The sequence below is a fragment of the Lutjanus erythropterus genome, chromosome 17, assembly GCF_056507025.1.
Source record: "Lutjanus erythropterus isolate fLutEry1 chromosome 17, fLutEry1.hap2, whole genome shotgun sequence".
Taxonomy (NCBI): domain Eukaryota; kingdom Metazoa; phylum Chordata; class Actinopteri; order Lutjaniformes; family Lutjanidae; genus Lutjanus; species Lutjanus erythropterus.
The window spans coordinates 6,710,922-6,855,100 of NC_139333.1; the positions used below are offsets into that span (position 1 = coordinate 6,710,922).

Below are 144,179 nucleotides of genomic sequence, written 5' to 3' on the forward strand. Positions count from 1 at the left end.
TAACCTAATTAAGCAGTCATTTATTCCTGGTATTATTCAAGTTCTATTTTTGGCAATCAGAGACTCAGTTGCGGTACGGCATCTATTTCATATGAACAGGTTAACATACATAGGACCTATATGGAGTATGGGCAAGAACCAGGTGATTCCGTGCTTATGAGGGGAACCAAAATGATCGTGTGGGTGGTATACAGGACTAACTGTGAATGGTACAGTTATCCACTGTCCAAGCATGCATGGGTGGAGCTGCAAAAGGGATATTAGACAGGCGAGACACTGACTCCTGTGTCCCAGAAGAAATCACACACAGAAACTCTCTGGTAGAAGCTTGGAAATCAACCTTTATTGATAATGTAAAAAAAAAAAAAATGTCACATCAACCAACAAGAGAAAATCATATACGTCTTTCATATTTGCTTCAGTACTACTGCTGCAAAAAAAAAAAAAAACACAGATTAACATAATGTATCTCATCTCGATCAGGAATGACCACTGCAGGAGTTCCCTCTCAAACACTGATCCTGTCTCAATGCCGCATTTATTCTGGAATCATTTCCTGGGTGTTACAGAGGTCGACCGGATTAGCACATTGCACAGAACAAAACCTCTTAAGTCTGTCAGACAATAATTCTTTGAAACCTTAGAAGTTTAGCAATCCTGTGCAGTAATAAGTGACCATATCTGTATATTCTGATCAGAGCACAGATAAAATGAGGAAATGCACAGTTGAGTTCAAAGTGATATACTTTTTCTTTCTATCCAAGCTTTTAAATCAAATGTGTGATGATGTGTATGCAATACATAGATGGTGTTACTGGCAAATCTCTACTTTGGTGATGAGATGAGTTAAAGGAGGACGTCAAACCAAGATGCAGTTTGATGGTTAAGCAAATTACAATGAAATACAATATAATTGTGTTGCTGGGATTGGAAATCTGTGAACACTTGACTTTTGTGAGGAAGAATCGAAGTGGTCTCACCTTAAAGGTATACTATGCAGGATCCTGCAAAGAAAAACAATATATAGACTTATATATAGGCCTAAACATGATCCCCCTAAGGCCTTTATTATAGTCCCCTAAAGAACACGTACATGGACAACTTCACAGACACCTATCAGTTGTGTTTACACCACTTTCTAGTCTATACTAGACTGCGAGGTCATAAGAAATGGACGGGTACGCGGGCACAGAGCCTATGCATACACACAAAATTTCCATTACACCGACCCCAACAGACTATTGCGCACTTGCGGACATGGAAAGCATAACACCAGCTGAAACCATCCCTTCTGACCCACCAGAAGTGTGTGAAGACCCTGTTATCTGACGCTTTCTTTCATATTTTCTCATATTTTGTTGTAACCTGGACATTTCTGGACTTCAGCCTGTTCGGCAGTGGTGTGAAGCCCCCAGCCAATAACAGCGGTTTTGAGGTTTGGACTCAGCCGACGGTCACATCTGTGCCTCTTTCCTCTGCTCTCTGTGTGTGAGAGCTAAAGAAAGAGATATACACATATACACACACACACAGGCAGAGTAGACTGAGGATCTCTTAACCTGCATTCATACAAAGTCAGGCATCATAGTGTTGGCAGGTTCATGCTGGAGAATGTAACTTTTGTGAAACAATCAGGAAATAACGTCTTATTTCTCTGATTTACTGCTTTGTTCTCGCTGACGGGGCTCCCCCACTTCATTCGCTCTCCATGACTCTTGCTGAGAAGGGGCTTCGATTGTTGCGTCTATAAATAATCCTGCATATTCTACCTTTAAAGGTAACACTGCTTAACAAACGGATATATTGCCTCATTTTAAAAAGAACTGCATGATGACACAAGATCATCACCAGCCTCTTCTCTACGTCATGTGCAGAACATGAGGGCGGCGCTGTTCTTCCTGCAAATAGAGCCATGGAAATGTCAGAAGTTGGCTGAAATGTCTGAAAATAATACTCATGATCAGTAATGTCAAAAAAAATTAAAATAAATGCAAATATAGCAAAATTGGAGTGGGTTAGTGTCATCGTTTTTGATCAGAAGCTGTATGGGTTATGGGAAATGCAGTCAAATGTCTGTTTGTTTAAACTTGTTTATGATTGTTATACCAATGCATTACAATTAATATGATGATTGTGACATGTAGCACCTTGCCATTGAAATTTGTTCAGATTTAAAAAAAAAAAGACATTTTCAGTGAAGTAAAACATTCATATTGGACACAGCGTATGTACCTTTGTTTAAGGTCAGCTTTAAGGCACTGAGATTATGAATGCATGTAGTAACACAACGGTACATGACATAACTGAACGACGTACATCAAAATGAAAGTATAAAAAAATCAAACGAGAAGAAAATTCCAGATATAAAAGGAATACCAGCATTTTTCAACCCCTTTTCTACACCCTCATGTTAAAATCCCATAGTTCTGTTCAGTTTTTTGGGGGGGATCTTCTCCCCAGTTTAGTATGCTAATGTACTCGTTACTATCGGTGCCTTTTTACCTGCTAGCAGGGAGCTATGAAAGGTATAATTCACACAATTTTTAAAAACTTTTTTAAAAAATAAAAACCCAGCGTAAAATGCAGCTGGATCAGTTTCAGCTTCAAATGTTTTTCAGTGTGGCTGAGGGGTTGAAAAATGCTGTTAAGCCTCATATGACTTTTAACTGACTAACGGTTGTGTTTCTAAATTCTGCGCACAGTGTCCGTCTTGGTGGTTGGACACCTTGTCGATATTCAAGTACTCTCCTCTATTTCTCTCGGGGAGTAAAATAAATTAGATGCTCTTTGAACTGCCCTGCAGTTGCAATGTGACAGGTGATGATAAAACTGAAGACATAAAACACACATATTGGTATCAAAGTACAGTATCAGGATTGTGTATAAAAAAAATGTGAGGAGAGACGTTAAAGAGATAGTTCAGATTTTTTGAAGTGGGGCTACATGAGGTACTATAATAAGTGTCTTACCTACAGTAGATGGTAATTGGCAGATTCTTAGTTTGGAGAAGCAGCAGTAGTACAGGTGTAGGAAGCTAAACGATGTACTGTTGTGGACAGGGTCATCAGCAAAATGTATTTTAGCCACCTTAAAAAAGGCTAACCACAGATCGAGGCAGCAGTACGCAAACAACCCCTGTGTTCTGCAAGGTGAAATGACTGTTTCTGTCAATGGATTCTGGTTGCTTTGGAAAGAGTGATGTTTAGCTCATATAACACCACTTCTCTGTCAGAAAAAGCTCTCTGATGGCGAGATGAAGTGGTGAAAATACTCTAATTATAGCGTAGACTTCAACTGATATTGACTTTTCTTTTAGGTGGCTAAAATACATTTTGCTGCTCACCCTGTCTGTAGCAGTACATTGCTTAGCTTACTACATTGATACTCCTGTTGCCTCCTCAAACTGGGGGTGTGCCAAGCATCATCTGCTGTAGGTAAGTACCTCATATGACCCCACTTCATAAAATCCAAGCTATCCTTTTAACCTGATTTCTGGTAGCTCAATTTCATACGTTTCGATGTCCAAATGCTAACAAATACAAAAATGTACTGTAGTTGCCCAACAGTCTATGTGCGCAGATACCAAAAAAGAAAACCCGAAACAAAAAAATATATATCGCTGTATTCTAAATTCAACTACATGAAAAGGTGGTTAAGGATAAAATCCAAAGCCTCAAAGATATCGACCAACATAACATTCAAAAACGCATCTCGAACACATATTGTAAAAACATACCTTCCACATAACATCTGTACACTTCCCTGTCGCTGAATGGTACAAAAACTGGACCACAAATCATGTCCTGATTGAAGATAATTTCTGTGGACTGCAATTTGTTGGGTTAGCATGTTGTTCGATTAAAGAAACATCACAAAAATCCCTTTGGCACTGAGAGCAAGTAAGAGTAAGTCCAAAATTGATCATTTTAGCAAATCAGATGTTTATCTTAGTTACTCAAAACCATTAACAACATGACCAATTGAAATCGCTTTGAAATCTAATTCCCATAACCTCTGATTCACCATGACAGCAATGGAAAAATAAACCAATCCATCCTGCTCAAAGTTTAAACTCAGATTTCCATGTACAACCTACTTTTCACCTTAACTCTTGACAACAATGGCCTAACTCAGTAGTTGATAAAGGCAACAAAGAAATTTCATCCATTGCAGTATTCTTCTGTGGACTTGCTGTCCCTACATGCTTTGCTGTCCAGCAACAATCCTCCCTGATCTCACAAACGCCAACACTAAGTAAAATATTTCCCCGAATCACCCCAGTCACCCTCAGTATGGGACCGAATGTCAAGTCAAACTGCTCGTCAGCAATCATTTTCTTACTCATACTCTGTCGAAATGACCTTTTCTAATTTTAGGGGGTCCACTCTTCATTTTCACTCAGTAAATTTTCAGTTTTCATAACAAATTTCTCTGATATTCCTACATTTTCCCTCCAGAATTGATCATGCAACGTGGTAGCAGGTTTGAAATGACTCCAACTTGACTTGACACTCTTTCCCGTACAAGAAGTGGAGCACAGGATGACTGGGATTCAAAATACTGCTGATCTTTGGCTTATAGCAGGAGTATCTTTGGCAGCGAGGACCACAAAGAACTGGTCAACAGAGCGGTAAGTCTGTGATATCAAAGCGGGTGCGTTGGGGGTATGGGGCGGGATTGGTTTGTCTGTGTGATTCAGGGTCGAAGGCTGGGCGGGGGACGCGATGGTGGTGGACAGGGAAGCCCCGGTGGTGTGCGGGCCGGCGGCGGCCCCGGGGGAACCTGGCCTGACGGGGGTGATCTAGCGGGAGGGCTGCTGTGGGTGGGAGATGAGGGCGGGCTGCGGGTCACGGGGCGGTAGTCCGGTGGCGGGGGCGAGGGTGTGTGGATCGGGGTGCGAGGCTGGGCCTTGGCTGCAGCAGCTGACTCCTCTTTCACTCTTGTGAAGTTGATGCATCGACCCTGAAGGGAAGGAAAGAGACGTGAAAGATTAAAAGAAGTTGGAGTTCAAATCCACAATTGATTTTGCTTTCAGTGGTGATAGTCTGGTGGCAGCCTGGGAACCAGACAAATCTGCTGAGCTGATCTACCCTGGCAGATACGTCTGGCCCCACTTCCACTCCAACAGAATTCCACCAGCCTTGAATCTGCTTGTGCCAATTCCAACTGCTTATTTAGTGTGGGGAAGATTCTGTACAATGATTGATAGAAGTGCGTTACCAGTCCAGATTTGTAAAACGATTCGATTGCTGGTCTATCCTATTGTGTTTACTCAGCAGTGTCCATCAACCATAACAACTCAGACTAATGAAGCTCAGATCAAACTGTCGATCAAAATGTTGATCAAATATGGATCAAGACTCTGTTACTATATGGACTATTTCTCTACGAAAATTTGTGTCGCGTTTAGCAGTAATACTGAAGCACATCTGGACTAAGAGGGCAGCAACACTGTGTGACTGTGTGTGTGTCTGTGTGTTTGTGTGTACGGCCAGCTGGTGTTCCAGATTACACTTAAATCCCTGCTTTGACGCCCCCACTCCGAGTGATCCAGGTTAGTCCAATGTTCTGTCCCGAGAACTGTAACTCGCTTACCAAAGTTCAATCATACTCATGAAGAGACCATATGGAGACAAAAAAGACAGGCAGGGATTGGGGTTAAAGGCTGGAGCAGGTATTTGTGTGTATGTGTGTTAAAGGTTGAAAAGTTTTAACAGTGTGAGGCTGACTTATCAGACTGTAAAACAAATGAATTTGTTCAGGCAGAAATCACATTTCACGCCTGAGCATCTCGTTAAATATTACACTAACCACGGCCTTCACCCAAGTTCACACAGGTTGCTGTCACCATAGTAACTTGACCCGCTCCATAGTTGCATGCGGTTGGCAGCCGAAATGGAGTGAAGTAATGTTAATCTGCTAATAACGAGTATCAGTGATTGGAGCCACAGGACCCGAGGTTTTACAGAGTGGAAAAAGAGGGAATGCAGATTGAAGCTGTGTGGAATGAGAACAGCTCATTCAATCTTAAAACCTTACGCACAAAGCGTACTTGTGTTTTTTCATGTTTTTAAAAAGCTTTGCTGAAATACTTATGAAGAAAAGGCATCAAATAAACCGAGCAAAGACCACTTTACAAAGGAGACATGGCCTTATTTTGGACCTATACCGGGGTTCGACATTAACCATGACCCTATGGCCCATGGCCACAAATAAATTACTTGGTGGCCCCCAGTGTCCACCGGATTATATTGCTTTACTGCTATACACTATACGCTATACATCCCGATTCTTTTACGCCTTTAGTTCAACATTATATAAAAACAGCAAACAGAACTTGTCAAGTTAAGTCAATTCAAAAAATTTTGTTAATGCAGAACCAAATTATAATAGTTTGTAATGTCATAAGAGTTCCCATCAAGAGTAAGCACTTTGGTGACAGTGGTGAGGAAAAACTTAACAGCCATCTGCCACAAACAGTTGTCGCTGGCAACCTACCAACGTGTTGGTGCTACTGACTTATGGGTTTATTAACCATATACTTACATCTACAAAAGGGCAAAATATGACCAGCTACCTTGTCACGAACAAAGGTTGTCAAATTTTTTTTGTTGATGTTGTCGTAAAGAAATAGAAGCTGGGTTAAATGAAACTGGTAACTAGCTAACCAGCACAGGAATTATTGGGAGACGGGATAGGGACTAATCAGCATCAGTTTCTGGCTTCATGTCACTTCAATTGAAAATGACTTGTAGCCTGATGCTTTGTCGCCGGTAGTCTGAACATACCTCAAGTCTACTCGAAAATCAACGCTATCTTTAAAGACAAAACAGAAACATAAAAAGCGGATTATGAAAAAACGAAACAGCCAGGAACATTTAGGAAGGAGTAAATGGAAACAGCAGTTTTAGAGGCTGGAATATGACACAGGACACCCAGGACTCAATGCATGTAATTTGTGCAGTCAGCTTCCTCAACTAGCCGAGACGGCTAGCTTGGTTTTGATTGGAAAAAAATGCCTTCACGAAACACCATGTCACAATTCATGGGAAAAGTGTCACGGAAGGCTGCGTTAAGTTAAATAAAATAGCCTTTTCTGTATCGTTTCTGAAAAATTGTACTTTGGCCATCAAATTTAGGGGCTTGGTGGCCCATGGGGCTGGTGCTTAAAAATGTTAATGTTTATATACTGTTGATATATGGTAGTGTAACATTCTGACAGATATGGCACTACAGAATCAAATTAAAGTCAGTGACAGATTTCAGATATTTAGAGAGAGAAAACAATACCAGAGAGATGAAAGATGAATAAAACAAACCTCCAATATCCCACTCTAAACTTTTGCTCTTTACTCCAGCCGCCACTATTGTCCTCTTCCATTTAGAATCACATGAAGATGTTTCTCTACATCTACCGCAGACTCCTCTCTGACACATACATACAGTCACATAGAGGCCACATTTGGCATAAAACTAGGACACATTCCATTCATCCCGGCTGGTAAATTAGCTGCAGTGAGAAAAAAAAAAAACAAGACGTTGAATAAACAGAGCAGAAAAAAAAGACAGGAATCTAGCAGCGACCACCAGTTTCTGGTTTGTCACCACTTATCCAGTCTGGCATTCCTAGACACCGATAAAAAAGCCTGAATGAGGATCACAAATTCACAAAAAGGCTTTCTTGCCTCACAGAGAGAGAGAGATGATTTGAAACTGCTTCCATGCTATACTAGCTAAGCTATGCTGCACTTTGTCTCAATTCCAAACAGGATTTATTGAGAAAAAAATTAGAAGTGGTAAAGTATTGCTCTTTTTTAGTTCCTAGAGATTATAAAGTCTGTAATAATAAATGCTCATGAGAACTTACATAAAAGGGTAATAATGTGAATATATAAGAAGCTCAGCTGGAAATAGCTGCATGTTACAGTTTGGTAATTCTCATTCTTATTACACTGTGAGGTAAGTGAACAGCAACAACTTTTGAATTAAAAAAAGCTTAAAGTGACAGAGAAAGAACCTACAACTGCTGTTAAATTTGTTATTTTTTCAGTAAAATGCGTTTTTTTTTTTTTTTTGGCCTTCAGTTAACAATAACAACAATATAATAGGCTTATTCACTTTCTTAAGAAAAAGTTGTATTATAAAATTCATAAAGTTTAAAAGGTTGTCAGACCAGATGTCAATTAAACATCTGGTTTCCTCCTGTCCTCCTGTGCTCCTGCAGCTCATTTTATTTTGGTGCTGTTTCTTTTTCCCCCTTCCTCCAGTTCTGATGATATCCTGCCATAATTTCCTGTGACTGGTCCGAAAAATCTGAACCATCCTAAAAATTTGCCCACTAGAAACAAACCAAACCATGGTTTAGTTTGATTCAGAACGAGACCACCTCTTTTCTTAAGGCCAAAGTCCGGCTGTTTATGGTTCGGGTCGTGGTGCAAGGGAGGTTTCGCACCTGTGACTTTGGTCCGAATCAAACTGAAAAGTCCGAAAGTCTGGACCAAATAAAGTGGGTGTGGAAACCCCCTTGGAGTCACGAGGCTTGCTGTGTCCTTGTTTCCACTCTTCGTGCTTAGCTAAGCTAACTGCGATTTCAGATTATGTACACATTATGAATGGCTGTGAGTGGGTACAGATAGTACATATACTGTATATCTTATGTAATGTAAGTGCTGTCACTTGTAAGCTTTAATTCTGTGAATGAAAAGAAAACTAAAGGATATAATAATAGTACAAATATATCTACTTGTTCTCAACACGGTCACAGCCATTGCTCATTTACAACGTAACGTTAAAGCGTACAGAGGGGCATCGATCTACGCATCGAACTCAGTGAGGAAGCTAATAAGAAAAGTATAAGGTGCCTGTGTGTGGAGGCCTCACTGCAGATTTCAGATCAGTCTGATACTGAGAGCATGTTTCTCTTTTAGCCCAGCTTGGCTTCATGTACATGGTTCTGTTAGCGCCCAGCTGCGCTATGAATCTATGAACATTTTCCTGGATTAAAGAAAGCCACACTTGCTCGTTCTTTCTCGCTGACCTCCTCCACTGTCTACAGTCTTACCAAGGTCATAAAATTGTCTAGGCTTGGCCAGATGTGTGTGTGTGTGTGTGTGTGTGTGTGTGCGTGTGTGTGTGTGTGTGTGTGTGTGTGTGTGTGTGTGAGACATGGTCGGTCAGTTGGTGGAGACAGCCCTGGCAGTCGTCTGTCTTACTGTAGGTATTACCTCATGTCCCTTTAGCCAGCTAACTGCTTCCCTGGAGAGGGTTGTGTTTATGTGAATGAGAATGAGAGCGTGTGTGTGTGCGTGCGTGTGTGTGCGCACTGTACACTCTGACGTCAGTGTAATGGATGTGGTTTGGTGACACACACTCTCATAATGGCTCCTGTCTCGAATGTAGATAACTTCATCCTCGGGAGTTTATCTGTGGTCTATCAACTGCAGAATTATGTGGTTATATACAGTACACACACACACACACACACACACACACACACACACACACACACACACACACACACACACACACACACACCACACACACACACACACAGAAGCATAAGCATAATGCATGAACAAACAAACACACACACATGCACTCCACATCGTACAGAGCTTATGCTATGCAAAAATGCAGAGGGGTTAGTGGGTTCATTGACTGGAGAAAGGAAAAGTGTGTATCTGTGTGTGTGTGTGTGTATGTGTGTGTGTGTGTGTGTGTAGTCAGCACAGTATACGAACACTACAGGAGAGACGATTAGGAATCACTGGGGCGAATCTCAGAGATTTATCGTAATGAAATAACATAAAGTAGTTTGAGTGCAGGGTAGATGCACTTTCACAGTAAGAGCTCAGTGTGCGCTTACTAAAACAGACACAGAGGCTCATGATCCTGGGGAGGATGGAGAGGACATGTCGACCCCCGACAAATAATTTCAACATACATTTTGTATTCATATCTGCCACACCTTGTACTGTTTTCTGCTGAATGCTTTTGCACACTGTTTGCACTATTTTACTACTAGTATTTACTTGTATTTTATTGTATTTCCATATTTTATATTGCTAATTTTTGTACTTTTATATTTCAGATTTTTGTACTGGCACTTTAATTGCTACAATTTGTAATTGTATGTTGTTGTATGCTTACTTTTGTACTTTCTGCAACACCTATCACTAGTATCTTTCATTCCTTTCTACTTATTCTTTGTAAATACATGTGAATTCAAGCACTATTTGAGGATGATGCAACTGCAATTACGCTGTGCCTGCACAACGATAAACTTCTTTAATCTTGAATCTTTCCTGCTAAGTGGTATGAATCACACACATCATTTTCTCACTTTACTCTGGTGAAAACAAGCGCTGTAGTGCCGGGCCAGTCATTATGTCCAGTGTTCTTTTATGGCAAACACTTCATCAGAGGTTAGTTAATGGTGTTCCTGAGTAAATGCTGATTGTGCCTGTAAATTGAAGTGAATCAGAAAAGAATTATAGTGATGGTGAAACTAAAGTTTTTACTGTGAAAAAATATGGCCCTACCATAAAACACCTGCTATTATAATGGAGTTTGGTTTAACAGTCTGCACCATTGAAACACAGGAGCAGAGGGTATTTTAATGTGAATAATTCATGTAAATTAAGCCTTGTAAGCAGCATAAAATAAAGTAGGAAGTGGGGATAAAACTGATCTGTTTTCGACTTCTCTCGGCTCAACTTCAACCAAAACAGAGACACTGGCCCTGTTTCCCATCCTCCCCCCCCGGCTCCGAGCAGATAAGTCAAGGGCTAACTTTCAACACTGCTCCCCCCTAAACTGTAAGGAGATCTGACCCCTTGCATGATGACTACACCCTTGCAGGACTGTAGCCAGGCTGGTCTCAAGGGTGACATTTGGCTGTTGCTGTGGCAATCAGCCCTGCGATGAAAAACGCACCACGGCAACAGAATGACCGATCAAGAATCCAGACTGGGCTCAGCCAACTTGGCCTCATGCAAAGAATGAGTGTTCCCGTTTATCTGAAAGTCTGCCAGCTTTGCAGAGTCAGACTTTGCACTGTTATGAGTGGAAGCAGCTTTTCAGGTAGCACTTAAAGTCAGGAGAGAGGTGGCCCGTGCTTGTTTCCACCCTTTTCTCTTTGAAATAAAGCATTAAACTACCTGGAAATGAGCCGGCCCGCTGGCCAGGGAGATATTTCTGCCGCTTCGTTACAAACCGCAAATGACTTGAGGAGGCGACATCATTCGAGTGGAAAGAGAGACACGATTTCTTCTAGAAAATAAGCATTGCGTCATGCAGAGCTTACGTATGCAAACCATGGCTAAAAGCTTCTTTGGTTAAGGGAGATTTGTTGAAATAAATCAAATCCAGGATCATTTTTATCTGACTGCCAGTTTGCTTTGGTGAAGATGTAATCGGAAGCTAATGGTGACTCTCATTTGTCTCAGGAAAAGCTAAAAGCAAAAATCCTGTCTCTCTACCTGTTTGTGGTGCCAAGAAAACACTCTTGAATGTGGAATTCCCGTAAAGTAAAAGATCACTGGAAATTTTCTGCTAATAGGGCATGATTTTAACTGGCTCTTGGGACGGGGCCTGATCAGCAGGAGAGTCGGCTGTGGAGGGGAGGAAGAATAGTAAAGAAGAGGAAACAACGGATAATAAAAGAAAAGGTGGAGAAAGGATTGGGGGAGGGCAGGAAAAAATTAAAAAAGGAGAAAGTGAAGATGATCATAAGAAAGGTGATGGCCAAGATTAAAGGCATACTATGCAGGATTTATCCCCCAAAATTCCACTAAATCATCTAGTTACATTGGCATCTCTTGTCTCTCTGCTCTGCTCTCTGTCTGTGAGAGCTGCAGAGAGAGATAAACACACACACAAACGGTTCTAAATGTAATTAAGGTTTCACTTTGCTAGGTGTGATATATTCTTTAAATTAGTTCATCACTGGCACGGGTCACCATGGTAACACATATCCGACTGGCACAGACTCTCAGGAAATGATGTGATACGCACTGAGCAGTGTGTCTGAAAAAATTACATTAAGTTTACTCACACAGAAGTGTGTTGGGTATGTAGTGCATAGTGTATGATTGCAGATGCAGTGCCTGTCTCTCTCCAACATTGAATGGTGCGTGTACAAACAATCCTGCATATTCTACATTTTGAAGTATTATTTAATCATATTTTTACAGATTAAGAGTGGGAGTGAGGATCCCGTACAACAGTCCTATGAGCTAAATGCTAAAGTCAGCATGCTAACATGCTTACAATGACAATACTAACATGCTAGTTAGTTTGCAACATTTGATAATTAATAAGGGTAGAAGAGTAGTATTGTGTATTGTGATTCTTTTTTTATGGTTCCTGAATCAAATTTCTACATTCCTGAATTGTGATTTTATATGTATAAATAACTAGTGCTTAGTCCATTAGCTCGATGCTAACACATGATACAAATTACCATAAATGCGCTATGATAATTAGCATAAGTTACTCTGCTCTCCACTCTGAAGAGCTGCAACATCCTCAAAGGGTCAACACTCAAAATTCTCAGTTCTTAAATTGTAATAAATCGTAAAATACTGGAGAATTGCAGTACATATTGAATGGGATCCCACGTACTGTGATAGTATTGAATCTGTATCATCCCAGCCCTACTAACTGACACTAAACACACCACTAATGTGTCTAAAAACAAGCAGCCATGGAGTTTATATTCCTCATTTTTTATGTTCCACTGAATTACAAAGTGCCTGCTGAGGTCAGTGAAGTTGGAAATGATAAAGAATCACCAGAACACATTTAAACATTAAAACTGACTTTGCTGAATGTGTCAGAGGGATTTACAACATCCCCGGAGAGCTTTGTGGACTGAGTGAACTCCCTTCCTCTCTCCACATTCAAACAAAACTCTTATCTGTGCTTTTTGATACAAAGGCTCCGGGCATTAAAACTAAACCATGTGGCTGATCTGTGAAGACGAGAGAATTTTTACCAGCTTACATGCACGCGAGCGCATCAGAAAAAATCCACTCCTATGGAGCTACAAGGATGTGTCCGAGTGTGAGCTGCGGTTCTGCTTTCTATCCGTTTTATGGCGTCTAATGTGAAGCAGGTGTGAGAATGAGGCTGGCTCAACGTGATGGAGATGAGCCAACGGAGGTGTTAGCCAGTGCTGGAACACCAGGACTGAATGAGACGGAGAGACAGATGGAAGAAGGGAGGACGGGATGAGTAATGGGTGTACAGATGACTGAAGCATTTTCAGGCTCTGGACACACTGAGAAGACTTTTAAAACCGAGCCAGTTGGAACATTTAGGTTTCTCAGACTTTTTGTCCTTCTGAGATAAATATTCGCACCCAAGGATGGATTATCACACACTGGAATATATATCTGAAAATACTCTGCAAATATCTGATTCATCATAAATGACACAACCATTAAAAGTTGAAGCTCCAAAGAGAAGTTTATGCTTTTAATCTGCATCATGTTAAGTGCTAAGTGTCAGCTTCTTCCTTTTCAGTTTCTCGTAGCCTGCTATGCTACAGATATGCTAGGTGTTAGGCTCGCTATGTTGAAAAGAAAACCAAATTTTGAGGTGGCTGAAGTATGTTGCTGGGGGACCTGTAAAAGCAACATATGCAATCACATCTTAATGTAGCTAACGTTAGCAAAACACTGGCTAACTAGCTAACTAATCTACATAAATTTGTTTGTTAGCTAGTTAGTGACTAGCTGTTACTGGAGCACAAAAAGGGGCGGGACTTGGGAACGGTCAATTGTCAACTGGCATCACAAAAGACATGATGTCATTTCAAATCGTCAATCAGTTTTGTTTTGAATATAAAACTTGGTGAAATGATTTCAATACGTGTATCAGTACTTTTTGAACGTTTCAGCGCACATTTGATGACACCAAGATAATACTGATAACTGTGATCATTTTAGTCACTATAATCGCGATATGAAATATTCATACCGTTTAATTTCTGGTGGGGTTATAGCTTTCATAAACAAAACAATTGAGCATCTCCCAGGACGACTCCCAGCTTTTTGTTTAATAGCGTGCTAAGCCACCGAGTGCATATTTAAGAACTTGAAACAATAAAAAAAAATCAGCCAGAGATGGAGTTTCCAATTCATGGAGCTAATGTTAGCTTAATAAATAAGGTAGCTAGAGCTGATTATATCTGTCAGCAACAGTTGTCACTTCAGCCAGCAAAATCACTGCTCACTGGGTAGAAATAATAAGTCTGCTTTGGTCTGCCTCATTATTTCAAAAGTATTAAAGATTCTGAGAGGTAAATCTGCTGCCATTATTATTGTACTTTCCAGGAACTAACATTTATGGGCTAAAGAAGAAAACAAGCTACTTTTAAATTACCCAATGAACTCAACAAAATCTCAGAAAGAAGAGGCATATAAAAAGGATATTGGAAAAACAGATGTATGAGGATGGAAATGGAGGAGAAAGAAAGAAGAGGGTAATAGAGCTGTGGGTCACCACAGGTATAAAACACTCCAGGAGGGAGGAACTGAGGGAAGTGAATGAAAGTGGGTGTGGGTAAAAGCATCTGATGAAATGAAATATGTCCATGGTGCACCGCTGAGGTACTCACATGATCCCCGGGCTGGGGTCTCATCAGGGAGACCTGGTCGTACCCGCGGCGAAACAGAGCCCAGATAGCGTCCAGTTTACCCTGAGCAGAACAGAGCAGATGGAGACGGACGTTCAACAGCTGGCCACATCTGGACACCACAGTGCAATCCTCAATAAAACCCCATACAATACTGATTCTACTGTATCAGCAAACATTTGGTCTGTGGTCCTTCAAAGCCGAGAGTCTGCAGGTTTTAATCCCAAACAAACACCACGGCAGCTGATTCCACTGATTGGTTCCTTCCTCTCTGGTTGAAGCCGTGCTGATTAGTCACTTGGTCATATTTTGGTTCGTGTCTGATTAAGTGGACACACGTGAGCTTTAATTACCCATGAATCCATTTCTCTGCTGCCACAAATAAAGCATTAAAAAGTGTTTCCCTTCACAAATACAGTCCAATGATTCAGCAGCAGATTACCTCTAATACACAGGAAATAAATGATGATCCCAGTAACGCCTATAGTAATCCTGGGTTCATGCATTTCAATGAAACCTTTATGAAAAAAAAATATACTGAAACTCATTTAATAAAGTCTAAGTCCAAATCTGGTCTTTAATATATTAAATGGACAGTTTGGATTATTTGAAGTGGGGGTATATGAAGTGCTTATCCATAAAATTAGGGTTGCAAATCGTAAGTACATTAATAATCAATTAATTGAATAAACACAAAGATTTTGCTTATACCAAACAATATCAAATGTGTGCTTCCCCCCAAAGCTTTATTTCTGTATATTCTCTGATAACATTACATAGCCTATGAAATATATAAAGATGTCAAGGTTTACATATTAAAAACATGTACATGAATATTGGGTAACATGTGGCGCATACTCCTAAAATTAATCTCTATTATATTTCAGATCTTTATTTGATAGTAGATCGATCAAATCTTACTTGACCAACCAAATTCTTAATATACAATATCATTCCTACCTATAAGAGAGGTGTACCAGCATGGGAGCGGAGTAATGAACTACTGTGGACAGCAAAAAATACAACATATTTCAGTGTGTTAAAAAAAAGGCCCTCATTTTACCTTGGAGTTGCTGGTCTACCGCGACCTTGATCTGTTAGCTCCTTGCTGTTATTGTGTAACTCTGATTCTTTAAAGGCACTGTTACTATCCACCGAAATCACACAACAACACAAACAAACTAAGAGACAGAGGCACAGGTAGACCAGCAACTTCTGTATTCTGTGACCAAAAATGACATATTTTGCAAAAGAAGTCTGGTCGCTTTGGAGAGAAAGCCATATTTGGCTTATATAACGGCAGTTTCCTGTTGGAAAAGGCTCTCTGACACCAAGGCAAAGCGGTGGAAAACATTCTAAATTTGCAGATATTGATTTTCTTTTAAGGTGGACCTTTTTTAGGTGGCTAAAATACATTTGGTTGCTGACCCTCTCCACAGCAGTACATTGTTTAGCTTCTGGTGCTTCTGCTGCTTCTCCAAACTGGGGGCTTGTTGACCGCCATCTACTGTAGATAATACAGCAACTATGGATAAGTAACTCATAAAACCCCACTTCAAATAATTCAAACTGCCCCTTTAAAGTACAAGATGCTGCTGTGATGATGCATGTGATTGGTCCAAAAAAAGTTTGGACTCCTGAGCCTCAATGGCAGGTACTTGAGAGGAAGGAAGTCAATATCTTAAACTAACCACGACTAAATTAAATTATCCTCAGATGTAGAACTGCAAAGGGACCCAACACACAGTGTATTCACCTTTTCCCTACACCGACTGTGATGTATGAACAGTATAAAGTTCAACTATGAATCAGTGCAGTGCTGTTTGTAGACCTGTGTCACATTCAAAACATTTAGAGTTGTAAGGTAGTCTGCAGATAACAGTAAGTGCTGTTACTGTATGAAAGGCCAGTGTTTCTACACAGAGCTGTATTGTAGTGTGTGTCTAAAGCACAAGCAGCACTGACGCCAGGTCTAATAATGTCTCTCTGTCTGGAGCATATGTTATATTACTTTGGCTATGTGTGCACATTGATAGTTGTGGAGTTCTGTGCTTATGCAACTAATTATAGATAAATATGTCCAGGACGGGCTTTATTCCTCCCTGCTGTCTTGTGAAAACTTTGCAACTCCACTCGTGGTGCTTTTCATGTTTTAACCTCAGCTGAAGGAGCTCGGGCTCCTCTGTGGCTTGAGAAAAATTCTGCCACCCTCAGTTATTTGAAACTCACTGGGCAGGAGCTCAAAAACGCACAGCGGTCAGTCTGTAAACAAGGCAGATTTTTGAGTTCCTGAAAAGCTGAGATTTTGTTTCAGGACAGCAGGGATGCACTGATGCCTTCTTCATTAATAAGTCAGTTGAATGACAACATTTTAGTGCCCCATTGTCTGCTGGTCCAGAGGGAGACTGAGTGTGTGTTTACCCGGATGGGCGAGTACCACTTCCGGTTCTGAGGCTCCTTCTTGTTGTGAGCTTTCTTAGGTTTGGGCTCGAAGGGCTCGTACTCCTGCTCCGGCATTTTCACCACAGCGTTCTTCGGTTTCTCCAGCTTAGCACCCTCCTCGGTCGAGCCCTTACCTCCCCAGCGTACCTACACACAGCACACAACACATGAAAACACAACATAATGGAAGAAGAGAATGTAGTCTAAAGTGATCTGATTTCTGGTGGTGTGTTTTCATCATCTTGTCACCTCCATCCTCTTGATCCCTCCGATTCCTCTTCCTCCATAATATGAAGCATCCACAGTGGGCCACTTCTTCTTAGGCAGGCCGTCTTCGTCATCTGACTCCTAAAACACACATAATTACACAAAAAATAACTTTTCCCTGTCTTATATACTTTCTCACACACAGATTCAGAGGGTGTGATCCTGAACAGGTTACTTTAAAACAGTGGTTCTCAGGCTAGGGGTCGGGCCCCAAAAGGGTTCACAAGATAATTTCTGGAGGTCACCACTTGGTCATGGAGAATAAACTAAACTAAACTACACACACACAAAAAAAAAACTCCTTTTCATTTTGGTGCTTTTGTGCTTAGATACTGCACTTAGATATATTGTGTGCTGGGCTTGGACCTATAAAAGTGATGTATATATAGTCACATCTTAAGTTAGCTGGGCTAGCTAACCATTGATGTAGATTTAGTGGCTCGTTCGCATGTGCATCATGAGCGTTTTGTGTATCCTGTGTCCGTCTGGAGCATTGGTTGTGAACTTCCTCAGAAATAACATGCATGCATTAACATGTGTTTAAAAAGCAAGAATATCTCTGACCTAAAAAAACAGGAAAAGAAAAAGTTGACTGACGGGGATCAAACTTGCCCAACTGTTATTGGAGCACAGAGGAAAAAGGGGCGGGACTCATATCGATCAACTGCACAACATTTTTATTCTATTTATTGAGATTAGGGTGAATATACTAGAAGTATCAGACACACATTCTCCTTCAGACTTGGTGGGTAAATGTGTGTGTGTGTGTGTTTGCATGTTTTGACTCACAGGCTCAGGGGGAGGTGGAGGAGGTGGTTCTTTGATCACCTGTGGAAGAATAAAGAGATGTTTCAGCTTTTCTCAAACATTAATCACATCAACGCTTTGTGTGTGTGTTTTTTTTGTAAGGGCTGCTAAAGTGCTTACAGGCCCTGTGGAGTTTAGACAAACCCCTCTGAAGCGCTGGATAATTGTAATTTAAGTGTTGCTTTTTAAAATGGCCCACTTCCTGAATGTAGTGTTAAGTTTCTTACCACAGTGCAGCAGAGAGGCCAGAACCACCACATGAAGAGCAGGGCCAGCAGGAGGAACAACACCAGCAGGGTGATCAGGAGAATGGTGCCATCGAACTGGAGGACACACACACACACACACACACACACACACACACTTGTACATCACTATGACACACACAGTACTACTGAACCAAACTACCAATGTACCTAGCCGGACAAAGAGTTAAAGGGATATTTTGAAGTGGGGTTGTATGAGGTACTTATTGATAGTCGGTGTATTAGATGTACCAGCATGGAAGCTAAGTAATGTACTGCTGTGGACAGGGTCAGCATCAAAAGGTATTTTAGCCACTTAAAATAGGTCCCATCTAAAAATATATCAATATCAGTGTGAACGTATGCTATATTTAGACAGTTTTCACTGCTTTACTTTGCCGTCAGGTGACCTTTTCTGATGGGGAACCACTATTACATAAGCCAAATGCTAATCACTCCAAACCAACCAGACTCCATAGGCAAAAACAGTCATTTTACCTTGCACAACAAAAGAGTTGCTGGTCTACTGCTGTCTCCACTGGTTGGTTTATTATTTGTTATTGTGTCACTTTGGTGTTTTAAAAGGATAGTATGGATTCACCAAAGTCACACAATAACACAACCAGACTAACAGATCGAGGCAGCAGTAAACCAGTAGCTCACGTTTTACGCAAGGTGAAAATACTGATTTTGCCTATGGAGTTTGGTTGATTTGAGGAGAGCGATATTTGGCTTATATAACTGTGTTTTTCAATGAGAGGAGACGCATGATGACACAGTAAAGCAATGAATATATTCTAAATATAGTGTGCATTTAAACTGATATTGATATGTTTTAGATGGATCTTTTTTTAAGCAGGTAAAATACATTTTGTTGCAGACTCTGCCCAAAACAGCTCCACACTTAGCTTCTGTGCTGTTTCTACTGACTGGTATCTACTGTAGGTAATACACTGACAATGATAAGTAAACCTATATACTGTCCCTTTAAACTTCAGATTCAACTCACAAAAGTAGTGGAAGTAACAGAAGTAGTAGTGACAATCAAAAGAGTAGCAGTAAAGTTAAGAAAAAGAAAATGTTGTACATCAGTAATAACAGTATTAGGGAAAGCAGAAACTAATCATACTTGATATATTTTTAGGGAAGCTAAGGGAAGCCTTCCTGTTTTCCTTCTTTGTCAGTTCTGTCACTGTAAATACTCATGTTTTTGTTTTTCTGATGACAGTGGTTGGTGTAAGTCCTGTGATCCCTGAATGAATCCATCAGTTACTTTGCTCGCTTTAAGCCAGGCAGGCGTCCATGAGCCAAACATGGTTCCCATTACAGACCGCAGATGAGGATCACATGTGGTTAGACTTTCCCCTATCTATCTTGCGGCAAAGACATGGGGGATTTATCTGAACTCAGCAGTGGGGTCCGTCGTCGACAGCGAATGACTGTTTCTCAGAAATGTCCCAATCAGCATAGTTTTTAATATAACTTTCAACAGCCGACACGCAGAATTTGTGAAGTAATGGTGTAGCAAACAATGGCAAAAATCTCAACTGTGACCACATCTGCGTTTTGTCCCTCCCGCACATACAATGTGTGTGTTTTGCTGTGCTATATGTGCATATTTTGTGGACTAACTACAAAGGCTAAAACAGCTAGAAGTGGCACTTAGGGAGGATTAGGGGAGGGGGACGTAGGGATTTGCTTTCATTCTTGATTTATCCATAGACTTTAGCGTGCCTGTTGTTTATTGCAGCAGGCCTACCCTTTTCAAGTTAGCAACTTGTCGTGTCTCTTTAAGCCTGGTGTGACTTTAGCCTATATGGTTTAGTTTAGTGGCGAGAAGCAGCTAATTGCAATGGTATGTCCAATTGAGCTCCATATATTATGAACCACAACACAGTTGTTTGGATTCACAGCATTTTCATGGATATGATCTCACATGGACTGAGGGGAGAACAGCTTCAAAGAACACACTCCTTTTTGGCTGGGTGGGAATCCGCTGTGGCTCCGCTCCATATGTTCCAACATACGTCTTTTATTTTGTGAAATTGCTTTAAATTGTCTTAAATTGCATCTTGTTTAATTTTGGTTTTGAGGGAATGAAGCTCCACCCTGACACGTCCCACTGACACAGTCATATATGTTCACATACCTAGGAGCTACAACACTGTAAAAACAAAGTTGACACAATGCAAAATTTCAAGGCGACTTATTTCAATACGTTTGAGCCCAACTCCAAGTCTTAAATGAGCAATATGTAGCAATTTTGCATGCAAAAATTAGTACTGCAGTCCAAATAGCGAGTTGGAGCCATAGACTATATATTAAATAGGTTGAAATCCTACTTAATATGTGATCTATGGTTGAAGCAAATTGTTTCCCTTGCCCCCTCCTCTCCAGACTTGGGGAAGCCCTGCAGCTTGCAGGAACACTGCAGGAACGCAGGACGTGCACATTATTGTTAACTGATAATAATAAGCAATGAGTCCTTCACTGTAAGTTGATCAGCTGATTATAAATGTCAATTGTCTGTCAGTGTAAAGCTCAGCATGTCATCCTGTAAACAAAAGCCCACTGCTCCATAAATACACACTCTTTTTTAATTTAGGAGGTAACCTGCCAAACTCCATTAACATATTTCTCAATTTAACCGCTATAAACATCTACTTCTTCTAAAAGATTATTAATGACTTCTTAGGACTCATAAACAGACACTTACTCATTTGGCAAACATTCTGTCATGGTTTGGGATTCTTGTTGGTTGTTTCCTGTTTTATTTTGATAGTTTCTGTTCCTCCCTCATGTGTTTTGGTTTTACTTCCTGTCTTTGTCTGTGTTCCCTCCCTTTGTGATCACTGATTATTTTCACCTGTCTGATTGCCCTCACCTGTGTCTTGTTTTCTTCCCCTTCCTAGTGTATTTAATCCTGTGTCTTGTCCTCTTTTGTTTGTCGGTTCATTGTCACTCCCTCTCGCCTCGTCTCTGTGCTTGTTGGTTTCCTAGTGTTCTCCTGTATGTGGATTTTTGGTTGCTCTCCTGTTTGTGGCTTTTTGGTTTTTTCCCTGCCTGGATTTTTGACCCTCACCTGCTGGATTTTTCTAAGCCTTTTGTTCTTTTGTTGTTAATTAAATATCCGTTCGAACTGCTCCTCTGTGTGGTCTGCATTTGGGTCCTCCACCTTGTTTAAATCCTAACACATTCGGCATTAATTTGGACTCTAATTAATGTGAGACAGGCAAACAAAAACTGAATTTTCCTTTAATTTATGAAAAAGTTTCACCAACTAATGTTTTCTTCTTGAACTTGAATCCAAGTTTTTGACTCCCCCCAAAATCTGTACTTTAAAAATTGATGAGTAAACTTGTTGAAGTGAATAATGGTTAATAATTTAATATTTTCAAATGTAACCATTTATTTTTCAAGTACCCAAATAACGATAAATCAGGTTGACAGCTCACTCTGAAGAATTTTTGACGTTTGAAGTGAAAGCAGCTGCCTTGAAAATATGAGCTCTTTAATACTTTTTTTTATTACAGCAAAGAGCATCCAAGTATCGACATCCAGCAGCTCCAACTGAGGGGAAAATACAGTAACAGGATGCTTCTTTTTCACATTCACAACCAAAATGTTGAGCCTGAACCCACAGCCTCACGGTCATGAACCTGCTTCTCTAACCTTTTGTCTCCTGCCACCCTGGGGGGTTCAGAAGGTCTTTTTTTGGGTGGATCGCTACTACAAACCCCTGTGGTTTGGCTCTCTTTGGTTCCCCAAAAAAGGGGAAAATAACAAAATTGAAGAAGGGAAGATGAAAGAGATTAAGAGGGTGAGGAAACTCACTGCAGAGAACAAAACAACAGACTTCTAGGAAAAGAGATGAGATTGGAGAGGAAGAAAGAGGAGTGGAAACCACATGCAATACAAGAAGACCTGGAAAAACTCTTTTACTATGTTGCAAAACATATCAAATCTTGAGAGAACATCTATAATTTAATTTTTAAAGTTACTACAAGGAATTTTTAACTGGTTATGAAACAGTCTTAATTTGATACTGATGCTTCGATATGACTCACATAAGAAAACAAGACCATCCGTGAGAAGATCGACTAGTTCTATAAAGTATTTTTTTTATGTCTGCCACTGTGTTGGATGCTCTGTGAAATCAGATGAAATGAGCCTGTGTTTGCATTTTCCCTGGCTAACACAATATAAAAGTTCTTTGTTGTAACTATATGTATATGAAATGTATTTGTTTCAGTATGAAAGTGCAAAACAGCAAGACTCAGATTTGATGCATCTAATATTAAGTTTTCCACCACCTACTTAACAAACTAACAAAAATGCTTAAGGGCTTTTAATTTGAAATGGATACAAGATGGACAATCAGGTGCAAAGAGGCTCCTTTATTTATTTATGTTTTTTTACTGTTTTCACTGAATGATTGCTTGCATTACTTCACTTTAATGCAACTCCAAAAGGACCTGTAGAGAAAAACATCTTTCACCTGTTTTAGCCATATATTTTTGAGAATATTTGTAAAATTACAAGAGTTTTGATTAATACTTATTATGATTCTACTGAACCACACATTGAATTATACATATTCTGCAGCGCTACTGCAGGCTGAATGCATGAACTGGGGACAAAAACCTGCCACTTACACACTCCGTGGTGGTGATGTGGACGTTGCTGCTGATGAAGGACAGGCCGTCGTTCATGCTCACTTGTAGATAAATCACCCTGAAACAAAACAACACACACAAGAAAACGAGTAAGTTCTGTCTCTTCATGCTGGGATGTAACATTACGCTCCACGACAAGCATGTTTGGAGCAGTTTATTTAGTCTGAAGCATTTCCTCCTGAAGCTCAGTATGTTTGACCAGAATGATGTCATTTGAACTTGGGTTCACACCAAATAACGTCACCGAACTGCCTGCTGGTTTGTTAGAAGTGAGAATGTATGAACCAACAGGAAACAACCACAAAACACACGGGATCATGAGCTGAAGGAGAGCAAGAACAAAGTGTCGTCTAGACTGACGCTCACGTTACAGAAGCTGGAAGCAGACGTCTCTGCAGCTGCCAAAATCTCTAACCTGGCAGGAGGACATGCAACCAAAACTGTAGCCAGTAAATGAGCTACTTGGTGAGTCGATTGACTCTTGTTTACGAGCCCTGTTTCGCTTGTAATTGAGCCGTTCGAACCCAAATGAACCAAATACAAAAGTTTTCCACTGTGGTTAAAAAAACAACAAGCTGTAGGTGTGACTGTGTGAGCCAAGGAGCCGCAGAGCAGCAGGCAAGGACGCCAAGGTGGGATAGATGAAATGAAGAAAATGGAAATGGAAAAAAAGACAAAATATAACCTGCTAGATGAGATTTTGTTTTTATGGTTCTGGGCAAGTTGTGTGTTTTTCCAAGACATGACACCAGACTAATTGCACTCTGAGGAATGAGAACAATCTCTTTAAATACCATCAATGATGTCTACTCACAGCTGCTAAATAATTTCCTTTATAGAGTGTAAAATGCAGCAAAGTAAAACTTTTAGGTTGAGTTGCACCAACAAGGATTACTTTTTAACCCTGATTAAATTGTGGTTTAACTTTAAATTGTGTTGCAACAGACTTTTAAACCAGCTTTAAATTAGGAAATATTAAATTTAAAGCGGAATTTAGACCTAAATTTAGTTTTTCCTCTAAATCTAGATTAAATTTGATTCTGTTGCACCAACACTTGAACTCCAATTTAAACAGCGATCCAGTATGTAAACTTACCCTAAAAGAAGTTTAACATTTAAAATAGTTACTTTTCTGAATGGACTAAGTACAATAATTATGTGCGAACTAGCTAACTAGGCTAACCGACCTTTTCACTAGCTAGCAAACAATGCAACATTTTATTAACTTTTTAGCTAGCTAGGAAACAATGTAATTTTTTTCTATTCTAGCAAGCTAGCAAACAACATAACTTATTTCATTTTTAGCTAGCTTGCAAACAATGTACCTTTAAATTTTTTTTAGCTATCTAGAAAACAATTCAACATTTTTTGAAGGAATACAGAATAACCAAAGTTTTTTCTGCCTCTAATACTTACTTTGTCCCAACAGTGCTTGAAGTTAGTTTTAATTTATTTTATTTTTTACATAAGCTCCATATTTAATTTCAGTTTAAATCAATAAACTTATTGTTACTAAACAGTGATTCATTTTTATTTGTTACGCATCTTAAACCTAGTTTCACTAAGGTCTGATTAGACAAATCTTAGATTAAATTAATCTTTGTTGGTGCAAAACAATCACAAATTCTTTGTGAAAACATGTTTTTGCTCATCCTCCTCATCTGTGTCAAAACTGCTCTGAAGATCTCCAACCCTCCTAAGATTTTTGGAACTGCCAGAGTCTTTCTTGATGGTCTGAATCCCTTCCTCCTCCAAGTTGGGAAAAACAATTCTGAGAATCTCATGTGACCTCCATTGGAGCCTGTTCTCGTTCAGATCTTCAAAACATGTGGATGAAAGGCATTTTAAACAACCCCCCCCCTCCTCTTCCCCCAGTTCTTCTTCAGTAGAGGGCCAGGTGGATATGAATGAGGTCTGGCAGATGAAAAGCAGGCTATTTGACCGATAAACCTGTCTTCTCTGACTAAGAGAGCTGTCTGTCTGTCTGGTTTGGAGAAAAAGGGAGGGTGGAGGGAGAGAGGAACTGGTTCAGTGGGTGAAGTTCATGATCAACAGCATACGCAGCTTTCTGAGAACAAACAGCTGGAAACTCAGGAATTGAAACTTCAAAACAGACTGAAGAAGGAGCAGTTTGTGTTCATGTTTTTGTTGGGTAACAACATGAAAAACATCCCTCGGATGTAAGTTAAAACTTATGTGCTAGGATTAGGCAACTACGAACACAGTTTGATAGAAAAGGCTTGAAGAAAACAGCAATGTAGGAAAGCATTTCATGACTAATTTAGGTTCTTTAATACACTGTAAGAAAGCTGAGAAAACTTCTAATTTCAAGGCACCTGCCTTCACTTCATTTTTGAATTTTTAATCCAACTCAAAAACAATAAAGTTTTGAAATAAACTTATCAAAGTTGTGCCGACCTATAATCTTTTGTTAAGATTATAGATATTATTACTTTTCTTTCTTATATAAACTTGAATCTTTGAGTTTAAAAAAAACCCAAACATTTGTTTTTCATAAATTGTTCACTGTGAGCTGTAATTTGTCATTTTTTGGGTGCTTGCAATTGAAAATATTACTTTATTAATATTATTCACTTTCACTTCAATGAATCTGCTCAACAATTTTTTAAATACGATTTTTGGGGGGTTTCTAAAACTCAACTCAAGCAAACAATAGTTTAAGTTTTCTCAATCCAGAAATGCGTTTAGACCTCCTTTTTTTTTTTTTAGCAAATGTTACTCAAACAGGAGTAAATATAGCATTTGTTGGGAACTATTTTATTAAAAAAGATTACATTCTCTAAGTGAGTTTCTATGGCAGGTGACAGCGGGACTGACTCAAACTTGTTTCTTTCCAACAGTGGATGATATGACAGTGAGCTATATCAAACTGTCTACACAGGCAATAAGAGTTTGGGTAAAATGCTGCACCTGACATTCTCACTTTTTAACCCAGCTGTCCAATCACAGTGGATGAGGGCTGGAACAAATACCACAGACTGTACTCTGATCATACAGTAGTCCCTGAACTGGACTCCATCCAACCTCAGCTCTTGAACCAAACCTCATGAACCTACATGCTTCTTTCAACCAGAGGAAGGACCAGAAGAAACGAGTCTACCTTGTGCCAAACTTTAGTGGACAAGTCTCTTATGGGATCAATTTATTGTTGGCTTTGATGATAAATCTGTATTATTAACATTAACATCTTGCCAACCTTATAATTTAATCTTTTCCTGGACAGTTCTGTCAGAAGAAAGCCAGGAATCGTGACAGCTGACAGAAACACATGGGGCTTTAGCCATGCCGAGCTGCACCGGGAGCAGAGGAAAAGGTGTTTTTTAAAAAGAATTTATAGGGGTGTGTTTATTCGCCATTTTACAGTCACTTGACGTGAGCTAAGCCTCTTGTGGGGCAGGTATTTCTGATATAATGGAGATGCAAATGTGCCAAATCAAATCGAGTCAAGCCAAGGCAGCACATGTGTATGGAAAAGGAATAATACTCATCTGTGGCCTGTTTATTCTATAGGACATCTGAAAAATATGATGCTGAAAAACTGCTACGAAGTAAAACAAACACACTGCTGACTTCAGCGCTCACAGAACTCAGGATTCCCTGGAAACTTAAATTTTCAACTGAAACACTTTTATTGAAGATTAAAGGTAAAGAAAGGGCAGAGACAGAGGGATGCTAAGAAGGAGCCAGAGAAAACTGACCAGCGTGAATTTGAGGATGTGGAGGAACCAGTGGGGAGGAAGTGTTGGTTGTGGAGCACCATGTCTGACAGCTGTTAAGCGAGGAATAAACCAGACAGGGCAGGCAGTCACACACACACACACACACACACACACACACACACACACACACACTAGACAGACTCATCTGCCAAACATTAGGTAGCATGGGTCACCTTTTATTCTTCATTTGTATAACTGGTCAAACATAGACAACATGATGTCAAGTCCAGATAGGCAGAGAGACCAATTTCTATACCTGAACTATCAGAAAATAGACCAGAATGCAATGCAGCAATGATAAAGGCTGGGTTTTGAGTGGAGTCGCCACAAAAGTGTCAAATCTGGTACCAAGTAAATGAACTTCCATGATATGAACACCAATACGAGCAGTCTGGGTATTAATGGAGCAGTTTAAACAGTCTCTCTGAAGGTTTTTCCACTCTGCATACAAACACATGACCACACACTTGAAAGACGAGGCTAGCTGCTAAACGGCTTTGATCAGCTGAAACCGGACAGGGAGGCTGTTGAAAGAAAGTGTAAGACTGACAGGGTTTGAAAGAGGAAGACAAATAAAAGACAGATACAGACGGGCAGACAGAAGGGGTGTGAGGTGGGGGGCTGGAAAACGACCAGCGAGGCAAAGCTTTTGGTGAAAAGAGCCACCGTGGCACCGAAAGTGAAGGCAGAGGTGGAGGGGAAAGGGGAGAGGGGGAGAGGAGGAGGAGATAAGTGAGGGGACTGGAGAGTTGGGACGTTAAGCGTTGCGGGTGGATGGGATGGAAAGTTTAAAGGCTAGAGTAGAAAAAATATACAAATGTAGAACGAACTGGCTGAATGGGAAGTTTAAAGGCACATGAAGCACCCTCACTTTTACGACCCTTCTCCAAGGTATCGAATAAAGCTTCAGAGCTCGAGTCATCAGTCCAGGTTGTTTAAATCTTTCCCCACTGCAGTTAAAATCAAATTCTTTCTCTTTCAACAACACTGCCAATGAAAATATTGCCTGTAAACAGGATTCATGACTCAAAGTTCAATATTCACTCTCCTATTTGCTCGGTTTTGGTCTCCACAAGGGAAACACGACTTGTTATCTGCTCACCAGCTAGTTGCTAACTGTGTTTACCTTTGGTGTTGGGCAGGTAGCACACAGTGTGTTATTAGAGCTTTATTGTGAGCAGTGAGGCTAAATTAAAACAGTGCAAGTTTTGGGTTGTACAGAAATTTAGCTGAAAAATGCTAATATTCTTTGGAACTTTTACGACCCTTCTGCTAAGGTATCGATTAAAGTTTCAGAGCTCGAGTCATCTGTCCAGGTCGTTTAAATCTTTCCCCACTGCATTTAAAATTAAAACCTCTCTCTTTCCACACCACTGCCAGTGCAAATATTGACTGGAAATTGGATTTATAACTTCTATGGGAGAATAAAAGGAAGGAATTTCTATCATAATTACAGAAGTATGCTATCACCAACACAAATACCCTTCCTGGACAAGAAAATGTGCAAAGAAATAAAGTCTAATATAAGCTGACAGGCCTCCTCCTCCCCTCTTTGACTGTTCTTGCTCTTTAAAGTCTTTAACCACCGTCCACTGACCCCTCCTCCTCTGTGGCCTGCTGTACTTTTCTTCCCATAAAGACTTAGGTTAGAGAGGTTTGTGGATTGTTGACGTTGGACCACGGCTGGGCTCTAAAAAGACGCTACAGCCAGCTGATACAGAGCGACTCTGGCCGCGGACGGGGTTGGTCACACCAGAAAACTGTGTGACTGTCGTGTGGTGAATGTTTGAGTAAAATGACCTCAGTTGTCTTAGTTTTTTCACATCCCGCTGCCTCCTTGTTTTCCCTCAGAAACCCAGAGAACACTGAAGAGATTGAAATACGCTGTATTTTTAAGTGTATGTCAGTAGACCCGATTCTCAACTGACAAATATAATCCAATGTCATTTAATCCAGAATAAATGACACTGATGTGAGCAGTGAGACTTTACCAAAACAGTAAAACTAAAACAATAAGCTGAAAGAAGCTAAAATGGGCCATAGAGGTGAAGGACACTGCAGAGCTGTGGGTCTCTGTGGGTTTGTCACTACAAGTGTCCCCTTTAACATTAAACAGTTATTTGATCCACTCTTAATTTAAACATTTTGATTAATGCAGCTTTAAAGAAAATGCTGCTGAGCTGCTGGTCCACATTTACTCCACTGCTCTGAAACAAAGGAGTCAGTGAAAGAAAACAAAACAAAACATCAGCTCGCATTTTTGTCATCAAACTTCAAAACCAATGATTAAGCAAGACATGCGATGAGTCACTTTAGATTTGTAAGCTTCTAGTTTTGACTTACTAGTGTCTATGTGACTCAAAAACCAACTGCCTGCAGTTGTTTTCACTGCTCTGTTCTAATCCAGGACAGAAGCAGGACAAATGCATGAAGGGTTTACCACTGCGTGTACTGGCACGGCTCCAGAGACCCTTATATTTTGCTAAGCTGCGCTGGGATCTAGAAAAGAGGAATGCGGCCATGGATAGGGATCATAAAAAGAAGCTAATGTATGGCAGGCTTCTTATGGTCTGTGCCCATAATCACGTGCATGCATACATGTGTTTGAGGCAAAGAACGTGATCTCAGGTGCACATGGATGCCATTTAGTGTGAAATATACAGTTAAGTGCTTCCCCTTGAGATTTTAAGTCGCACAGTTGTAAAAAAAAAAGAAAAAAAAGAAAAAAAAAAGAGGCACTTACTTCCCAACTTCATCGAGGACAGGAGCCGGACACAGCAAGAAGGTGTTTTCTACTCCGGCCGGCTTTTCATCTAAGAGGAAAAAAAACATTTTGATAAATGTACATTCCTCCAAAGTAGACTCCTCAGTCTGAGCTTTCCAAAGGAGGTACGTGGGCCTAGACAAGAGCTGACAAAAAACCTTGTTACAGACAGGATGGGTTTACACCAAGAAACACAGAAACACGCAAAATGTAGGTATACTTACTGACTGTAACTGTATCATTGATTTTGAAGCTGCACAGCACCTGGTCGATGTTTCTGGCATGGAGAAAACCATTTCCTCTCACCACCACTTGGAAGGACTCTGGTTACATGACACACAGTTTTACATTTTAGACTCTTTGCCAAGAAAAATGACATTTTATACTATATGGACAGTATGGTGCATTAGTATTTAAACTCTGAAAGGCTTCCTCTCCATTAACTCAGTTTATTTCTCCATGTGAGATCAATGACAGAACTGTGCCAATATATCTGTAAATATGGGCCTTAAAGGGACACCTCTGATTATTTTAAGTGGGGTTGTTTGAGGTACTTATCCGTAGTCAGTGTACCACCTACAGTGGATGGTGGTCGGCATAACTCCAGTTTGGAGAAGCAGCAGGAGTACTGGTGTAGGAAGCTAAGCAATGTTCTGCCATGGACAGAGTCAGCAGGAAAATATATTTTATCAGTTTAAGTGTACACCATATTTAGAATATTTCCATCACCTTAGCTTGTTGTCAGACACCCTTTTCTTAAGAGAAACCACCGTTACATGAGCCGAATATCACTCTCTCCAAAGCAACCAAAGTCCTATGGCAAAAACAATGTTTTTATCTTACTGCCTTGATCGGTTAGTTAGTTTGTGTTACTGTGTGACTTCGGTGAATCTGAACAAACCATTTCAAACAGCAAAGTCACACTATGAGACAAACAAACTAACTGATCGAGGCAGTGGTAGACCAACAATGTCTGTGCTCTGCAAAATTACTGGTTTTGCAAAATGAGTCTGGTCGGTTTGGAGAGTTAATTAATGGTGGTTTCCCATCAGAAAAAGGCTGCCTGACAGCAAGCTGATGTGGTGAAAATAAATATAGAGTACACTTAAACTGATTCAGATTTTTTTAGGTGGCTTAAACAACTATCCTTCTAAATCTAAGAGTTGTAGTGTGGTTCATGTGAAAAAAAGGCTAAAATGCACAAAATTTGATTCATTTAATATCTTGTTATATGTTTGCTTACTCTAATTATGTATGAATGTATACAGAATGCAGTATATGGTTATCTATGTATATACTTGTATGTATGAGCATATATTTTTCTTTGCCCATTTTTCTAATTTAGTACTCTTTGTCATCTGTTATATGAATGCATATAAGATACTTTATAATACACAAAACAGAGACAACTCAAAAGTTCAAGGTGACTTACTTCAATAGAGTTTTGAACCCAACCTAAACCCCTGAGTTTTACCAACTTATAATGTTTTGTTGAGATAATGTTCTTTTCCTTTTTAGATAAACTTTGAGTTTTAGAAACCCCAAAAATGTATATCATAAATTGCTGAGCAAACACATTAAAGTGGAAGCGAATAATGGTTAATGATTTAATATTTTCAAGTACAATCCTTTAATTTTCAAGTGCCCAAGTAATGACAAACCAGGTTCACAGCTCACTGTGAACTATTTTGGAAATGCAACTTTTTGGGGGGTTTCTAAAACACAAAGATTCAAGCTTATCTGAAGAAGAAAAGTAAATTACCTCAAAAAAACATTATAGGTCGACAAAACTTTGTTTAGCTTATTTAAAACCTTAAGAGTTTGAGTTTGATTGAAAATTGAAAAATCTTATGAAGGCAGCTGCCTTGAAATTTTGAGTTTTCTCAATTATTTCTTGCAGTGCATAATTCACAAAAAGAGACATGAAAAGGGAAAAAGAGAGACACATTAGTTTTGGCTTTAATCTCTGACATTGTCAGATGGACCAGGCAAACTATCTAGTCATGCAACTTGCATTTATGAGCCAAAATTTGCTTGTAATGGGGCGGAAGGAATCTGAGTAAACAAAATACAAAATTGCAGAAAAATCACCCCACAAATGTGTCGGCATTTGACTGACTTATAATTATTGGACATTAACCTAAATAGTTGGAATGTTGCCTTTAATGGAAGCGATCTTATTATGACGAGAGTGAGCCTGCAGGACTGAAGTGAACTGCACACCAGCATTCACTTTCAAGTGAAATAGTTTTCCTCTTGAAGGGTGACACTAATTCACTGCTTAATAATAAAAGACAAAAGCAGATGTGAGAAGCAGTAAAAGTTCCTCTGCTTCTGCCAAAAGAGTTTAATCAACCCCTGCTTTTATCTGTTCATTTGTGCCTTTTAATGTCTATTTAATGTTGTTTTAACTGTCATAATCTTTCTCTTGGCAGGACTCTAAAGGATGTTGTCTACTTTGCTGCAGCCAATCTCACCACTGCAGCTCTCTCACGGTCAGTCCCTTTTAACGAGACCCTATAATATTATCCCCACTGCAATGTCCTGTCCCAGTAGATTTCCTGTCAGATGCTCATATATGGTCATTTTTCAGGCTGGGAATGTCGTTACTGAGGTGAGAGAAGGGGGGACGGGGCACCCAGTAATGCAATTAACACAGCTGAAGAAATGATGGGAGGCTGACATCAGCGTGGATGACTCAGGAGAGGGTGCATGAGTGTATGTGTTTCAGTTCCCCACCTCCTGCACACACGCTGGAGGGCTCAGCTGCCAAAATCTCAATGCAGGATTTCTTGATGATCTGGAGGGGAAACAAAGAGAACAAAGACGACAGCAATTATTTTCTTGAACACTTACGCTGCCCTTATCCTGCCCTGTTCATATAAAATATCGGAGCCGAGAGCTCAATAAAAAAAATACTCTAGGGCTCTTAAGTCATTTCCTTAATCATACTGTATCACTGTGTCTCTCACTTTTGAAAATTTTCCACTTCCTTAATGCTTATTTGGAACAATTTGGTCACATCTTCATCAGAACTGCATGTCAAATGTCTTTGAAAACCCCCTCCCCCGGTATGTTTTCAGCATCATTGGTTTTAACTTCCTGAAAATGACAATCTGACATTCATACTAACTTCACAAGGTCATTAGACAGGGGTGTGGTCCTTCGAACTTCTCTGTAAAGTTATTTTTCATATGCACAACCAAGTCCTAACTGCCTGAAAATGTGCAGGGTTATTCACATATTTGGGTGATTACCGCATCTCCCATCTCTCTGTGATGGTCGGCTTCTAGCTACAAACACTTACAAACACACCAGTGCGGTCAGACAACAGCTCAGCAGCTGTAACCAGGTACGGCAGACCTGTCAAGCCTTGTTTTTCCAAGCCCCGCTGTAGTAAAAATGATACTACAATGTACTTAAATAAAGTGTTTAGAGGGTGGGCTCTTATTTTAGCCTTTTCAAAACCAAAAACACAAGGTCGCCAAAGTTATCTGAGTCATCCAGTGCACAAGCTAAAAGCTCTTTGTCTTTTTATGTTGAAGGGATAGTTCACCCAAAAATGAAAATTCAGTCATTGTCTATTCACCTTCATGCTGATTGAAGGTCAGGTTTAAACAACAGAAAAAAGATTGAAACTAAAACTGTGACAGTGGGCTACAAATCTGTTTTACTTTGTAAAAACCTATGTAGTGAGTGGATTTAGAGGCTGAAGAGGAACAAGGCTGGGAGTAAGCTCTTCAATACACTCCTATTATAGCAGATGGAGTGAGTTTTCTGTGCATTCATACTTTTGAGTGTTTTCTAAAGTCAGTTCTGACACCCATGGGAGTAATAAAAGGTAGTTGTACTAATACAGGACAGATACAAAATAAATACATGGATGTGGGTGTTTGCATGGGCTCCTTGTGAGCCTCAGCAACAGGAATGCTTCCGTGAGTGGAGAAGAGTTTATTTACCGAATCAATGACTCCCCGGAGGGCGTGGAAGCCGCCCAGCACAGGAAACACGTGCTCGATGGTGTCCGCAATGGTGGCCAGCTATAAGGACAGAGGTGGAGACAGAGGTGTGGATGGAGGTAAAGACTTAAAGATAAAGCTTGATTTGAAGGGGTGTGCATAAGACTGTTATGACACTGCCATAAACATGACATGATTCCTGTTTCCAATGATACTAATTATTACACCTGACATCTGAACATAAAGGAGCCTTTACGAATGTTTATGCCCGTTGTCATTACGTGGCATTTGGTAAATTATGTCATCTTAAATGCAAAGTTGACATTATTTGAGATGTCTTTGTTATGGCAACTTGACATTAATTAAGCCAGTAATGTTTTTGTTATGAGAACATGACATTAACCAAGAAAGCATAACCTGTAAAAGTCTTTGTGGCCTTAACTTGTATCATTAGTAACACCTGTTTTTACTCTCATATTTCAGATTAATATGGCTGTTGAGAAAAAGGTCTTATTAACAAAACGTTTAAAAAACAATTTACTGAATAAGTACGTTGTGACAAATTGAACTACTAGATTTTTAGTGTTTTCTGGTAACTGTGGTTAGGGAGACTGTGAGTGGCTGTTACTTGATATTTTATAAAGTGTCCAAATTGGCCTCAAGTGTGCTGTTGTGATGAATTTCAGACATTGTAGACAGGTAGATCTGTACAACGAGAGTCTGAACTCCATGAAAAACTGCATGCACACACTGTAAAACCAGGGAATCCCCTCCACAGTAATAATCGCACATTATCCACAATCAGGTAATGGGTCCATTTACAATCAATCAAATGGAGCTTGAACTAAACTGGAGGGAGACCATGCCCGGTTACTGAAGGTCGACCAAAGTCTCAAATATCTTTCACGTAAATACAGGAACCCGAATCACCCTCCTCCTCATCATGTTGAAGCTAATTGTTGAGTATTATTTAGACATTATTCCAGTTGGCATCTGCAGCGGCCAAAGGGGCAGCTTAAAAATCACTTGGATTAGTTTTCAGGAAATTTTAAATTATGGGTTAGCCAAATTGCGCAGGGGCCACTGAATACACACCACGCAACATGGAGGTAACAGCATTTCCACAACTCTGGATTCCTGAGCACATGTGGTATAGAGTACATGCATGGTAAACTGTAATCGGCCTGTAGTTTTAAAAGTGAGGTTTTATTTCAAAGCAGATGTATAGCGTGTATGGAATATAGGTGTTAACCTGCCAAACACAGCATGCATTTACTGCGCTGGCGTGGCTGTTACCTGTGTCTCATTGAAGTCTTTAACACCAACACAGTACACAATAGCTCCAAGAGACCTGGCTCTCTCTGCCTGTTGAAAGACAGAGGGAAAACATCTATTACTTCCAGAAAACTGGCACTCAAGCAATGAGAGTATTTCTGCTTCTGTTACTGAAGTTGCAGCCGTTTAGGAAATCAGGCCTCAGTGTGAAGTTGCTACCTCTTGCTGCGCAGTGATGAGCTGGTGTTCCTGCAGCTCTCCATCTGTCAGTGCAATAATCACACTGGCCGTGCCTGGAAGAAACATACAGGCGTGCTATAACCTCAGCACAATTCATGCCTCAGCCTGAAGTAGGTTTTCATATGAATGGCTTTTCTGATGCTTACCAAAGTTCTCCTGGTGTATCTGCTCGTTTGCCTTCAAATGAGAGGACATTTTCATGGTCAGATTGTTGGGAAATACCAAACATTTAACATCTAAGCCCATAGTTCAATGAACTTTTGCCATACCTCTACTGCATGGTACGACTTGACTTGCGTGGAGCCCTTATTTTTTGGTTTTCCATTGGTAAAAGTTGGGAATAATACCTGATAGTTTTTGTGGTATCACCTTGGCTGAGGTTCTAAGTGAGCTGAGCCAAATGTTTTCACCACAGACATCCTGCACACCGACTGCAAATTGCAACCACTATTTTTTATTTCACTGTACCCAGGTTTTTTAAAAAATGGCAGCCTGAAAGTGCAGATGTTCCTCTGTTTGCTTGCAGATGGAAAGCATCTCAAAAGAAAAGGTTTTCCGTTGGTGTTCTTTTCTTTGCGTTGTGTTTCCACCCAAAGTACCTCTAACTTTAAGTCCCAGGAATTACTTTTCAAGGAGCAAACATCAGCCTATTGTTGTTTGGGTTTCCACCACAATCTAAATGCCTGTGAAGGTACGTTTTTTCTGCTAACATATGAAAAACGCAACTATACAACATCAAGACTTAGACTTGACCCGTCGAACACTTTCTTCTGCAACTTCATGTTAGTGTGTCAAAGCACAGTGAACAAACACAAACAGGTTTGCAGCTGCAGATTTTTAAAAATGGTGGCTGAAATAAAATGCTACAAGTGCCTGACCAATCAGAAATGTTCCTGTATTTTTAGAAAGTGCAACCCATAGAGCAGGGACTTTTCTGCATGGTAAAATAATGTCCAAGAAACTTAAATTTGTCACTTTGTGGAAATATGAGTTCCTCTAAAGGTTCCTAGTTACTGGGGAAAATCCTTGTGGTGGCGTAAGAATCCCCCTGCATTGAGTGGCTACCAGCTGCAGTAGAAAACGAAATCAAGAAAAGTACCTGGTACCGAAAGTGCATTGAAAACACAGCAAATAACATTAAAATGCATCACAGCAAAGAATTACCCTCTGTAATCCAAGGTGCATGAATGTGTCTCCACCAGGAATCTCTCTTTTCAGAGCGTTCAGCCCCTTTCTGATGTCCACTCTGCAGAGAAGACAGATAGCTGAGCTGGTTTGGATGAGGATACATTTAAAATGCAGTGTTGTCCTATGCAATGTCTGTGTTTTGTCCCTCTTCTCTTCACAATGAGCAGTCTGGTCTCTGTCATTACCAAACGTGTGGACTATTACACCTCAATCCTCTTCACCTGATTCCGTTCATTTCATTCACTGGAGCACTAATGCAAACTGGAAGCATCTCTTTTGGAAATGGAACCTCAGTTTACGCAATAGTGGTTAATAGTGGGTTTCCCAAAGTGGGTCACACCAAATAACACTTGAGTTTTAGGCAACAACAAGCGAGCATCTGCTTTCACTCTGCTGCTATAGTTTGAGTTTACTTTACGACTGATTGCTCTTGTGTAAGAGCTTTCCGTGCTGGAATAACATTTATTTATAACACAAATTCAGCTTCAGTTAGTCATTTGCACCTAATTAATTACATTAAGCAAAAGAGCTGTGACTTAGTTTACCTGTTTTCCGTCAGTTTCATGATGGTGGATGCTCTGGAGGAGAATGTTATGAAGGACATCCTCAGCATGGGGCTGGAACAGAAACAAAAATCCATCATCAGCCCACATTATGGGCCAGATTTTGGCTGAGGAGTGTGCAGCACTAAAACTCCCACAGATTAAACCTACTACAAGGAGTATTTAACTGGTTATTACCGATGCCTTTATGTGATCTACATGATCGGCTATGTCTATATGGCTGCTCTTAATGGCTGCTGATGAATCATCAGTGATGAAACGTGCCAAAGACTAATGGTAACTGCCACAGACCTAATTCAACAGAATTTGACCGCTGTTTGGTGATTTCCAATCTTGCACAACATACAAGTGATAAAAATATTTCCTCACCATCTGCGATTAATCAGAAACCTTGTGTTACACTAATAATACAACATATTGTTTCCCTCGGAACCATAAATAACTGGCAGTAACCCACGATAAGCTTTACTTTAATGCCAGAAAATGGACAAAAAAAGTCTTGAGCATCTTATTGTGGACAAACTACTACACTTCCTTTGAGGTCACTCCAGCAGGCTGTGTGTGAGTTGCTTCTTGAATGCACTGAGGCACCAAGTGACAACATGCATGGGTTTGAATCCTCTGTGCGTGACAGTGACTTCAGTGTTGACACGAAAACTACGTCACCGAATCCTCAGATGTGGACAAGTTTGTTACTTTTGTTTGCTTGTGACAAATTATATTTAGAAAGGAATTACATGCATGTAAACAAACACGCAGATATCTGAAGTGAGCAGTGTGTTGTGTTGTTTTGCGAGAGAAAGTAAGTTCATGCAGATTTGCACCGTTTAAAATTTTCTTGTGTTTGTTTGAAACAGAAACTTTGAGGAGGGTCGGTCCTTTGCTATGGTTGAACCGCAAAGCTCCAGGTGTTGTTGTGGCCTTCGAGCTGTATGTACAAAACAAAACCACCCACGAGCTGAAGGCCATTTGTTGAAATGTCACATTTTACGCTGCATTCTTACAGCTCTAGAAACAACACAAACACTTCAGTTAGTTACAGAATAATCCAGGATAACACTAAGTGACTGTGATGACTAAAACTGATCATGCACACATTTACACATATGATTTTTTAAATATGATATTGAGTGTTTAGCCCATTAGTCAAATCTATTCTTAGAATCCATAAGGTGTGTATTGTTTTGTTTGGCCACTTACAGGACAGAGTAGCACAGGTGCAAACTTGCAGATGTTTCATTAAAACATGCACAGTTTGATACTGGATGTCACTGCAGCAGAAGACATGTAATCTTAACAGCAAAGTTACCCTCCCTATGTCCCACCCCTTCTGGAGCCTCGGTCAGCTTTCTTCTTCCATGTTTCCTACAGTATTAGCTTCATCTGTGTTGAAAAGGAGACCGAATTTTGAAGTTGGTTAAAAGATTTTGCTGATTAAATAGCTATTAAAAGTAGCCGATGTTAATAGCTATTTAATCTGCATCAATCGTTAGCTGGCTAGTTAGCTGTTGTTTTGCTCTGTGTCAAAATGCTAGCTAACTTGGTAGCTAAACTATGGAATTCATTAGTTAGCTAGTTACCTAATGTTAACAAACTCGCTACCTAGTAGGCTATTCTACATCAATTGCTGCGTAGTTAGCTAGTGTTTTGCTCTGTATGAAAATGGTAGCTAATTAGTTAGCTAAACTACAGCATTCATTAGCTAGCTAATTATCTTGTGTTGGCAAAAAATTGTTAACTCACTTTTACAGGTCCCTCAGGACATCAAAATCAAAATTTGGTTTCTTTTTCATAGACAAGCTTGGTATATCTAAGTAGGCAATAGGAAACGGTAAAGGAGAAATTTGACGGGTATCGTTGGTCAATTGTTATTGGAACACAGAAAAAAAGGGGCGGGGCTTAGGAGGAGTCAGTTATACATTATACTCTAGTACTTGACAATTTTAAACTTTATTGAAAAGGATACAAAACAATATTGTTTTTCAACCCAGATATTTTTAAAATGATCTCAATTGAGCTTTTCATCGTTCAAGTCTGTCTAAAATTTCAGATCTTAGTAATATTTGGGTAAAAAGATCTGAGTGAGACACTTAGACACTGCAGTATTGGGGTTTTATGTCAGCCTTGTCCATTGAAAGCATCCATCACTCCTTGCACTCTTCTTATTCTAAAGATGCAATAAAACCCATGCTGCTCATAGAGACCCTCCAGTCTGTAGTCACTGCTGGTAACCCAGACATCAGCTCAGCGACTGCAGAGACAGAGTGAAACATCAGCCTGGATGCTGAGTGTCTTAACATATGGCCAGTTGTAGCTGTAGGGACAGATTTTATTTTACTTCACCAGGGGGTGACTCCTGTGTAAAGTGTGTGTTTCTCTTTAGTGATCTAAATCTCGGGGCTCCAGGAAGTTGAAGACAGAGGCAACAAGGCTGTTTAGAGACAGTCTGGCTGTGGAACCTTTCAACTGTTACAGCATCATTTCTCACCAATTTTGATGGGTTCGTTATATTGATGAAGTGTCTCTTACCTTTTGAATTTCTCAGCTAAATTTTCCACAAAGTAGTAGATTTCCTCCCAGTGATTCTTCACACTGCCAGACCTAAGACAAGGAAAAAGGGAAAACCGCTCAAACAAACAGCAATTATGTCTATGACATTCATTTTGAGTCATGTACAACATGAATGCAAAAACATCAACTGAAAAGTTGTCTTCAAAGTACACAATCATAAAAACAGGAGGAAACAAACCGTCCTCATGTATAGAATGAGTCCCATGATTGCTGGTTACTGGCATACAGCAGTTGTAAAATATAATTTCTCTATACATCTGTAAGTTTCAAATGATACGTTCAGAAAGAACAAAATACCAGGTTTAAGCTATCTGTCAGGCACACAGTAACCTCCATATGGTGGAGCAGTCAAACAAGAAAAATACAGCTTTGTTCGCCAAGAACAACAGGGGGTAAAATCGTTAGCTCCACAACATGAAGAACACGCTGTATGTATCCCAGAGAAAACACAACCGCTTGGCTTGTTACTGTGACTTCACTATGTCAGAATTATTTATAACAAAAGGTATTGTGTTTTTATTTATTTTAAAGAAAAATATTGCTTTTATTCATAGATGCCACCAATTGCTAGCTAGCAATAGAGAAATAGCTGGTACACCCTCTGTCTGATACTGAACCTTTGAGGGAAGGACATTAAACTGAAATTTCATCTAAGAAAAAAGACCATCCTGTTTATGTATCACAAATACAACCAAGGGAATTACAGAAATCGACTAGAAAAATCCACGGTGTGAATGTTCAGTGTTGAAATTGCATTGCTGGGTTTAACAGATGAATATGAATAATGTATGACAGATGTGGAACATTCTAAGGTTTCTTGAAAAGCTGATGCTGAACTGAATTGCTGCCTTTGATTTGTATGGAGAAGCAGCTGAAGGAACTATGACAAGTTAGAAAAGTGTGTAAGTAATTGGTATGAATGGGATTTATTTGGTAACCATTTATATTTACTGTTATTAATATATCAGACATATAATTTAGGGAATAACTTAAATCAACTAGAGAAGGTAATCTGTAGTGTGCATGTTGGATGGTGAAAAGGCGACACTAAACTGCATTGCTGGCTTTAACAGTTGAATAATACTAATAATGTATGAAAGATATTGAACGTTTTAAGGTTTGTTGAAAAGATGATGCTTAACTTAATTGCTACCTTTAATTTGTATGAAGAAGCAGCTGAAAGAATATGAAGAGTTGGAACAGTGTGAAGGGGTCTAATTAAAATGAATGGGATTTATTTAATAACCATTTATATTTACTGTTATTTATTTATCAGAAATACCATTGAGGGAATGACTTAAATCAACTAGAAAAGGTAATTTATGAAGAAAATTCTATGTGCATGCTGGATGTTGAAATGGCAGCACTACACTGCATTGAATAATATTGATAATGCATGAAAGCTATCAAAAATGTTAATATTTGTTGAAAAGGTGATGCTAAACTGAACTGATGAAGTTAATCTGGACGGAGAAGCAGCAGAAGTAACTATGAAGAGTTGAAAAAGTGTGAAAGGGTCTAATTAGTATGAAATGGATTTATTTAATGACATTTATATTCACTGGTATTTATTTAGCAGAAATACCACAAAGAGAATAACTTAAATCAATTAGCGTGCACGACACATCAGGGAGCAGTAAGTGTGCTGTTGAGATAAAAGAGACTGGTAGTGTGGGTCTGGTGTGTAATTTAGCGCCCTCCTGTATCCTGAACGAGCCCCCGAAGGCTGAGGAAATAGGTCCTGGTCTCCCCAGGGGAACATCCATAAAACTGGACTATTATTAAAAAAAAAAACTCCCCGTGGAGCTACCTTAATTTCCTCTGGGCATACTTTGTGTGTGAGTGTGTGTCTGCGTGTATTTGTGGCAGTTTTATTAAGTGCGTGCATTGAGGCAGAGGGCTTCCGGCATGATGTGACCAGTCAGCAGGTCATCCATTAGCTAACGATTGAGCCAGAGAGATGACACATGGGAAATGAGCTAATTGACTGTGGTAAAACTGGAGGACTATTTAGAGGATGAAGCTTACTTAGAATAAAGAGCGAGGCTGTCTGGATGTTATTCTAGGTGCTGACTAACTGATGTAACGGCATTAGACACAGTGGAACTGGCCAGCACTGATGTGTTGGTGTTTCTCTGTAGGGGACAAGAGATCAACACACTGTAAAAAAAAAATAAACTGTTTGTTTTAACAAAAAGTGTCTGTGCTGCCTTAAAACTTAAGTTGACTGAATCTGACAAGTTGATGTAATTTTGTAATGACTCAAAACAAATAAATAAACTCATTTTTGTCAAATGAACTTGATGATAAAAAACACTTGCGGGAAGCTTAAGATGTTAAGTTGAACTAACAACTCTTCAGTCACACTGACAAACATTTATAATGTTTAATGTTTACTATAATTTCTTAACTTTGAACTAACTAATTCAATGCCAACCTTCATAATGGTTTGCAGTGTTTTCATCATATAGGTTTTCTTCAAATTATAAAAAAGAAGGGTCTCAGGAGGGTTTTAACTCTCACCAATGCAAACTGGGAAGTCTGCTATTACGGCAATCATGTTCTGGAGAGTTCTGAAAATGAATAAAAATTTTAAGTTTAACTAACCTGACTATATAAACCTTGTATGGTTAAGTTAATTAGAAATGATAAGTTGATTCCACTAAATTCCTGGATGATTTTTTTTTTTACAGTGCATCATTTTAGCCACATGGATTTGCTGTTTCCATTTACACTCAGTCAACTGATTTACTTTTATAAAATCCAAACATATTTTTGGTCCATACCTTTATTGTTGATGGCTTTAATGAGTGTCATTAAGCAGTAAATAATTTAAAAGTTACCATTTCATTCAGGGGTTCATTTCATGTTGCAGGAGGCAAAAATATTCAACAATAGGTCTCCAAACCATCAGTTTGAATCTGTGTGTATGGGAGTTAATGGGAACCAGACTAAACACTGATTCTGTTATCCTAGTTTACCTTTCAGTTGTATTGGTCTCCAGCTCACTCAGAAATCTGTTTGAGAATCATGTCTAGACATAATAAACAGAACGAACTGTTTCTTGCTTATGGGCTTAGTATGCTTTGGTAGGAAAACATGAAGAAAGCAGGAAAACATTTGTTCTGTAAATTAGATTACTAAGAATGTTTATTTTCTGTGCAATGTATTTTGATTATTTGGATATTTGAAGATACAGGAACCATCAGAGTCCTGGGAGCCTCTTTGAGAAAACAACACCAGCTACACATGGCCAGAACTTGAAATGGAAATGAATTGTGACTAATGTTATTTGCCTGCAATTGAGTATCTCTGAGGTTATACCCTATGGTGTTTTTGTGTTATTGCTTGGCAGCGGAGGGGTAATTTTTTTTAACCAGGCTGGGGGGTAGACACAGCCAAGGAAGACCAGGGACTTTCCCATCATGCCTCAGTCATTTAAGCCTCTCTATCCTGCCAAATGGGACTCTCAGTGCTCTGTTTGGTGGACTGGACAATGTAAATAGAATACTATGAGGTTGTACTCTTCTAATCCCCAATATTCCACTTTAAAGAGCCAACAAGAAAGCTTTTATACTGTCAATCAGCAATTACTTTTGCAGATGCTGAACTTTGTTGGCCTTTAAAACTCTGTAGCTTGTGACGGCATAGATTTTTTTCTGATCGGGGTAGAAAAGCAATGTATTCCAGTGGGGTTATGGTTACTACAACTGCCCGCATAATTACGTTTTATTAGACTTTACTGAAGGATACTGTCATAAATGTAGCATAGCACTAACACATTAACCAATAGAAAGCTGAAGTCACTCCCCTTCCCTTGGACCACCATGGGACCTCACACATATGTCTGTCAATTTAAAAAATAATTTCACAAGACAAGAAAGTCTCAGTTTGTTGTAAAACTGCTTAAGTATCAGACTGTAAAGATAAATAATTAGAAAGACTACACACCCAGAAGTCGCATAAGTGACGTAATGACTTTCTCCCTCCAAAAGCCAAAGTTAGCCACCAAAGCTAGCCACGGTGCGTTTTTGTATAGGGATGTATTCACACAACATCACCAGGTATTACTCATTCTTTCTCTTCACAGGACCAGGAGTCGCTGGATAAAACACGTCAGGTAAAGAACGTTACAGGGGGCAGCTGCTGTCGCTACAGCGAAATTGGTGTTGGTGTATTTTGTGTGAGATGAGAGATGTAGTTCATTGAGTGGTTTCACAAAAAACTCAATTATGACAAACTGAGGCTTTCTTGACTTGTAAAATTATGGTTTCAATCGACAAATATCATATGTGTACTTCATAGCAAAGTTTAAACAGAAACAAAAAATGATTTGTCTCTCACCATACACTACTGTTCACATATTTCCCAAAGTTAGGTTCCATGGGGCACACTGGAAGGGGTGTGAATTTGTCTCTCTACAGGCTTAGCACCAAATGTGTGCGCTGCATGCAAGCAATGTAGAGCGAGCAGACGGTACTGCTCATAGCAGAGCAGGAACTTTGACTTAGCAGTAAGTTGTCAGTCTGGCAGTAAATGTACAGTACAGGTTACAGTGTGTCAGTTACTAAATGCAGCAGCTTCTCATGACCAAGAAAAGTCTTGCTGTTTCCCAACTGCTGGAAAAGTGAAAGGGGTCAGCCCTAAAGTAATCTGAGTGGCAAAGGCTGATGTTAAGCTAATGCTAATGCTAGCATTGTACAATTACAACGTTGCCTCTGGTGTGATTGTTGAACGTCATCTGTGATTATTTATCCACTTTTTCTTGTTGAAAACAGTTGTCATTATTCTTAGCATGTTGTTAGCTGTCCACTGGCAATCCCATGATGCCTTGTGTTGATTCTGTTGATCAATCAGAAGCTATGTTCTTGACTTTAGGGTGTTGCTCTGATCTCAAACCCATTGTTCAATGGACAACATGAGACTGTACCTACAAAATAAAGTCGGCAGTGATGACTGTATGAGCTCAACCCTGCGGTAGACATCACATGACCATGGTATTGTGGCATTGCGGTTATTGTGACAGCCATGTCTGCAGCTAGGAGTGTTTCAATGGGAAATCAGCCTCAGCAACAGTAGCCGTCATAGCTGAAATGGGGGCCAGCTAACACTCAAATTTCATCGACTTTAAATCCAAAGAAAGCAAACAGATTGACTGGTCAGAAGAAGGCGAGCTGCTGAAAAGTAAAGCACACAAAAGACAATGAGTCAACCATTGCACCTCTGCCAAAGCTAAAGGTTACAAGCTTTGAGTTCCCTTTGGCCACCCATGCTGATAATATCGAGACCATGACTCCAAATGCAACAAAAGCATTCACAATAACAGACATGTTGTCAAAGTTTCTATGTTTTTGCTTGTCTAGTCAGGGAAGATACAAATGCTGGTCAACTAAACATCAAACCTAAGCATTCTCTCAGCGTTTCTGTTATTCTGATGACATGACTCGTCCCCCCACATCAAGGCTTTACATTCTTGTGAAGCTGACTGAGCAGAGAAAGAGGACAAGACCTTACAAGCTAAACAAAACCCTCCCAAAATATAAGAACCCTGAGGTGGAGGAGGAGAGATGTTTGGCTTGGATGTTCAACAAAATGTGCAGCGCAAACAGAAATAGTTGCACACACAAATGCACACATGGACGGCCTCTGACCTGAGGGACTGGCAGCAGCCAGTTTCTTTTATAAATTGTTCCATTACAGCAACGGAGGAGGGGGAAAAAAAGAGTCTGGTGAGACTTTCCTGCAGCTAATAGTCATGTCAGGGTGTGGGGGATCATTTTTGAGTATTTATTTAACATCAGGGTGAATCTGAGGACTCCCACCTTTGGTTTTTAACTGCTTATCTTCATTTCAGAGTCACAATAGTTCTTGTTTGCCTTGGAACGGTTTTATTGTCTGAGGTGGCTGCAGTCGTGGGACTGAGGCCTAGCTTGCAGTTTCACTCACCTGTCTAAACAGCGTTGGGAAAGGAAGTGGGCCATTTCATTCTATGATTCTTGATGAAACCATTTTTTGTGGTGCCCCCCCCCCCCCTCAATCCCTTGATCTAATTTTAATGGTCTGAGTTGAGCTCTAAAGTTCAGCGGTTTGGGGTTTGGACTGAGAAAATAAAGGATTTGAGAGGTGAGGGATGTTACAATTTGCCGACAAAGTGATCAGGCCCAACAGCAGCTTGAAGTTATGTCATAGCAAATCGTCAAAGACCGGCAACAGTGTTTTCTTGACTGAACAGATTCTCTGAGCAAGCTGGAGAGCATGTGTCTGGCTGTGCGCCATCTGAGGCCTGAGAGAAAAAGAAACAAAAGAAAAGGAAGGAAAGAGCAAGAGAAAAGATGAGGAGCCTTATCTGTGAGATTACAGTAAATTCAGCTGACTAAGGATGAAATAATGTGAAAAATCTGTTGGCTCCATCGCAAAACTTGGCTGGCAGGGGAAACATGCAGATGATTTGATGATTCCTTCGACTCTAAGCCAAATGCTTCTGCCAACACAGCTGGAACACGTCAAACCAGCCTGAAGCACCTACACCGACAGACAACCAAAGCAAGCAGAAAACAATAGATTCAATCACACATCTGACGTCACTTACTTTTATAGGAACCATTGATCAGTCTTACTGCTTATGCTCCAGGGATGTACGTTGGCTAATTTTCAGCTGTTTGTCTAATTTTGAATGCATTTTATTTTGAATTCATTAGCCATCAATAACAGCACTATAAGCCATTTAAAACCAGGCAGACAAAAACATAAACACACGTAAGCAAAGGGTTAACTAGCTTAATTAAGACTAGCTCAAAAACAAACTGAATGTTGGACCATAGGCAAGAGACAAGATTTTGGTATCAGAAGTGTTCTGGTTTCCATTTGTCTAATTTGTTGACCTATCAAGTTTGAGCTAGCTTTGGTTGAGTGCAGGTAAACAGTCCATGTGAAGAGCAAAAGAAGCGGAACGTCTTGGCTGAAATGTGACGGAAACCGTCGGCTATTGTCTGATGACAACTGTAAATGACGATTGGAAGAGGAGGTCTTGGGCCTCAGATATCTTATGTATTATCTGGATATCTGCTGACTACACTGGAAAGCCGACAAAGCATTGGCTGTTTCCCCCAGAGGCTGAATCATTGTCAGACAATAGCTGGTGGCTGATGAATTATATATATATTTTTTTTGGGCACAGTGTGAGCTGCCTGTCAAATGCTGCCGGCAAAAAGGGTAATGAATCAGAATGTGTTTTAACAACCAGCAGGAGACTGAACATTTAGTTGATTTATTTCACTATTGTTATTTAGCAGACAAGTAAATAACTTAAAACTTCACAGAAACACTTGTGGACTTATTAGCACGATATGTTCGTACAAATAAAGTTGCTAAATGACAAACTCAGTCCTCAACTGCTTAACATCTCCTGTCCCCACGTCAACCCGCTGGGTCTTTATCTGGTCGCAGCTACTGTAACGTTAAATCCTCTCAAGTCAAACCAGCCTCCACTGACCTCAGAGGCTGTATCCCATCGGACTGCTAACTGAGCTAATTTGCTAATAGCAGCTATTGTACAGTTACCAGCAGTGCGTTATAAAAATAGTCTGGGTTGCAACAATCCCCCAGGTATAACCGCAAGGTGCAGCTCCTGCATGTTTGAGGTGTTTTTTTTTCTGATTAACAAATAAATTAAAATGTGGTCAACTAAGGCACCAACTACGGGAAGTATTGACTTTCCATGATTTGCACAAAAGGTGGACTGGCTTTGTTTGTGTTTATGCAGTGTCCCCGGGTTCATTTTGAATGTGCCGACAGCCAATGGGGAACCTCCATCGCTCGACTGGCCAATGGTGTTGCTTCATCCATCACTCAGTCAGCCACAGACATTCTCGTTTATAGTTCAAGCCTGCTGCTTTGCTGCAGTCCAGCCAAAAACTAAGAAAAGAACAACTGTAGAGGGCAGGAGCAGAAAGCCAGCTAATTAAAGCAGGCAGTTACTACATCACACTGTATAATGTGGTGTTAAGAGTTTTGCACAGGGATCTGACCAACACGGATAAATTAGGAAAATGACACCGAAGCATGCAGCATAATGGCAGCTAAATTTTAAGCAGTAAAAAGTAAATAATACCAAAATATCATTCCCTACTTGAGATGATAATACCTCCTCTTATCATTGATCTGTTTCATCTGTCCTCAACATTACCCTCAAGGGTATATCTGAACTCTTTAGGTGTGATATTGCTCACTTAATTTCAGTTCCATCCAAGCAACACCAGCCAGTTGCTCAAATAAGCAATGACAAAGATGATTCTAAAGTAAACTCAGGTTATATTCACCTCTAAATCTAGTTGTCCTAAATTATACATGGTTGGTATGTGTAATTTCCTCTGCTTTACTTCAACACATCTAACATTCAGGGCAGTGATCTACTGTTTCCAAATAGATGTGGGCACAAAAGGAGGTAATATGCATCATTACTATTCAGCGATGCTGAACAGACCGTGTCAGGAGGAGACAGGAATTTGCTAGATGTCCCCCAAGAGTCCAAGAAGACCTGAAGAATAAAAACATCTTCAATCATTTTTAATAATGTCTTTTTCTGCTGGCTGGGTGAGATTTCAATGGCTGGATCTGCAGAAAATGACTCAGGTGGTGTATGTGAATGTGTGTGTTGAGGAGAGCATGAAGTTCAGTTGGAGGAGGGGTTAGACAGGCAGACGAAAACACAGAAAAACAGCGAGACAGAGCTAGAAGAAACAGAGATGTAATGGAAACACGTACAGCAATGAAGCAGAACAGTCTTTGAAGGACCATAACTCTGTTTTTGGTCTTTACAAGCACAATAATGTGCACTTTATATTTACACTGACGATATTAAAACACAGGCTGGGACCAATGACTGCCTGCAGTGGTAGAAAATACACTTCCATATTTCCAAAACATAGCAGCAAAGTTAGAATTTTGCTAACCCTTCTGCTATGTTTTGTTAGCTGTGATATGAACAAGTGATTTTCAATAAATGAGCTTAAACATGCAAACCCACTGGTATGACCCTTTAAACAACAACACACTTAGCATCTGCACTTTGTTAAAAGAGATTATGAAAACAAAATCTGACACTTTAAAGTTGCTTTAGTTAATAGTTCTATATTAAAAATGAGTCAGACTATGCGTAACATGAAATATGTTGTTCATAGTGACAGATAATTAAAACCCAACTCTAAAGCTCGCCTCAGCTCCAGGAGGTGTTCAAGGTTCATTGTTCTGGTTTTACAGGCCACAGCTTTAATGTTTAGTTGCTTATCATTGTACACAGAAGCAGGTAGCTCGTTTCAGGAAAAAAAAAAAAGCTTGAAAAAACAAAACAAAACAAAGTTGGTGTAAAGCTAAACAGAGCCAAACAGGAAATAGAACATTGAGCTTGCATGCTGGTTGGCTGGGTGGAACGACAGCTCATATCAATACAAGAAAAATTTACAAATTAATACTGCTTTAAGGTACCTTCAAAGGAGAAAACAGCAGAGGAGGGGCCAAGTCAGAAGTTGAGCCAGACCAACATGTATTATCAGCCTGAAAGTGGCCTTTCACATCTATACTGGTTTATTTTGGCATAGGTCCATAAATTTTGTAGCATCTGTGTGTATTTGATCCTTTGCCCTCAAGTCCTGGGTCAGGTCCCAAGATAAGACAGACAAGTCCTGAGTCATGTCACTAGTCTAAACTTTGAGTTTCGAGTCATAATGTGCTCTTCACCAAATGTAATACAATTTTAACAACAGAGGCTAAACTTACTGTTCATTGCGTAATTTGAAATGTCAAACAGAATTGGAAGTTGTTGCGTCTCCGTCTGTATTTATTTACATGCATACTGTAGTTCATTTTTTGTTGACCACTGAATAGTTTTTGGAGGAGAATTAAATTGTCTTTGGTATCATTTTCCAACTGGCACTCAATAACATAATGTTATTTCTTCGTGGGTTTCTCCTGCAACTTAATTGGATACTGCTCAAACAAAGTGGATCTGTGGAATTAACTGAAGTGATGTCATGAGTGTTGAAGTCTGAGTTACTGAGTAACTGAAACATGAAATTTGTGTCCGACTCAAGTCCAAGTCCTGTGACTTAAATCCACACCTCTAGAAAACAGTGCATGTTACAAAAAATTGTCTGTGCTAAGGGCCCTCAAGCGGCCATTTTGAATTTCCGGGAACTGTCGACTGTGCCTGCAATCCTGTAACTTTAGCAAAGGAAGAACAGAGGAACAGCTGAAACTGGTTTCATATTGATCTTTCTTTAATTTCTCTACGAAGTCCACTCTCAACTACCCAGCAAGCACTTCTCTCCCAGATGACGGCATGTGGGAAAAAGCTCCATCGGTCTGAGGGCTTAGCGGCTCTGGGCTTCGTTCTCACGGTTCAAAGTGTCGAAGAAGGAAAAAAGAAAAATCCCAATTCCACTAAAGAGGCTGTCTGCAATTCCAGCTGGGCCTACCCACACCACCCCAGCCTGCAGCCAATGGTGGTGCTCCAATTTAACTGACTGGGCACAAGGATTTGTTTGTTTAAAACCACTAACCTACTTTTACAGCCATTGCAGAAGTCAAAGTCTTTACAGCGTGATTGCTGAGCTAATGCTGCACATCTAGTCCAAAACCGGGAGGAATTGTTTGGAAAAAAACTATCTAGTGGAGAGGCATTTGAGATGTGCAACAAATGATACTGATTTTTCATTATCTAACCACAGAAAATATACTTTGCAATGTGTTTTTTTTTTTACTGAAAACTGAGCCAGAATCATGAATCAAATGTATTTCCAGGAGGTTTAGAGTTCATCTAAACCTCTATTTATCCTCTTTAAAACCTGTCTTGTTTTTGTCCCTGAGGGCCTTAAGACAGCATGATATCATTTAACAAGACATTTCTTCCTGCTGAAAACACCAGAGCAACATGCTGCAAAAAAAAGGCTAAATGACAAAACACAGAGCGACTGTCATTCCACAGCTAGAACGTATTCCACAGCGAGACATCATCGAAAATATTTATGGACTGCAGCTGCACTTCGTTTTTTCCGCTGACTTGCCAGGATTCGAGCGGCATGACCCAACGCCCAACCAGCCGGTGTGCCAACTGGTGACTGCATCAACAACAACAACAACATTTTGCAGCCATGATTAGTGTTGTCAAATTATAAAGACACAACAAAAATGAAAGATTTGCTTGGAGAAAGATTATCTTTAATAGCAGCACTTAAAGGGACAGTTCACCCTGAAATCTTTCACCTGGCCTGTAGTGCTATTTATCCATCTGTACCAGTTTGGTGTGAGTTGCAGAGCTTTGGAGATTGTAGAGATGTCTGGCTTCTCTCCAGGGTAATGTGACTAAATGGCTTGTGGTGCTTGAAGCAAAAAGCAGTGTCTCTTTCCAAAAATCATGACCTGGTTACTGAAGATAATCCACAGACCTTGTTGTAATCAGTTCCATGTCGGAACTATTTTCTTTTCCACTAGTAGTTCCTTCAATATCTCCACAAGCTGTGCAACTCTCACCAAAACAATGAAGAAAAATAAATAGCACTACAGGCCAAGGGAGATGTATGTATTTATGATTTTGGAGTGAACTTCCTTTAAGTGTTGCAAGAGCAGTTGATCTCTGCATCTTAAAACAATGATACTGCTGCCAGACTGAAAAAGGTAATGCGAGTCTGGTGGAAACAAGAGAGATGGAAAGAACTTGTGGAAAATGGCAGAGGACACTGACACAAAGGGAGTCAGGGGAAGACAGCATCTCAGGCTCAGTGTGTCTCTTTGCATGCTTTCACCTTCCTTGGTTTTATTCATAAATTCAACACTGCTAACAACAGCGTGGAGGTATCTTGTGCAAGAATATCTTGTATAAGTTGAGCTCAGTCATCATAAACAAGCTGGTTAAATGCAGTCTTCATCAGGAGGTAAACACTGGCATGTAGCCTATAGGTGAATTCCTCTATGAACACACCCAAAACCATTCCTCTGGCTCTGTGTTCCACATAAAACAGCAAGCTGCATCCTGCCCACTCTGAATCAGCAAATATACATCTTGGTATGTACATACACAGCAGTATGGGGCGTAAAGGTATACACCAAATCATCACTGGGAGTGTTTTGAGGCTTATGCTGTCATTATTTGACAGCTAAACTGACCAACAAGCAAATCTCCTTAAAACTTACATCCCCAAAAGCATGAATTAGCCAGGTGTCTTGTTCTAGGTGGGAAACTAGCCACTGGCTGTTAGACTTTGGTTGTATCTACACTTTTAGCCAAGCTAACTATGTGGTTCAAGGGATTGCAAAGCTGATTTCTTGGTCAGTCAACTGATTGGTTGGTCCACAACTCTGCCAAATATTCATAATTTACAGAGGATGAATCCTTGTAAACCCCTTTTAGTTTGGTAAATATCATGTTGTTTTTTGTGGAGCTTATGTGGAGGCAAAACAATTCCCTAAACACGTTAGCTAACAGTACTGTAGCTCATAGGTTTTGTAATGGCTGAAGAAATTAAGAGGTCTTTTGTATGGCCACAGGACTATGAGTGTTACTTGAAAATGTTCACATTGACTTAGTGGGTACAAAACTTTTTCTGACATGTCCCACTTTCCGAAGTCTTAAAAAGTTAGCCGAGAGTGGATCAGAGAAGAAGCGACATTCAGCAGTTGCGAGCAAACTGCAAACTGTGGCCACAAGGTGGTGCTGAATGACCTGCGCAATCCAATGCCTCTGCTCATGGGGTGAAGAGTCACAGATGATAGCAAATTACCAATGCTAATGTTAGCAGCCATGGCAACAAAGGAGCAAGTGGACTTTTGAGCTGAAATAATGAGTGAATTAGCCAAAGCTGGATATATTTTAAAAACAACTTTCTTGGAGAGGAGGATGGATTATATGCATCACCGCGAGGTACAAGGGAGAAGGCTGCTAAAGTTACATTAAATAAGACACAAAATTTGTTTTGACAACTTATAAATGAACGTTAATGTGTTTATAACAATCAGCTGTGAAGTCAGTGCCCATCAGGTTTGTCGGCTGGGTCAGATTTGACATTTGTTGGTTCTACATGGTTCCAGATCCCAGCTTTGAAATAATAGACAGGTCTGGTTTGGGTTTGAGTCTGACATTTCTTGGTTCTGCATGGGTCTGGGGTCCCTGCTTTCAAATAATAGGTCTGGTTTGCTTCCAGGTTGCACATTTCTAGGTCTTTTTGGGTTTGGACATGAGTTTTTGGCCCTGTGGAGACCTCTACATTAGCATTGTCAGCTGTGAGAATGTTAGCATGCTGCAGTTAGCCTTTATCCCAAAGCACCACTGTGTCTATGTACAGCCTCAAAGAGCCACCAGCGTGACTGTAGACTCTTAGTCTAATTTCCATGTAACTTAATTCACATTACAGTAGTGGAGAAATCAGTTAACTGCTGTTGCATGTCTGAGAAGCATACCATAAACCACAGCTCAGGGATATGATGTGATGTCACATCGTTAACTCCGGGTGTGGCTACGACCCATATTTTCCTGCATTTTATTTAATCAGAACATCATTTCTCATCTTTTATTTGCCAGGGATTTGGAATTGTTCATGTTTTTTCTAACAACAGATCTTTCATTTGGATACCATTGGTTTTATATATTGTGTCAAGTTGCATGTTTTTGCTCCTACCTGACCACCATATGTGTTAGCAGTCTCCCATTTACTCCAGCATCTGTATCCTATTATTTATTGGTGCATGCGTATTAAAGTCACAGTTTCACACCAGTGTGCTGCCGAGACTTGAAGGGAGAACCGACTTCTACATTTCTTGTTTCTGGTTGCAGCCTTTCAGTCCTGTCCCTGGTTGTTGTGCTGCTGCCCCTCACTCCTTTGGGTATTGTAACAACCATACTTTCCTTTATGATATCATATAGTCTGTAGTTCTGCAGGGCAGTTAAGGATAGTGTGTCTCGCTACAGCCCAAATTTTCCAAACCCAGTCCCAGCTGTCCCACATTCAAACTGGCAATCATACAGTCATTAGCTACCTTCTCTGCCCTTCAGACTGCAGCCGTCCATATGCCTCAGAGAGCACTGTCCTACAAGTTCGAGCCATGACGTGACATCATGTCCAATAAATGCCTTTGGAGTCGACTTTATGGGCCAACGCAGCAGTTATCTTTCCTCATTACTCTTCAGCTCTCTTCTACACCTACATCACAGTGCCCAAAGTGTGTTTCTCATTCTTAATAAACAGACCCATCCTAATCGTGTCATCATAACCATGTGTCCGTGCATTTTCTTTCCAGCTAAACACTGCCAGCCCTGTCTGCAGACACGGTGCTGGCCTTCGCCAATTCTGCAAAGCCCCAGACATTGTTCAGCAAAGATGTTTTTGCACATTCAGTACCAATGTTTTCAACCATGCCATCACCAAAATGTATACTGGTTTGATGGAAATGTTGTCTTCTGATTTTCAATACACCTGGCTAGCACCATGTTGTACAACTGCAGATATTCAAACACCAGAATAATCAACTTCTCCATGATTGCTTCTTTCTGGCTGTGTGATGCTTACTATTGCAACAACGATGCCCCTCCCCTCTACTTGATCGGCCAAAGCCAAGCAATTACCACAAGAAGTTCAGCACGGTAAACTCTGAACGGCAGAGCAAAATCTGTGCATATTCATTTAAGCCGTAAATTCTTCTCACCTCCATGATTGAAAGTGCTTCCCTTTTGATGCCTTCCTCCTATCAAAATAACTGGAGGTGGTGAGTTACCACACAGCGGTGTGAAAAGGCCTTTAATTAGCAAAAGTTAGCATTTAGCTCAAAGCACCTCTGTACCTAAACGCAGCCTCACAGATTAGCCAGTGTGTTCATTTTTACCACATGATCAACATGCAGCTGGTTAAGATGGCTTTGCTTTTAACCTTGCCATATAACTGTCACACTAATGCCCGCATGGGTACTAAATGTTGGTAACAGATTTAATTTGTAAGCTGCAGAATCATCCAGTATGATTTAATTCCTGGGCTGACACTATAGCTGCTATTGCTGATGAAAACAGTTTCATCCAGAGAGTAGTAGCTAATAAGTGGCATCCTCTGTGGCCACGATATAAACACCCTCAGCCTTGTTTTTCCCTCTGTTCAACTACGGTGCTCATTCTGGTCTGGTGTGCTGCTCACAGTAAATTAACATCCTGCCCGTCCCATTTTATGCAACTTAAAAGACTAATCAAACATGTCTGAAGCTTGGCTCCTAGACAGTAGGCAATCTGAGGGAATATAAGGAGGTATGCCATCCCCCTTGTTAACATTTTCTAACAATCGCCAACATATATTGGGGTTACTAATAAAGAAAGTATCCACTTTGAATTTTAGTGAAATAAATGTCAACATGATGGCATCAGCATCAAACTCTTGCTTGTTTATTTGCCAAACATAAATCCTACTCATTCAACTTAGTTTCATATATATATTTTTGGACCCAGTTTGGGGCCAAGAGCCACTGCCCACCCCACAGGGCAGAGGGGTTGTTTAGTTTAAATATGTCAGTCTAGTCTGCCTGACTCATTGATCCTTCATCTGACTGAGGTTTGTGCAAGTGAGAATCTGTGGCCCCGACCATGGCTCTGAAATATTATTAGCCATAACCCTAACTTTTTCTCCTTCTCCTCCTGTCTTTCTGATAGTTTCCTCGTAGATCTATAATACTGGCTGTACTATAAAGCTAAAAGCATAACCAAGAGAGTGGTTAATGAGTCATTTCTCTGGTTACAAGTGAATGGAACAAATTGGGTACATCCCTCTTTTAAAAATGAACAAACTGGCTATTGGCCTGAAGTCACTTTGTTCAAAATCTTATAAAAGTTAGGCAACAAAATCTTGCTGTATTTGCTTTAATAGATTGTTGTGCACCCTTTGGTGATGTACAAAAGGTTAAGGAGAACAGAAGCAGCAGGTTTATGGCTGGGTGGTTCCAACAACACAACCATGCAGTTGGAATCTAGGTTACCAATGATTCAAACTCTCCAAACATCCTTGCAGCAGCTGTTTGTGTCTTACATTGAAGGAAGCATTTCAGTCCCCTGTATCCTCTGCTGTTCTACATACTGAAACCTCTTCTCACATTCACATACTTTACGCCTTCCATATGGATCAGCCGGGGCAGAGAGTTCAGACCGTGTCTCATAAAACCCACTCAGGCCTGAGGGATGGGGTTGAGTGGCGGCTGAGACAGGTCACTAATGAGCTTCCTCTTGTTTGAAGTCAACAACCAACATCTATTATGTTAGTCACCCCCAGAGTGGGCACCGAAGCACGCAGACGAACTAACAATAGAATCTGACGTCGGAAAAAATAAAGAAGCCGTTTCTTTATTTGCAGCATGTGTCAGTGTTTACCGCACAGGGCAAGCCAACTGCAGCCCTCCACATCTGGGGAGCAGTCACATGCTTTCTGTCCACTTAACCTCGGAAATCGATTGCCAGAAAAACTGTCAAAGGTGCTGTGAAGTTCAGCGCATACAGCAAAGCACTTACACTGTCACCAGGCACTGATTTCCAACTGGGGCCGTCAGCGTGAATACGAGAGGTTATAAAGTCACTTCTCTCCCTCTTGCAACCTCATACATGAAACCCAAAAGACAGGCCTTTAAAGGTGCTGCGTGCAACATCTTGCTCTCCAAATTAAGACCACATTTTCCATAAATGTTGCTGCTTCCTGTCCTTTCTTGTTTCCCCTCCCCATTCCTGGCGTTATTCCATCAAAGCAAGATGAAGGATAAGAGCTGAAACAGCAAAATGCTTTAAAGGCAGGGTAGGTAATCTCAAGAAACCAGCCAGGTAGAACAGTGAGGCTGCAATAAAGCCCTGGTGGCTTACAATGATGATAGCTTGTGTGACTACAGTGATGACTAGAACAATGAGGTCTTAAAATTCAACAAGCAGCACTTTTAATCTGTGAGTTTTAGTGGGTAATGAGTGACAAAATGGCACAGAGGAGGATAAAGCTGCAAATTATCATTTTCATTATCATTTAGTCAATAAAATGTAAAAAAAAAAAAAAAAAAAAGGTTTCAAGACACCGTCAACTTGCATATTTAGTCCAACAAACCGTCCAAAAGTCAATAGTGGCAAAGAACAGCAGCAAATACTTAAACTTAAGAGGCTGGAACCACAAGGTTTGGCTTGAAAATTTACTAAAACAATCAATCCATTATCAGATATATTATCAATAACTGATTATTTGACTAATCCTTGCACTTCCATCCTACAATTCATTAACTGTGTCAGAAAACAAAAGTTACTGCCCTTAAAATTGGCACCACTTTATAATAAACATACCCTCATAAATGTTATATGTTAATAATTAGGATGTACACTTCATAAACCATTAATAAACAATTATAGCCTATATATAATATAATATATGTAACAAAGTTACAACACCGATTCCATGCATCAATGTGGGCTCACTATTTGGTGAGAACCAGTTACTGCATGCAATAAATCAATCTTATTAATATTTATAACTGACATAACAGAGCCTTATTATGAAGTGGGAAATACAGGACCATTTATAAGTGACTCCTGTCATATAAAAATCTGTGATAATAATGAGGAAGGCTGCTAATATGATGCTGTAAAGGTCAAAACAAACAATACTGCCAAATCCTTAGTGAATGATTCTGATAATCTGATGTTTATTTGATGTCAAATTAAACGTTTTGACTATTAAGATATGCTGATGGTGGTTAAATTCTAGTAATGTGAGAAACAGACCTATCTAATGAAGCTGACAGGTATAAGGCTGCTGAAAGTAAGCTAGGTAAGCAATGAGACGTGAGGCAACAACAGTGCAGATAAATGTGAGCTCACTATTTAGCAAGCAACAGGCCACTATTGCCCTTTTTATCTAATGTGTTGTAACATCTTATTAATGATTATTAAGTGCTTACAACCTAATTAATAATGTTATTAGCAACCACTTATAAATCATGTATAAAGGTTGTTTTAAATTGTAGGCCTCTGCATGAACCTTACAGTAAAGGCACTAAGAGAGAAGCAGGCAGTCTGGAAGTTTCTCCTGACATTTTATTTTCTCCCCAGCTGAAGTCCAGCGCTAAGATGTCACACAACCACAACATTTTTCCTATGTGGGTGTACAGAGAGTGGAAATGAAAGAGTGAACGGTGAGCAGTCACTGAGTTAAGAGCAAAAAAAAAAAAAAGTCCCTTTGGGAAGAAAAGCCCAGCCTCTTTTGCCTTGCAGTTTTATGGTTTTTTGTCTTTTTCTTTTACAGGCGAATGACAAAATGATGTGGAGAGAGAAGCAGGGGATATGGCAGAGCGAGGTGCAGATTTTGGGGGGATGGAAGAGGAAACGTGTATTTGTTCCCCCAGTGAAAGAAACATTAAAGTAGCTGAAGACTTTTATTTTGAAAAATCTCTTACCTGAGAGTCGAGTTGCGATGATTAACTGATTACTAATTGATTTTAAGTCAATCGTCAACTATTTTGATAACTGAATAATCTGTTTGAGCCATTTTTAAAGGAAAAAAGTCTCTGATTTCAGCTTTTTAAATGTGAATATTTTCGGGTTTCTTTACTCCTTTCCAACAGTAAACTGAATATGTGGAGCACATGGATGTACGTCCACATGTTTGGACCTATTTTTCAACTGACAAGATTGTGACAGGATTAACTGATCAATTAATCAAGAAAATAATTGCTTGCTGCATTATATTCCATTGGTTTTGAATTACGGATGTTAATGATTTATCATTATTTAATTAGGTAAAAATTAGTTTTGTCTGGCAGAGTCAATTGTTGTTCAAGGTAACTTGAACTTCAACTTAAAATGAGACAAAGGAAGAAAAAAAGGCAAAAAAAATGAGAAAAATGTGCATTTGGTTATTAATGATTAACCAATTGTTGGGGCTTTCAACTATCAGTTAAGGACAGTGCACAAAATTTGCAGTCCTACTTTAAACTGTCAGCTGGCACCTGAATTTTGTGATTTCTTTTACATAAAGAAAGACACTACCACTGTAAACTGATACAGAAGGCTCAAAATGGTGCATTCAAAGAGCACCAGAGCGCAGGAACTGCAGAGTTTGACCCAAAATTTTCCCCCATGCTGAAACTTAATTTACGCCCTTGAGAGATATCATTCTTGTGTAGCATCCAATTCATCACCCCTCTTTTCGCTTATTCAGCAAACTGTACGACTGCATGCCTACTCAGCCTCCTTTCCAACGTCATCGCGCACGCACGCGCACGAGCACGGACAGACGCAGCGATGCAATAAACCAACCAAAAGTCCATTGACTTAACTTATTTCCTACTTTTTTCAAGTCAGAAGCTCAAAGTTTAATATAATTTCCTTAATGTTGAAAATAAACTGCCATTTTGTCCCCAGCGTGACACAGAAAGTCCCTTCAAAGTAGGTTAATACTAAAAGTAAATGTAGATGTTATGTTATTTTTTTTGTATTTTTCTAGCTACTTTCACAGCTGCAATTACTGCCTATTTCTATTATGTCTGTATGAATAGAAAGCAGTTATAAGCTGTTAAAACTTACTTATCGAGCACAAAATACAGGTCAAAAGCGCCCTGACAGGAGCTCTCCTCCTCCTCCTCCTCCTCATTCTGCTGCTCCGGCTCGGCTCTTGCGGATGGAGAAGACAGCAAAAATAATCCGAATAAAACCAGAACAAGGCGCATGTTCAACAAAAATCTCGCCATAGTTTCTCCTCGGGGAAAAAAAAAAGTTAATTCCTTTATGAATAAAAATAAAAAAAATAAGCCACAGTGCTTTAGTGTCTTCTTACATCCCAGGAAGTCAGAGTTATGAGGCAGAGATGCAACAAAGACAAAAGAAAGGATGCAGGCGATGCTTCCACGTCTCTGTTATTTAGAGCTCAGTTTACACTCGTGACCACCCGCATCCCGGTCAAAAAGCCAGCCGGAGAGATGCTTTCTCTCAGAGGGATTCACTCGAAAATAAAAAACTTCGGATATTTCGGAATCCTCATGAAGTTTGCAAGGAAAAAAAAAGTTTTGAAAACAAGCTTTGCAGAAACAAATCCAAACCCGAGTCAGAGGGGAGAAAATGAATAGTATGATGGAGGATGGAGTGGGTGGTTCGTTAAAAAAAAATGGATAAAAGTTTCCTGTCAAAGTGTCAAAGTTAAGGTCTGAAAAAGCCAAATGAAGCTGGGTAATGCAGAGCAGCGTTGGCGCTGGAGGAACTGGGAGCCCGTGGGGGACAGACTTGGCTGAAATGGACCAGGTTTCATATTTCAAACTGAGGAGGAGAGAGAAAGAGGGAAAATGGGTCAAGATGCACTTTTGCGCCTCCCTCACGTGGCAGACTGGCGCATTTTGCGGGGAATCGGCGCAGGGCAGGAAGGGATGATAACTAGGATGAGGTATATGAAGTGTCACTGTCATGTCTGTGTGACCAACTCAAACTAATGTGATCATCCATGTAAATCTCAGCATTTTGTCCTCATTAATCAGTACAAGTTTGTTTGCTTTCTCTGTGCTGCTGCTGCCAGTTAATTACAGCAGCAGGGGCCATGAACAGCAACATCCCCTGTAATTACACCATCATAAACCAGAGGCTGTAATGAGAGTGTGGCAAATATATGCTGAATGGCATATTTACAGGGTACAGCAAACACATCATCAAACATATGGAGGTGATACACAAATAATGGCGTGAAGCTGGAAGGATGGAGGTAGACTGGATTACAAAAATAATTTTTAGATGTGAAGCTTATCTCCAAAGAAACAATCTGGCTACCTTAATAGTAATCTGATTACTTTGTTTTGGCTGGTCAAAGAAATCAACATAATTCGCGGAAGGGAGAGGACGGAATCAAATATACAGAAACACAGTGACTCATACTGTAGCTTTAGTTTTTCTTTCAACCGACCCCTCCTCTGTCCCTCCCCTTTTTGCTCTGTGCTCCAGTCCAGCTCAGTGGTGAGGTTGCAAAAGTAAAAATCCCCTTTATATTCTGAATAAATGGTTGAGATTATTAGTCATAGTTTTGCAACACTCCAAGGTAGACTCACCACAAGATATAAGGTTGTGAAACAATACTAATAACATACTAATAATGTTGTTATGCTGCTGTGAATACAGTTTATATGCACACATAACACAACTTACAACATATTACAACACTATTATTATTATTATTATTACTTTCAAGAGGAAGCAGTATTATATACAATGGTTTATGGGATGAGTAGCTCCTTCACTCTTAAAATAATTATGTAGCCTACACAGTGATAGCCATTTCTTAAATTTACACATAGTAATTTTTACAGTTAGTGGCGGGGTCTGCCATTCCCGCTCAGGATTCTCATTGCCTTTTCATACAAGAATGGTTCACAGAAAATTATGCATGTAATCCAGCATTACTGTTTCTAATTTTATATTATTCATAACAGCCTTGTTGTACTGTTCACTTACCTATATCAGAACTGAATAAAGTTTCTGCCTGTGCAAACCAGGCGTTTTCAACTGACAAACCTTCAAATTAAAAGCATTCAACTGGCAAAACACTGGGCGACTTTTATTATGAAGCAGTCACAGAAAATGTATTTGTCAGGTTAGTGCTGTATGTGATCATTGTTAAAAATACATCTACAAAACAAGGCCTGGTTAATAATAGATTATGTCTAAATTAGCAAATTTCCCAGCATACATTGTGTGACAGTAAAGACATTACTCAGACAAACTATGATGAAAGTTATATTGAGTTTGGTCCCCATCCCCCAAAGTCACAACAAAGGGAACAACTGAAGCTTAAGTTCCTCGTATGAAATGAAGAAGTAACATATGTCACTGATATAATGTAAAAGTCAATCAAATTTGTCTGTAATATTCGGGGTGACTGAAGAGCTGTAGGGTCAATGACATATCTAAATTCAGGCAATTTAAAATGTTAAGGCAGTCTAGACACTAACTTTTAAAATGAAAACTAATAGTTTCTTTTTTACAGTGTACAAAGTGTTAGTGAGCAGCAATTATACTTTTCAGAATAAAAGTTGACTGCATTATTTAAATTTATCAAAAAACAGTAACAACAAAAATGCTAGTTCCTTAGCTATGTTCCCAGAGCCACTCTTCTCCTGGGAAATATTTATATAATTGAACTTTAATCTGCTGTCTTGTCACTCCTACACAAACCAGGCAGGGGCACACATTCCTAAAAAGAAGCAGCCTGACTTCTTCACACGATTAATCCCTTTGCAGAGCTTCAGACTCCCACACACATACACTGCACCCCTTAACCCTTTGGCCCCCGTTTAAAATCTCAACACATGTTGATGTGTGCAGACTTTTCCCCACCTAACTGATCCCTCCTGATCCCCGTGGTTTACAAATGAAAGTCCAACTCCCCAGAGCTCGACTCCCATGTCCCACATTCATGAATATCCTGTGGGACAACTTGCTGTACAACACACTTGTAAACACTCAGGTCCATTGTAGACTATTAAATAAGCTCATAAATAACACATAAATAAATAACAATAATACACTGTAAAAATATAAACTTTGTTTTATCTGAAAAAAGTAAGTGTCTTCCTTAAGATTTCAAATTGATTGAATTTGAGACTTTTTTAGTTTGAGTGGAGTTCATTTTATAATGATTCAGAAAAAATAAGCTTTTATAGACAAATAAACTCAAGTTGTACTTGAAAAAACCCGTCCAATAAGCTTAAGATATTAAGTTGAAACAACAATGAGTCAGTTCAGTCACAGTGATGAACATTAGAAACAATTTGATTTTCTTTTTTAATTTCTCAGTTTGACAGGTCACTTCTTCAGCAGCTGCTTCTGTTGGAACTACTTTGTTTCAGCTTCAGGACAGACAACATGACTTGGACATGACTGAGTCTTTTAATGCTCTGGCCCCATTGGCTGTCCTTCGATAAACCAACAAAGTCCTATGACATAACTTTTAATAACTTAAATTTTAGCTCATTAAGATTTACATGTGTTCTACGTATGCTATATTTTCATCTTAGCTTCATGAGGTAGAGGGTCCAGTTCTCTTCAGAGATTATTTTCATTTGGGCTTCAGGCCAGGGAATCTTATCCACTTAACTATCTTGGTGAATGCTCTAAATTGCACAACAGAAAAAACAAAAACAAAAACAAAAACAAAGTTTTTTCACATTAAAAGTATCCAGCAGCCAAATATCTCTGTGCACAATTAAGGTCAAGTTTATTACCAGTAATTATACAAAATGGGAAGCTTCAGTCATTTGTTATGTAACTTTAATTTTTTTTTTGATTAGATGAGTTAGACTAGGACATGGGCAAAAAGTTTCTTTATGAAACTGAGAAAGTTACCCACTCACACTAGAAACTTATCTTGTGACAAGAAACTTATCTATTGCGTGTGGTAAAGTTTCTCGTGAGCATGAGTTTTATTTAGTTGAGTGTAGTTTATTCAACAAAGGATCAAATACAGCAATAAAAAACTTGTACCAGCATGTGTGACATCGTCAAGGACAACACAATAAAGTGTAAGACTTATTTCCATCATCGTCCCTGATGACAGGAAATGCTGAAACAGCTGAAACAGAAAGATTTTTTTTTTTTTGCCAATGTCCCACTGTGGGCTCTGTAGTCAAAGAATGTGTTTTTGTAGCATACTAGGAATACTAGACTAGAATAGTAATATCTTAATTCTGTAAGACACATTGATATCAAAGTCTGGTTTTATTTTGCATCAATGCACAACAATAAAATGTCTTCTTAAATATGTTTCTGTTTAGTTGATTGTCCTTTATTGTATACTTACCAAGGCCACATGGGTAACATGTGATCAAAATTATTCCAAGACTGATTTTTGTTCTGATTCACGTGGTGCCATACCAGACCACTGAAACCACCAAAACTGTCACTGATCAAAGACCAACATGTCCTTGACATAACTGCCCTTAATTGCCACAGTGTAATCTTCGCAATTGCACTGTCACTGACAAAACACAGGGTTTGAAAAGTTGCATGACAGCCCAACAGCAGAAGACTGTTCTTTTTCTTGTGGCACAGTTCAGTCTTGATAAAATCCTCTGTTGCTTGTCTGCTTGTCTAGACTTTGTCTATTGTGGCACAGAAAGTCTTATATTTATTGCATTGTTTGTGAACTATTCAGTATTAAAGTTCTTTCTGTCCCGCTGTTGTAACTGAGAGTTATCTGTTATAACAAACTCTATTTTAAATTTAAAAAGCAACTGTCTGTGCTTCACTGTAGAACAGATGCAAGATAACATCATGAAAGGATTTTTGCAAGGTAGGAGTGACTTTGCCTCTTCATCTGTTGATGCAAAACACGACCAACACACACTTTTGTTTTATATTTCAGTTGTCTTGTTTATTTTGTCTCACCACTGATATTGATACAATCCATGTAGGTCCACATGGCATTTTGGACATACAGTATCTCTGATATGCAATGAGGACATCGTGTCATGGTTTTCGGCATGAATCAGCAAGTGAATTACTTCACAGAGGTTGCAATTCCAAAATTCAAAGATAATACATGAATAGCAAACTTAGTTTAAAAGCATTTTTATTTCCTCTCTTTTGCATTTTGACTTTTCAAATATTAAATTTTTTAAAGTTGTTCTGATGAAGTTTTGACAACTGATCTTTGACACAGAGTTATACATGCTGGCTTCTCAGCGCCATTCATTCTCAAAATCTTCAGCAGCCAGAGTTGCATTCAACAGGAAAAAAGCTAGAAGTAAATCCTACTGCTGAAACCTTGTTCTGCATTACAGTCAGGCTAAAAAGGCTTAGGTTTTGAAGTGATGAATAACAGATTACACTTTGTACTGAACCTACATTCTTCACATCTTAACGAAGTGTAGAGTCTAAATCTTGAAACCATTTGGCTGCCAAAGCAAAAGTGTTAAACCTCCCCTGGCCTTTTTTCAGGACACAATTTACTTCTGGCCTGCAAAGTGCTTGTTTAAGATGCCCTTAGCGGTCTCGAGGGCGGCCTCAGCTGCGACGGGTATGTGAGGTGCGATGCCAGCTCCTTCCCAGGCTGGCCCGGCGGATGTGTCGGAGTGGACGGTGGGGATGCTGAGGAAGATGTCGGTCTCGCCAACGTGGAAAGTCTTGGGTGGGTGGGAGGCCCCGGCGGTGGTCGCTCCCACGATCATGGCGCGGCCGAGCTTCTTCATGATGTAGACGAACTCCTCTGCAGCACTGGCAGTTGCTCCGCTGGTCAGGATGATCAGGCTTTTCTTGGAGCCGTACCTTGTGCCTGAAGAGGAGGATAAGATGGAGGCCAAACAAGGTTCAAAATGTGACGTAGATGAGGTACAGAAGTCATGGTACAACGCCAAATTGAAGGAAGGAGGTGGCAAGTATGGATGACTTTGATTAGGGAAGTGTTCCCTTCCCTTCAAAAGCAAGTAGAAAACAGATTAGCCTCTTGCCTTTAATAGTAGCTTGGTCCACCAGAATGACCCATCACTTATTTATACATGAATGAGGGATTACATCCAGACAGCTTAAAAACTCATTAAACCAATCGGGCAGACCATCTTAAAAAGCATGGAGGCTTCTAGCGTATTCGTGTATTCTTGAACTTGCATGTGATTGATTTTTGGGCATTTGGGGGCAGCAGAAACATTGTAAACACTGATCACCATTTGAGATGATATACCAAACTGGTTCGCAAACTGTCCAATTTTACACAGTGCAACGTTAGCCTTGTGGCACAGCACTCTGCTTTTGGTACCCACCACCTCCTGAGGGAACTATCTGTCTCTTTAGCTGCTAAATTCTCGACTATGTTCACCAGCTAGCAGGAATCTACGGAACTATACACAAAGACTACAATAAAATGTAATTCTTTAAAATTACCAGTGAGTTCGGGCAGGGTGTGGAGCTCTGTGGTGGTGCCAGAAGTTCTGTCGTACAGCTTGTCCAGCACGATCTGCTTGTCGGCATCAAAGAAGTAAGAGCAGAAGCCTGAGATGGCTGTTGTTGGGCCACCAATGTTGTTCCTGCAAAAATAGTTAAAGAACAATCATAAAAAGGCTCAGTTCATTGACTTGAATGATCTTTTGTGAACGTTTCACTTATACAGGTATTGTGGTAAAGGTATTATCTTTTCTTGGCTGGGGTGCGGTAAGAAGTTATGTTCAAATGAGTTTATTGAGAAACTGGCAAAATGATTCTGATCATGTTTTTCCTCCTAGATTTGGTTAATTCTCTAGATCTGTTGGTGGTCCATATTTTAAAATGATGACTCCTTGAAAAAAGCTCTGTAGTAGTGTACCATATTTTTGTGAACTAAGTCCTTCAGACACAGATGGATGAGCTTTGGCAGCTTTATCACATCATTTGTTTTCCTAAATGGAGTAAATGCATTTTGAATAGAGGCTTTGACTTGCTCTGTGTGCAGGAATACCTACCTGAGGTCAATAATCAAGGCATCAGTGTTGACAACTTTGTTCCAGACATGCTCAACAATAATTTGGGCGATGGCCTTGACCTCCTCAAAGTCTCCGAACATGTCAAAACGCAGGTAACCGATGTTGTTCTCAAATACGTCAGTGTGGAAGGAAACTTTGATCAGCTCAATGTACATCTCTGGAGAATAATCCTGTAGGAGGAGATCATGCAACAACTCAGTATTTGTAATATAATTCAATTTAATTCATTCCCAAACATGACAGAAGAGAAAGAGAGAAAGAGAAACATCCTTTTAACAGGCAGAAATTTTAACCAGAACCAGGCTCATGGGTGTGCGGCCATCCGCTGCGACTGGTTGGGTTATGTACAGTATAAGCATGGCCAATATGTCTCACTGCAGTAATAAGACAGTATTTTTTTCAGCAAGTTGTCCCACAGCCTATGAATTTTCCATACGAAGAACATTTCAATTGTTGCATATCATAAATGTCTCTAAGTCTGTGATATTGATATCATGTCCTCCATAAACTAAACATTTTTATCTACTGTAAATCCTGTTAACTTCATTTTACAAACATAAAAATGACAGTCAAATTGTTTATTTCCTCCACATAATCACACCAGAGCATTTTGAGCTCTGTATGTGAAAATCTCCTATTTCTTATAGAAACTTTTGATTTTATGTAAATGGGTCTCACCATGGGTGGCAGGGCTGGGGTGTTGCTGGTAGTCTTCAGGCACTTGTCCCCAGACAGGGTCTTCAGGTCAGCAGACAGCTTCGCCTCCAGACTCTGCTTTGAGACAACTGTGTTGTACTCGCCCTTTGCCAGGAGTCCTTTCAACTTTTCTGCAACATCAGCCCCAATAGCTTCGAAGGCGTAGTTGTCAGCAATCAGGGTTGCGGATCCCTCAATGATGCTTGGAACTTGGGCACGGAGGTTGACGATCTTGATGGCAGTAGCGAGGGCGTCTTCGGCATTGACCTCCACATCAGGGGTTACACCTGTAACCTCCCAGGTGGAGCCGGTGATGGGGTTGACAGACTTTGCAGTTGGCACAGTTACATAGAAATCAGTGTCGCCAACTTTGATTTTATCGAGCTTCACAGATCCCCCAGCGGTCTTCTCGCCCACAATGGTGGCCCTCTTCAGGTTCTGGAGACAGTAGGCAACATCCTCGGCAATGCCCTTGGTGTTTTTGCTGGTGAGGATCACGAGGGGTTTGGTAACGCCATATCTCTCCCCAAGCAGTGCAGACATAGAAAACAGCTTAGTGGTGGTGTTTGAGGGACGATCATACACGCTGTCAATGTGAATCTGAGGCTCGGCTTCAGTGAAGTAAGACACAATGTAGGGGATGCCTGAGATGTCCCCACTGCCAGTGTAGCGCAAGTCAAAAATCAGAGCCGATGTTGGCAGGATTTTATTCCAGACCAGATCTAGGAGCAAAGGGCCAACCTTTTCAGCAACCTCCTCCCCAAGAATGTGATCAATCCTCAGGTAGCCAATGTTGCCTTCCAAGATGTCGAGCTTTATTGAGGTCTGGAGGACGGCAACAAGCTGCTCAGGAGGCAGTGGAGGCATCTTCGGGGGAACCACAGGGACGTAGTTTGGCTCAAAGGAGACCATCAAGCGTGGGTCACTGATTGTGGTCTGGACTCCAGAACTGAGGACGCTGGCCAAGGATTCACCGTCTGGGATGTTGAGAACCTCTGTGTTGCTGCTGGCTGCTTCAATCGCCTCCTTCATCCCCACTAGCTTCTCTGGGGAGCAGTAATTGTCCATGACAATTTTTGCCATATCTACAATGAGGCTAGGAGGAAAAGAGGCATGGAGAACATTTCCCAAAACTAGCAGAGATGCCACCATGAAGAGAGCCTTCGCCATTTTTGTCGGTTTACTCGAACAAAAAGTGAGTAGATGGGAAGTGGAGGTTGTTCAGCCGAACCTCCTTCTCCGAAGAGGTTCTTTGTCAAATGGCACTGTTTTGGCTGCAAGGTTTCTGTTAACACACACATAAGAGGATTTGCCCCACAATAAACCTCTAATCGTATTATCCTGAGTACTTCTGTAAGGCAATAACAACCTAGCCAAGTAGGTATAGTAACAAGGGGGTGTTGCCAAGGATGGTAGTCTTAAATTTACACAAGGTACCTATTTAAAGCTACCTGTGTCAAATAAGATAAGTCTTGTAACTAGCCAATATCTAAAAAGGGATTCAGGGTGATGAAAATACACACCCTGCTAGGACAAGTCACTGTTCACTTATTAAGGCCTTTGGTGTCAGTATTCACAAGCATGAGACATAGATGTGTGGCTTTTGTGTTGTATTTTAAGATGAAAACACAAGAAAATGTTGAAAACTGATTGAAAACTGATTATCATATAATCCAAAACAAAAGTTAAAGCTAATTTGTGGCCTACTCATTAATTTCTTCATGGTCAAAGTGGAATGTGCCTGTTCATGTCTGGAAAATCAATCAACAATAATTCAGAACCACAAACAACTTTAATGTTTCATAAATAGTGCACATTTAATGACAGTTGCTCGGTTGGTGATGATTCTCTGTTTGTTTCTAAGGTGGTGTTGAGGTTTGTTTGGTACTTGCTCCATCTGCTGGTAGGTTTAAGGAATTGAAAAGCTGAAACATCATTACATCATACTAAGAAACACAGTGCAAAGAAGATAAGCAAGAAAGAATTTTTTGCAAAGAATTACAAATAAGCTTACATTATGAAAGTCATCAACATTTAGGGGTTACAGAATATTTAACCAATACTGTAATACGTGGCATTTAAAATGCAATCAAAGGAAATTACAGATTATATTAAAAGAGAAGAAAAAAAAGGCAGCTTTACATGAAAATATGCAGTTGGGGTGTGGTGGAGTTGTACAATGAAAATTACTTCAAGAAACAAATATTTTTGGCAAATTATAATCAGTCAGAAGTTGTTTCATTTGCAATAACTACTCTCTGTTCATAATGAAATGATGTCAACGGGTTATTAGACATCACATCCTCTTTACTGTTTTTAATGCCAGAGTACATAAGTAGATTTGAGGTTTGAGCCTATCCACAGCTAATAAATTCCCTTTTATAATGAGATATACACTGAATCCATACTCATTCAGTACAAATCTCTCTAGACGAAGGCATCAGCTAAATACCTTAAACATAAAAGTAAATCTCGTAGAGGAGACAGCTTGCTGGTCTGGGAGTCTGGGAGATCATATAAATGACAAATACAGATTGTGGACCACCAGCGTTTCGTATTAAAACTATTGTAAAAATTTTATATGGATAATTTTCTTCCAGCACTGTATTCTTGTGAAAAAGCCCCTGAAACCATATGGTAACCAAAACCAGAAAAAATAAATTCTTTCACTGATGACATGGACTACAAGGCTACACAAGCCACACATAAAAACTGGACTCTGATATTGAAGTGGTGATTAAGCACAAGACATATTAACATATATTTTTCAAAGGAAATGAGTATACAACACGAGGAACTATTTTCTCTGCTCTCTCTTCGACAGCCTTGCTGCTATGATTCTCTGTGCTACAGGAAGAGCGTCACTGGCCTGAGCAATAACATGAGGTTCAACCCCTGAAACGCTCCACACTTTCCCAGTGATGGCACTCAACACAACCTGGTTAGGAATGGAAGCGTACAGGACACTGTCTCTGATCTGATAGGTTCCACTTGATAGAGACCCTCCAATTGTTGGTTCCCCAACGATCGTGGCCCGATTCAAGTCCTTCATGGTGCGGGTGAAAACCTCTGCTGCCGACCCTGTCATATGACTTGTGAGAATGTAGACGTCTTTGGAGGACCCATACCTTTGACCCATGACTTGAGGCAATGTCATGACCTCTGTCATAGTGGTTGTGGTGCGGTCGAAGACAGTGTAAAGATGCCGCAAAGGCTCAGCATCAAAGAAATAGGTGCACAAGAGGGGAATCGCTGTTGAATATCCACCGGTGTTATACCTCATGTCAATTATGAGGGCATCTGTGTTTACTATCTTGCTCCACACTAATTTTATCAGCTGAGGTCCTGTGGCCTTTACCACCTCTACATCTGCCATCATGTCAAACCTTAGATAACCAACATTTCCTGGCAGAAGCTCAATTTTAAACAAAGCGTCAATCATGTATCCAACTTCTTCAGCAGTAGGGATCTTTGGGACGTCGTGAAGCGACTCAGGCTCGACATCGCAGTGGAAGACATGGAGGCGGTGATCGCCCGAAGTCTCTTGCAGGTCTGCTGTCAGCTGAGATGCCAAAGATTCAAAGTCGACTACTGACCAGTACAGTCCCTCAGCCCATTTGCTCAACAGTACCTTGCTGACCTCTAGTGCGACTTCATGGATTGCGTAGTGTTTTTCTAACAGTTCTCCAGTTCCCTTTATGAGGGACCTAAGCCCTTGGTGGAAATCTGCAATCTCGTGAACATGCTCCACAGCTTCCTCGGCCAGCACAATGGCGTCAGGGACCACCCCACCTCCCAGCCAGCATTCACCATTGTTGTCTAAAAAGTTTATGAAAGGGACAGTGATGGCAATATCTGTTCCCTCTATTTGAAATGTCTTTGAGTGCATCAGAGTACCAGATGTAATTTCCCCAATGACTGTGCCAAAATGTAGGGACTGTATCAGGTAAGCAAACTCTTCACCCACACTTGCTGTGTAGTAGCTGGTCAACACGTAAACCCCACGTTTGGAGCCATAGGATGGGCCTGTAATTTGAGGTAGAGAGTCATATTCTGTTGTTGTGTTTTGAACACTGTCGTATATCGTGAAAAAGTGATGCTTCTGGGAAGGGTCCTGAAGATAGGACAGTATGAGGGCGAGAGACGTGGAGGATCCACCAGTGTTATAGCGTAGATCAATAATCAGGTAATTAGTGTCTTTGAGGGACTCCCATACCTTTTTAGCCATGAGCTCCTCCAGTTTATCCCCAGCAGATGACTTGACAAACTTGTCAAAGCGGAGGTAGCCAGTATTGTGTGGGAGAATTTCCACTTTGAACGTTGTATCAACCAGCTCTTGTAATAATTTCATATCACCTGGACTGCTGTAAAGCTCAGCGTCCTCCTCTACTATGGCAGCATTGTCTTGGATGTATCTGATGATCAATCGTGGATCTTCAGACACAGTCTGGAGCTCGTGGTTGAGTCTGACTGCTAGGTCTTCCTCAGATACGATAGAGAATAAGTCTGTAGATTGCAGGTGTTGAAGAAGAGCTGGAACTCTGTCGGTGAAAGCATAGAACCTCCTGATTGTGTCGGAGATACTCTGCACAACTTTTGGTATGGCACGCCTTACAACCAGAAGAGACTTAGCTTTTGTGACAGCTTCCTTAGCAATGACATTGACCATTGGGGAAACACCATTCACCTCCCAGCTCTGACCTGTGATTGGGCTGACTGATCTTGCCACAGGAATTGTTATGTAGAACTCCGACTGAGCAATCCTAATCTTTTGGACTTTAACTGACCCCCCAGCAGTCCTTTCCCCAACTATGATGGCCCTCTTTAGATTTTTTAAGGTATATGCCACTGCCTCAGCAGCCCCCATGGTACGCTTGCTGGTTAAAATAATCACATCTTTCTTCTTTCCATACTTTTCCCCTATTATTGATGGCATGGTCCACAATTCCCTCGTTGTATTTGAGGGTCTGTCATACACAGTGTCGATATGAATGAGGGGCTCAGAGTCTGAGAAATAAGAGATTATAAAGGGAACTCCAGACAATTCTCCAGCTGTGCTATACCTCAGGTCGAAAATGAGAGAGGATGTTTGAGCAACTTTGTCCCAGATGTTGTCCCTCAGCAGAGAACCAAGCTTTGCTGCTGTCTCCTCCCCAATTATCCGATCTATCCGCAAATATCCAACGTTGTTGTCCAGGATGTCCAGCTTGATAGAGTTTCTCACCAGCCAGATCAGCTGCTCCCTGGGGAGAGATGGCAACGTCTGTGGCATCACTGGGACGAAATTGGGTTCGTATGACACAGTAAGCCGCGGATCGTTCAGTGCCCCTTGTACTCCGACTGTGAGGACAGATGCCAGGGTCTTCTTGTCTGAAATCTGCAGGATTTCTCCGCTGTTGATGGCCTGCTGAATGGCCTCCTGCATCCCAACCAGGTTCTCAGGGAAACAGTAGTTTTCCAAAAGAATCTTGGCCATTTCTAACACCAGGGCAGGCTGGAATGATGAGCTGACAGACAGAGTACATAAGAGAAGCATTAACAGCAAGGGCGGTCTGTGTTGCGCCATCTCCAGTGTCTTGATCAACACTGATGATTTCACTGGGCTGTCAATTCATGTCTGTCTGGGGATGGTGGTTTTTGTAGGAGGGAACACTGTCATTGTTCGTTTTTTTGGACAACAACAACATCAACATAAGAGGCTTTTGTCCCGAATAAACCCTTAATCGCATTATCTGTGGTGCTTCAGCCAGCAGACAATAACAGACAAAATAAAAAATGGTAAATGGGAGCCTGTGTATTTTCTTACCTTTTTACCACATCAACACAATGCATGTTTGGGTTCTTACTTTTATTTGACTCTTACACAGTTGCTTTGTCTTTATCTTAGAGGCTTTAAATATTTAATATTTAATTTTTTACAATTACGCTGTAGTCTTATGCATGAATTATAGTCTGTATCATTCTCAAATTCACCATGCTATCCTATTTAGGCTATACTGAAACCATCTCAACATTTCCTTTAGACACAAAACTTGTTAAAAGGACAGGTGAGACATGCTCAGGGTGGACTGATTGATGTGAACGCAGACACTCTCACACTCCCTCTCTCTCAATCTCTCTCTCTGTCTGTTATGAAAGCTTATGGTGGTGTATTTTGGTGCTGTTGGTAGCTTTAGGGGTCATGTCTGGGTCGCTCTACTGGTGACATGATTACACAGTTCGTGGACACGTGGCAAAGCCTTCTTAAAATACATGCAGGATCAGAATTGGGTGAAAAAAAGCACACACTGGATATAGAAACAAAAGGTTGATTGGAAAGTCTTTATCTGGGTTGAATGCTTAAGTATTTGCTTATTCTCTTTTCGTGCCTTGCTATTTTTTCACAGCATCGTGTCCCGGTTTTTGTATTTATTAATCAAAAAATGACTGCCAAGTGAGAAGGTGACATTTTTTCATCCTTTCATCTGATTTAGGCCTAAGCTCTGTATGTGTTAGATCTGTATGTTAAGCTCGAATCAGTTTGATCAGTAATGAACAATTTTGTAACTCAAAATTATGCAGCCAGACATTATCTCCAGCCAAATGCTAAACCGTGCTCAACTAATCTGAAAGTCTTAGCTATTAATACAGCCTCATGCGTTACATAATACAATCCCCTTTAACAATTCCCAGCACACCAGTCAAGACTATTAAACACTGTGCCTTGCCCTCGTTTATCAAATATAAGAACCGGCTACAGCAGTGGTTTGGGTATTGAAATCCCTGAACTGCTGACTTGCATGAAATACAACAGCAACCAGTGCAGAATTAAAGCTGTCCACGAACAATGTAGCTATCTTGGTAAGCTAATTAGCACTGCCCTTTCAGTATTGCCTTTCATGCTATTCTAACATAGATGCCAAAGCTGTCGGTGTCTGGAAGCTATGGAGGCTAACAGTTTAACAAGCTAGCAAGCTGGCAAAATAATGGCAGGAAGGCAAATGCATAATGAAAAGATGTCAGTTTTTTACTCGGACATGGGTGATTCTTTGAATCCAGTGCCCTTTAAGTCCCCCAGACTTACTATGAAGATTTTGAATTTAAGGACACTACAAAATGCATTTTAAATACATCAAGTAATAGAACCAAGTGTTTTGCATTATAATGGAAAACAAAATAAAACATTTTATAATTTTATTTTTTATAAAATCTGTTTTCTACTTTGTAGACGACCACCATGTGGCATGTCCTCAATGACCATCATTAGCTTTTCACTGAAAAACAAACACATAAAAATTGCAGTTAATGCAATTTTGGTTTGGCTGTCTACTTTTGTCTACTTTAACAAAAAATGTATTTTTTTCTGAAAAAATACATTAATTATCTATTATCCTGCAATTCTTGTACACGTCCCACAATTTGTTTTCAACCCCATCACAACATACCATTTACCTCCTATAAAAATAGTAGATTAGGCCCTGTGATATCAGAATTGAGGAAGTGACATCAAACAAGTCTTTTGAATAACATGCTGCAAAGAAAAGAGAAGAGTCACTATCTTTTCATACTCATATTTAGTTGTTTTTGTTGTCAGATTGAGATTGTCAGGCTCAACAGTTCAACTCTGTTATATGAATAAATGAAGATAAACTACTGTTTAGGGAAAAAATCTACTTTAGTATTGCAAAATATTACAATTTAATGTCAAAAATGCCACATGGTGCTAATATCTTAGCTAAATATGGAATTATGGCAAGTTTTAGCCAAAAAGCTTAACCCTGTCACAATTTTTTTTTATTTTATTTAATGTCACGTTTATCTTCTTTTACTGAGGTTTGCAGGAGTTGTACAGTCTAAGGAACGCTCTAACTCCAGTGTAGACGAACTTTTAAGGTCAGAGAAGGACCGAGGAGAGTTTCTCTGACCTTCAAGGCCATTTAACTCATTGTCTGGCCCACAGCTTTACATTTTGATGTGGTCCCATAAGTTTAATACCCAGACAGCAGGCAGCATTTTTCACTGTGAGAGCTCAAAAACTATATGCTATTTTCCCAGCCAGACAGAAAAAAAAAAACAGCAGACAGACAGACAGCATTAGCAACTAGCTTGTGAGCTATTAGCATGCATTTAGTAGCAGAGTTTGAGGAGAGCTAAACAGAAGTAAATGGAGAGTTCATATTATTTACATCTCATTGTTCTGCCCCTAAGTGGACAAAAACTAAACTGATGCAGGTTTAAGGTTTAAAAATGCTATCTGCTGCTACTACTGCTGCTGTGTCTGCATGCTGTTGATTGGGACCGTATTATGTGGCAAAAGTTAACTGAGATAATTATTTTCCTGGCTGGTTTTTAATGCTTGCCTTGCTGTTGGTGCTATTTTGAGACCAGTGCAAATTTGGATCACCCAAGATGTACGTGCAAGTGTCTCCATGAACTTGTCTTTGGTCTTGCCACAGATGTTTCAGCTCCGATAAGGAAGTGTCACTGTTTTTAAATATTTACAGAGCTGACACTGTGCATTAACAGATTTTTACTGGAATTAGTTTACTTATTTTGAGTGTAAAATTAAAGGGATATTTTTAGTTTAGTCAGTTACAATGTGGCATGTTCCAGTCATGTGAGAACATTCAGGATGTTTTTTTGTCTTGATCGGTGTTAATAACATTTAACACATGTAGAAACAGTAGTCATAACTATACCACCCTATGTATATTACAATAAAAAATATATTAATTCACAGGATTCAGTATTATACAATGTGAAAAACTAAAAGTAATAGTCACAAAGTTAAAGGAATAGTACAGCTCTGAATGTTGCTATATATTGTATTATATCATTACAAACACTACGACAGATAAGGATGGAGGTTGCTGCTTGTGAATGGATCAAACATCCTGTCATACTACAGTAAAGTGCAATTTATTGATTATCCCCATTGTTTTTGCAAATTGTGTTCACAATTGATCCCACCTCTTTTTGCTCAGTGCTCCAAAAACAGCTGAGCAAGCTTGGTACCTGATCGAATTTCTGCTTTATAGTTTTTTTTTACTGTTTTTTGTTATTTAGCTAATGTTAGTGAAATGTGAGTTAACTTGGTAGTTACTGATTTATGTAAATTAGCTGGCTACGTAGCTATCATTTTGCTTACATTCGCTATCACATGTATTTAGCTAGTTAATGATAGTTGTAGATTAGCTAGCTAGTTATCTTGCATTTTGCTAATATTAACTGACATAAGATGAGGCTATATGCCATGCACCTGTATTTGCATATGTGTGACCAGGCTCTTCAAGGGATAGTTCACCCAAAAAAGAAAATTCAATCATTATCTACTCACCTTCATACCGATTTAAAGTCAGGTTTAGTTTTTTTAGTAGTCAAAACCCTGCTGGAGTTTCACGGGAAAACAGCATTGCAGAATCTCTCAAACAATGGAAATAAATGGTGACCAGTTTTCAAATGTATAAAAACAACAAAATAACAGTGTGACAGTGTGCAAATGGCATGACTTTAGGAGACTTGGATTATGCCAGATGAGCGTTATAGAGGCATTTCCATTTGTTTTTCATGTTTGAAAACTGGTCACCATTCACTTTCATTGTTTGAGAGATTCAACAACACTGTTTTCCTGTGAAACTCCAGCAGTGTTTTGGGGGCTAAAAAACTAAACCCGACCCTCAGCCGGCATGAAGGTGAGTAGATAATGACTGAATTTTCTTTTTTTGGGTGAACTATCCCTTTAATGGACTTTGAAATTGATGATGGGTTACTCACTGACTGAATGGGGGATTTATTAAAAGCCCTACACACCCGCACAGGGGTATCTGGAGTTACCAAAACCACCGAGCTGTTAATGAGAGAGGGTGAGGGAAAAGTCAATGATGCAGTCTGTACAGTCTGCACACATGAGTTTACCTGCACCAACTTTGACAGAATATAATATAATCAGAATATAATCTGCTTTAGAGTCATCGTCAAAGAAGTATGATAAAGGCATAAAGTCGTGCCCAAAACTTACTAAACGCTGGATGAGTAACCACAATTAAATTTCATTTTGTTGCAAGATTTTTTATTCATGTCAGGGTAGGAAAGCCTCAGAAACAAAATGTAGACATCATGAGACATACAGTACAATAAAAACTTTCCACTGCATGCTAGACAGTTTTTTTTTATGGATAGCAGCTTTATTATAGACTTGGCAGATTGACTTGCAGAACTAAACTGTCATCAAACTCTGGATGATTTTTATATGTGTCTGTTGCAGGACTTTGTTACGGCTGCCCTGCACAGCAACACAGACGGTTTCTCTCTCGTAGCGGACACACATCAGCGATGTAGCATGCATGCATAAGCTGATCATTCTGTACAAATCTGTATGGCAGTAATTTACAGACTACTGCTGCATATATATTAATATAAACAAATCACAGTTACAGTGGAAATGTACAGATTTACAATAAAACCAGCACAGGATAAACAGATGGACAGCTGTGATTAAATGTCACCATATTAATGCCAACAAGTACAATTATTTGTTTTACAATCACCGGCAAAAATGTCATTTCAGTTATCGTAGTAAAGAAAGATGTCCATTAACCAACAATGACTTTCATTTGATTTTTACCTTTCATTTTAATTTTACTTTTTACATATTTTTGTTGTTTTACACATACATTATTACATTACATACATTATTTACCACATAAAAATACACTTTCATTAGTTTTGTTGAAATACATAAGACCAGTGGTTCTCAAACTTTTTCTGGCGTGGCCTCCTTCAGAAAAGTGAAAAAAAAAATTCACACATTCCCACCCCACAATGTTTATCAGTCATTACAAAGACAGGAGAACCAACCAATAAAAAATGATCCAAACTGAATAAAGGTTAGAATGATAGCATCAGGAAACTCTTGATTATTTTCCCTGCTTAAATTACATTCATTCAACTTATTTAACCTATTTTTCCAAGATAATCTTTGCCACCCCTGCAGTGGCTCTATGCTCCACCAGGGGGGCCCGCCCCATAGTTTGAGAACCACTGTATCAGACCAAGGCAGTGTAAGGGAAAGCTTTTTATATACATATAATCAGTATTAAATACACAATGCAAAGATGTCTTGCTTTGGTTTTCTGTGTGGTGGCGTTAACATGTGAAATGGCAAAAACCATGGTGCTGCATTCCAGACATGCCACAATTTTTCAATTTCCGACATTTTGAGGGAATAGCATAAACGGTAAATGCTACGTTGTATTATTTCATGACTTCAAACATGTAGTGTATTTAGTTTCAGCTTTACAGACATATTCCTGGCCATGTTAGTGGCTGGCGCTCAGTCAGTCCACCACTTAAATATCTCATAAATCACATCAGTTATTGATGAATTTTAATAACTTTAATCCCTTAACTTTTCATCTATTGCCATCATTTGGTCAAGACTTCTTTTGGTTCAGTGCATTGGTTTATATCTCATTATCTTCAGAAGTAATTTGTACTTTGCGTTCAGTGGTGACAAGCAAATGGTAGCATGCCAACACACTTAAATAAGATCATGAATGTGGTGAACATTATACCCACAAAACACATTGGTGCATTAGCATTGCCATTGTTAGCATGTTAGCATGCTGATGTGAGAATTTAGCATGTTGTGCCTAAGTATAGCCTCACAGAACTGTTAACATTGATGTAGGGGTCGTCAGCATTTTTCAGGCCATGACATGACTCACATGACATTACACACGTAGTTTACGTTGTAAAACGGTCGCTGTTTGGTTTGGTTTAGGCACAAACACTTCTTGGTTAGGTTTAGGAAAAGATCATGTTTGGGTTAAAGTAAAGTTAAGTATGTCACATGATGGAAGTGACGACAGTTGTGTGATGAAATTTTGAGTTACTCAAAACTTTAAATAACTTAACGTTTACTTCTCAAACCCAGGTCTCCTGGGTGAAAGTCCTGTTTGTTTGACCTGTCCATCTATCCCAACCTCATCCAATTGTTTACTTTCCCACCCCGTCATGTCTGTGGCTAACAAGTCTGCTGTTACAGAGGGTGATTTAGTAGGTTAGCTAACTCGCATGATCACACAAAGATTCACAGATTCTTCATGAATAAGCCAATTTACTTTAGCTCCTTTGCTAAAAATATGTTGAATTCGTGTTAATTTGTATTTTCAGACATAATTTTTGAAAAAAATTAGCAAACAATAATTGGGAGGCCCCCGTGCAGTCACTCTGAGAACATCCTTGGGGTCACACACCCCCTGTTTAGGACCCAGGTTGTAGAGTCTTAGTATAAAATATGTTTTATATAACATACGCTGTTGCATGGGGAGGAATATTTGGATTTTTTTTTTCAACTCCCTGGGCTACTTTCCTTCTACTGGATGAACAGGGAACATTGGACTGACTTGAATGAAATGCAGGATTAGAACCATTATAATGACCAGCGCCACCACCAGAACAAACCAGTTCTCTCTGACTACCTGCAGCCACACTCTGCCACCTTCATCTCCTCATAAAGGTATCTTATCGTGAGCCGTCCATTCTCCTGGTACATGACTGTGATGGGGTCGAGTTTGATGGGGACGCAGCACGCCATGTTGGCCTTCTTGGGGTCCCTGATGTTGATCAGGGTCTGGATGAGGGCGTGTTTCGACGGGGTCATTTCGTCCGTAAGTGGGTGGTAACACAGGCCTCGACATTCGAAGGCGTCATATTCCGGAGGCGCCACGATCCAGCTGTCCCAGCCGATGTCTTTAAAGTTGACTTTGAGAGAGGTCCGCCTGCAGTATTCCCTCTCTGCCTTTCTTTTCCTTCTCCGTGGATTCTGAGCCTCCAGGATCTCATTCGGAAGCTGATCTCCTCTGTTCCAGTCGGCACCAGAATGTAAGATGGTTTCCTCTTCATGGAGAATCATCTCTCTTAATTCCTTCTTTGCCTCCCTCCGCCTGCTCCCTAGGTCATCTGAGAAGACTATTAATGCCGCTGATGTGTTATCTCCAACAGACACGCTCATATTTAAACAGCCTGCTCCTTCAGATCCCCCACACTCCTTCATGTCCACCACCACATCAAAAACGGTCGCTCCATGACCCAACCTGATCCAGCTCTGAATAGCTGAGGTCACATCCAGCGTCTCCCACATGCTCTGCGAGCCTGCCACCTCTTTGCCGACCAGCAGTTGGGTCGTGGATGTGAAATCGTCATAATCCACTTCGTAGACTTTGACGGTGGCCTTGAAATTGTGGTAGGTGACCCCTGACGGGTGATCTGGGAGGAAGAAGAGTTGTAGTTCAGCGGTGGTGAGCTTTTCATGGTTGGGGATGCTGACATTGAACTGCAGCCTGTGCTTCGACTTTGTGCCGTTTGTCACACAGAGAGTGATATCTGTTGGAGAGATACAAAGAGGTCAGAGGGTTTATTTGAAACAGCAGCTGAGATCTATAGAATCAGATGAGTCGCAATTTTAATGAATGAATGAGCAGAGAAAGATGCACAAATTTATTTTGTGGTATATAATTGACGGTCCTTGCTCTGCGGCCAACACGGATTCATGGTTTCCTGCTGATTGTTTGTTGGCTGTGTGAAATGTGTTGATGGTAGTCTGTGTGTGTGTGTTTGAGAGAAGTTTTTGTGTGTTTGACAGTTTTGTATGTATTGTATGTACGCAATATCCTTTTCTGTATTTTTAACAGCAGTTACTTCATGTGTCCATGACAAATTTCCCTCAGGACAATAAAGTGTATCTAATCTAATCTAAAACAAAAATACTGATTTTATTTATGATTGTAAAAGAAATCCACATTATAAAAGATGGTTCACAAATATGTTTGCACACATAAATATTTCTTGCTTTGAATGCATTTTCAGCTTTCAACTTTTCAGCCAATCACATGACTCAACGGTGTGGTTTAATGTGATCGCATAACGTCACTATGTTAACACTTACTTAAGTTCTTGCTAAGTCAGTGATGTGGCATTTATCACTAGCATTAGCAAGGAAATTAGCTATATAATGCTAATAAACAACCTCATTAATGTTAGCTAGCTCGCAATAATAAGAATTTTTGTGTGCACTGACAAATATTTTTGTTTAAAGAGTCATTTATATATAAATTAAAAAACAAAGGATTTAGTGATAACAAACTAAGCTAACAAGCTTTCACTTTCCATGTGGAAGGTAGTTAGCCTAACATGTTAACTCCTACTTTTCAGATGTCTGAATTTTATGACCAATGTTATGTAGCTCTGTTGAAGAGGGGAAAAAAGTACTTTTTATCAGTGTTTGTAGGCTATAACGTGCTCTAGTTAGGACTGGACCATTAAATTGACAGTGTGACAACTAGCAGTAATGTTATCCTTAAAAATGGGCTCCCAAATGCTTTGGCTCAGACACTTTTTCCATAAAATATGTTCAAATTAATCTATATTTTGTGTCTAGAATTCAAATTTCAGTTCAAAATTGGGTGGAGTCTACTTGATCATATAGGAAAAATACAAGCTTTTGGAAGCCGTAATTAAGACATCACAAGACAATGAATTTCTATATTGCAACTATTTATTAAAATAAATTTGGGGTGCTCTCTGGGACACTTCAGAGTGGTGGTTCTCTAACTCAGGGGTTGGGGACCCACAAAAGAGATAGATGAGATCTGTGAAATAATTACCAAGAGAAGAACCCAACAAAAGCATAATTCTGCCACACATAATTATGTTTTATAGACTTTTCCTCTAATTCTTTTAACACATTTTCCAATTAATTATATTAAGTAAAATAAAGAAAATCATTTTGATCACATTATTGAGCAGTCACAAGTAGACAATGAGTCCCTTTAAAGGGATCTCAGGCCACAAGGGTGGAAACCACTGATCTAGATACCCAAAGATAACCTAAACTATATTTTGACAGGTAGGGATTTCTGAATATTTGTATCAAATCTGTGAGTACAGTTATACCTTGGACGGTGAAGCTTCGTATGACATCAGACTGAGGGATTGCCGAGCTGTCCGAGGCGTACTGGTTGTAAAGCTCCATCATGAACTGAGGAGGAGAGATCTTGTTGTGCTCCTGAGGAACATCCGACAGGTTGAGTTTCCTCAGAAAGTCCTCCTTCATGGTTCCCAGCAGGTTCTCCGTCCTGGAATCGGTGTCTTCCTCCTCCAGAAGGTACTCCTCTGACAGCTGAGAGTAGAGTCCCTCAGGGTCCTCGCTCTGGATGTCATTACTGAGAGGTTTACAGGTGCAGGAGCCAATGGAAACCACCAGACTCAAGCACACCTGGAACAGGAATGATCTGGAGCTCTGCATTTTGAAATCAGATTCTTTCTAAGCCACTGAACTGGCACGGACTTTACCTTCTTCACGGCTTGAAAACAGACTTTGCGATGGCAAGGTTTGAAAATGGAGATCCCCAACGCAAGGACCACTGTCCTGACGTCCGCTCCCATGCTCCCAGAGTAAACACGGGGACTTGTGTCAACCAAAATAGTAGCTTGGCCATTCTTATCACTGCCACTGATGCCTTCTTTTAAGCTTTGTTATCATTAGAGGGCTGGCTGCTAATGAAGACACTGTAAACACTTGAGTGCGATAATGAGGGAGGCACTGGAAACTGTGAGGTTACTGACAAGCAGACATTTCCATAAAATGCCTTTTCCCAGCTTGAGGGTGAAACTGTCCAAAACACTTAAAAAAAAAAACAAAAAACAGCAGATTGCATTCTTCACCGCCATCATTGCTACATATTTCTTACAGGTTAGTGTTATTTAACTTGTATCCAACCACTGTAAACTGCAGATCACACAGGTTCCACATAACAAAATGTGATCAAAACATGTGGTAACATAATATATTTGACAGTAATTTTCAAGTCATACAGTACAACAGAGACAAATGCAACTAGTAGAGTACAGATCCTCGCTAGGCAACAGATGGTGAAGCACCTACTGCAATGTCACCACAACTGCCAGATGCAACCAGTGGGAATTTGTAAAGTTCCACCAACATTAACATGAAGCACATACATTGTCTCGAGCTAAAACAAGATTTCAAAGTGAAGCGGTTGTTGGTCACTTGCGGCCCCTAGTGGCCAGAGTGAGAAGTTAACTGTCAATGGTCATATAAAAGAGAACAGTCAAAAAGTAAAATTTCTGCCTCCACCAACCAGTCAAGTTACAATTGAATGTTTATTGCAGCAGCAGAACATAGTTATAGTTTGGCGTCTCTCCTTGCATATCATGTTTACATAGACATACATCCTGGACCTCTTGCCAGGGCTTTCAGGTGGATGCTGAGGTGATGGTGGTGCTGAATGAACAGGCAGTGATGCTGTTCCAAAGCATCAATGGCACTGACAGGCAGAGGGAGAGATGGGAGGTTTTAGCAGTTTAAATAGAGCGCCAGATTGGAAGGGTGTGTTATTGGTTTGTACTACAGAGTGTGATACATGTCACGTGTAATTGCAGCTTGAGTTGACTGCCTGAACTAACTCGCAGGCATCGCTACATTTAATAAAAGATATTAAGTGTATTTTTTGTGGGGGAGGCAAAATGGAAGTTCTCACTTCGATTCCAGTGAATAATTTCCAGTGGCATGCTGTCTTTACTGAGTGACTGTTTTTACAGAGGAGGACAGAGGACTGATGGAGAGCTAATATGTTTATTTGTAATTTTGTCATAATTAAATGAATTATGAATTCTTGAGTTGTGGGCCAAAATGTGTTCAGTGACCCCGATGTGACCTTGGCTTTTGATCTTCGGCCACCAAAATTTTATCATTTGTGTCAAGTTTACAGAAACTCCCTCCAGGGGTTCTTGAGATGTCACGTTCACAAGAATGGGATGACCTGAAAACATAATGCCTGTGGCCATAAAAACATAAAGGCGTAAAAGTCATAAACAAAGTTTTTCAAGGTTTTTCTGAATCACAGAGGTCCTTTAACGTAAACTGATCAGTCCAGTAGTGCTCGAGATCAGCTCTGGATAAGATGCAGGTTCGTTGATCACTCGCTGAAACATAATCATCTCCGAATGCAGCAGCAGTGTATCTTCACAGGAGCTGCAGCTGTCCTCCCTCTCCTTTTCAGTACCTGTTGAAAGCTATTCACGATCAGATCTTTCATAATTAAGTGATATGGCAGTTGAAAGAATTTGTGTTCTCACTTCCTGTACGGATTTTGTCAAAATAAAAAAGGATCAAAGATAAACAAAGACGATGAGAAACACGTTTTGCACTAATTGTATAAAATTTAGTCTTTTTTCTGAACTGCACTTCCCAGAGACCACCATGTCAGTAAAGCAGTGTGAGTCTAATGTGTTTCCTTGGATTTTCCATAGAAGTCTCTCTTAGTGTTCTGTTCATTGATGTGGCTGCTACTAACTACCCAGTGATTTATTCCAAGGAACAAGCAACAGAATAATCACTTTATCAGGATTCTTCTGAGAAAAGAACAACCAGACGTAGCGCGTTAGGAGCAACACATGGGAAAATGTTCAGAAACTGATATAGAATTATAGTGGGAATCTATAAAAATCTGATAGGCATGAGCGCATATTTCATACCACTGCCAAACAGCACAAAGGACATGATGGTGGTGGCCTTCACCGCTACATCCTGCATGTCCTCGATGGATGATGGGATCTGTCCCTTGTTCCTGTGGGGGGTCTGAGCCTGAACCACAAGCCAATGAGTCTGGGGACGTTGGCCTGAGTCCGGCCTATCTTGGAATTTTTGTCTTTCACCCATGCAGTCACTCAGTACTTGGTTCATGCCGGGTTTCATAAAAATGCTTTCATTGTGGCCCTTTCAAGCCTTTAAGAGTTCCTCTCTATGGAGTCAATCAGTGATGAAAGGCCACGACAAAATCTACTGGCATGGATACAGCAAATAATGTAGGCATGCAGGAGGGAAACAAACAGCAGGGAAACTGGACTGAGAAAGATCTGGTTATATTACTTTGGACCAAATAATTGGGTTCAAAAATATGCAGCAAAAACATATTATATAAAAAAAAGACCAATAGCCTGTGGTTTATGATGGTTGATATCAATATTATACTGAGGCATCCAATAAACAATATTTGGTTCCAATACTCAATACAGATTTTTTTTGTTTTCAAGTCAAGAAATGCAGAAGAATCCAAGTTTTCTTCAACAACATTTAAACCATCATGTAATATTTAAACAAACAAACAAAAGCTTAATTGTTGGGTTCTTGGAGGCAGAGGAACAAACTATAAACTCAACATATTAACAACTGGGAGCAAACAGCTACCAATTTAGGCATCAGGTAGACACAGAGAAACAATAGCATTCACTGGGAACAGTGTTTCTGTCAACCTGACAAACACAAGTCCAATATTCACTCTGCTTTTAGCTCTGCTTTTGGTCTCCGCCAACTCCAAATATGTGGCTTTTTAGTTGTACCAGCTAGTTGTTAACTTTGTCTCTATGCCTGTTGCGGTTAGAGAATGCTGATGGGAATGGTCAGTGGGAAACTAAAATTGTAAAAAAAAAAAACACTGCACTGACAGAAAACATTTAATAAAGCAACAGTAATTATTTGTTGCTATATCGCTACAAGTTCATTTCACAGTCACAGATTTGATGGATTCATGACGTTGACTGTCATCTTTAGAAACTGTTTGGAAAAGGCCAGACACTTTCAAAAAAAATACTTGGCCAGTAATTGATTGAACCATCTTTCTTTCACCATCCATCATGGACTAACTAGTCAAACTAGCCGCAGCCTGTTGGGAGTTACACCAAGATCACAGCCATAGCTCCTCATGGTACACTGATTGGTCCAACCCCTGTGGCGCGACCAAAAATGCATAATTTGAAGCCCAGCAAGACGGATACTCCGAGAACGCTCTCTGAGAATCCAGCTGCCTCACAAGGTAAGGTGGACTCACCACCACCACCACCCATTTAATGCAGGTATAAAAACTGGACATTACATTACTACCTTATTTGAAGACCTAAGTAAATATGAACATTTATGACATTTAATAAAATCAAATAGGAAATATTATCAAGATAATCGACACATTTTCAGGATTAGCATTAAATGTACATAAATAAACCAAGATATCATATTAACTTTAACATAGTAAAATAAATGCAATCTAATGTGATGTTACACAGTAAAAAAAAAAAACAACTTGAGAATTTTCAACACAACTGCCTAGATTTGTGTTTTAAATCAAATCCAAACTCTTAAGTTTTTTAAAAAACTAAATAAAGTTTTGCCAACTTACTATCTTTTGTTGAGATAATTCGTGTTTCTTGTTTAGATAAACTTGAATGTTTGAGTTTGAAATACATTTTTTTAGGGAGTTTTTCTAAAACCCAAAATTTCAAGTTTATCTAAAGTAAATGACTTAAACAAAACATTATCAGTTGGTAAAATGTTTTCTTGGTCAAACTTAAGAGTTTGAGTTGGGCTAAAAACTCAAAAAATTATTGAAGTAAGTTTTCTCAACTTTTTTTGTTTTTACTGTGTAACTATTTAATGTACTGTATGTATAGTGTTGACATAAAGTAAGTTATGGTAAGGTATATGTCTACATCTGTTTATATTTTTTTTAATAAAACCTAAGAAAGTGAACAAGTATCTTTGACCTTATGTACAGTAAAGTTTATTTCCTCTCCAGACAGCATACATTATGTCTATGATTTGTTAAACCACACATCACATAACTATTTAAATACACTTTTAGCCAAACAGTTATAATTGGATACATGTATCCCTTTTTACTGACTATGGAAATCTACTATTATTACAAACTGTACAAGTAATTTTTGATAAACAGTATTTATGTGGTAAAGTGAAATACTGACAGGAGGTACTAGAACTTTCTCCTTCAAAATATTTTAGTCCCTTACACTTTCCCAAAATGCACAGCAGGTGGCAGCAACGCACTGTTTTTCCTCTGTGCTGTAACATGAAACAGCTACACAAAGCTTATAGTACAATAAATCTCAGTGGGTGTTATTATATATGTATGTACAAGATATAAACAAATGACTTGAAATATAGTTCAAAGAAGCTATTACCTCTCATGCATGAATAACATTTCTTGCTAATATATGGGAGGTGTTCAAAGACAACTGTGCCACTCTGTGTGACACATCAGTTAAGAATAAGTACCATTTAGTTTGCATTAGTAACTACAATATTTACATGAGGGTTAATTAATTTCATAGGATGTAAATGTGCTGCCAGGCAGTCTGTGAGTTTTATCAGTTTGTCCAAAATTCAGATGAAGAGAAGATACTGACGTCAGAAGATTTCAGAAACTGTTGAAACCAGCTCCAAAACCAAGTCTTGAGTCCAGGCTGAGATCAGAGAAGTTCAAGTCTTGTCTTGTCTAATATTAAAACAGAAAAAAACACTTTATAAAAGTGAAAATGTGCTGAAAAAGGGTTGAAAAAGCTTATGAAGGATCAACAGAGGTGAAGATCCACCTGCAGGAGTTCTGTATCTAACTTCAATGTCCAGCTGGTCAATGCAACGAAAAGTTAGAACCATTACATACACAGGTTTGTGTTAAGTGCACTTCTCAGAACTGGTTTTGGATGATGTGAAAAAAAAAGAATTGTGGAGATAAATACATCCATGGAATTTGTTAGATAAGCAGGAAAAAGTCCAATCATGACAGACACTAGAGATTCACAACAAAGTTCTCAGTTGAGACTCAAGGACTAGAGGCGTATCAGTTCATCCTCAGCTGTCCTCATTGCTACTGTCCTCAAAATGCCCTCGTCATACACGCTGAGTCTTCATGTACGTCCTCCTCTTTTATCTTTATTGATGGCAGGTCCGCTGGCTCCAGCCCTATCGGCAGGCGCAGGTATCCACAGACATGCCGGGGTAGACCTTCAGGACCATATTCCGGCTTGGATCCAGGAAAAGGACACTGAGGGGGCTCATCTTCTCTGGAACGCAGCACGGTTCGGGGACGCCAGGGACGATTCCCACGGCTCTGACGATGCTCTGGATGGTGGCGTGATTGGAAGGACGCACCACCTAAGGAATGGAGAAGAAGTAAAAGGGATTAGTCCTAAAACAACTTACTGTTGTAACTGTAAAAAGGCAACAACCTCAAAAGATGCCAAATGTGATATGATGATAGCTGATAGATAGACAGTTCAGACTTTTTGAAGTGGGGTTGTGTTACGCCCCTCCCACTGTTTTGGAGACTGGAGCATGCTGTGTTGCACTCCTGTTTTGTCTGCCCCAGATGTCTCCTTGCCTTTCTCTTTGGATGCATTGTCATGTGCTGTGTAGGTATGGTAGGTTAGCTGTATAATGTAGTTCCAAACTTTGTTTGGACTTATATGGGTGGGGGTGTTACGTGCCAGTCAGGAAAAGAGCTTGTTTCTTGTTTTTCCCCTCCTGTCTGCCCTTTCTCCCCTCCCCCTCCCCTCTTGTCTCCAGGTGATAATGGACAGGCTCCTCATTGGTTCCCTAAGCTTGGAGCTGTCCACTGGCTGACATGGGAGGGTCATCAGCTGATTGAGCTCACCTGGGCCTCTGAGCTTAAAAGCTGGGCCCTTTGCTCACTCTGGTCTCTCCCTTCCTCCAGCTGGCATCCACCTTGTGATCTTTTTGGTTTGTGTTACGATCTGTGTTAGCTTTAGGTTAATAAATTATTCTTGTTTTTACTTTAACCCCTTGTGTGGACACCCCTTCTTGTTGCATTCCTTGAGCTGGTTTGTAACAGGTTGTATGAGGGAATTATCTGAATTCAGTGTATAATCAGAAAAATGACAGTTGACACGTCCCCAGTTTGAAGAAGCAACAGGAGTGCCGGTGTCAGAAACTAAGCAATGAACTGCTGTGGACAGGGTCAGCAGCATCATGTATTTCAGCCACCTTAAAAAAGGTCAACTAAAAGAAAAAGTGTGCGCTGTACTTAGAATAATTTTCACTGCTTTACCTTGACATAAGACAGCTGTTTCCAACAGGAGACAGCCATAATACGAGCCAGTTATCGCTGTAGCTTGCTAAACCAGACTCTATTGGCGAAATCAGCTATTTTACCTCATAAAAGTTGCTGCCTCAATCTGTTCGTTTTTTTGTGTTATTTTGTGACTTCAGTGAATCCAAACTAACCTTTTAAAACACCAAAATCAAGCAATAACACAACAAATTTACAAATCAAGGCAGCAGTAAACCAGTAACTTCCATGCTCTACAATGTAATGTGTTGTTTTTTCCAATGGGGTCTGGTTGCTTTGGAGAGAGCGATATTTAGCTTATGACCCATTGGAACAGGCTGTCTGACAGCAAGGTAAAGCAGTGAAAATATTCTAAATGTAGTGCCAGGACTGTTTCACCAAACTGGGATTGTTTTGATCGAAACTGCTGTAGTTTATACACCTTCAATTAGTCTGAACTGTCCCTTTAATAGACACATTTATTATGTCCCTGCTGCAGTTTTCAGTCTATGTGTAGTAGTGAATGTGCATGTCACATACAGGAATCATCTACAGAACTTGTTCACAATTCCTTCGGAGTGTAAATTAGATTTAAAAAATACAATAAAATATAATACTAAAGCACTGAATATTACAAGACGTACTTGAATACAGACGCACTTGAACTTTTGGCTACACTGCTATACTTCACCCTACAACTAACAGAGGTACTGCTCAGAAAACGTTCAGAAATATGAAGTAAACGCGGAGTACCGACAGAAGGCTTCGTCTGTATTCCGTATCTTCTATTTAACATAAATGAGCCTTATGAAGGAAGTCCCTTCAACAGGGCTTGGTATCAAATTTTATTACTTTTATGGCACCGCCCAAATGGCTTCAATACTATCAAGTATTGAAAAATGCCTGGTCAATCAATATCAATACAAGTTTGATACCTGAGGAATAAATCTCATCAACATGCTGGTGCCAAGAACTAATGTTGGTGATTGGCTTTCTAACATCACACGTCAAAGAGGCACGCAAGAAAAACACCATGTTATGACCAGAGACAAGAATCTTTGTTTTCGTTTTTTTATCACCAGGTCTTTGAACGCCTTCTTCCTCTAAAGCGTGTAACTGTACCATAATGTGTAATGTCATTTTCCTGTTGTTAAAATGGTTTTGGCGTTGAAAAAGTATTGCTCAGGAACCAGCATTGAGGCCAAGGTACTGGTAACAGTACCGGTATTTCAAATTTTTGAATGATACCCATCCCTAACCTCGAAGTTTCCTTGTTAGTTTTGTTTCTCTGACTCACTTTAGGGATCGGGAATCCACAGGTCCCAGCACAGTAGTAGGCATCAAACGACTTTGGTGCCAAAACCCACTCGCTCCAGCCGATGTCAGCGAAGTCCACCCTGAGGTAGCGCCTGGAGCAAACCCTGGGCTCGCTCCATTGTCTCCTCCGGGCCTTTTTCATCGTCCTCTCATCGAAGCTCAGCACCTGGGGCTTGCTCAGGCCCTCGCTGCTCTCCTGACCCTGCTTCCTTCCCTGTTTCACCGCCGCTTTGGCTTTCGCTGGGAAATACGTGTTCTGCCACAGTTCGTGATTCTTCAGGGTGTTGTATGGGACCTCTGGAATGTCGTTGGTTTGGATCTGGAGATGGAGCTCCCTCCGGATCCGTGAGGTGGAGGCTGAAGCTGAGGGGGACACATCCTCCCCTACAGGGAAGGAGCCGTACCGCTGGAGGGACATGGCCACGCTGTTCGGCTCATCTATAGCTTGATCGTCAGCGTATATCAAGATGTACGGCAGGTTGGCTGGAGACAGGCGCTCTTGGACGTGAGGACTCCTCTGCTGCGCCCGAGCTGCCCCGATCCCCATATCAAGGTCCACGGTGACCACAAGCTCTTTGAGATCCCTGATGTGTTTCACCACAGCTGTTACATCCCTCGTCTGCCAAGAGCCTTTCTTGAAAGGAGCCAGAGTTATGTTCCCCAGCGGTGTTGCAAAAGCCGAGTTTGGGGACGATCCGTGGAAGAGGAGCTGCGGGGAGGTGGCGTAGGGATGCTGAAGCCCGCCAGACGGGTGGCGAGGCCTTCGGAAACGCCACGGTCTCTGGTGGTGGCGGGGCCGCTTGTGGAGGAAATGAAAAGAGGCGAAGAGTATGAGCTCGGATTCTTGGATAGAGGATAGGTTGAACTGGAACACATCTTTGCCGTGCAGGACTCCTGGGGAATTCAGAAAGACATCAGAAGAAGAATGAGACAACTGGCTAGAAAAACTAGTTTTTGAAATTCAAAATCTTCTGAGAAAGCTGAGGATCAATCAATCTGTCTTCAGTGTTTTTTTCTAATTTATCTATTGGCTTTAAAATGGATTCATAAGCAGTGATGTAACTCACAATAAAATATGAAATCACACAAGAATTTAGTAACTGTCTAATATCAACTAATCTTTTCTCATCAAGTTAATGTAAATATACAAATTTTATTTATTTAAGTTAATCAAACTTAAAATTTCTAGTGTTTATTTTCAAAACACGTCAGAAATTAGAAACATGATTTAATCTAACTTGAAGTCTTTTGACCTGAAAAGATAAGTTGAATGACTGTACTGTAGAGTTCAATCAACTCATTAAATGAAGTTTTCAAAGAACCATGATCAGCATATTAGCAGACTTCCCAGCATGCATTGTTTTAGAGGTAAAATTGTCTCCTTTTGTTTGAATAAAACATATGATGAAAACTTGATGTATGTCTCTAATACCCTTTTGAGACAAGTTATGGTTGCTTGTTTTCACAAAAATTGAAATATTGCAAACCATGATGGTTAGTTTTGAATTCAGTCCCTGCCCCCTTAGACTTTAAATTTAATAAATTCACTTCTTTGTGGGGGAAATCGAATTTGTTTGTAATCTTCAACAATGTGACTGAAGAGCTGTTGGTTCAACTTAATATGTTAAGCTTATTGAACATGTTTTCCAAAGTAAAACTGTCAAATTTATTTGACTTGAAAAGTTTGTTTTGAATCATTACAAATTACTTTAACTTGTCTTTTCAAATTCTAAATTTTATGGCAGCCCCGACACTGACTTTTTAAAGTTAGTACAACAAATAGATTTTTTTTTACAGTGTTGCTGGTTCAACCATACAGATGTTTTGTCAAACAGATGCTTAAGCCTGAAGGGGGCTCTCAATCTAAAAAGAACAATAAATCCGACTAAAGTGATCAAGTTGCTGCCTCAAACTTTCTCTCGTCTTTTCTTTCTCTTCCTGTCATCTCATCCCGGCATGTTTGACTGACACAAATAACAGCATCTAATATATTTTCTGCAAAATGTTGCTCAACATGTCTGACTGACATAAGCAGCGGCAGCATGGAATATATTAAGCTTAAGTGCCTGCTGCCTCACGCATGACCAAAAAGCCTCATCCTAGATCGCTCCGTTCTTGAAGTTCAACCTCGTCTCCCACACTTCCACCACAGCCTGAAAGACAAACATTGGATCGGTCCAGTAGGTCTGTCGCGGGCATATGGAAATGCTTACAGGAGAAAAAGCTCCTCTGAGGCTTTTCGCTGTGCAGCCGGTGTCTGAGTGTGATAATAGGCTCTTGTCTAACACCTAGGTTGTTGCAGCTACCGGGTAACTAACAGTGCCCGAGACTTCAGGTCCCCCAGTTCACTAAATCACAACACCGACGGAGCGTAGAGGTGAAGATGTTTAGCCCAGAGGGGAGTGAGAGCTGCTGTGTGATTGTCAAAAGACCTGCATTTGGGATGTTTAGGATGTTGAAACAATTAAGATCAGGTACTTTTTCAAGGTATTATTATGAAAGATTTAATTATAGGGATGAAACGGTAAACATTACGATAAAATTCCTGACCATTAGTATTATTGTTTCCAATTTAAATTATTGTGATAAGCATAAACTCATGGTGAATACTGTTCAACGTCAACTAAAGATAAAGAATCATATCACCATTAATTAAACTTAAAGTTCAAGTATTCATTTTCAGAACACTTCACAACTTATAAACATTATAACTTGAAGTCTTTTGCCTTGAAATGATGAGTTGAATGAAGGTGTGCACAGGGATTACCCAAGTCCTTAAATAAAGTTTCCAAAGAAGCATGATCAGCATATTAGCAGACTTCCCAGCATGCATTGTTTGAGAGTAAAAAGTCACCTGAGATCTTTCTGTTTAACAGTTTGTAGAAAAAAAAAATGGTGTAAACTTGCTGGGTCTATAATGCAGTTGTTCGCAAAGTTTTGGTTGCTTGCTGCCACCACCTTATGCTCATAATTTAAGCCCACTGAGATCAGTTGGACCAAAGTAGCTTCAACAGGAGCAGCTGAAGCTCAAGTTTTTTGTGGGAACTTTGTGTGACCAAACTTTTCAAACTGAGAAAACCTAAAAGGAAATCAAATTTGTTTGTAAAGTTAATCAGAGAGACTGAAGAGTTGTTTTAACTTAGTAACTTAATTGAACATGAATTAATATCAAGTTTATTTGACTGGAAAAGTTTGTTTGTTTTGAATCATTACAAAATGACTTCAACTTGCCCTTTCAAATTCAGTCAACTTAAAATGTTAAGGCAGCCTGGACACTGACATTTTAAAATTAAAACAAGTAGGGTATTTCTACAGTGTATGCGCAGCCTGAAACGTGGGTTTGTTTTGCAAAGGACATGATGCCATTTCAAACCGTTAAGTGTTCAATATAAAACTTAGCAAAATTATTTCATTGTGTGTATCTGTAGTACATTTTCAGCACATTTTCATACCGTTTCTCCTCTAAAGTTGAATGTGAACTTTTCTGTCTATGAAAGTTTGATCTGTAATGACATGTGTAACAACAATAAGTAAAATAAGATAAAGTCAAAGTGGAAAAACAAAAATGAGATTAAGAACAAGTTAGATGAAATCTCGGATTTCACTCAAGGATAAGTAGCATAAAACTGTTATAAATTTTGATTAAAAATGAATTGCAGGCTAAATAAGAATGGGCTGTTGTGATGATTAATTTTTACTAAGTTTAATTTGATTTAGGAGACATTTTGTCTGTTGTCTATAAACTGTGATGTATTCTAATGACCACCAGCTGGGTATCGATCCAATTGTAATGACATCAGTGACACAAAAAGTGGCTTCAAACATTCAAATTAAGAGATAACATTTCTTTAGAAAAAAAAAAAGTTGAAAATCAAATTTCCAAATCTCATTCAGAGTTTTTAAGAAAATGCTTAATCAGTATTAATAAATTCATAATAATCTGAGGATGCCTGAGGGATTCTGAATATGTAATATACCTTTTTTGACACATTACGAAAATTATACCTCCCTACTTAAACTCAGCGCAACAAGAGTAACTATTACTTAATTTTGGCTGGATCAGCCGTCACTCACTCGGGACAGCTTTAAAACTCCTCACGGTGTTTCCTTCCCTCTGGCTCAGCGGTTCTTTGCTGTACTTCTCGTACACTTTGAACATGTTGATGGAGACCATGTCCCGGTTTGCGCTTTCGTGCGCAAAGACGCGCTCCTCCACAGCCGGCGGGACATCTGCACCTTGACGCACGGCTTCACCAACATCCTCAGATGCGAGTTTAGCCCAGCTCGACTCCAGAATCAGCAGTAAATGCAGAGTGTGAAAAAGCCGGCTCGCCATGGATGAACTTCTGGGAAATGATTCCATTAAAACAGAAAAGTGAAAAACCTTTAAGAATCAAAGAAGCCTCGCTGCCTTTCTGTCTGTTTCTCGCTCTCTGGTTGATGCCCACCCAGACGTCCAGCCGGTATCCAGGTAATCCGTGTCAGAGCAACACTCACTCCACGGTTCACGGTCTCCAGCTGTTTCTACAGTGGGAGGAGACCGGGGGGAGGACGCACGCATGAAGCTCTGCTGCTGGATGACAGATGGTGACGCCTCAGAGCGCACAGCCAACGAGAGACGTGCAGCTCTGTAAACTACTTACGAGTTTTAATTAGCAGCGAAGTTAAAAACTTCTTATTAAAGTATTAGGGGAGACTGGGGACGGTTGCAACATTTTTGGCATTTTTCTGTTATTCAAACAATTAGACTGGACGAACCGAATCTTTATATATTAAACTTAAATCTGTCTGCTGATAACTCATACTATTTAAAGATGATTACAGATGATACATTGTTCACAATATTTATTTGACAGAAAGAAGTCAAATCTTGCAAGTGACCTCAACCCTGTATCAATAAGCATTGTATTCTGAAAATATGCATGGTTTCCACTGTGTACATCACCCTTTCTTTTAACAACACTCAGTAAGCATTTGGGAACTGAGGACACTAATTGCTTAAGTTTAGAAAGTGAAATTCTTTCTATTCTTGCTTGAAGGTGCTCAACAGTCCGGGGTCCCTGTTGTCAAATTTTGCCCTTCATACACATATATTTCGATGGGAGACAAGTCTGGACTGCAAGCAGGTCAGCCTAGTACCTGAACTCCTTTACAATGAAGCAACGCTGCTGTAACACATGAAGAATGTATCTTTGCACTGTCTCGCTGAAATAAGCAAGGACGTCTCTGAAAAAGACATTGTCTGGATGGCAGCATATGTTGCTCCAAAAGCTGCATGTACCTATCAGCATTAATGGGGCCTTCACAGATGTGATAGTTACCCATGATGCCATGGGTACTAATACACCCCATACCATCAGAGATGCTGGCTTTCGAACTTTGCACTGGTAACAATCTGGACAGTCTTTCTCCTCTTCAGCCTGGAGGTCTCAATGCCCATGATTTCCACAATCTGAAATGTGGACTTGCAGTACACTTTTCCAATTTGCAACAACATGTTGCCAGTGCATGCGATGAAGAGTTTTCTGTGATAGAAAGTAATTTTAGTGGACAAGCAAAATGAAACTAATCAGCATATAGACAGGGACAGATTTAGTCATGGGACCTATGGTTAACACAAGCATGGGGCCCTCCACACCCCTTGTTCTCCTCCTTTTCTATCCTTGAATGAATAATAAGTCATAAAAATAAACACTTATTTATGGAGGAGTGCAGAGGATGAACGAAGCAGTCCAGAGCCTCAGGGAAGAAGCTGCTCTGTAGTCTGTTGGCACGGCAGTGGATACTTCTGTATCTCTTGCCAAATGGCAGCAGGGTGAACAGGCTGTGGTTGGGGTGGGTATTGTCTGTTAGTATCCTCCCACCTCCTCCTTTTTAGCACTGCTGGGGTAGCTTCGCTTAATTTTCCAACAGTTTGTTCACTATGCCAAGTGATTTGTTTACATGAGTTGGCCACTGTCTTCCTGAATCATTTCCACAGATGCGCAGTAAGATCATGGAATAGTCCAATGTAGTGAGGAGGCCCTGAGACACTCTTGAATTATACATTCTGTTGCCGTTTTTGTGTATGGATGTTCGGAAAGATTAAATAGTGAAAGTTTTAAAAAAAAACTTTATCAGAAGTTTATGAGGCATTTTACAGGTCCCTTGGAAGCTTGGGGCCAAAGGCAATTGCCAACCTTTTCCAAATGGTAATTCCCCCCCGTGATTAGATACCACCAGTGCTAAGTAAAGAAACAAGCCAGCATGAAAACCACAACAGATTAAACAGTGTGTGGGGACTTAAGTGAAGATGGTTATCTCAGCCTCAGGGCAACTGATAGCCTGTCAAGTTGAGTGACAAGCAGCCAACAGCAGAGAAAGACCCGCCTAACTTATTCTAAAGTCTCCTCTGCTTCACGTGTTTGTGATGCAGCACAATAGTTTCCCTGTGAGAGAGATGGCAGCAGGCTCGAGCCACCACGGGTCAGACAGCTATTAAAATACCTCCTACTGGTCCAGAGGGGCATCACAACGGGTTCTTTGACACCACCATGTCTTACATCAGAGATAAAGGACTCTGCTGGGACTGGGATCCCCTTCAGTAAAACACTGGTGTGTTTAAAGGTCATGCTGCTTCAGTGACGGAGCCAGATAGCATCTCTCTCCACCCAGGGAGCTATCAAACTCTGTTATCACTCAGTGTGGGGCTCTCTAATTGGTTCTAATGGGGTTAGAAAAACCAGTGTTGCTTTTGTGACTTTTCTTTTGATGGTGTAAGGTTTTTTACATGAAGTTTCAAAATAAATGGTGATGTGGAACTGACCAAGATGAGTTCTGGTCCACTGAACCCTTTCTCGAACTGTCCACGCCAGTAAAAACAATAGAATTAATCATTTGATCTAAGGCTTAGAACAAGAAACATGTATGTTTTCCTGAGCAGTCTTGTGGTCATCCTCTCTTTCAGAATCAAAGGCGATAGCAGCCAATGCTTGATTTCCAAACAGCCCCTTGGGATCTGAGGCTCTGAGAGTAGTTGCTGTAGCGCCACAAAACCTCTTGGATAGGAGGTCAAGGAAGAAGGTTGGGGGCACAAAGGGCAAAACTTGGATATAGGACACCATGGTTCACATCAATCTGCTACTAATAATTATATCTTTTAACCATGACTGCCAGTTTTAGTTGTCTTAACTTAACCAAACTTGGTGGCAGATCAGAAAATCCTCATTTTGGACAACAATGAGGATCTATTTTGTAGTCCAGGAACCAGATGAATCTGTGAGCTCATGTTGTATCTGGTCTGGTAGATACATCTGGCTGCCCTCTACACAGACAGCCACTGGCTGGCTCCATGACCAGCTGATGAGGAAAATTCCAGTTATATTTATGCAGATGAACAGCATGGCCATAAAAACTGGATATGTCACAATTCTTCCAGTGTTTGTTGCGACTGAACTCTACATATTCTGTCACTTTCTAGGTTCTTCCAATATTCATCATGTTAAATAACTTAAGTAGAGAAAGTGACACATCGGATATCCTCACCCTCTATTGAGGTATTGATGTTTCGTATACCAGCTTTGTGCATAAGATTGTCACAGTATTACCTTTCCTATACATTGGTGAACCCTGATGCTTTGGTTTGAGGAAGAGAGCACCTTGGTCAGTGCCCCTGTGCTTCAAACTATGATGCTATACTCCTCTAGTCTAATTTCTGTAGGTGTCCCTCTAGCGTTCAAGTCAGGTGCGTATTAAAGTGAGAAAGTCTGCATATGGAGGAGGTGAGTTAGATAGATAAATTAAATAATCTCAGGACTTTCACACAGGAGACTTGGGTTTGTGCCCCATCCATCAGCAACATCTTTCCAGCTCCTCCTCTGGGATCCCGAGATGTTCCCAGGCCAGATGGGATAAGTAATCCCTCCAGCTAGTTCTGGGTCCATGCCTGGGTCGCTTCCCAGTTGGATATGCCTGGAAAACCTCCAAAGGAAGTCATTCGGGGCGTTACTGTAATCAGATGCCCGAACCATCTCAGCTGGCAATTTCTGATGCAAAGAAGCAGCAGCTCTACTTCCAGCTCCCTCCGGATTTCTGAGTCCCTCACTTTATCTTTAATGGTATGCTCAGACTACCTGCAACAAGACATAAAGTTACAAGTCATTTTGAAAGGAAGCTGGTGACATGAAACCAGAAACCGCGATATCAGCGAGCTCATTCCTGCTGTCACTGTCCAAAGCCTATGACTGTAGGTAAGGGTTTGTGTCTCGTATCAAACCAGAAGTCAGTAAGTTGCGTAATGCAAGTTACGTTGCATGTAAGTTGTGTTGCCAAAGCTAACCAAGTAGCTGTTTGTGCCTTTGTTGCATATTTATTATGGCTTGAACTGCAGAGCTTTGCATGTGCAAAACTGATGCTAAAGGTTTACCTACAAAGTCAGCTTTGGACCACCAACCACGCTGCTATATTTGATGAGTTAGGAGTGAGAACCAAAGTCATATTATACTCAGACACTGCATTGACCACTTCTGCTTGTTGAGGTGTTACGTCAGCACCGCAGAAAAATATTTTTCTTACTCCACGCAGATCATGAAACCTTGATTAAAAGACAACTTAACATGGTGGCAACACTGATGTACGATCCAAAGGCCAATGCTGCATCCATGTACTGTATGTAGGTCTATGGTGAGAACAGAGAAAAAAAATGCATTTTATCCTTTTTATTTGAAGACTATCAAACCACTGTGCTACCCTGCCTTGTGGAAATACGTCAGCCTGAGGGCTCCAGCTCCATATCGACTCCTCTGGTTAAACAGCTGTAGCCACTGAGCCAAAACTCCTTCACCACAGTGATTAGCTGCCTCTTCAGAGGTAATTTAAACCCTTATGAGTACTTGTCACACCCACAGCAAACTTCATAAGACCTCTCATTTACCTCACCTCTGCAACAAGAGAAGTGGAGAAAATGACATTTAGAAGGACAAGGCTCATAATTTGTTCAATTGAAAACTGTTATATCCAATGAGCATAAATTCTCAATGATCATAAAGTCACCTCATTATGGCGGGTTTGCAGCCAGAGATCAAAGGAGCGTGTCCAGGCTCTGCGTCCCACACACGTCAGCCTGGTGACCCATACAGCCGCTGAACAATGTACAGAGTGTAAGAGGAGAGACTGCACACAGAAAAATAGTCATTATTAGGTGTTTCAGCACAAATATCAAAACGGGCTTATGTTCCATGAGGAGTTTTTAACTTTCTCTATGAGTAAAACAGTGGAATAAATGTTTTCTAACCACTTTTCTTCCTCGTAGCTCTGCTGGAAATATCTCAGCTCATCATGTTCTCTGCATTTGGACAATTAGAGGTCCAGTGTGTAAGATTTAGGGGGATTTATGGGCAGAATGTGGCAGAAATGGAGTATATTAGTCATGAAAGTATGTTTTCATTAGTGTATAATCACCTCAAAATAAGAATTGTTAAATTTTAATTACCTTAGAATGAGCCCTTTATATCTACAGATGGCCTGTGACCTTTTTCATGGAGCCTGTCATGTTGAACTACCATGTTTCTACAGTTTCCCAGAATGGACAAACAAAACACTGGATCTAGACAGAGACTTTCGCATTTTTTGCAAGTTTCATGGTCACTGTAGTTTCTCATTGGCTACATGCTTAGAAGGGGAGGGTGAGGTGAAATGCATTCAGTTAGTTGCAATCTACAACCTTACCAATTGATGCCACTAATTCCTACACACTGATCCTTTAAAGGAAAAGTCAGCAGTTTTTTGAAATACACTTTTTGACTTTATTGAGCTGAACATTGATACCATAGCACTGATTTCTGTCCAGCGGTTGATTTGCTTAGCTTAGCATAAAGACAGGATGCAGGAGGAACCCGCTAGCCTGGCTGTGTCTGAATGTAACAAAACCCACCTCCCAGTCTCCCTAAAGCCCACCAATGAACATGTTGTATCTCATTTGTTTAAACTGAACAAAACAAGAGAAACAGAAAAAGTTGCGTTGTATGGGGAGTTACATGTCAGGCTGTTTCTCAGCATGGTGACTTCCTGATAACAGCTGCATGGTTGAACAATCTGCATTTTTTGGCTTACCTTTTTAAGCGTATTTTGCACACATTTATACTTAAATTATTCTGTGAATTTTTCAATCATGCATCGATTTTTTAAATTGTGTATTTTTTCTGTTTTGTGTCTGCTGCATGTGACAATAAAGTTTCCTTGATCCTTGAAACCTCGTAATAATTATGAAAAAACAAGGTATAAGATCTTAAGTGGTAAGCTTTTGAGGCAACAGTATGTGGATTGACACCCTTGGACAGAACCAGGCTAGCTATTTGCCCTGTTGGCAGCCTTTATGCTAGCAAAGCTAATCAGTGGCTGGCTGTAGCTTCATCTAACATTTAGACATGAAAGTTGTATCATCTTCTCCTCTCAATAACAATGTGAATAAGCATGCTTTCTAGTGTTGAACTATTCAATTAACCATCACCTCACCATAGATCAAGGATCGTCAAATTTTGGCCTGCAGGCCACATCTGGCCCATCAAATCTTCTCATCTGGCCTGCTTAAGCAAAGAAAAATGCTGTATCAAGTTACTGCTCATGGAAACCAAAGATTTCATACTGCTGCAGCTTCAAAGTAAACACATTTAACAGGTGACACCAGATAACTTTTATTATGAAATAGTCACAGGAATTGCAGGGTGTTTGACAGTTTGACAGGTTTGAAAATAACCATGTGTAGGGCATTTGTGCAACTGCATGGATTCAAGGCATCATTCAATACTTTCGGGTGCATGCTTTTTTGGCTGTATGGATCTGGATGTAATACTGTATATTAGTTGGTTCTCCTAAGGGAGACAAAGAAAAGGCTTATCTTATCTAAAATATTGCAGGCAGTAATGGAACAGTCAGAAGCAGTCACAGTTAGCTGTTAGATGAAGAGCTGCAGGAGACAAACTTGTAAATCTCCAACTTCTCTTTGCCAAGTAATCAGCTCCTTTTACTGCCAAAAGGTCACTTACTGCCTGATTTCTTTTATTTAAAAACAATAGTTTATTTTGCTGCCTGAACTTGTTGAGTTTACTTAAGATTTTATTAATATTTGCTCACAGTCAGGACTGCATTCTGCAATTACATTTCCAGAATTACAGATTTTAATCATCACTCCTTCATGAATATCTCCTGAGAGCTGAGAGCATTTTCTGCTTATTTATTGGTTAGTCATTTTCTACTTATCATAATTGATTTCCTATGTTTTTAGGAGTCATTTTAATAAATATTACATTAAGTTAGTAAGAAAGTAAAAACATTAGTCGATAATTAGGGGTAAATTAATGTAATATCTTTTATTTGAAAAATATGCCACCCACAGTTTCTGCTTAGAAAAATAAAGGCTCTTGGACGAATTTAGTTAAAGACCCCTGATAAATGTTTTGCACATTTCTAGAAGGTTTTCTGGAGTTTTTTTTTCTTCTTTGACCAACAAACAAGCAAAGAAACATTGTCTTGAACAATTTAAAATGGCTCTACTTAATATTTGGGATGACTGAATCTGAAATGGTTGAGAACCAGTGTTGTTGTACAGTAATAGAAGAAGCAGACCAAGACGCAGGCCAGAATTCACGTCCTCTATTACACATTGAGACTCATTTAAATATTTCATCTTGTACAGTATGACATCATCGGTGAGTCACCTCGCCTCCACCTCCTCCTCCTTTGCACGGTAAAATGGGAAGTGTAGCCCCCCAAAATATGCTCTCATTCACAGAATATTTGCCTGGGGTGCTCATCAGGACAGGGAGGAGGACAGACGAGCCCACCATGTTTCTTTTGGCCCAAGACCCCATCCTTCAGCCTCCCCCTTTTCCTCCTCTTCTTCCTCCCTTTGACTTGTTTTCATACTGCTGGCTGGAGCTGAATGACCATTCATGCTCGCTGCTGTGGGATATGGATGTTTGTGTTTGTGTGTGTGTGAGTGTGTGTGTGTGTGAGAGAGTCTGAGGGGCATGACATCCCTTCATCTGATGTCTGCCAAGCCGTCCACACACACATACACACACCATGCCCCACTGCAGTCTGGACTCAGTGCCATACCTCCCTCATAGAGAGCCACAGTCATGCCACTTCAACTCAACATCACTCAACTGAGAGTGACAGATCCACACACACACACAACACACACAGACACACACACACGCTCTCTGGGAGATATCCGGTTGTCTCATGCATTAGCGTTGCAACTAGCCGCAGCAGTGCCAGCTGAAAGAGGAATGTCTGCTGGAGTCGGAGGGGAAACTTGTGCATGACAAATTTATGACTGCAAATCGCCGCAATTTGCCAGCGTTTACGGTGAAAAAACAACAACTGACATTTGAGGAGAATTACACCACATTTGTTCATTCACGCACCACAACCTGGACAACCCGCCGACAGAGGAGTCATCGATGTTGTGTGTGTGTGTGTGTGTGTGTGTGTGTGTGCGGCAGAGAGCTGTGTGTGTCTGGCGATGAATGTGAGTCCCTGAAGAAAGTGTTTCCCATTTCACTGATTTTGCCAAACCTCCAGGTGAAGTTTTCACATCCAGAAGAGTTCAAATGGCCACAGAAAGATATTTAGAAATATCTGAATTTCTAAGAAACCGACTAGAAATTCAGACATTGTCCTTTCACTCTGGTTTAATTGCTCTTGATATACTTACAGATGCAGAGTAGAAATAACGGCTAAGAACAAGGATAACGAAGATAAACAAATAAAGGGAAGATTAGAAAAAAATGAACTTACCAGCCTATTAAATAAAACAAGTTAAAATGTGAATTCAAAACAAGACAGTGATGATTAGTTTATCAGATGTTACAGCTAAGCTAGTGATTCATTTTTAGCAATTTTCAATGAAAATGACCATTTTCTTTATGAGTTTTTCTGCAGTGTGTAAGTCAGTTGGACAGTCGTCACTAAAGGAAGTAAAACAAAACAGCTATATAATAACAATAATAAATATCATAGCTCCTGATTACACTGCAGAGACAAAAACAACCTAAAAGACATAACAAGATGAAAAAGGTGTAACAACAAAAGAGACCTAACAAGACATAATGAACAAGACATAACAAAATGAAAAAGACAAGATGACGACAAGACGAAAAATTACCTGAAAAAAGACAAAACCACATAAAAGACATAAGATGAGCATGATGTAAAAGCATGAAAAAGATGTAACTAGACTAAAAAAAAGAGTAAAACATGACAAAAACATAACAATCTAATAATGGAGAAAATAATAATCTCTGCTGTATTGTTACTACCAGTGAAATCCATGTTTTTGTAGCTTTTGAAATTTAGCAAATTTAATTAATTAGTTCATTGATCAGAGTTGCAGTGTATTTTGGGATACATATTTATTGCTGAAATTTAGTTCTTTGATAACTCATCGTGATAGGGCACAACGTATTTAAGAAATACTGTTTTGATGTTGATGGGTGAATTGAAGGAATACATTTCTCAGGGCATACTGACCAAGAAAGCCATGCCGGCAGTGCCTATGTGTCCCAGGATGCATTGCACGCACACTTCTTAAGCACACTTTGCTTTGTTGGCCAGAACACAGCAATATGTGGCAGAAATACTCATTAAGCACAACCCCTGGCTACATCATCCAGTGACATCCCTTCTATTGACTACATTTACCATCAACACTGACTGGACATCCACATGAAAAGTGCCAACTTTTCTTTTTCCTTGTGTGTGCATTGGATGCTGCACTGTGCCCTCATGGTTGGTTGTGTCTGTCTGTCGATGCAACATCAACAAAGTACAAAAACGGAATTTGAATCAACTCAGAATCTTAGAGAATATGAATTATGGCTCTTATATGAATCAATTTCCGCAGCTCATAACATCAGTGACAGAGTGATCAGTGTGGAGACGGATAGGTAGTTATCCTTTTCAAACAATATCAACTGCACACACAACTCCTGCTGCCAGAGAAGACCTTCAACACAGCCACCGGAGGGTGTGTTTGAATTCCCAGAAAGCCCTCACAGGTTCTCTGAAGTGTGGCCGCTTCTTGCTCGGCCTCCCCGCTGTCTGCGCCCCTCACTAGATGTCAGCTTGACCCGGTGCCACGGGGCTGTCAGAGCCACACATGAGGACGTGCTCATTTATCATCCCGCTGCAGACAGTGGGGCTGATGACTAACCGAGGTAATGAGCTGCTCTCGGGCTGCGCGAGGGCTTCCCTCCCGAGATCCAACTAGCATGTGCAGAATCCAAAACCACAAGAACCCCAACAAAAACCCCACACAGCACCACCCCCATGTGGCTCCACGCAGACAAGGCCAGCAATCAGCGTGATGGATTTCAGCCCTGACACGCTTTTCCTCAAGCGGCCCAATTAGGAAAATACTTTTGCGGGTTGTTTTTTTTTTTTTTCTTTAACAAAGCTAAGTTCTCATTGTGTCTTACCGTCTGATCCAGCGGTTGATGTACTGTACTGTCGGCCAGAAGATGGATTGACTTTAAAGAGCAAATTTAGTTTCATTATGGTTAGGAGTAAAGAGTTGGGGAAATCCCTTTGCACAAAAGGAAAGTGAGAAACCAGATCTTAAGATAGGTGCTGAACGCAGAAACCAAAGACAGGCAGGCGCAAAAAGGCTTGAGAACTTGCAGACAGACCAACACAAGCTTTTGAAAAAGGAGTTTGCTGTGCCATCCAGCAACAGATTTCCACTAAGGGATTCCACCTTAACTCTTATTCTCACTGGTCATCAGAAGTGGGAAGTAACTAAGTACAAATACTTTGTTAATGTACTTGAGTAGAGTTTTCAGGTATCTGTATTTTACTTGAGTATTTATTTTTATCTGAACATTAATAGTAATTATTTGAGGGGAATTATTAATAATTTTAATTTTCCATCATAGTTTGCCGCCTTTCCAACATCAAGACTGACTTCAGCATCAACGGACAATGTGACAATAACACAGAGAGAAGACGCTTCCTTGAGGTATGTACACCATGCCAGACAGACGAAACAAGCTGAAAACAACCTAAAAAGCGAAAAAGATGCAACAAAAAAAGAATAATAATCTGAAAAATTATGTAAAAGATGAAAAAGATGTAACAAGACAAAACCATGCAGAAGACGTAACGACAAAACAGATGTAACATGATGAAAATTATGTAAGAAGATGAAAAAAGATTTAACAAGACATAACAGACAAAAACAATTGGAAGACAAAATAAATGAAATAAAACAAAAAAGAATAAGAAGACGAAAAACAACGTACAAGACAAAAGAAAACACGTAAAACATGTAAAAGATGAACATTGTGTAACAAGTTAAAAAAGACAAAAAAAGATGCAACAAGACAAATTGCACAAAAAACATAACAAGATGTAACAAGACAAAAACAATGTCACAAGACCAACAAGTGAGACAGAGAGGAAGACTCAATCATGAAGTTCTGTTAGCTTTGTACAGAAATAAATGAACAACTTTTTACTTTTATACTTAAAGTACATTTCAGAGCCTGGACTTTTCCACTTTTACTTGCATAAAGAAGTTGAATCAGGACTACCTTTATGTTTTTCTCCTTTTTACACGAGTATCTGTTCTTCTGCTTGAGTACAGAATGTGTGTACTTTTGCCACCTCCGCTAATCTTAAGAAAACATATCATGGAGACTTTATAGTTGAGGCCCAGACCTTACAGACTCTGTTGGTGTGTGACCGTGTGACGGATGAGTCTGAACGTCTCCCCTGAGCAGAGCTTTCATTAGTAAATGGCGATCACTCTCCTCCAGTGTTTTCAAGACTGCAATTTTCTCTAAGCGACTTGTTTTGGCAATTCCTCCTCTGAGGCCCCCGTCTGAGAACAATCATCCACAACGTGTTTGTCAGTTATTTGAAAAATTGACAACGATCTCAAATTGCACCTATTATTCACCTCTCTGGCTTCTGGAGCAGCTGGATTTTTAAAAAGCCAGCCGTGATTGCATATCTTTCTCTGCCAGCAGGAACGGTTCGCAGCGCCGGGCGCTCCAGTCGATTTCACACTCCGGGAGCAGACCTGTGCTCGCACTCGGCTTCACCTTGTTAACTCTCTCCTTGTTAAATACCTCCAGACTGCACTGTGGTTTGGTCAGAACGGAGGACCAGCCAGCGTAAAGGAGAAATCTGTAAAATATTTACTGTAATTTATCATGAAATTACCATGATAATTTCATCAGCGATTAAGGAAACTAAGTTGCTAAGTTGAAATTCTTGCTTCTCTGACAGCTATGCAACAACCGTGATGCCTTCATTTGAAATTTCTACTATGTTAGTTTCAAGTTCAAATTAATGCCGAATAAGTGTCTGTTTAAGAGTTGTAAAAAGTTTTAATAATCTTTTAGAAGGAGTAGATGTTTATAACGGTTAAATTGAGCAAATGGAATCCGGCAGACAGTGAGGCAGGAAGTCACTGAACTCCATCCCCAGAGTGTGTTTTTTCAGAGCGGTCGGCTTTTGTTTTCAGGAAAACGAGCTTAGCTTTTTATAAACAGACAACTGACAGTTATAAACGTAAATTACAATGTTTCACTCGTCTTGCACTCCTGCAATGTTTCACGCAGTCTTGCGAGGAAAGGGCAGGGCGAAACAACTCACGTAAGCATAGATCGTATATTAAATAGGATTTTAACCTATTTAATATATAGTCTATGGCTCCAAATCGCCATTTGGACTGCAGTACTCCGTTTTGGATTGTTGCATATTTCTCATTTAAATGTACCACTCTAAAGTACAGCACATAAACTACAGTTTTGGATTGTGTTTGTTTATACAATACCAAACTTTGCCCTGTGTTTTCAATGTAAATGAATGAGTCTTTTAGTGAGAACAATAAATAGAATGATTCATTTGTTTAGTCTTTTCACTCGGAGAAAAGAGTCTTAGTTTGGGCTAACAGGCTCTTTTTCACATCCAAATGGAATGGAACCATCTTGTAAATGATTTTGATTCGGAGGTATTTGATTTATGATTTGTTAAAGTGCAGGTTGCAGGAATTTTCAAGGCAGAAAAAGGACAAACAATGGAAAAAGATGATGGATCACATTCAACCATTTGAAGCTCTTTGAAGCTTTGCGATGAAACTTTTATTTCATGCTAGTTAAGTGTATTGTTGAGCCCGCCTCTCATTCAATCGGTTAAATTCCTGCCTCCAAACCTCATCTCTGCTCCAGATGAGGTGTAAAAACAACACTATTGTTCCACGTGTTTTTCATTAAATTTTTTTCCACCATCATCTATAATCCCGTTGTAACAGTTTATGCTGTGATGACCTTCTCTGCTGCTGCTTCTAATCTTAATGGTTGCTACTAGCTCACTGTTTGCCATCCAGACTTCGGCTGTCTGACGGGCAGAGGAAAACAAAAAGGAAAAAATAAGGAAACAAGCTGTATGAGGCGGGGCACCAGCCCGCCAAAAGTTGTTATCAGCTTTTTTCCATTGGAAGAGCAACCTAAAAGGCTCAGTGTTGGGTTACTTTGACTGGGCATGTTGGATTGATTATACTATCAAACATGCTAGGTCAAAAAAAATACAAAAATTAAAATAAAATAAACAGCACGTTACTTTGACAAACCCCACTTCAAAAAGAAATATACTTTAACTTGTCTGCTTTTGTTATTGCTTTTATTGTCCTGTTTATAGAAATGAATTGAAAGCCTATTTTGTGAATGCAAAATCTCAGGAACACTTGGGAGGATTTTTTAAAACTTGGTGCAAACATCCACTTAGACTCATGGATGTATTGTTTCTATTTTCATGATCGAGGGCCACTGTGACCTTACAAAATACACTTTTGGCTATAACTCAAGAATTCATGTGCTAATTGTAATAAACACAACTGAAATGTTGATGATTACAAAGGGGTCACATCCAAATATTCTGCAAATCTATTGGGTGTACTCCTGTAGTTTTGTAGTATGTAGTATCTTAGCTTTTATTGAACAACCAGTGTTTAGGATTTTATGACATCCAGCAGTGAGGTTGTAAACTGCAAACAACTAAATACTGCTCACCTCACCTCACCCTTCCTTTCTTAGCGAGGAGAAACTATGGTGGCCTTGAAACTTGTGAAAAATGCAAAGCTCCTATCCAGAGCCAGTGTTTGGTAGAAACATAGCGGTCCAACATGACAGACTTCGAGGAGGAGGAGCCGCTCCCTTTGTAGTCTCTATTAAGTCCAGTTGCCTTCTACAAACTTTGATACGAATAGATATAAAGGGCTGATTCTGAGGTAATGAAAACACAATGATTCTTATTTTCAGGTGATTATAGACTAATGAAAATATACGCATGAATATCATATTCCTGGACCAACTGGACCTTTAAGTTGGAAGGAAACAGCAGTAGCAACATTTGAAGTTGGAAGAGAGCAGAAGTAAAGTTATCAGACCAGAACGACACAGTTCACACACTTTAGTTTGGTTTAGTTGTGTGTTGTGAAAGTGCCCTCTCTTTACAGGAAGGCCCCCTGTTGTTTATGCTTGTGATGAGCTGAGGACGGAGGAACCGGCCATCGAGCCCCGCGCTCCGTCCTCGCAACTATACATCACTTCAAGGGCTACCCTACAGGAAGGACCATTTTCCCATCATCCCTCAGTCAGCGAGACCGTTACTCTGCACATTAATGGACCAAATGGACTGACGACTGGCACCAAGCGCTCTCCACCCCCCCCGCCACCACCCCCCCACGCTTTATTACTCTTGTCTTTGTGTACTTTCTCTGCCTTTCCCAGTCCCTCTTTCCCTCTCTTCACTTCCCTCTCACGTTTTCCTATCGTTCCTGTTTTCGGCATTTTGGCTCAGCTGTCTATAAATCACTTGTCATATCGCTGTGACGTGCTCCGGCCCCGCTGAGGCCGCCTGCGGTGTGATTTAGCCTCGAGTTGATTTTCGTGCAGAGTGATACTTTGTATGTCAGTGCCTCTGTCAGTCGCACACAATTCGGACACAGCGAGTTTTCCAGCCAGCCCTGAACTTTTTATTCTCTTTTCATGCGAGAGAATGGAATTAAGTCGGTGCATTACAGACTTCAGTTTTTCTGGCCAGGCACATTGTTTTCCTTGGCCGCTGCACTTAAAGTCTGTTGAAACGGGACTTTTTTTTCATGTCTATAAATGGGCTCTTTTCATGAATCCATGAGGGAACGCTCGCTTTTTGAAGGGATTTAAGAGGATACTGCACTACACTCAGTCAGGGGCCCTAGATTTGCGCTCCATATTCACACACTCCATCATATTGAGGCTAATATGGTATGGCTGCGCTTGCTGTATATGAATTGTCATGGTATTTATCAAAATGGCCTGCCAGAGTGCGGTCGACAGAAACAACTGTAGTGGCGATGAGAGGGGTTAGTGAATTGCTTCCTGTCTCTGAGAGCTGATGAGTGAAAGAGAGAAGGAGGCGGCAGGCGCTCGCAGGACAGTTAGCAGAGAAATGACCGAAACCAGAGGAGTGATGGGAGAAAACAGAAAGTCAAGGTTTTACATGTCTTAAAGTGGAAACGTATTGTTCTTCACTTGTCACAATTTGTTGAAATTGCATCCTATAGGGAAAAGAAATAGAAAAACTTATGTTTTATTATGTATTGTATGTCTCATACTATGATTTACTCATGAAAGTGACTACTTTTGCATTTTACTCATGCTACATAATTGTAAGAATTAAGTATGAATGAATTATGTGTGTTGTTTAAAAGTACTTACCCAGGCTGCTAAGGTCTCAGTTATAAAGACATGCCCTTTATATATATATATATATATATATACCATTATGTTTTTGTGTGTTTTAATGTTTAAGGTTTTTATACTGGCAATATTTCACTTTAAAAAATGGTTGCCCAACCCATGTAAGTTTCATATTACTCATACATGCTATGCAAATGTATTTCCTATCATGTACAGCACTAATAAATTCTCATATTATATGAGTTTCATATCACACAGATTTACTAAGGATCTTGTATCTGGTCATATAACTTAAGTTTCAGATAAAAGATTTTAGATTTTTAAAGAAAAGTAAAATTTAACTGTATCTTTCTATTTGGTATATGCAACAATAAATGCCATAAAAAAGAATCAGTGGTCTTAGTCACTGCCCGGCTTGTCTCTGAATACTTTTGCAACTAACAGTACAGGCTGCAAAATATCTCAGAAATTCCCCAAAACCCTAATTTAGTTTGAGATTGAGTGAAACATGTAATTTGCTGTTTTACTGAGAGTTAGAGAACAGGGACAATTCCACTTTCATGTCTATATGCTAAAAATGTATCTACAGCGAGCAGTCAGTTAGCTTAGCTTAGCATAAACACTGGGAAAGTCCAAAAGGTAACACAGTCCACTTAGAGCCTCTAACTGTGTTACAGAACATAAGGTAGCGTGGAGAGGCAGAGCCCAGGGCAGCGCGTCCAAACATAAAGACATGTCCATGTGGGTTGAACCTGCAACTTTGGGTATGTCTCAGGGCCTATGAATCTACTTCATCAAACATACAGGCACGGTTCAGATATGAGACAGAGTGATGGGAAATAACAGAAAGAGGTTTCTGTGGCCTGGTAGCTCATGTCTTCAGCTGTCCTATATCATTAACAGCACAAAGCCCCCCAAAATTGTTGTATTGTTTTTAGAAGATAAATCTTGACAGTCCAGAGATTCATAAAAATGACATAAGGTGAAAATTTGTGTACCATCTGGACACACCTCTAAAGTTCACTACATCTCTTTGTTCAATCTGTGCAAGAAACAAAATCTTGCGATTTTACAAGACCTTATGCGTCAGAATATTTTATGTCTGGGGACAGTGACATCTTGTCAACACTTTACACTTTGGATTTAATTACCTTGCCAGACTAGCTGTATCCCTCTATTTCCAGTCTTTGGGCTAAGCTAAGATAACCAGCGGCTGGTGGTAACTTCAGTTTCACTGTACAAACATGAAACTTCTTGGTTGATTGTCATCTTGTCATGGGAGAAACTTGTTTGATCCTGAGAGCTCCTGCTAGGGTCACCCATGGCAGTAAGGTTGAGGGGAACAATCCATCCAAGAACTCAACGGTGGAACCATTGACACGTATAAAGATGGATGCTGTGGTTCTACTTCCTCTTACTGTATAGCATCAAATAACAAATTAAAAACACTTGAACAAACATCAGCGTGATAAGCCTAAAAACCTGAAAGACCTAAAACGACAGAAACCAAATTATTTGATGTGAACTTTGATGTTTTAGCTATTAACATTGTGAAGGCAAGATTTATGACCTGTACTGCAGCCAGCCACCAGGGGGTGATCAAGATGCTTTGGCTCTAATGTCGTGCATTTCTATAAATGTTAATGCAGGTGTTCCTGTGAACAGCTTGAAAAGAGATGGAAGAGGGCTACAACAAATCCATCAGTAAAAGTGTCTTGGTTTTCTTACTGTTGGAATTTGCTGGTTAATTTGCGGGGTCCCATAAATAGATCAACGCAAGAAAGACTCAACCTCAAAGGAACAGCCCCACATATAAAAGTGACATCGATCTTCTCGACTGACTCTCTACAAGAAAGTGAATAATCATCTCCCAAAATGTTAAACATTCATGGCTGTACTACTCATACTTTATAATGCTGCACATGTTGCACATGTCTTCTTTAAAGTCTAAACAGTTGCACATGAGTTGACTCTGAGCTCCATCTTCCATTGTTGGCTTCTCTCTTGGGAAAAACTAACTTAATACTTCAGACGGTCTGATCCTGCCGGGAGAGCTCAAACTGAAAATGTCCGCTCTCATGGAACTGAAGCTCTCAATACAAACATCAACTAAATTGATGTTATATTAGGGTTGTTTAATGGTAAGTTGACCAGCTTTTCGAGTCTGGGTGGTTTTTGAGGTTTTGGGACTGAGTCTGAGGTGGTATTATGTTACTCAGCCTCTCTGTCTTGAGCTCGACCCACAGGCGTTTAACTCCACCAGTCACATTATTTCTGCACTCAGAAATGTTCGCAAAATTGATAATTTCTTCCTCTTATTTCTGCTTCCTATTATCTGTAGTTTAAGTTATTTTGCAATTTTATGCTTAGCCATAATTCATAGCTGATGCACAGTGATCTTCTACCCAACTTCTGACCCTGGTGTGAGTGTGAGAGTGAGATGTCTGTGCACTGCCCTGGACCTTTATCTTACCATGAAGCACTGTCAATGGAAATTATTCTTTGCCCATGCTTCAATCTCTGGTTCATTATTGATTACTTATAAAAGACTAATTACTTAAGTCATGACTTATGCATGGAAATTATGTATTAACATTTGAAGTAAATGTTTTCCTCTCTTTCACATATTTGAAAATGCTGGTCATAAATACAGTAGTGGACCTAATTCATAATTTAACAGCTTTATAAATTGTCTGATCCTTATGTTTTACATTAAAGGATAACTCTCTTTGACTGTATTTTACATTTAAGCAAATAATATACTTAGGTAGTACTTTATATTCAGGTGCTTGTAATAAGCGTTAATTAATAGGTAATAAGGCCCTTAGTACACTAATATGTATTAATAAGACTATGTAAGTGTTAATAATAGCACAATAAACAGTTCATTGTTAGATTATAAGACATTTATAAGCTCTTATGAGAAACTTATTAACAGTTTATAAGTTGCTTAAGAATGTTAATACAAGTCTTATGAGTTTGGGAACTGTTTATTACAAACACATTTATTGAGTTACCTATTATATCATTGTTAAAGCTTAACTAAGGTTTTGTTGTTGTTTTACTAAGTTTTCTACTTCATGATGCATTTATCAGCAGTTTTTAAAAGATGTGAAAATAGCAATAATTAAAAAAAATGTGCAAATGTGCAAAACTGATGCTAGATGGATATGTACAGCATCATAGTTTGAAGCGTAAGGCCTCTGCAGGGCTCGCTTGAAGTCATGAATTCACAGAGAACGATCAGCCTGCAGTTCCTCTCGGCTCTACTGAGCTTTTTAGCATCTTTCAGCTCGTTGTTTCAGTTTTCCTGCCTGCAACTTGACTTTATGAGTTTACTCTTACTGCTCTCATTAACTTGATTTTTAGCCACAGCAGGCAAGCCCAATAAAAATTCACAACCCTCTGGTCTCGACTTGGACTTGATTCAGTTTCTGTGTTGCCGTCAGTCGAAAGATTGTGCAAACTCCAAATTCTGCAAAAGGGACTCCTCAGCCGTGCACATGCTTCAATAAACATTTTTATTCATGAAACACCCTTGGAGACAATTTGACCATCATTACCGTGTGCTGCCGCGCCTTGTATCTACTGCACCAACATCATACTGACAAAACCCAGGCAGAATCAGCCTGTGAGATATCATTCCTGAAATGCTGGTATTTAAGCTTCTGCAATGTCTTTTGATTATAAAGTTATAATTGTATAGTCTCCAATTTCACTGACACTAATTAACCCAAATTTCTATTGTAATAGACTAAATTGCATGAACACTCATTCTGCATACACACTGATATTTTTGTCAATAAGCCAGCACTGACTTGAGCTGAGCTAATTTCTGGTTCTGACTGAATTATTTCTGTAATCACACTCTCCCACCACACACTGTGCTGTTATAGCCTCTCTCAGGTTGCCGTTAATGATCGTATGACCCAGTCATGAACCTTTGGCATCAAATACTCCAAATGTAGCGTGATGTGATTGTAAAACTTTGACGGCTGCGTTTATCAAATCACAGTGTACTCTCCCTGTTTCCTCTCTGTCCCCCCCCCCACCCTTCATCAAATAACACGGAGGAACTCCCAGCTCACGGCCCACTTTCTCTTCTTTCTGGCTTCCTGTCAGTCAGTCTGTTTTTTCTGCGCGTCAGGCGTGTTGCTACTTTCTGCCAAACACCTCTCAGTGGGATATTTGATCCTGCTACTTCTTGGTTCTGTGGGAGAGGAGGAACTCTTAATGTGTCATTTTAAAATTAACCAATGTCTGTGCTGTCACATGCTCAATGTGAACCTCTTACCGCAGAACAGATTTTATCTTTTCATTTTGATTGGTTGTGTTTGGCTGAGTTAAAATAGCCATTATTATCCAGCCGCCCAATATTTGCAACTGCAACTTTTAGACAGACTTGTTCAGGGGTTTGGTTGCTTTACAAGTGTGTCAGATTTTCACAAGGTGGTGTCTAAATCTGCTCCCAGCCCTTGTCTGACGTGATCCCTTTCTCTGGTTAAAAATGCTTATTTTTGTATCCCGCAGACACGGGTTCAGTCCCTCCACCATAAAACCTGAAACTGAGTCACAAAACTAAAGATATGTGAGATAAATGTGGTGTCAGACACAGCAGCAGCCATCAGTGTCTGCTGCGGCCCCGTTAAATCCACAGCTTATCCTTATTTATGAGGACAGGTAGACGGGGCTTAAAAAAACATCAGAGATGACAGAATATGAATATCAGATATCGACGTTAAAGAGACGCTCTGCGGACAAAACCAACATCCGTGTGGAAATGACCCAGACGTGCTTCTTCATCAGACGTCCAGAACGAATCCCAAAACCCGACATCTGAAGGAACCTGAGCCTGTGTGTGTGTGTGTGTGTTCTGTGTGTGTGTGTGTGTGTGTGTGTGCGTGTGTGTGTGGTGGGGGAGGAAGATGAGAGAGAGAATGATACAGATAACAGGAGCATTTCTGATTCGTCAGCAAGATTGATTTTCAGGTTTGTGAGCCAATAAAAAGGTTTGGTAATTGAGTTTAAATGAATTGAGAGAAAAATAGGAAAAAGACACAAGTTATACACTCTTAGAAATAAAGCGCTAATTAGAACTGCAAATGGTTTTTCCACTTGTCCCAATAGGAGAACCCTTTGGTTCCTGCTAGAACCCAACGTAAAGGGTTACACCTAGAACCATCTGTGAAAGCTTCCACCCAGAACCACGTATGAGAGGTTCTAAACGAAAACTGTTCTGTGGTACAATGGTTCCAACCAGAAGCCTCTCTAGGAGTTGTAGCAGAACCTTCCCATCTTCTAAAGGTGCTAACAAGAATCCATCCAGAGGGTTCTACTGCAAACCCTTTTATATTCCAATGGTTTTATTTAGAACCCACCCAGCGAGTTCAGCTGTAAACCTTTTTCTATTCCAAGGGTTTTATTGAGAACCCACACTGGGGATTCAACCAGTGACTGTTTTATATTCCGAGGGTTTCATCAAGAGCCCACCCATGGAGTCCTACAGAAACCCCTTTACATTCCAAGGGTTTTATTTAGAAATCACACAGGGGGTTCTTCTGAGAACCGTTCTACATCATGGTACAAACAACCCTAGATGAAAGAGTTTTCAACAATCCTTTAAGAACTCATTCTTCCAAAAAGAGTTCTTTGGATGAAAAGGGTTTTTAGTCTTACAAAGAACCCTTGATGGACAGCTTCTTCAAAAATCTTCTTCAAATGTTTCTGGGTAGAACCTTTCAGGAAGAACCCTTTTGGAAGCTCTTATTTCTAAGAGTGTACTACAGAAAAAAAGGAGATAAACAGGAAAGTAAAGAATCAGAAAACAAAGAGAGAAAGAGACCAAATGTGAAGACAGACAAGGATAAAAGACAGAATATGAGCCAAAGAAACAGAGACAGCCAGCTCGGCCTCGTCTCATCAGTCAGACAGGTTCATGAGTGATAGCAGCCAAAGGTCTAAGCGAGCGGCCCCGTCCCCGCCGTCGGACGCCCTCTGCTTTATTTCACCATGAAAGTTTTATGCGTGGAAAAATAACATGATGCGGAGCCAAGTGGCTCGACCATCGAGAGAAAGAAAGAAAAAACTCGAGCCCTCTGAGACAAAAGGCTTCTGTTGTTTCTAAATCAACGTTAATTTGTGACTTGGCGGACCCCCGCCTGGAGGAAGCTTGTGGTAAAGAACAGAAAATGAGTCAGGTTATTTTGTTCGCATTTGCCATCCGAGGTCCAGGGTTGTTTTTTTACACAAACCTTGTGGTTTAGCCTTAAAGTTTGGATTTCACCTCTGCCCCCACTAACACCCACACCCCTCCCTCCCTGTGACCAAACGGGAATGAATGAAGTGGTGGCAATGAATCAGAGCAAAAGCTTCGTCCTGGGATTTGTCCACATCACAGCAGAAGCCCTTGTGGAAGCCTTTGTCCTGCATTTGTCCCAGAAATAATTTGTTCTTTAATGCCACAAAATAGAATAAAGTCAGTGTATGTTAACTTCAAACTCTTCAAACTCAGTTCATCCCACTGACTGAAGAGGTCACAGGAGCAAAAGTGCAAAGGTAAAGTAAAAGGTTTTAGGATTTATTCAGTGACACGACATTAAACTTTATGGATCCCTGCAGGTTTCACAGCAGCAACAGTAACAAAGAGAAGCTGAAAGTCAGAAAGAAAACTCAACTTGTGAAATGTGCCGGAACATTTCCCTGATATTTTCTGTAAAGGAAATCTCAGCTGATGAACTCATGATTGAAGAGGTGTCAGGAGACTGTGATGTATTACTGGAGGTGGGAGATAACTAAGTACAAATACTTTGTTACTGTACTCAAGAAGAATTTTTAGGTAATTGTACTTTACTTGAGTGTTTATTTTTCTTACTTTTATTCCCTACATTTTAACACAACTATCTGTACTTTCTTACTCTTTACATTTCCAAAACAGGCTCGTTACTTTAGTTTTAATATTTTGCATCACAAAAGGCTGTTCCTAGATGTATCAGTCAGTGCATCAGATCAGATGTAACGAGACAAAAAAAAGACATAAAAGACATAACAAGATGTAAAGGACATGACAAAACAAAGGTATAAAAGATGTCACTGCCAAAAAAATGACGTAAAAGATGTAACAAGACAAAAACCTAAGAAGATGCGAAAGATGTAACGACAAAAAAGATATAACAAGATGTAAAAGACATAACAAGACATGAAGGACATACAAGATGTAACAAATAAGACCTAATGCAATGCAAAAGACGCAACAAGACAAAAAAGATGCAGCGGACATAACAAGATGAAAAATTACATACAAGAAGTAACAAGACATAAAATAATAAGACTTTTACAAGGCATTTAAAAGGTAACATGACAGAAAAAGTGCAAAAGATGTAACAGGACAAAAAAGATATAACAAGATGTAACAAGACGTAACGGATATAGCAAAACATGGAAGACTGTAAAAGATGTAACGGGATGAAAGACTGTAAAAGATGCCACAAGAAAAAAATTCTGTAAAAGACGTAACAAAATTAAAACAACGTAGAAGATGAAAAAGATGTAATTAGATGACAAAGAATGATGAGACAAAAAACAATGTAAAAGACACACAATTTTCATTTTTTTTTTTTTAACTTTGAGTACATTTCAGAGCCTGTACTTTTTCACTTTTACTTGAATAAAAAAGTTGAATCAGTACTTCTACTTTTGTTACACAAGTAACTGTACCATCTGTATCTGTGTAACGAAAAGACATTTACTGAAGCCCGATCGAGGAGAAACATAAAGTGAATCATTGTGTAACTGACACCCAAACTCAAATTCTGTGTCAGAATCCCTGGTCTGAGGTGAAGTACAAAGATGTCCTCATAGATTTTGGAGGACAGAGATAGTGTTATCAGGACGGCTGCTCTAATCGGCCCAGAGACGAAGGGGATCGAGGCAGAGATAGTTGAAATATGCTTTCAGGATTTGTAATTGAGCCGTATCGTGACCTGGTCATTTTACATTAGGACTGAAAATAAGCCATACTACGCTCTGACTGTGTGAGGCAGGAACCAGTACAGGCCTCGTTCATAGAGAACGTCTCCTGTCAGGAATACAAAATTGTCTGTGTACATTCATTCAGTAATCCAACATTTTTTATATACAGTAAATGTACTCACTGATAAGTTCTGAAATGCACATCAATATGTTCTGAATATGAAACATAAGCAGCTCAGGCTCCATGTGAAGTTGCAAACCAAACACAGCCTGTATGAATGAAGTGGTCGAAGATAGAAAAGAAGATAGAGAGACAATAAAGGCCCAGTAGAGTGAGTGAAAATGGCATGAAAGAAAGCAAATATTTTGCCCGTGTTCCGCTCCACATTCACCAGGAGGAAAAGCATTCCTGCATATTCTCTCAGCTTCAAGACGTGAAATGAGAAAATTCCATCCATCGCCGCCGATAAAGACAATGTTATTGCAAGACTCACAGTGTTGGGTTACATGATGTTTGTCTCCCTGGAAACAAGCCCATTGGAGAGGCGTCAGGGTTAGTAGCCGAGGCGAGATCAGAAACAGGTGAAGGCTCTCCCTCCATCATCTGCGCTGCACACCGACGCCAGCAGCAACTGTGTTCAATATGGTCAAATATGACAATTTTCCTGTCAAAAGCAGGAGTGTTTGGTGTGTGTTCTGGGTGAAAAAGCATTCACAATAACATTTAGACCACTAAAACTCTCCGCTGAAACTTTAAATTCACGTATTCGCTCTGAGCAGCTCTTAAGTCTCTGTGGCGGAGACGGAGTTCTGACTGTGACTGAGCTGAGGGACCGTGAGCTTCACCTGAGTGCCATCGATCTCCATTTACAGGAATCTGTGCGTGCATGAAAGCCACGTCTGGACTTGATTGGGAGGCGAGCGGAGAGGCGGCCAATTTGTCATCATTTGGGTGACAACTTGTCTGACTGACATGCTCCCTCACTGACCTCTCTTTGTGCTTTGAACTGATAACAGAACTGTATGTGTGCGACTGTGTGTGAGGAGGGGAAAGAGAGAAAAATGACAACGATGAGGGAGACAGGGGACGTTAAAGAAAAAAAAAAAAAGCAAGGTTTCTGGGTCAAAGTTCCCATGAAGCCAAAATCGATGTTTAGGCTAGGTCGTTTCTCACATATATGTTGGGCTGTACATCACCTATAGACCAGCATCTGGTTCAACAATGACAAAAAATGCTGTTTTGTAGGTATTCTCAGGTATTTTAATGATATTTCAGTATTTATAAGTATCTAACCATAATTGTTAGCTGTTAGCTGCCATTAGCAGGCAACAGAACCGTGCGAACCCAGCAAACACAGTCGATCACTGAGACAAAAACAACCTTCCAGACCAACAGGCAATACAGTACCAAGATCATTTATCAAGTTCCCTAATGGAGAGATAGCTTTCCTTGTTGCTAACGAAACTTAGCTAACTGCTAACTGCTTCGAACTTGGTTAGCCAAGACTCACACAAATCTTTATTGTCTACCAGGGTGGAAATTTGTCTTTGGCTCACCAAACACAAGAAACAATACAGCAGTTAGCCTCAGTCGGTCTTGGAGGCTGTTTTGGTCTTGGTCCTGGTGTTCGCTGGGAGCTCTCAGTCCAGGAAGAGTAATAGTGGTTGCTACTGGTTTCCAGTGGTATAAAGTCCCGCTGTTCCAGTGTTTCTCTGAGGTCGACATCCCCTGAGTCCTAGCTTCACCACTACTGATGTTTGAGTCAGGTGGCTGATTTCTGCTGTTGAGGGCGGCTCCCGACGCTCCATTGATGGTCGCGTTCAGGCTCGACGTGCTCTGAGACCCAGCGGTGTAGCCGTTATTTACATTTTACATTCACCCTTAGCAGCTTTTAGGACAAGCATTTTTTGCTTATAGTTCAGGAACTTCATAATTAAAGTCCTCGGTGGAGCATCAGCATCTCTTCTTGGCCCGACGCGGTGTGGTCTCTTCATCACTATTGGGCACCGTTGCGGACCCATGTCCAGCGCCTCCGGTATCCAGTCCTCCAGGAACGAACAGGTATCAGAGCCTTCAGCTCCCTCAGGCAGGTTCACCAACCTTAAATTATTTAGTCGGGATCTCGTTTCTATGTCGACAATTTTGTCTTCCAAAACTTTATTCCTTCTCTCCAGCTTCTGCACCATGTCGTGTATTCCGGCTTGTTTATCCTCCACTGTTGACAGGCGTGCCTCCGCTTGTGTCATCCTTTCAGCACAGTCGGATAGATCTTTCCTTGTTTCTTCAATAGCAGACAATATCCCATCACGTCTCGTGGAGAACTCAGACTTCAAACTGTTTATTGCAGTCAGTATTTCTTCTTTAACCCCGGTGAGCTCGCCTCCACTTTGCGCTGGCGTAGCCTCCATGTTAGTATTAGCCTCCTTGCTAACTTTTTGCTCCATGCACTGCGCCCCAAAGTTAGTCAGTTTCGATTGCGTCGGTCTTTCCAACATTTGGCATTCTCTAACGAGATTAAAACCCTCCAACACTTTTCAAGAGCGGGGTTAACTTTAAATTTCTCAGAATTTATCCAGGATTGTAGCGAAGCAGGGTTGAGCGTGACTGTCTACTGTGCGGCCATAACCAGAAGTCTCAATTCTGACAATTTTGTGCATTTATTTGTCAGCTACAGCCTGCAACAATTTATTGTCTGTTATTAAATGAACACATTTATGCATCCCTGTACTATTACTCACACTGTAATATTTCGGACAGTCAGCAACTAAATCAGAGGAAAATGAAAAGGCCTGGTTTTCATGATGTGAAGAAAAAACAAATCTGAAGTTGATTATGAGAAGTAATGAGTTGTTCTGTTTCAGAAGCTGCGTTTTTTATTTTTTATTTTTACAAGCAATTGGTAGCCGGGCAAATAACCCCGCACGGGGAGCCAGCCAGGTACGCAGGCAGGCAAGGCTGCAGGCATTGTGAGAGCTGAATAATTACGCCTAAAATGTCTTTTTGGCTTCGAGCATGGAATGGAAGATTAGCTCCCCAGAGAGAGGATTTAAAAGATCCAACCTCTGTAACCCTGCTGGCTTGAGGACGACTGCTGAGGCAGACAAGATGTGAGAAAAGGCTCTTTCTCTAGATTTGAACCATTTTTTTATTATTTGGATGAATAAATTAAAGAGAGGGGGTAAACAGGCGGCAGGTATGTGAGCCAAAAGTTTTAAGAGATTCCCACCTCTTTAAGTTGCTTCACACGTCTTTTGCTGTTCTGGTGGGCCAGCGAGGGCTCAAAGGAGGGGAGGATCAGGCAAAGTTCAGTTATGACCAGTTGTGATTGTGTAACCTGGAAAAACAAAGCTGGTGGCTGCAAACACACGCAACACTTGGTCCACTCAGTTCCAACAACCGATACCCAGCCAGGGTCAGGTAGGTAGGGCTGCGACGGTAACCACAATAACGTGATTATATGATGTCTACTGCTTGGCTGAGTTCATCATCACTGAAAGTTTTATTTTAAAGGGTCAGTCTCTCAATCTCATGTTGAGATCAGCATGTGGATCTACCAACACATCTATGGGTTACATACAAGCTAGGAAAGCAGCCTCTGATTGGTTGACAGATGCAATCCAAGGTATTTTGGGATTGCCAGCGGGCAGCTAACAACATGCTAACAACAACAACTGTTTTCAACACAGAAATACTGATAAATGATCACAGAAGTGATACAGTGTTAGATTTCTCATTATGGAGTCTCCAGAAAAAAGACAATGCAATTCAGGGCTGGATTACAAAATTCCTGAAAGGGATGCAATCACACCGACGTTATAAAGGTACAATGCTAGTGTTATCTTAACATTAGCTTTTCCTCGTTTTACTTCAGAGCTAACCTCGTCACTTGTCCAGTAGTTTGGGAACAACACATGTGACTTATCTTGGTCTTGAGAATATACAGCTCTTATTACCTGACACACTGTAACCTGTACATTTACTGCCAGGCCGACAACTTACTGCTCGATTTAAGGAGCTACGCTACACTTACCGTGGGAATATGCTGCTTTTTTACAGCAATCAGTAGTGTTTTTTCCAAACCAAACCGCAAACTATAAAAAAACAGAAAGAAAAGAAAAAAACTTACTTTAAAGGGACAGTTCACCCCACAATTAAATGTACATAATTTCCTCTTACCTGTATAGACTTAGCCATCTATACTTTTGGTGTGAGTTGCCAAGTTTTGGAGATATCACACAGAAATTTGTGCCTTCCCTTGTATATACTCGAACTAAATGGCGCTTGGCTTGTACTGCTCAAAGCACTAAAAGATGACATTTGAAAAATTCAGTAGCGATGCCTCTTTCCAGAAATCACGACCCAGTTACTCAAGATGATCCACAGATGTTGCTGTGAAGATTTACATGTAGAAACTGCTTGCTTTCTACAGTGGGAAGAACCAAAACTATTTTATTTTTACGGTACAAAGAAAATTTACCTGCTCACAAGGTCTGTGGATTATCCTGAAGTATGAAAGAGACTTTGCTGTTGAGTTTTCCAAATGTATTTTAGCAAAGTTAAGCACCCCAGTCCACCCTGAAGCCGCAGGCAACTACCCAATCCTGACAGCATAACGTAACAACTTAAAGGTGCACTGTAAAGTTTTCTTGTAAACAAACACAGCTATGTTTACATTGAACAAAACAAATCAGGTAAATATGATATATGAGCCAAATTGTAGATTTTTTAGAATTTGAATTTTTGATTGTTTATGCTGGTTTAAAGCTATGTTGTACCTTTAAGTAATATGTTTTCAACACTTTTATTTTTCATTTTTGTTCTGTTGATTTTAATTTAATTTCCTTAATTGTAGCTAGACCATTTTTCTTCACAACATCCGTCAGTGGTTAACTTTTAAACAGTGTTCTTACAACTTTCCAGTTTCCATTTATTTATGGAAATCAATATACAAAGCCTGTTTGATTTAGGTAACAATGGACAACATGTATTTTATCATTGTCAACATTGCATTATTTTTGTACGGTTAAGCAGTTATAGTGAAGATTGATTTGAAAAGTCTGCACTTCATTTACACAACACAATGGCATAATGTCAAGTCTAGGCAACTTGAATTTCACTGTGCACATAAATGAATGGAAACATTCAAAATACTGTGGTGTTCTTTGGAAAATGGTTAGCAGAAATGTAAAATAAAAGGTGATTTAAAATATTCAAAACAGGTGTACTTTGAGCACCACAAAGCGAGTGCCATCTAGTTCCATTATGCGCAAAAGAAGGCAGACATCTCTACAGCTGATGTCTTCAAAACTAGATTCAGAGGAAAAATATGTCTTTTTGAGTTTGAGGTGAACTATCCCTTCAGATAAATTCTGGCTGCTGCTCTGAATACAGCTGCAGGTCATCAATAATGAAATATTTAGTGTCACAATGTTTGGAAACCAATAAATCATACTGTTATTTTATATTGTACTGCACTGAAAAATGGTGCCATGATTTCCCATTAGTAGCAGTCAAAATCTTTATCCTCACAAGTTTAATGTACAGTAGAAAGCACAGATATTTTTGTCATGTTTTATAAAAACACATTATGTTTTCTTTTCAGTCATCCGAGGCAATAGGGTTTCACGCTATTAAAATGGTCTGCAGATATTCTTTTTACACTCAGTAAAGAACACTGATATTAAAGTTCTTATAAAGTAGAAGAGTTTCTCTTCTAAACACAAAAATTATACATGTTAGAGCATAGTTGCTGAAAATGTGAAAACACTGAGAACTATGTAGCACTCAGTTTTTGAGTTAGACCGTTAAGCTGTTGCTCAGGATTTCTGTGTTCAGGATTTTTTGGGTGGACCTGAAACATGGCCCGGTGACATGCCAGAGCCATGATCCCCAAACACTATATAAGCCTGTGTACCGACACACAAATGTACCTTCACCGATTCTCTCAGTCCAAATCAGCCCAGCAGCTCATTTCAGCTCACTTCAGTTCCAACAACCCAACACATGTAGCTGCTAGACGGAGTGTCCATTTTCCAGGTTTTTTCAGGTAATAGTGGTGTTTGGTAGTGAGACAGCAGAATGGACACACCTACATTTACGTGCTTAGCATTTTTGTAATCACTCAAATTTGTCTGGGTGGCTAATAACACATTTCCTTGGTGCGACAAACTCAGAACACACATTTATTGTTGCTTTACACGACCTGTAAGTTCCAAAATAAACGTATGAGGAAATGTGTATTCTGCAGCAGGATGCAGAGACAACTGCTTTTCCACACAGTTTTTTATGGGAACAGTGGTTCTTTGTTAGTAGACCGCAACGCTCTCCCTGTGCGATCACTGCAGGATGCAGGCCTCAGAGAAAACACACACACACACACACACACACACACACACATATAAGCTAAGGGAACTTATACATCAAAGTAGTCGGCCTCCTATGAATGTTTAATAAGTGAGGAGAGAGGCCAGTCAAAATTTACACACACACAAACTTAATGAGGGGTGTCTCACATGCAGTGCTTCAACTGACGCCAGGAATGGTGGGAGAAGGAAAGGTGTGTGGGAGTGTGTGCATGAGTAAAAGTGTGTGTGTGTGTGTGTGTGTGTGTGTGTGTGTACAACATGGCAGGGGTGTTTGAAGGTGTGAATCAAACACTTAACTAAACTTCTCCACTCATGCTTTCCCAAGACCTACACAAACACATTAATCTGCCTGTCATCTGTGTGTATTTATCGTTATACAACACAGAAAATAAAAGCTGTAGTCCCTTCATGCTACACACACATACAACATACAGGCTACAGATAATTTCATTTACAATAGAATAGGATATAGTATAAAATAAACTGAAATAAAACAATATATACAGTTAGATAATATATACACAGAGGAAATAATTCTGTGGTGCAGCTTTTGAAATTGTGCCAAGTTGAATGGAAACAGCAGCAACAAATTGATGATAATATGGTCGACACCAAGGATGAAAAAAAAACCCCACAACTATCCATGACTTAATTCAAACCTTTATTGGCCAAGATGTACCTTTCACTTCAGGTCTGTACATTTTTGGAGACCCCACAGGTTGAAATAATTTAACCCCCTCGGATGCAGATTGGGTCAGAACTTCCCTAATTCTGAGACTGAAAATAATCGTTATAAATTGGACAGCCTCCGCGGCCACAGCATCTCTGTGGTTCATCCAGTGGGGGAAACTAGCTACACTGGAAAATCTATTGTTAGACATGTATGGATTTGCATCATCTGAAAAATGTTAGATGAGATCAACTTATGATACAACAGATTTGTCCTCTTACCAAACATTGTAATTAAATATTCCTTTTCAAGTGACCAGAGGAGTTGTGACATGAGAAGAAAAGAAAAAAAGTGGAAAAAAAATCTGGGTAATTTTCGCTCATTTTTCACCTTTTGTTTGTTTGCAACCTTTTATCACCCTGGGCTGGTCTTGATTGGTGTTTGCCAGTTTGGTATACACAGCGGTTAGGGTCGTGATGTTATTATTTCAAAGGTCGGGCAGCAGCACATAATTAGGGGTTCATTGGAATCTGTATACTGTAACAAATTTAGATTGAAGCCTGCCAGCGGCTATGAACTTCTGCACTGCAATCCATCTTTGATAATCATAAAACAGGAAGAGGATGATGTTCCCCCACAGCAAATGAAACAAAAGCTTTGAGAGTTTCTGCTGGCAACAGATGGTGGAAAATACAGGACCCCTGAAATCCTGAAAGTCTTGTTGTTTTTTTTTACTTTTGATAATGTGCGTACACAATTATTATATAGCAGATTCTATTAGCACCTAGATTGGAATAACCGATGTGCCTATATACAGTGTATTTAGCCCAGTATGGCAGAGACAAGCACCCTGGTGTCCAAAGCGTACAAAGGCATCCAGGGTGTAAATAGCCAATGTGGCTACTGATAACGTACAACCAATAAATAGCCTCGATTGGCAGAGATAAGACCACAGGTGTCTGTAGCATACAGTGCTATTTGCACCTGGGCTGAAATAGCCAATGTGGCTATTTACACCTGGGTTGGAATAGACAATGTGGCTATTTGCACCTCAATGTATATGACCTAGTATGGCAGAGACAAGCACACAGGTATCCATAGCCAACAATGCTATTTGCACCCAGGGTGTAAATAGCTATTTACACCCACAAAGCAGAGACAAGCATGATCTTTCCCTTTTAAGTAGTTTTTTTTTTTTTGCTTAAACCTAACCCAACTATGACTGCAAACTTAAAATAATTAATAATAATAATTAAAGAAAAACTTTATATAACAGGTACCACTGATATGTAATTTCTTCCAGAACAGGACCTGTGTACACACACAGGTGCAAATAGACCCTCCATTATTATATCTCCATTATTATATTGCACACCAGCAGTGTAAATGCTGTCATGTCAAGCATGTCAAGCTCTAGTATTCATGTGTTTGTTGAATCCCTGAGTGCACCTCACTGCCATTGCCTGCATGACTACCACCCTCCACACAGTAGCAGCTCTTCACAGCTTTGTGGTCAGGCAGAAGAGAGGCTGGTTTCATATGTCCCGAAGCGTCCGCTCACGTCTTCTCCTGTCACAGCTACTTGATGTGTATTTGCTTCCCCCTCGGGCCTGAGCTGTCTCTGCAGCACTCAGGGTGTGTTTGTTGTTCCTTGCGCTCACACACCAATTAAGGTTAATGTGATAGACATGACTCAAGCACATGAAAGCGTCTGAGGTTCCCTGGCAAAATACCTCGGTGTAGAGGTACTCCAAAATAGGTATGTGTGTGCTTGAGTGTGTGTAAGATGTGACATACAGTACAGGACCTGAAGCACGCCCCAAGGTCCTGAATTGTCAGCGATGTCTGGAGAAAAGCCCCCGTTTGAAATAAACATACAAGACTCAGTATTTGTGGAATGTTCTGTCAAACTCTGATATACACAGACACATTTATTCATCTTTATCTCCTCACATGTTGTTCTGTGCGCCTTGCCAAACCAATCAGGGGGAATAACAGACTGAGCTGTAAAGTTAACTGCACATAATTGTTAGTGAAAGTGCAACAGCAAATGAGAAACTAAGTATTACCCTGTGAGGTAGCTGGATTTTTGAGATCACGCTCTTGTGGCCAAACCACAGTGGTTCAGACCAAACAGCATCCTGTGAGGAAGATGAAAAAGATGTTTACGCTCTTCTTCTGACTGGGTCATTGATTGATTGGTTGAATTTAGGCAGTGATAGACAGATCAGACATCCAGTCAACTACCAAGTATTTTTTTTGAAGGACCTGCCCTTTTCTAAACAGTTTTCAAGGACAACTTCTCAGATGGTTCTGTATAACAAACCATCTGGTTCATCAGGTTAAATGAGACATGCATGGCATGGCTCTGTCCTGTAAATAATTCCCCCCCAAAATAGGCTTCAATCATTGGTTCCACTATTTGATTTTCAAGTAGAATGTTTTGGTCTTTCCTTGGGAAATATTAACAAACATTTGGTTTCTCATTTTAGCTCCGTTTTGGTCTCCACCAACTCCTGAGGGAAATATTGGGCTCTTTAGCTGTTAAAGCTACTACACTCACCAGCTAATCAAAGTATGACCTTTTCTGTCTACATGACAATCTGTGTAACTTCTTGGTCACCATGCTGTCCATGTTCCCAGCGTGATCTCATCCCAGGAGTTCTTTAAAAGCACACAAGCAGACCCACCACACATTTGGGGAAATGGTGGTCCAGCACATGATGAACTGCAGCGCCCAGTGGGAAAGTGAATCCTACAATGTGTGGAGGAGATTCAGAACCAATCCAAGTTCTCACCTATTTAAAGGAAACAGATCACCACCTCAAAGAGAGGGCAAAATCCCCACTAATAGCGGTAAAGGCCTGTGGCAGACCCGCACACACACACACACAGAAAAGTCAGACAGTGATGAATTGTAGTGGGAAAATCCCTGCTGTACGGATCCTTCAAAGGCAGAAACCTGCAAAGCTCTTCAAGGCAGATCCTCACAGCACTTAGAGAGGGCTCGCTTTCCCCCAGTAAAGAGAATAAGAGCGAATGAAAGCACTGGAAAGTCATTCAGACACTTTATTAAGATCTCAAGTCATAAAGCCACTGGAAAGCCATCGGATCCACGGCCATTTGGACGCTGTGTCCTATGGACAGCAATCAAAAATCGTGATGCATAGCATACATCTGGGATAATGCTTTAGTGCTGAGTCTCCCATACTGGAGTCCTGTTGAGAAAACACTTGCAGAGGTGAGTTGCACCCAGTGTTCCCTGCGAGCCAGCGCTGTTCGGTCCTGGAGGTTTTCTTCCAGCTAAACACTACAGCTGCTGAGACCCGCAAACTTTTCCATAGCACTCAACTGAACACACGAGAACATTGGACACATTAGAATTTGAGTTAGAATCGCGCCAAAGAGCTATTGGCTGCTCAGAAAGTTGCCAGAAGTCGCCAGATAGTCATAAAATGTCAATGTACTGTATCATGTGCTGGTTCAGAGACATCAACGCAGCCTCTCCAGGACGCTCTGTGCAGGTGAATTCAAGAGGCTAGAAACGTAAAAGTTTGATAGTATGACCAAAAATATAAAGAGTACAGTAAGAGTATTTTCTCAATGAGAAATACTTCTATTGTGATCTTTATACTCACATTCTATGGATCAGTTGATTTTTGTCTATTGACAGTTACAATAAAGTTTATTTATACATGACAGCTGTGGCCTTAACAATGTTGACAAAGAAAAAACAAGGGGGAAAAAAGGAAAAAAAAACTTTGTTATCACCAAAATTTTGATTAGTAACTGTGACAGTTTTATGGCTTACAATTTATTTTGTGAGTGAACTAAATGTAACTTATGTAACTAATCCAAGCTCACAACAGCTTACAACGGCTCTTTTGACAGCAGTCATTAGGGAAATTGAAGCATTAATTAATTCATTCATTAATTGTAGCCACTTATCCTTGAAGGGTCGCGAGGGGCAGGAGCCTATCCCAGCTGACATCGGGCTCGACAGATCGGCAGGTCATCACAGGGCTGACGCATACAGACAAACAACCGCCAACACTTCCATTCACACCTAATTTAAAGTCATCAGTTAACCTGTCACCCTTTGGACTGTGGAGGAAGCTGGAGTACCCAGAGAGAACATGGGGAGAACATGCAAACTCGGCATGAAGAGGCCCTGCCATGGCCACAAACTTGCCGGCAACTTGTTCAAGGTGTACAAGGAAAATGAGGAAAACGTTGTGAATATGGTGAATGCATGTGCACATGTACAACATAGCACTAGTGGTGGGCAAAAACACCACAGAGTACCTTTAAATACCAGATTTTTTTCTTATTGTCCTGACATTAGTCAATGATAGCTGTTTCCCCCAACTGGAAACCATTTTTCCTCACTGTATCCTGTAGTGGTTAAGACTTTTAAACAGTGTCTTTACATCTTTCCAGTTTCCATTTATTTATGGAAATCCATATAAAAAGCCCACTTGATTTAGGTAAGAATGTACAACATGCATTTTATCATTGTCAACGTTGCGTTAATTTTGTGCGGTTAAGCAGTTTTAGTGAAGATTGATTTGAAAAGCCTGCACTTCATTTACACAACACAATGGCACAATGTCAAGTCTACGCAACTTGAATTTCACTGTGCACATAAATGAATGGAAACATTCAAAAACAGTGTGGTGTTCTTTGGAAATGGTCAGCGGTAATGTAAAATAGAGGTGATTTAAATTATTCAAAACAGGTGTTTGTTCCTTTAAATACAACTCAGATAGAAGTAAGTTTGCTTGAGATGAAAACTGCTCAAGTAAAAGTACAGAAATGTGAAATATTTCCTTATTTTTCAAAAGATGTGGTGCAGTTTGAACAGTTTCACTCAGATTTATGTCCTTGGTACATGAAAAAGGTTATTCATAATTACTGTAATTAGAATACTTCAAATTAGTGACTTTCCCTCCCAGAGGATGACAAACATTCTTATGGTTTCAATTATGTCTGCTATGCAAAAAGGTATCCTGTAGATTTTGTGGTGTTTTCTGAGGTTAGGTGCTCGTGCAGGCAGGCAACACTCCATGCCGGCCTTAACACGAGCACATTCACACACACACACACACACCGAGACAGACACACACAGCTTTTACAGCCATTTAAGTCTACAGTCGCAAAGCTGCAGTGATATTTTTACAAGCTGCACACACAGAGAGAAAAGCCTACCTCAGATCATTTATTTCTTCTGAGCAATGATGACAAATATCACAGCTATGAAAGCAGCGGTAGCAAAGTCTGACTCAGAACGGTCTGAATAGGTTTCTTTTTTACAAAAAGAAAGCTTTGATTTTATCTCCTGAAGTCAAAATGTAGATGCAAAATGCTTCATTTTGACATGTCTCACACTTGATTACCTGACGATCTGCCCCATTAGGCTTATGTCTTGTTATGTAGCCTACTTGTTGTGAAATACTTAATTTGTTCAGCATTTCTTTTATGACATCAGTTTCTTTTATGCATTTTGACATGACCAATATATCCTTGTAAAATGATAAATATTGTTTTAATTCTATTTATGTGTTACATTTATGGTGGAAATCCAGATAAGTCCAGAAACAATGAAATTTTTGATAGTAAACAAGTCACTAGGGGAGACCGGGGGCAATTGTAAGACGGAGCAACTCAGTTCCTCCAATCACAAATAACCTAGAGTAATGACACTTACTTTGCACATGGTCAGATTTCTCCTCTGCCTATGGAGCAGGAGTATGTATATCGTTTCACCATGACCAAAGTTTTCAACAAAAAAATATGAGTTTGAGGTATGAAAGTTGCTTTTTTGGTTGCACAGTATTTTTCTTCTGTTGTCTCAAGTTTAGATGACTGTGAATTTAAACTTTCACCAAGTTTTTCTCTGGGTTATTGGGTAAAAATGAACATGAATAAACTATGCTAATATAGGTACTGCTAGCCACAGTGGGTTAAAATGACTTATTCTTTCAGTGTCACAATTGCCCCAACCACTGTTATAATTGCCCACACCAAATCTTGTCTTTATTAGTGAAAATACATTAATTGTATTAATTAGTGCACATATGTTTCTTTATTAAGAGATGACTTGTGTATTTCAAGTAGTCTGTACATTATGAATGAAAAACAAAAGTTACAACTGCCCCCAGTCTCCCCCATCATCCCTTTTGCAAATGCCACATAGAGGTAGGGGGGGCAGTTGATGTCAGCACGCCTCAGTAGCATCCTTTAACACTTCCTCCTGCTCTCTAGGGTTACACAGCTGTCCCATAAAGCCATCCTCTTCCTATCTCGGTATAACATGTCTTTTTCACCGTGGAGTTCTTTCTGTGTGTCTGGACCTTGTAAAGATTTACTTTTACCAGATGCTCTCTGCCTTGTAAACTCCAACCCATTTGTCCCATTGTAGCTCACCTCATTTAATAAGATTTGCATGGCTGAACATGAAGTCAACAATTCAAGAAGCTACCCGCAACTATGTGTGGTTACCTCAATTCACTGGAGACTTTTTACCCACCGCAGCTCCTAAGGCCATGTCTTCCTCTGCTATATGGACTGAAAACGTTCCTGTCCGGTTTTTATCAAAATGACTTTTCCATATTTCCGATGTAAGATTGGGCAATTTGAGCTGAGAGTGCTGCATTGTATATGCTCGTCTAGGACCGACACATTCAAATGGCACCAGCTCGTATCTCCACATTTTCAAACTGAAATTAAAATTTTCCAAAAAAAAAAAGTTTAAATCATATGCTGTTTTCTACTTTGTTAATTTTGTACTTTGATAAAGATGATATATAAAGCCATGTTTCCACCACAGGAACTGTCCCCAGAGGCTGGGAACCTTTGGAAGGGCTCAGTGTTTCCACCGCAGGGATCAGGGTCTGAAACTAAGTTCCGGGGATATTATTTTAGCCCCCAAGAAGTCCCTGCTTGGGACTTAGTACTTTCCAAAATTACAAGAACTTTGGGGGTGTGGCTTGCAACGCTGAACATTCCTAATTGGTTGTGCATTTTATTCTGTCCACTGTCTACATGGCATCATCGTTGTTGTGTACACAGATTAATGACATGAAAAAACAACCTATGCTTTTTCATTCATCTGCGGACAAATTCTCCTATTTTTCACTGGTCTTTAGACCCCAGTGGAAACAGACAACAACAGGCTGAAGGAAGCTTTCAGTTCCTTAAAAAGTAGTTCCTGGGACAGAAAGTTCTGGGTACTTTAGGTGGAAACAGTGCTTGAGTTTTGTTTATCTTCTTGCAATAACCATTTTGACTGACAGTGTTAGCACCACTTTCTGAGTGGATGACAGCCTGGCTTGCTAGCTTCAATTACAAGGTATATTTTCTTATACAAAGTGTGAAGAGATTTCAAAATTCAGTCCCTTTACGACTTTAGGCTAATATTGAACTCAGTGGGTCAAATTGTGATACTTGAAGGAGAATTCATGTGGCTGTTACATATTTTTAAAACTGTGTCTTTTATAGTTGACATTTGACATTTTTTAATCCTCTCTTCTCTCCATCTTGTCTCATACAAATGAACAAAGTGCAGTGGAGCCTCTCTTCTTTTCTCTCCATCTCAGGCATTGTGGAGACGGAGCCGCCACATAACCATAAAGGCATCCTGTCTGCATCGTCTGGTAGATTAAATGTGTCGCTCAGGGATATGAAAGGTTTGTAGCCAGACAGTGGAGCCTCCATACATTATAACAGTGTGTGACTGTCTGAGAGCATAAGATGCTATAACCCCATATGTAAAAATATTTTTCTTCTCCTCTACAAAAAGTCACACTTATGTTTCTGCACCTATTTTTCATGAGTTGAAGTAAAACATCTCAGACTTTTTCTGTGCAAACAAAAGGTTTATTTCTCTCAAATTTAATTGACAAGTTTGTCGAAATTTGTGTTGTTGAGCACTTTTCCTTTGCCAAGATAATCCATCAAGTGGACAGGTGTGACATACAGTTTTACAAGCTTCTGTAAATGCATCATGAAAACAAAACAGCATGTATTGATATTAGAAAATGTACTTTGTAATTTGTACTTTTGAATACTTAAGTATTTTTAAAAACATGTACTTTTGAATACTTTAGTATTTTTAAAAGCAAGAACTCTAGTACTTTAACTAGTACTTTGACTGAGCAACTTTCACTTGTAGTTGAGTAATATTTGACCAGGAGTATCTATACTTTGACTCAAGTACTGGGGTTGAGTACTTTGTCCACCACTGGAACTATGGCTATTAGGACGACATAGGATGACAGAAACCAAATTTTATCCCAGGAGGGCAAAGTCTTGACTTTATAAATATATGAAAATTTCATAACTCCATGGCAACTGCCTTTATTAGTTTGTTTTACTTTTGAATCAAACTCAAGATAATGTAGAATTCTTCTTTAGATAAATTTGAATCTGTGATTTTAGTAACCCGCCGAAAATGACGTGATTTGACATTAATGGGGTCCGTAAAATGAAGTGGTTGCATTTGAAAATAATAAATTACCACTCATTATTCACTTTCACTTACATGAGTTTACTTTTTTGAAATTTATTTTTTTGAGTGGGTGAGATTGTCCTAAACCTTGTAAATTATTGTCACAAAACATTATTAGTTGGTAAAACGTAAGAACATAAGAGTTTGAGGTGGGCTCAAAACAAAAAAAAAAAAAAAAAAAAAAAAAATTAATAAATAAATTCACTTGAAATTTTGAGTTTTTGTTAACTGTTTCATTTTTACAGTTTATATGTCACAAAGTGTGTGTTCTGTTGATATGAAAGGTTTGGAGTCATTTAAAGACACCTTTGGCAGTGCAACATAACGTAGTTACTTTTTAGTGAATAATATGTTATGAGTAGTTTCTTCAAGTAACTCGCCCAACCCTGGTTTCACATTCTTGCCGTAGCGCTGCTTGACTCCACTGTGATCAGTTTGCCTTCACTCATCAACATTGGGAAACAAATGACTGTGCACACATGGATGGTGATGCAAATAAGGCAAAAAGTTTAAAACATACATTATCATGCCAAGGTAAGATGAGATCAGGCAACTTTTCAACCCCAAAATCCTTTGGGTCGCTAATATTTTGTTCCTTGTTGTGCTTTTCTGGAAATAAGGAGATTTATTGCGGCAGTATAAACATTTCCTGACATAAATGACCCATCACTGTCAGCCTATAAATTAAGATGGTTGATGTTTTTGGTAAAGCTAACTTGAAACAACCTCAAATATTTTGGCCGCTAATTTTACTGTCCTATCCCATATGCATAGCTGTAACAGTTTTGCATGCGAGAGCCAGCCGTCGTTCCTGCTTAACAATTTCCAGATAGACAGTTATGGATTTTAGAAAAACTTGGGTCAGTAAATCTGACTTTTTAGGGCTCTTTGAACCCTGAAACATTCCTCATTCCTTCATGGCCTCTGTAGCTGTTGTCTCTGTCTTTCCTGACTCCTGGGGCCGGTCGGCCGGCTGGTATGAAGGGTGGGAGGGTGCCGTCGTGCTCGTTAGCATTTGGTCCATTTAAAGCTGATTATATGGAGCTGGCCGTGCCATAAAGCTTCCCTTCATGAGAGATCACCCGGACAAACCGCACGTCCGACTGTCAATATGACGGCGGTTGCCCGGCAGGCCAAACACAGTTTGCTGGAATGCGAGTGTTTAATCAGAAGACAAATGCCATATTTTGAGCAGTTTGTTTTTACGGCCCAGCGGGGGGGTGTGAGTGTGTGAAGTAGCATAAGTAAGTGTGTACGTCCCTTTGAATTTGAGCTGAGGTTATATAAACATGAATCAAGCACATTTTTCTCTTGTTTTTGTGCATTTACTGCATACATACACACATGTATGTTTGAGAAGTTTGTTCTTGCAGAGTAACAGTGGTGTGTGTATGCATGTGTACTTGAAGAAGTGAGAGAAATTGTACACTGTAAAAAAAAAAAAAAGCTGTGAGGACAAAAATCTTTATCTGAGTTTTGAGATAAAGTATAATCTTTAGTTGAGATCATTTTCTTTTCTTCTTTTGATAAACTTGAATCTTTGCATTTGGAAACTCAGAAAATTTTGTATTTCAAAAATAGTTCACAGTGAGCTGTGAACCTGATTTTCATTGTTCGGGAGCTGAAATACCAACAGATTCAAGTTTATCTAAAGAAGAAAAGTGAAGTATATCAGCAAAACTTTATTAACTGGTAAAACTAACACAGTTGCTGATTGTTCATGCATCTGCAGATGAATTTGCCTAATTTCCATCAGTCTTTAGACTACAGCAGAAATGCAGACAAAATCAGGCTAAAGGAACCTTTAAGTTCCTTAAAAAGTAGTTCCTGGGACTAAAGGTGTTGGGTACTTTAGGTGGAAACACTATTAAAGTTTTACTTATCCTTTTGCAGGGGCAGTTTCAATTAGCAGTGTTAGCAAACTAGGCACAAGGAGTGAGGGAAGTTGAAACTTCAGTCCAACTTTAAATATAAGCTAATATTGAACTCAGTGGTTCAAATTGTGATAATTGAAAGATAATTAATGAGGGTCTTACATATTTTTGAAGCTATGTATTTTGTAGCTGTTATTTTAAATATAATGATTTTGTCTGTTTGGCTAATTTTGTTCACTTACAAAGGAACATAAAGTTAAAATGAAATTATTTTTCTACCCTCTCCTCTCTCCATCTTTTATCACACAAACAAACAGTGCAGCAGACTTTCTCCTCTTTACCCCCCCATCTCAGGAATTGTTAAGACAGAGCTGCCACATAACATTAAAGGCACCCTGTCTGTATCCTATAACAGATAAAATGTTATGAAATGATAAAACTTTTTCAAAACCTGAGAGTTTGAGGTCAAAACTCAGAAATCTATTGATGTATGTTGCCTTGAAATTTTGACTTTTCTCAACTTTTTCATTTTTTACAGTGTATCAGTCTACAGTGTGTAAGTGTGTGTGCATGTGAGAAAGTCATTATAACTGCATACACTTTTCTCTTTGAATGTTAGCGTGTGTGTATAAGAAAGGTCATACTGTATAATATGGGGTAAGGTAACATTTAAGCGTGTGTGTGTGTGTGTGTGTGTGTGTGTGTGTGTGTGTGTGTGCTGTGCCGAGGGCCCAGTGTGGCCACCCATGACGATTGCGGCGCCTCAGAGTAACACAGCTTGAATCAACAGCAAGACAAAACACATCTGAACCCCGCTGAGTTTCTCTGTAAGGGGCCAGTTAATGGTCCTGTCCTGAAAATACAAACAGCCGACAAACGCACAGCTCAGCACACAGTAGCAGCCATTGTGTCTGCCTCGCATCTCTCCGGCTTTGTCACTCCCGTCTTCAGTTCGGAAGAATGTTATTAATAAGAGAAACGTACGCATGAAGGACCTCAGAATAAATGTTCTGACATCTGATCAGGAGCTGTCCCTCCATCACCATAATTATTGGAGAGATAAAAAGAAAAAATATACGAAAGTCACTTGCTCTGCAGTCAAAGAGCAGGTATCTCATACAGTAATGTTACTCCTTAAAAATGTAACTTGTGTCAGGGCGGGCTTCTGTGCTTTAAACCTGTGCTGCAGGATGATGACTTGGAACACCTAAAGTTTAAGGTAGATCAGTAGGATTTGTCCGTGCTGTTCATAAACACAATGTCAGATACCAACATTATGGTTTGGTAAAGTGTCCTGAGTGCAGCAAAATAATGAGAAAATAAGGAAATAGTGTTTGTCAAGCCTGCTACTTGCTAGCTTGCGAGCGCTGATACATCCAATGCATCATGCTAGAAATACCGAAGGCAGTGTTGCACAATTTCTTCACTACCATGTACCACTTGCCACATTAGCCAAATTTGCAGTTGCAGTATTTTGAATGGGTTGAAGCAAGTTGCCTAATTTCTAAATCCTGGAAATGTTCATCATTTCCTTTTACTGCTGCACTGGACTGTCTATCCTGTCAAGCATCCATAGGGCAACACTGTTGGCTGTGAAATGACGTGAATAAAAAGTGAGGCACAGGACTGTCCAATATGGACGTAATTTCTAGAAATATGGGGCTGTAACATAAACACCAAAAGATACAACCCTCAGATGGCTCAAAACTACAATCTGTAACTTTCAGAATTCAGCAAAAATAACAAACCATGATTATGGAAAAGCCTCACATAAACCAGTAACTCCTGTATTAGATTATATTGACAGTGGATGGTGGTCGGCATGACCCCAGTTTTGGAGAAGCAGTAGGAGTACCAGTGTAGGAAGCTAAACAATGTACTGCTGTGGACACGGTCAGCAACAAAACATATTTTAGCCACCTGAAAAAAAATCAATATGAACTCAAGTATATGCTTATTTAGAATATTTATATAAGCCAAATATCACTCCATCCAAACCAACCAAAGTCTTTTGGCAGAAACATTCATTTGACCTCACAGAACACAGGACTCCAAATTCACTCAAATAATCCAAACTGTACCTTTAAAACTGCAACCTGGGCATTTAGCATTTAGCGAAATTCATTTGCACCAAATAATTATATTGACAGATATCACGTTTGCACCAGATTAGTGTTTCGTAAGTGTGCAAATACATTCTAAACCTGTTTCTGCATCGAGACAAATAGAAAGTCTGTCCTGACGAGAGCTAAAAAGGAAGTCATGTTTCTGATTTGTGCGGGATTACTTTTAACAAGGGACATCTGTCTCTAACAACATGTGGAAGGCCATTTGCGCTCAAATCTTCGCTGAACAAATAATAAATAGGCAGATTTGCACCGGATTAAAATCATACTCGACCACTGCAATTATGAGAGCAGGGCTTTTGGCAGAGACGTTTGTAGGAGACTGTATTTTTTTTTGTTCCAGTGCTTATGACCGATGCAGGATAAATAAATGTATGACTGATTCATGGCAGTTTTTCCTGAAACACATTTAGGGGTCTGAGGCCGGTGGTGCCAGGTAGCCTGGGCTGGCTTCTGTAGAAGAGGAGGGCTTGTTATATCTTCCATACATGACTTTTTTCACATTGTATAGCTGCATTTTGTTCTGTAATTGATTGTTGATTACTTTGATTTGAGACAGGCTCGTGATGACGCGCGGTAGAAATAAATAAACCTGAATTCGAACAGCTACCACTACTGCAGCCAGAGACTTAGAGAAAATATGCATCTAAATCAGTTCCACACTGAACATATAAACAGTATTTAGAAACCCAGGAATGGATGTGGATAACGTTTGGCTCCAACCACTGAGGCTGTTTTGTGTTGTCCAAACCATAAATAGTTGATGTTTTTCTACGCCTTGATAAGGCCAGATTCCGGCCAACTTGTACTCAAACAAGGGTGTAGAATTTGATAACCATGTCCCTGTCAATATTCAGGGATTACTGAATCACCACTAGCAGTGATTTTGATATCCACTGTTGTCCATCAGTGTATCGTCCAGTGGTTCCTGAACTTTTTCTGGCCTGCACACCCTTGGAAACCTAAAAAAAAAAAAACATTATCAGTCATTAACAATGACTGGGGAAGCAACTGAAAAAAGGATTCAAGTTGAATTTTAATGAAATGAAGGTCAACATGACAGCATCAGAAAACTATTGTTAATTTATTTCCCAACATAAATCATATTCATATAACTTTGTTTCACTGAAAAAAGGAACATTTAGATCTTCCATCTGACAGAGTTGATCTACACTTTTATTTATTTTTTATTTATTTGTCTCACTAGGAGGTTGACCCATTACAAAGTTAAATAGCCAAGAGTTTGATCTTTTAAAATATATTATCAGCATATAAAAAGAAGAAAAAGCTGGCATGCTCAGTATGTGTCGTTTAAAGTTGCAGTAGGACAAGATGCTCTTTGGTGGGATCAAAAAAGAAAATGATGAGCCAGCTTACCCAACGAATGGTGCTGTTGGCACCTACAAATGCAGCAACTGTAACTACTGTGACAATATCATACGCTCACAAACATTCACTAAAAACAAGCCACACCTACCAACACAAGGATTTGAGTATCTCTAACACCACCTGTTGTCTACTGCCTTACATACCTGTGTGGACGTTTTTAAATGGACACAAACATGCCATCAGAACAAACAATATGGATCACCCCATGGCCAGACATTTCTATAAATGTCACTCCAGCAATGAAACAACTGAACATGTCAAAATCACCACAAAAGGGGCGGGGGCATCGTCTCAAGAAACTCCGCTAGAGAGAGACTTTTCAGATTTTCCAATATAATCCCATTACTTTCCCCGGCCTCAATTAAGAAATCAATTTTAAACCATTTTTGTGAAAATTTCCTTCCTTTTCTCCAGTTCTCTTTTTCTTCCTCCTTTTTTCTTTTTCCCTTTTTTTTCCCTAAACACAAATTTTTCACTCTTGCATCATGTGACATGTGGTCGTGTGACAGAACGTCTTGAAGCACCCATTTTACTGTAGCACACCTGTGCACAATCCTACACACGCTCTGACAAAAGTCACAGAGTTGAAACGTGCTGGCATTGTTTTCTTGTCTTTACCTTTACCTTCCTTTTTATCCTTTCCTCCCTGTACAAGATTGCCTTGGACCGGCCAGACAAACTGCTCCACCATTAATTTTCATTTATATTCCCAGCATATGGTTTTGTCCCAATTCTCTTCTTATTCAAACTAAATGGGAAAGTGAGAAAAATACACAAATCTATCATTTTGTCATTTATTCTCATACATGTTGTTGTAATCTCAGTCAGCTCACCTCTGGCAGCGGCACAGCTTCTCTCTGTTTCCCTTTGCACCGTGCGTCTCAGGCAGGACACAGATACCTTTTACTATGCTTGTGAGGACATGTCCCCTCCAACCGTGGCATGACATATCCACCCTTGTACATGAACATCTTCATTTGAAACAATCCTGGTCAGTCAGTCTTTGTCTGGGAAGCTGGCCCAGCGCTCTCACTAACCACCACTCTGTCTCTGAGGCGGGGAAATAAATAACCGCCTATCGGAAATTCGTTTCCCCAGTCAGTAAGTTCAAACCTTTTACAGGAATCCTCTTTTTCACTTCCCACTGGACCTGAGTAACCTCTGATTGTGTATTATCTGAATGTGCATTTGAGTTTGTGCACGTGTGTGTGTTTGTGTGATGACTCTAAGCCCATCGCCCAAGGTCGAGCTCGCTCCAAGCCATCAAAAGCATGAATCGAAAACCACAGGAGTTCAGCCAGATACACAACAATGCTGACCATAAATATTGAGAGGACGACACGCCCCAAAACACTTGGAACGCCTCATGTTTGTGAGCGGACCGTTGCAGCTTTGTGAAAAAGAAGAATAATACATTTATGCATGATCCTGGTGTTATTCAGACTCACAGTCAGCATAGTTGGACATATTAGTTTTCCTCCTTCAGAAGAAGCAATTTGTTGAAATTCAGTCTTGTCCGCCATGAAACTCAAGAGTCACATAATCCATCACAACAACCATAAAGGGAGCTTGTTTATTCTCACCTCACTGTGCTGAGTTGTGTTTTCATATCAGTGCTGCATGACGTTAAGCTCCGCTTCCTGCCAACCGCTCGATGCCCACAGGAAGAAACAGAAGCTCCGCAGGAAATGATCCCTCAAAGAACGTGTAACTTTATGGGCTTTGGCACATCAAGCATCGAAAAGCGTGATTTTTTTCTGAGCCTGCAAATGTTATCAAGTCATCACGAAATGGGTATTTGGCCCAGACGCTGTGGAGATGAAATAGTCCATGGGGTTCTTCCTGATGACTGGACAGAAAGACTAAAGCTGGTTTTATACTTGATGCAAACGCTGACAGTCAATCTGCCAGCAAATAGAGCTCTATTGTGACCCAAAACTTTATGTCAGAAATGTAAAGTATGGCTCTTCTGTGTAACAAACCATCTGTGTCAGGTTATAGTATATCAGAGTCTCTTGCTTTTGAAGTTACAAAATGATCCTTTGTTTCTTTGCACTTGGGATAATAATACAGCTAAGTGCCCAGTATGTTTCAATAATACGTGGCTAAGTAGTTCGCTGTTATGAATAGGCGCCGCGCAGTGATTTAGTAGGTTAGCTAACTCATAAGACTGCACTAAGATCCGTAGGTAACCTTTAGGCAATGTTGTGCAAATTTAATCTTTTGATTTTTTTTTTTTTTTATGTTGGATTCATGTTAATGTGTACGTTCAGACATATTTAAAGTTTTGAAAAAGAAAAAAAAATCCAATAATTAAATGAACAATAATTTAGCGGGACCCCTACAGTAACTCTAGAGTTTGCGGACCTTCTACTGAAGATCCAGCTGCTAGAGGAAACATCAACAGATTACCAACAGCATCAAATGTCATGGCCGGCGGCAATAGCTCAGTCCATAAGGACTTGGCTTGGTAGTTCGTCTCCTGAGCACTGCTGTGGTGCCCTTGAGCAAGGTACCGAACACCTAAACACTCGGGGCGCCTGACTATATATATGTATGTGTGCTGCACTTCGCTTGTTCATCTGTGTGTATTTCAGGCCTGTGTATGTGTGTACAAAATTACAACAGAAGGTTAAGTAATTTATTGATCGCTTCAGGATTAATCATGTCTGTCTTCTTCTTCTTGTCCAATACTTGTTGAGATTTTTCACTCTGAGCCAAAGTGGTTGACCAACCAACAGAGTGACTGATGACCTGTATCTGGTCCTGCTGCCAGCGTGGCTACAAAGGGAGAGAAAGTTAAGTTGACAGAGGATCAACATTTATTGGATAAAAACTCGCAAACTTTAATCTTATTACAGCTTCATAACATATTATTATGAGGGGTAAAGCATTAATAAAGCATACATTGACCAATTCTTAATTATAACCTTAAAAAATGTATCTGCTGTTCTGTTTTTTTATTCATACTTTTTTATTTCTTTTCTTTTTCTACAGTATTGTTCTTTAGTCGTGACAGCAATACAGTCCAAGGTCTGTAAAGTTTAGATCCCAGAATGATGAAGAATAAGTGAATGAACAAAAATCTGTACGAGTGTTTCAAAATAGCAGAATCTAACTTAGAAAAGCAGACGTTGAGTAAATGGGCTGTATCCCTCCCTGACACTGATACCCTTCAGCAGAGTAAAATAAATGGCTCTGGTAATGTCTATTCAACATTTCTCTTCCTCTCCCTCCTGCGTTTTTACCAAGCCAGGAAAACCACATGCACAGCCTATATGATCTAGTCCATATCTAAAGACAATACAGGCGAGCCTTCCGACTGTAGCGCCAGTAGGGCTTTTGAATGGCAGTCAAGAGAGATCATGTTTTGTATCCCATTTAGCGGTTTGGGAGAGGAAAGACGCTGGCGGAAATCAAAGAAGTGTCTTTGTGGAAACAAAGATCATCTGTCTCTCGTCTTTTTTCCCTATTTGACAGGAAAAAGAATGTCTTAGGGTTGTGATTAATGAAATTAAAGTAAGTCAGGAAACATGTGCACACACACACACACACACGCAGTCAAACAGAGTCCGGGCACCTGGAGGAAGGAGGCATGGATATAATATCCATCACAGTGAGAAAAGATGACACATTTTGTGCAGTGAAACGTTAGCCCCCACCAGCCGGCTCAGCCGTGTGTCCTGGGGCATTTGTCTTTGGCAGGGGCACACACACACACACACACACACACACACACACACACACACACACACACACACACACAGGACCTGGAGAAGCTTCAACTGTCATCAAAAGTTGAGGATGGAATCTTAGTTAGTGAGAATAATGGTGTTATTATTACAGTGAGGTAATGGCAGATGGAGGAGCCAATGTCACACACTCATACACATCCACAAACACACATGCTCACACACACACACACACACACACACACACACACACACACACACACACACAGTACACACTCTAAGCCACTACACCTGTCCATGGACACTGTAAGAATAAGCTATACGTTTTCATATTTTAAAAAATTGTGTCCATCATGCCTTAAAATTTTAAGTTGAATGGATTTGAACAAATAAACTTTACATTGTTATCTTAAGTAGAAAAGTACATTAGCTCAACAAAACATTATTAGCTGGTAAAGCCTTTTCAAAACTTAAGAGTTTGAGTCAAAACTCAAAAATCTATTAAAATACGTTGCCTTGAAAGTTTGTGTTTTCTCAACTTTTTTGAGGCAGTAAGCAATAAAGAGAGGGGTCTTTCAAACAATGCATGATGGGAAGTCTACGAATGTGCTGATAATGTTTCTTTCAAAACTTTGTTTCATGAGTTGATCAAACTCAATTGAACTGTGCTGTTTCATTCAACTCATCACTTAAAGTCAAAGACTTAAACTACAAATTTTACATTTAATTAACTTGAATAAATAAAACTTACTAATGCCAACGAGAAAAGATGAGTTAATTCCACTAAATTCCTGTATAATTTTTTACAGTGTGGGGACATACACACTCATCTGCACACCTATGCAGATTTCCACACACACATACATAGAAACACACACAGAAGCTGTAATGGAAACACAACTTTTCACTGCCACTCACAGTTTTGTCCAACTTCACATGACGTCTCGAGAACACAGCAGCAAGTAAGTGAGCGTGCTCACAGCCACACACGGCTGCTCTTCAGTGTGCGGGTTTGGAAGCGTGCGGCGCTCCCCTGCAGGAAGCAGAATGAGTGTAAATCTGACAGATGCTGAGTTCCTCTCACCACTCTGTCAGTACTCTACACATTATTGCTGTTGATATTGGATGAATTTAAAGCTTACAGTCGACTCTACAGCCACAGATAATCAGTTGAGCTAAACCTCAGTGGGCGGAGCCTGACAACCACGGCTGTGCCACATGTTGAATGAAGGTATGGATGTTGAAATAGAGCACAGGTGGCACATTAGGCAGGCGTGAATTATGGGAAATCTTTATCAGCTGATGATCAAACTCCAAAAGGTAGTATTGGTGGTGTGTGCAAGTTCTTTGTGATGATTTGTGAATGAAACGGTGGGTTTCATTAAGTCAACATAAGCATCAGTTAGCTTTTTTGGTGTCAAATTTTAATGGAGTGCAGTGGGGTCGGGTTTTGGGATGCAACCACAGCGTGTCAGAGCAGATTGTTAAATGTAGGGAAAGAAACTGTCTCTGTGGGATCACTTAGAGGTTTTTAAAGCTTGTGTTTGGATCTCTCAGTGATGGGCAACTTAAAGTCCACATGAGACAGAAATCAGAGTGCTATTTCCTTCCACATATTGATGTGTTTCCTGTAAAAACAGGCAGTTAGGGACGGACCACTAGGGATTTTCCTGGTGACTAATTTTCCTGTCGATTAAATGCTACTTTTAATTTAGATAAGAAAACACTCAGAAAGCATATACTGTGTGTATTGAGAGTGATTTGAAGCTGTTAATCACATTCTTCAATGGCCAAATTGTATTATAAATGCTGCAGAAATGTGCATTATCCTTCAAAAATCACAGCAACTCACAAAAAGAGTAAGCAACTGTTAAAACCAAACAGGATCACAGTGTCTGCAGGTAAACAACATTGTTTACTCAGAGCTGATGTTTGCAGCCAGCCTGACACACAGTATGGCTAATGTTAGCTAGCAGTAGAAGCAGCAGCCTGCTCTGCTTACAGGTTAACGTCTGTGCCCATGATAAATCTGGCTACACATTGCTCTGGTCCAGTGGCTGTATGCCAGTTTATGTGGA

General features: G+C 40.0%; 5 protein-coding genes across 5 annotated transcripts; all 5 read right to left on the reverse strand.

Annotated features, from left to right (window-relative positions):
- Nucleotides 1–2,074: 2,074 nt before the first annotated feature.
- Nucleotides 2,075–59,616, reverse strand: antxr1c (ANTXR cell adhesion molecule 1c). The gene is made up of 18 exons (XM_084741055.1): nt 58,946–59,616; nt 39,337–39,408; nt 36,790–36,861; nt 36,221–36,302; nt 35,203–35,233; nt 35,036–35,109; nt 34,838–34,906; nt 33,542–33,622; nt 32,322–32,382; nt 29,807–29,905; nt 29,562–29,631; nt 23,058–23,136; nt 18,385–18,480; nt 18,140–18,178; nt 17,333–17,431; nt 17,063–17,230; nt 14,624–14,704; nt 2,075–4,962 (listed from the first exon to the last, which is right to left on the reverse strand). The coding sequence occupies exons 1-18, from the start codon at nt 59,107–59,109 to the stop codon at nt 4,696–4,698; spliced, it is 1,704 nt and encodes a 567-aa protein (XP_084597181.1). The 5' UTR covers nt 59,110–59,616; the 3' UTR covers nt 2,075–4,695.
- A 4,124-nt stretch (nt 59,617–63,740) lies between these two features.
- On the reverse strand, nt 63,741–67,818 carry rbp3 (retinol binding protein 3). The gene is made up of 4 exons (XM_084741108.1): nt 66,526–67,818; nt 65,827–66,017; nt 65,273–65,415; nt 63,741–64,667 (listed from the first exon to the last, which is right to left on the reverse strand). Exons 1-4 carry the CDS (start codon nt 67,711–67,713, stop codon nt 64,342–64,344), a joined length of 1,848 nt encoding a protein of 615 aa, XP_084597234.1. The 5' UTR covers nt 67,714–67,818; the 3' UTR covers nt 63,741–64,341.
- Nucleotides 67,819–68,360: 542 nt separating this feature from the next.
- On the reverse strand, nt 68,361–72,099 carry irbpl (interphotoreceptor retinoid-binding protein like). The gene has a single exon (XM_084741107.1). It carries the CDS (start codon nt 72,077–72,079, stop codon nt 69,341–69,343), a length of 2,739 nt encoding a protein of 912 aa, XP_084597233.1. The 5' UTR covers nt 72,080–72,099; the 3' UTR covers nt 68,361–69,340.
- A 6,284-nt stretch (nt 72,100–78,383) lies between these two features.
- Nucleotides 78,384–81,962, reverse strand: gdf2 (growth differentiation factor 2). Its single transcript, XM_084740896.1, has 2 exons — nt 81,478–81,962; nt 78,384–79,908 (listed from the first exon to the last, which is right to left on the reverse strand). The coding sequence occupies exons 1-2, from the start codon at nt 81,827–81,829 to the stop codon at nt 79,001–79,003; spliced, it is 1,260 nt and encodes a 419-aa protein (XP_084597022.1). The 5' UTR covers nt 81,830–81,962; the 3' UTR covers nt 78,384–79,000.
- Nucleotides 81,963–86,136: 4,174 nt separating this feature from the next.
- gdf10b (growth differentiation factor 10b) lies at nt 86,137–94,281 on the reverse strand. Its single transcript, XM_084741584.1, has 3 exons — nt 93,855–94,281; nt 89,761–90,674; nt 86,137–87,550 (listed from the first exon to the last, which is right to left on the reverse strand). Exons 1-3 carry the CDS (start codon nt 94,141–94,143, stop codon nt 87,359–87,361), a joined length of 1,395 nt encoding a protein of 464 aa, XP_084597710.1. The 5' UTR covers nt 94,144–94,281; the 3' UTR covers nt 86,137–87,358.
- Between the last annotated feature and the right edge of the window lie 49,898 nt (nt 94,282–144,179).

Excerpts from the sequence above, each read along its gene's own strand:
- antxr1c (XM_084741055.1), bottom strand. The coding sequence starts at position 59,109 with ATGGCGAGATTTTTGTTGAACATGCGCCTTGTTCTGGTTTTATTCGGA. Across the intron at positions 36,862-39,336 it reads TTAGCTGAGAAATTCAAAAG|CCCCATGCTGAGGATGTCCT; the intron begins GTAAGAGACACT and ends TTTCTGTTCCAG. Across the intron at positions 29,632-29,806 it reads CAATGATACAGTTACAGTCA|ATGAAAAGCCGGCCGGAGTA; the intron begins GTAAGTATACCT and ends TTTTCCTCTTAG.
- gdf10b (XM_084741584.1), bottom strand. The coding sequence starts at position 94,143 with ATGGAATCATTTCCCAGAAGTTCATCCATGGCGAGCCGGCTTTTTCAC. Across the intron at positions 90,675-93,854 it reads GAGTTTTAAAGCTGTCCCGA|GAGTCCTGCACGGCAAAGAT; the intron begins GTGAGTGACGGC and ends TGAATTCCCCAG. Across the intron at positions 87,551-89,760 it reads GTGGATTCCCGATCCCTAAA|GTGGTGCGTCCTTCCAATCA; the intron begins GTGAGTCAGAGA and ends TCCATTCCTTAG.
- irbpl (XM_084741107.1), bottom strand. The coding sequence starts at position 72,079 with ATGCTTCTCTTATGTACTCTGTCTGTCAGCTCATCATTCCAGCCTGCC.
- gdf2 (XM_084740896.1), bottom strand. The coding sequence starts at position 81,829 with ATGCAGAGCTCCAGATCATTCCTGTTCCAGGTGTGCTTGAGTCTGGTG. Across the intron at positions 79,909-81,477 it reads ACGAAGCTTCACCGTCCAAG|ATATCACTCTCTGTGTGACA; the intron begins GTATAACTGTAC and ends TCTCTCCAACAG.
- rbp3 (XM_084741108.1), bottom strand. The coding sequence starts at position 67,713 with ATGGCGAAGGCTCTCTTCATGGTGGCATCTCTGCTAGTTTTGGGAAAT. Across the intron at positions 66,018-66,525 it reads CCCCAGCCCTGCCACCCATG|GATTATTCTCCAGAGATGTA; the intron begins GTGAGACCCATT and ends CTCCTCCTACAG. Across the intron at positions 64,668-65,272 it reads CACCCTGCCCGAACTCACTG|GCACAAGGTACGGCTCCAAG; the intron begins GTAATTTTAAAG and ends CCTCCTCTTCAG.